The sequence below is a fragment of the Aricia agestis genome, chromosome 6 (genome assembly GCF_905147365.1).
Source record: "Aricia agestis chromosome 6, ilAriAges1.1, whole genome shotgun sequence".
NCBI lineage: Eukaryota > Metazoa > Arthropoda > Insecta > Lepidoptera > Lycaenidae > Aricia > Aricia agestis.
In genome coordinates, this window is record NC_056411.1 from 7184852 (window position 1) to 7328516 (window position 143665).

The 143665-nt window shown below is 36.4% G+C and overlaps 4 protein-coding genes and 1 pseudogene across 4 annotated transcripts in view; all 5 read left to right on the forward strand.

Moving 5' to 3' along the window:
* The first annotated feature begins 33088 nt into the window (after positions 1-33088).
* Positions 33089-78353, forward strand: LOC121728168 (O-acyltransferase like protein-like). The gene is made up of 13 exons (XM_042116291.1): positions 33089-33145; positions 46408-46556; positions 47294-47464; positions 54721-54877; positions 55294-55396; positions 61314-61401; positions 68270-68436; positions 69056-69241; positions 72736-72915; positions 74818-74968; positions 75832-76012; positions 76694-76836; positions 78111-78353. The coding sequence occupies exons 2-13, from the start codon at positions 46437-46439 to the stop codon at positions 78309-78311; spliced, it is 1848 nt and encodes a 615-aa protein (XP_041972225.1). The 5' UTR covers positions 33089-33145; positions 46408-46436; the 3' UTR covers positions 78312-78353.
* An 11543-nt stretch (positions 78354-89896) lies between these two features.
* Positions 89897-92747, forward strand: LOC121727731 (chymotrypsin-C-like). Its single transcript, XM_042115711.1, has 7 exons — positions 89897-90272; positions 90734-90910; positions 91051-91282; positions 91551-91660; positions 91751-91918; positions 92046-92202; positions 92511-92747. The coding sequence occupies exons 1-7, from the start codon at positions 90009-90011 to the stop codon at positions 92744-92746; spliced, it is 1344 nt and encodes a 447-aa protein (XP_041971645.1). The 5' UTR covers positions 89897-90008; the 3' UTR covers position 92747.
* A 1823-nt stretch (positions 92748-94570) lies between these two features.
* On the forward strand, positions 94571-98226 carry LOC121728122 (annotated as a pseudogene).
* A 19805-nt stretch (positions 98227-118031) lies between these two features.
* LOC121727961 lies at positions 118032-119570 on the forward strand. Its single transcript, XM_042116045.1, has 2 exons — positions 118032-119506; positions 119544-119570. The coding sequence occupies exon 1, from the start codon at positions 118166-118168 to the stop codon at positions 119489-119491; it is 1326 nt and encodes a 441-aa protein (XP_041971979.1). The 5' UTR covers positions 118032-118165; the 3' UTR covers positions 119492-119506; positions 119544-119570.
* A 23542-nt stretch (positions 119571-143112) lies between these two features.
* The window catches only part of LOC121728123, a 7362-nt gene continuing 6809 nt past the window's right edge, over positions 143113-143665 (forward strand). Inside the window, exon 1 of the mRNA XM_042116232.1 lies at positions 143113-143665. This exon is cut by the window's right edge and continues 242 nt beyond it. Coding sequence (XP_041972166.1) covers positions 143113-143665 — 553 coding nt within the window.

Sequence of the window (143665 nt, forward strand, 5' to 3'; positions counted from 1 at the left end):
AAAACTGGGTTTTAATTTGCGGACCCGTATTTTGGCCGGGTTATTAAGTTATTAAGGCCTATCAAGATTATCATTGACTTGACATAACACGACCAAACAACGTTGATCCACCAAATGCTTATTGCAATCAATTTTCTGCTGGTACTTTCTTTCAACGCACAATTTTTCAACACATACACGAATCTCTAATTTTGTACTAATACAGTCCAAAGTCTGAGGTTTCAAAGCCAAATGTGATTTATGCAGCAGAAACAGCAGGCTGTTCGGAATATTCTCGATAAACGCTGCGGTGTTGGTTTTGCGGTGTGCAATTTTGGTCTTCAATAAGCAGACTGCATTCACCAGTTATATTCTGTTGTCGAATTGCCGACTTTTAACCAAGAATAATGCAAGAAAGATGCAAACTGATAGTAAAAAATTTAAATGCCAACGTTTTCTTGTAAGCGATTACTTCAAGTATTACAGCGGCCATTTTGGTGCCTAGGATATTAGAGTCCAATTCTTCTATAGCGCGAGCGCTGTCAGCATATCTAGCTTCATGACATTGTTATAAAAGTGTGATTCTTGTAGGTCTGAAACTCCTAAAAATACTATATCTTGAATTCTTCAAACCTTATATAATCATTGTAATAAGCATTTGATGTTAATTGAATACAATTACTAACAGTTTATAAGAAAAAAACTTAGTAAAATATTATTAATGTTAGTTATCGTGTACTTGCACTCACGTCTTCAATTAACGTGTAAAGTACGTATTTTTTCAGTAAACATTTAAAATTGTATAAGATAGGCATAACATTTCCGTATGTAACGATTTATTTACGAATTACGAGTGGCGCGATGGCGCTGCTATTTACATACTTGTCGCTTGTGATCTTGCGGTCTAGCGGACAAATCGCTCCTTCGCGCGGATGCATAATATTATACATCGAGTCTAGAAGCATAATTGAATGTTCAGAAAATACAACCCTTGTACTATAAAATTAATATCCATACTAATATTATAAAATTTGTGAAAGTGTGTCTGTCTGTCTGTTACCTCTTCATGCCCAAACCGATTTTACTGAAATTGGCTATGGAGATAGTTTAAGTCGAGTCGCATTAAGGTTATTCAAAGATAAAAATATCGATTGTAATACTTAATAACGCGGGATTTTCCGGTAAATTTGTAGCTAATTCCGCCGGATTCCGACTTCGTCGTTTACGCATTGCGGATCAGCACTAGAAACTTAAAGCCGGATAGAAAGTATACAGGGTGTAACAAAACGTCTAGATGATATAGCGCGATGTAGTTTTGACGTATACGTTATTCACATAATATATTGTATTAAAGTGCCTTTAGTTATAATGACCACGCTATTGCAGTTTTTTTTTGTTTTACGAAGACAGACTAAAGATTCGTTACTTTAGGATCCAGTCATTATTCATCACAAAGACACGTCTTTCCATTTCATTTCTTCCATAAAATGTAAATTTTATATCCGTTCGCCAGTAATTATAACTTTGATCATAAAAGTTTCGGCAAGAGTTAATAGTAGAAACATTAAATACCTATGATAAAATCCTTTCAAATTACATACTCTACTATATACCGAGATAGAAGTAAATTGCAAAAGTTTGAATAATGAGGCAACGGAGCCTTCGGCGTTGGTTTTAACCAAATTTTCAAGCGTGTTTTAGGCCACATTCATTTTTGTCGGCACAGTGAAAAACTTGGGTTCACTCCCAATGTTTTTTATTAGAATCTAAAGTTTTTGGACAGTAATTTTGGCAAATTGTAATTGTGCGTAGACAATATCAAATAGTTGATCAGTGATCACAACTAGATTTTCTTATTGAATACTGTAAAACTCTGGAAAGAACTGTCGCCAGCGGTATGTCCGGAATCCGGATCATTACGACCTGCAAGAAGAGAGCGTATTCTTCTAGAAGAGAGCGTATTTCCTCTTAGAAGGTCGGTAACGGACTTGAAACTCTTCTGATGTTGCGAGTGTCCATGGGCAACTGTAGTTGCTTTCCATTATGATCCATTGGCTCGTTTGACCCCCTAATTTTATATTTAAAGAACTGTGGTCAGGTCTTACGATGTAAGGTCTTTAAATAAAGAGAAAAAAACTGTGGTCTGAAAATTATATCAATATCATTAAATTTAGTAGCGATATATTTACGTTAACCTCACCGAAAATGTTTACCTGACGTTTAGGATACCCGGTGGGTGGTGACGCGTTTTACAGGGATTAAAGGGTTTAGAAGTGGAGCGAAAAATTATATTTCCAACATTTCATTCAATCCCTTTAAAATTGCGCGCGATTGAGACATAATATTCTCATTTTTACATGATGGTATATATTATAATATTTTATGAATCAATACACGTATTTTAACCAGTTGGCTGCGACATAAATATTATATTTCAGAATCGTTCTTACTCCCACACACAAAAATTGAAGGATATACCACTTATTGCTGCTAGAGAACTCTTACTATTATTATAAAGCGATTTGTGAAACCAGGCATTTGGGAAACTTACGGGATTACTCACTTCAAATATCAAGTCCTTCAACATTGAAATCTCTTTGATTGCATAAATTAATTGAAGACATGAGTGGAAGAAGCAGGTAAGTACCAGTTTAAACATGTGCTGTTGTTTTCATAAATAGAGGCTTTAGGGCCGGGAAAATGATTGAAAATTAAAATATGTGGATTTTATGAATAGCCGGATGTACTGGCCACATGATGAAGTAGGTCAGTTACAAGGTTTGTTTAAATTATATGGTAAAAAAATGTGTGTAATGTTACTGAGTATAATTATTATATTTTATAGGAATTATAATTATGCACTTAAAATATTTGGCAATTTCCGGTACCTTTATAAACTATTTAACATGACTCTAAAAATTGATTAATATTGTTATTATTTATATTAAAATGTATAATATTTTATGAGATATTTGCAATATTTTAATTTATAATTTGTAATAAGTATAATGATTTTCTTGAACAGGAAACTGCTCTTCTATTGGTCAAATATTTTGACCAATCAGGAGCAACCGCCATTTTAGGTGGTCGAAGTAGAGGGGAAAATAGAGGGAGAGCAGAGTCCTTCTCAAGAGATTCATTCTGTGTTGAGTTTTGGTACAGTGAAGTGATCCTAATAAAATTAGTGTGTGTTCATCTTGTTGTTTTATTATAAAATATAACAAGGAACAATGGAAGAAGTTAACAATTTTCAGAAGCGGGACGATAACACGTAAGTAATGTTTTTATAGCTATAAGCCTGTTTTCATATTTATTTTATTATAAAAATATAAAATATATTAAAATTTAAAAATCTTATGACAATGTTTTAGAATGTTTTAGCATTATTTGGTCATCTTTAATGATGGGAAAATGTTCAAATTTAATTAAATAATTTGTGATTGCTATTATTATTATTATAATTTACAACATAATTATTATTTACAATAATGTCTTTACCCTCACGTTTAAATTTGTTATTTAAAATGTTCATATGAATTCTTTATTCGCGATTGATCAATAAACAAGGTTTAATTAGTGATAAATGTAAATTTACCAGTTAAATGAAACAATAAATATAGCAAATCATTATGTATTAATTGCTGATTTTATTTTAATTTTAATATTCTTAAATGCAGACACTTATTACATCTATTTACTTGAGCAGTTTATGTCGGCATAAATTTCCCATTTCAGGTCTCGTTACAAGGCTGCAAGGCAAAATTCAAGGCGTGCATCAAATATACGTCACGATGATAGAGGGCGAGAGCTACGCACTCCTCGTAGAGATAGTGTTGGCCGTCGAGCTGCACATTCAACTTCGAGATACAGCCGTTCTTCCAGGCGCAGTCGAAGCCCTATATTGCCGTGTGTAAGGAGCATTTCACCCGCAGAAGGATGCCGACAACGGAGCCGCAGTCGAGAATTTTCAAGACGAGATACAGCCCATCACACGTCGTCACGACCGAAGAATAGGGCATCACGTTCGAGTCATGTTCGGGACCGCAGTCAGAGCCGCAGTCCCTCTCGACAGCGACCTCGCCGGGAGGATCGACACCGGTCACGTCGAGATGATCGTGGTGCGAGCACTGATGGAGCGCGTGAGCTGTTTTCACAATTTACTGATTTTATGAGGGATATTAGCAATAGTAACTTAAGTTCCAAAGAGAACTTTACTAATATTAATGTTATTCCTGAATTCAATCCATCCATGAAGAATCAGACCGTCGATACTTGGCTGACTAAAGTTAATGAATGTTCAATACTTTACGGTTGGACTGATAGGCAAATTATACACTACGCTCTACCAAAGTTGGCAGGAGTAGCCAAGAAATGGTACGAAGGATTACAGTTGGTTTTGTTTACATGGTCTGAATGGCAAGATAAGTTGCGTTCTGCTTTTCCTGCGACAGAAAATTACGGACAAATGCTGTTTGAAATGCTTAATAGGAGAGCTAAGTTTGGGGAGTCATTAGAGGACTACTTCTATGAAAAAGTTGCTTTAATAAATCGTTGCGATATTAGTAGTAAAAGAGCGGTTGATTGTATATTACATGGCATTGATGATAGATCTGTTCGTGCTGGCGCTGAAGCAGCACAGTATAATGACCCAGATAAACTATTAGCTTACTTAAGAAATGTAAAAATGTATAGAGTTGATAGATTTTCTAATAAAAAGGTGGTAAATACAAACCATAATCAATTTGTAAACTTAAAAAAGACTATAACTAATACTAAATCTGCATTGCGTTGCTATAATTGCAAAGAGGAGGGACATCCTGTATCTAAGTGCCCTAAGCCTATTAAAAGGTGTTCCAAGTGTTCTGTTATAGGGCATGAAGATACAGAATGTTATCGTAACAAAATCCCAGAAAAAAATGTCATGACTATTAATGAGAGCAATAAAAGTTCATTTGATAAATATGTACAAACTGTTACGGTTAACGGAGTAGATCGTTTAGGACTCATTGATTTAGGTAGTGAATTAACACTTATCAAAGAGACTGACGCAAAAGAAATTTTTGAAGAATGGAATAAATTTGATAATAGATCTATGGTAGGATTTGGGGGCACTGTTGTAAATTCGTTGGGATCTTGTGTAGCAAAATTGAAAATTCAAAACGTAGAGGCTCTCGTTTCGTGTGTAATTGTGCCTGATAATCTTTTGAAATATTCATTATTGATTGGTCAATCTTTTAGCGAACAAAAACACGTTCGAATGGTAAAAACTGATAAGGAGCTTCTAGTTTTGGATATTCATGATTGCCAAAAAATTAATGTTAAACGTTTGGAATTAAAAGTAAAAGACAGTATTTCGTTATCACAAACTAATCTTTGTCGTGTCTATTGTGGATCGGATTATGATGGATCTATTTATGTACGTGGTAGTTACAGAGATCAACCTAATCGCGAGTATCTTGTTGAAGAAGGTGTTTACGCTTTACAAAAAGGGGAAGGGGCTATTCTAATTTCTCCACTTTCAAATAAACCAATACAATTCAATAAGGATGAACTAATTGCTAGAGCAGATATTGTATTAGATTCTTTCGAGTTATTCCAAATAAATAGAGTAGAACGTAGTGAATACATCCCTTTTAAATTAGAACAATTAACCATAGGAGACATACCTGATAGTGACAAATTAGCTCTTTTAAATTTGATAAATAAATATAGAGATTGTTTTGCTGTAAATTTAAATGAACTGGGGTGTACTGACATAGAACATATGACTATCAATTTAAATAATGATGAACCCGTAGTGTACAGGCCGTATAGGCTTTCTCAGAAAGAAAGACAAGAAGTACAGGAAATGGTGGATGATCTTTGTGAAAGCGGAGTAATTCGAGAATCAAATTCCCCCTATGCTAGCCCCATTATTGTTGTAAAGAAAAAGACAGGCGATAAAAGATTATGTGTTGATTATCGAATGTTAAATAAGAAAACAATAAAACAACATTATCCTTTACCGCATATGGAGGATCAAATGAATAGATTAGCCGGTAATAACTACTATACAACGTTAGATTTGGCTAGTGGGTACTACCAAATACCATTAAGTGAAGACTCTAAACCAAAGACTGCTTTTGTTACTCCCGATGGTCAGTGGGAGTTTAACAGAATGCCTTTTGGTTTGGCTAATGCGCCAGCTATATTTCAAAGGACTGTTAATAAGGCATTAGGGTCATTAAGATTTAATACAGCTGTAGCGTATATGGATGATATCTTAGTGCCTTCAGCAACAATTAATGATGGTTTAATTAAACTTGAAAAAATTTTTGAAAAATTTCGTGAGGCTAAATTAACATTAAAATTATCGAAATGTTACTTCTTTAAGACATCTGTAGATTTTTTAGGTTTAGAAGTTACATCTGATGGTATAAAGCCGGGCAAAAAGAAAATTGAGGCTGTTGAAAATTTTCCGGTACCTAAAGATGTTCACAATATTAAACAATTTATCGGTTTAGCTAGTTTTTTTAGAAAATTTATAAAGAATTTTGCTGTTATTGCTAGACCGCTAACAAAATTGACAAAAAGTAATCATCCTTGGCTTTGGGGCAGCGAACAACAGCAAGCTTTCGATGAATTAAAATCAAAATTAGTGTCCCGTCCAGTTTTGGCTTTATATGATCCAAATTTCATAACTGAATTGCATACAGATGCCAGTAAATGGGGAGTTGGTGGAATCCTATTACAAAAACAACCGAATGGTGACTTGAAACCCGTTGCTTACTACAGTAGGCAGACATCTCCAGAGGAACAACATTTTTCAGCCTATGAATTAGAAACCTTAGCATTAGTAGCTTCACTAGAAAAATTTAAATCTTATTTAAAGGGTATGCCATTTTCAATAATAACCGACTGCAATTCTCTAAGAGCAACTTTTCTAAAACGCGATATGATTCCTCGAGTTGCCCGCTGGTGGAGTATTATACAAGAATATGATTGTGACATAGTTTACAAATCTGGCAAAAGTATGAGCCATGTAGACGCTTTAAGTAGAAATCCAATTTCCACGGGTTTTGATGAAATAGAATTTCCGTCTGTACTTAATATTACTAGTGATTGGTTAAAAACAGTTCAATTAGGTGATAATGAAATAAAACGTATAAAAGAAATTTTATTACATTCAGAAGCTAGTAATGTGGTAGAAGTTAAAAAGAATTACGTTTTTAAAAATGGTAATATTTATAGAAATACTGAAAATGGACTTAAATGGCTCGTACCTAAGGGAGTACGTTGGCAAATCTTAAAATATTGTCACGACGATATTGGTCATTTCTCATTTGATAAAACTTATGAAAAAGTTTCTACAGATTACTGGTTTCCTAAAATGCGCAAATTTATTAAAAAATATGTACAATCATGCTTAGAGTGTGCTCATAGTAAAGTCCCTTCTGGAAAGAAATCTGGTTATTTACATTCCATAGAAAAAATATCTATACCTTTCCATACCCTTCATGCAGACCACTTGGGTCCTTTTAATCAAAGTAAAAGCAAAAACAAATATCTCTTGGTGATTATAGACGCTTTTAGTAAATTTATATCTCTCAAAGCTGTTAAAAGCACAAAAGCTTCAACCACAATAAAAGTTTTTAGAGAATATTTTGCGACTTTTGGTTTGCCAACTAGACTAATAACGGATAGGTATTCTACGTTTACTGGAAAAAAGATAAAAAACTTTTTTACAAATTTAGGTATTAAGCATATTATGAATGCAGTTGCCACTCCACGTGCAAACGGGCAAGTGGAAAGATACAATCGTACAATTTTAGATGCTTTAACTTCTATGAATCATGGGCGCGATGAAACTTTATGGGATGAAAAGGTTTTAGATGTACAATGGGGTTTAAATAATACGATCAATAAAGGGTTAGGACGTACCCCAACCGAGGTGTTGTTTGGAAAAAAGTTGAGTGGAATATCAGATGGGTTACTTAAATCTGTGGTTGATGATGCTAAAGAATATGATTCAAATAATTTGAAAGCAATAAGAAATGAAGTAAGTGAACATATTCAAAAGGATCAACAACGACAGAGGGCTCTATTTAATAAAAGTCGTTGTAATCCAAGAAAATTTAATGAAGGAGATCTTGTTAGGGTTGAAAGATCCGTTGTTTGTCCAGGGAAGAGTAAAAAAATTGTACAGAAATGTTTTGGTCCATATCGAATTGTAAAAGAACTAGAAAATGATCGTTTTTTAGTAGAAGATACTCCTATAACAAAAAGAAAGGGTAAAGCAAATTACAAAGGTATATATCCAGTAGAGCGTATACATCCATGGTTAAATTTTAAAAGATTTGAAGATAGTGATGATAATTTTAGTGATACAAGTTGTGATAGTATATGCGATGAACGTAATGAAAATAATGAAGTTAATAATGCTCAATGAACAAATATATTATCATCTTGACAGTTGTAGCAACTTGCAATGTAAATTTAACTTTAAATGATTTTAGTAAGTTCTTTTCTTGATGAATTAATAAAAAGGGGGTTATTATTATAATGATATTGTGATTATTGATGTAAAAGGTTTTGTTCTACTAAATTGTTTTAATGTACTTTGGGTAAGTAAATACAAAAGTTAATAATAATAAATGGTTGGAAGGATGTTTCATGATTTAGTATTGAAATGGAAGGATAAAAGGAATGTTAAAAATGTTAATTATTTAAAAAATAGGTTAGTATGGTCTAGTATTGGAATTTAAATGAATTTATATTATATTATTCTTAGCTTAGTATGGTCTAGTATTGGAATTTATACGAATTTATATTAAATAGCTTAGTATGGTCTAGTATTGGAATTTAAATGAATTTATATTAAATAGCTTAGTATAGTCTAGTATTGGAATATATAAATTAATTTATAGTATGTAGCTTAGTATGGTCTAGTATTGAAATTTGAATGAAATTTAGATAGCTTAGTATGGTCTAGTATGGGTGCTTTAAATTTATATATATGAAATGGTATTTAAATTGAAAATATTTGATAATGAAATTTAAAATAAATACATATTGTTAATATAATACATAATATAAGTTTTAGTTATTATTGGGTCATGTCAAATCGTTGATTCGAGTGTTATTTCAATTTATAATTACTTCAGTCACGAGGACGTGACTATTAGTCAGGATGGACGAATTGTAATGTTACTGAGTATAATTATTATATTTTATAGGAATTATAATTATGCACTTAAAATATTTGGCAATTTCCGGTACCTTTATAAACTATTTAACATGACTCTAAAAATTGATTAATATTGTTATTATTTATATTAAAATGTATAATATTTTATGAGATATTTGCAATATTTTAATTTATAATTTGTAATAAGTATAATGATTTTCTTGAACAGGAAACTGCTCTTCTATTGGTCAAATATTTTGACCAATCAGGAGCAACCGCCATTTTAGGTGGTCGAAGTAGAGGGGAAAATAGAGGGAGAGCAGAGTCCTTCTCAAGAGATTCATTCTGTGTTGAGTTTTGGTACAGTGAAGTGATCCTAATAAAATTAGTGTGTGTTCATCTTGTTGTTTTATTATAAAATATAACAAGGAACAATGGAAGAAGTTAACATGTGTAATTGTCTTTATGTTATAAAATGTTAGTTATCCAGTTCCTCCACTCCCGTATTTAATTATGAAATATCAATTAACAAAGAAGCGGTGTTGGGCCAAAACAAACAGCGCCTAACGAGCTAAGTCAATGGGATATTTGTTTAGGATTTGATGGTTTTATAAAATTTACCCAATAACCATTGTTTGGGTTTTCAAAATCACAATTTAAATTCCATTACGATAAAAAATACGTTATTTGCTTTTTCACCGATTTGCTGACTACGTGACATTGAGATGGGCTGTTGAATATAGCTTTGTAAAATGTGCGTGGCACACTTCTAAACTAAAGCAACTTGAAAAAAGGCGTTCCATACTGAAGCGCCTTAGCGAACCTTACAAATCAGTAGTTTCATATAAAAGTGCACTTTTGTATAAAACGACTAATTTTTAATGTTCCGTCAATTAGTCAAATAGCAATAAAGGAACCCTAATAGATTCGTCATATCTGTCTGTCTGTTTGTCCGTCCGTATGTCACAGACACGTTGCTTAGAAACTATAGGACCTATTGTATGATATTAAAACTTGGTAAGTAGGTGTTTTCTGTGATCCGCATTTAGATTTTTTACCAAAAAAGAAAAGAAACCCATACGTTTCTTACATATTTTTTTAGCTGAATAGTTTTTTAGAACTCATAGTAATTTTTACTTATTATAAATTTTAAAACGAATTCAACTGATTTTGATCTTGCACACTTGGTAACTTAGATTTAGCAGCAGTTTAGCCACTTCCAAGTTACTTAGACTACCATTGTCAAAGTCTCACATACCGGGATCATGTACAGTTCCTAAGTTAGTAAGTGATCCACTTATATGATCGTACGAGTCTCATTTCTGCAAAATCTCCCGACGCCTGGGAAGTGTAAGGGATAGTTTGCATTGAAACTAAAATGAGAAACTTCTATTCAATATGATTGCGAAGCTGCAATAGTCGGACCCACAATTAGCGCTACAATCCTGCATCGCGCTATCAAAGTTTCTGAACACGATAAAGATATCCATACTATACTAATATTAAAAATGCGAAAGTGTGTCTGTCTGTCTGTCTGTCTGTTTCCTACCTACCTCTTCACGCCCAAACCGCTGAACCGATTTAGCTGAAATTTGGCATGTAGATACTTTGAGTCCCAGAAAAGGACATAGAATACTTTTTATCCCGGAAAAATGTACGGTTCCCGCGCGATAAACGAGTTTTTTCGCAACGAAGTTGCGGGCGTCATCTATTTATGTATATGTCGCAGGCGGATTGTATAATCCACCATTTTACATTACGGCTAGCTGTTTTAAAATACAGGGACGTTTTGTAATGCGGCGGTTTAATGATTAGCCGGGTTGTCATTGCGATACGTTCTTCAATAAGGCGGCCCACGTTTAGCCGTATCGTACTTTCCTCGCTACAGCTAGCCGTAATGTAAAACGGCGGATTATGCAATATGCCTGCGACATATAATATCCAACGTCTGAAATGACGTTGGCCTTGGTCCTGACCGAGCACGCTTGGTAGGAAGATCTTCCTTTCTGCCTCTACGTATTTTCCTAAATTGGACGAATGTTCTACAGAGTTTAGTCAATATGCGTGGCGCCTACAGGCTACAAGGGAAGATATTGACGACGTCATTTCAGATTGTATGTTATAATATCTTGTCGTGTTCGGAAACTTCGATAACGTGATGCAGGATTATGGCGTTAATTTTATGGGTACCCCAGTCGCCACATCTGTATGCAATAGATATTTTTGAAATTGACGTCCATCATGGGTGCACATTCAGCATACCACAAACAATGTGAAATAAAAGTTAGTAAGTTACTTTTTTTTAGCTAGAATATGGTTGTAAGGTTTTGAACTGAAAATATTGATGTTCGGCACTACGGTGGCGTTTTGGCCACAGCCAAAATTATATGAAGTTATTCTACCTCTTTAAATAGATAAAAGTGAGTATCAAAATGGAAACATAAGAATTTATTGATAACCATACAAATGAAAAATGCCGATACACTGACGATATTGTATGACGAGAGACTCGAATGAAGGTAATATCACGTCAAAGGGATGCCTGGCAGACTTCATGTTTTGGTGCATCGCAATATAAATTAATATGAGACCTCCAGGTAGCTCACTAGTGATAGAAGCTCTTTTATACCCAATGCAAAAGGGGTTCAATTCTCATACGGCTAATTTCGGTTCGATTCTTAAGCTGTCTTGTCACTCGGCTAAGGATCAATTTATACTAGGGCAGAGTCGAAGTGCATCGAAGTGATTCGCTAGATTGCGCGCACCTTTTTAAAATCTAAGTAATGTTTGCGCTATGCAAATAAGGTTGAATTTGTTCTGTTGAATTTGTAATGTTCAGTTTTGGTATTCGCTTCCATGTGCTCGACTGCGCAAGTATAAATTGACCCTAAATCGACGCGCAAGCAGAATTGCTGAAAGGAACGAAAATTCGAACTGATATTCTAAGAATGAGCATTCTGCCCCATTCAGCTTCGTTCGGAGAACTCTGACCTAAGCTTCTTGGTAAAACCAATTATTCTATGACGACTTTGAAATTATTTCCATCTGGAGCAAAGCCTAATTCCCTGAACAAAACTTGAATGAAACGGTAACGTTAAAAGATTTATTCTATTGTAACTGACTGTTTGAGAACAAACTAAACTTGTTTCTACAAAATATATATTTTCCATGTAATTCAGCAAAAATCGTTAGCGATAATAATAACGTTACGATGATATCGTTAACGTAACATTCCAAGTGGAGTCTGTCACAGGATGTGCGCTTATCTCGCTCGTTTGCTCGCACCAAGTTAGAATAAGCGAGAATATAATTTAGGAGATCATAAATCGACCGTCTGGCGCTGTAGTTTCAGCGCTAATTTGACATTTTTGTACGATATTCTTAAAAATATGTGATAGAACATATTGTTTAAAATAAACTAGCTAACCCGATAACGTTTTTTTACCGTTTACATTATCCCTTCTACTTCCCGATCGATAAACGGATTTTGGCACAAAAGAGTTATAACGGGTGTCATCTAGTAATTAGTATCATTATTTAATTAAAAAAAAAAGTAGTGAAAAAAGCAGCCAACGGTCGCGGTCGTCAGTCGCCAATACATGCATATTGCATTGCCTTACAAAATTTAACTTCGCATTATAATAGTATTATACCCACAAAATAGCACTTCCGGAAACGAGCAACATATATTAAACAACTTTAGTGAAACATCATTATAAAGTTTGATGTAGGCTATATAACATTCGATTGGAAGTTACTGAGTATAAGAAGTTAATAATAAGTTACTAATACACCTCCCCAGAACTTAGTGTACAAACGTGGTGAGCATATTTTGTGTACAGTAGATATTTTCCATGACTAGGGTTACTATATTTTTTTCACGCTAGATGGCAGCACAGATTGTAAACAGAAAAAATTTGTTTGACGTTTGACAACGTTTCTGTCAATTTTCTGATAATTCTAAGGGCCAATTCACACCGGATCGGCAGTGGCCGGTAGCGGCGCGAAGAGGCGCGAAGAGGCGCGGCGAGGCGCGGCGAGGCGCGGCGAGGCGAGGCGAGGCGAGGCGAGGCGAGGCGAGGCGCGGCGAGCACTTTCCGCCGACGGACGCGCGGTGCACAGTGGATCGAAAATCGAGTATCATAGACATAAGAACTTGAATTTCCAGATATCATTTTTTTGGGCTGAAATATGGTCTCCTAGTTGTTATAACATAATAAAATGTAAAAAGACGCAGCTACGTGTAATAATAAGGGAGTTACAATTTTTTATGAAAGTAAAGAACACGGATCATTTAACAAAAAAAAAACAATAGAATACGTCAAGGAGTTCCAGACGCGCGCGGTCGCGGGAAGCCGCGAGCACTTTCCGCCGACGGTCGCGCGGCGCCTCGAGCCCTTTTTGAAGTTTTCAAGCGATACTAGTAGTTATAAGTATGTAAATAAAGTTTAAAATTATTTCACACTAAAAGTGCTCTTCGCGCCGCTGCCGGCCGCTGCCGATCCGGTGTGAATTGGGCCTAATACTTGGCCAGACCATTTACTGTATGTGCTAGTAGCGCCCTCTTCTTCGATATTTGTGTAATATTCCCTATAATTCGTAACACATTATTATTATCAAAGGATCAGATTAATCTAAGGGCCATCGGAATATTAGACTGATTTTGATGAAATGTATTCTATACAGATAGATAGGTAAAACCGTAATATTACGATAAAAATAATATTTCAAACAGTACAATTCCGACGAGACATGCAACATTTTTTGCGCACACACAGACATGCAATACAATATTGTAATTAAAATATGATATTGGAATATTATAATACTATTATTTTAGTTAAATTTTTATCAATTATCATAATTTTTAACCCCCGACAAAAAAGAGGAATGTTATTCAGTATGTCAATAAAATATTAGACTGGATTTGGGCGTGATAATGATAAAATTTCCAGGGAAAAGTTGATGCAGTAAAAATAGTTTTTATCCAGAGGCGAGAACAGAGGAAAATTTGCATATAAATTGTGTGAGGTCGGCTATGTAAAAACTTTTACAGAAGTTAGATAAAAAAAAGTTATCCTTTACAGCGTTTGAAAGAGGTTTGGCAGGGACGAAAATTTTCTTTTCAAATATCCACTTCCCCAGTTTAATCTAAGTTTGTTTAAACTATTTTTAAACTCATATTAAATACTTTAAATGGCTTTAAAATACATTGGATATTGAATAAAATATTATAAAAATGTACATATTTGCTTTTTTATGTTTCTAAGTTACCAATATATTATTCACTAGCTGTTACCCGCGACTTCGTCCGCGTCAACATCCCACTAACAGCGAAGTTATCCACTAACAAATATAAAAAGTAAAATTTATCCTCCTCTTTTTTTGAAGTCGGTTAAGAAAGTAGCCTAAGACACTCCTTACTACATAAGCTATCTGCCAAAAAAAGTCCCGTCAAAATCGCTCCAGCCATTTCAGAGATTAGCCGGAACAAACAGACAGACATACAGATAGACAAAAATTTAAAAAAATGTTGTTTTGGTGTATGTGTTACGCTCAAAGACCGAAATCGCACAATGAGCGAAAAAAGGGCTCACAACGCGTTGTGGTCACAGTGAAACAGCCACGACGCGAAATTCGCGTCGTGGCTCTAATGAAAACGGCCACGACGCGTTCTGGCAATCACAAAAAGACCATAACGCGAAATTCGTGTCGTGGCTGATATGCTATTCGTTTTTCTTGATTGGTTCTTGATTGATTAATCGTCCATAGGTATGGAAGATTATATTTGAATTACCACGCGTACTACAAAATATTTTTTCTTTTACTAAATCACTGCATAACGTGTTTATCATAAATAATAATTTATAAAATATCCATACTTCCATACTATACGTACTAATATTATTACCGTATGCCTGGCGCAACGTAGTTGCGGGCATCAACTAGTAGTATTATATTTAAATTATATAAATAAAAATAAAACTATTTTTTTATAATTTATTAAGATCAGATTACCTTATATTAAAAAAAAAAACAACAAACAATAACACGTTGCGCCAGACAGACAGACAGTAATGATATTAGCACGGATATTATGGAACTATGGATATTTTCAAATAATAATAATAAACACGTTATGCAGTGATTTAGTAAAAGAAAAAATGTTTTGTAGTACGCATGGTAATTTAAATATAATCTTCCATACCTATGGACGATTAATCAATCAAGAACAAATCAAGAAAAACGAATAGCATATCAGCCACGACACGAATTTCGCGTTATGGTCTTTTTGTGATTGCCAGAACGCGTCGTGGCCGTTTTCATTAGAGCCACGACGCGAATTTCGCGTCGTGGCTGTTTCACTGTGGCTACAACGCGTTGTGAGCCATTTTTTCGCTCATTGAGCGATTTCGGTCTTTGAGCGTAATATATGTACCCAATGTAGATTCATATGCATGTTGTAAAAAACGGTTCTTTTAATGTTACAAACAGACACTCCAATTTTATTTAGATGTTACCTAGATTACCTAGATGTATAGTGTATAGACTAATCATTGTTATGATCAACATAAACATTAATTCCATTCTATTAATTTTCAACTGATAATATTTTGAATCATCCATTAGAGTGATGCTAATTGATGATTCAAAATATGTCCCATAGCTAAAATCTCAGGATTTTAGCTAGGTGGGGGGGCAGCATACCTGTTTCGAGAAGATGCTCGGTCTGGTATACTGAAACGAAAAATCATGAAAATTGACTTTTATTAATCTGACTGAAAATATATTTTGTTTCCAACACTAATTAATTTTTTGCAGAGTAGATAAGGCATCCATTACACGCTCACGTAAGCGACAGTCAATTCCGTCAATCATGAATTATGTTTGACTGATGGTGACTGATGGACTGACGAATGGTATTAGACGGTCACTCAATTCTCTTCAGTTTTATGTCAGTCAAAGCCAACATTTTCAAAGGTATTCGTTTCTAATTCAAAAATCGAGATATCCAGATTTTCGTCAATCAACTTCTTGCAACCGTCTGTCACCCTGGTAGGTTATCCATCAGTTACAGCCATGACTGTGGTAAAACTGACAGCAAAACGTATCGTGTAATGGATGCCTTACACATTTTTAATTCCAACTTGCCATACATTACGTCTTTTATCTTCTAGGGGGGCAGCTGCCCCTATATAATTAAGTGACCGCACTAAGTGACAATAGTATTACTGTCATCACTCATTAGTGCACTCAGTGCCTACATTAAACTATAAGCAATCTCGCATTAAGACGTACTACTAAAATAAAGTAAAGCTGATTATCATAATAATTATTACATTTCAGCGTTATTAACGAATAATTCAATTTAGTGTTAAATTCCTGGTGAAGTTATTTATCCTTAAATTTTTACTACAACAACTAATTAACATAGCAAACGCAGTCTACCCTTAAATTTCTGACAAAATAACTACAATTCAATTATGAGAAATACAATGGTGAAATACAGCTAGAACAATAACAAAATTGTGAAAATACTAAATATAACAATAGGCTTATTTCAAGGTTAATTGTAACGTAATTTTTTTAACTCATGTGTGATAACCAACATGATACGAGTGTGATAAAATATCGCATCATAATTCATAGCACAAATGTGGTTAATTAGAATGTTTGTTACCCAGTTGACTACATTTAGCAAGTATTTCTCTTACGATGCTTTTCATATTATTTACGTAGTACACTGAGAACAACCACGACAGACAGGTACCTCAATCTATACAGGGTGTAACAAAACTAAGTGGTAATACTTTAGGTATGTAGGTATGTGTTCCAAATTTTTTTTTCACTTTTGTATGGGGAAACTCGCGACGCTGGTGCGCTTGCCCAAACAAAAGTGAAAAAAAAATGTTCTGAAAGCACTGCTACTTTACCTACTACCCTAAAGTATTATCATTTAGTTTTGTTACAACCTGTATAGGTAAACAAAAAATACGTTTGACACTCGGGGACTGCCGCGATAAATCTATTGCATAGCATATTTTTTTATCGACTTATGCAATTATAATTTGCATAAGTCTATTCGCATGCAAACAAACACCGTGCCGAAGTCTGACAACTTGTTGTGCCCACAGATTTTAGAAGTACGGTACGGTACCTGTGCCGGTCGGTGCGACGAGCTCTACGCCCCGAGCCACACCGAGCCGAAGTCTACCGAACTGAAACGACGTTAGACGAATGTTAGGTGTTTTTCGTTTCCCCGAGAGAGTCTCGTTGCGCGTTGTGTTCCTGCGCATCGCGACACAAAGAAGACGACCGGCCTATGCAAGCCCCCCATGTGGGGCCTCTGTTCGGCCTAGGGGGACAAGAAATCAAAACAGCGTGGGCCTGCTTTGGGTGAGCAGGCGAGTGGGGACGGAAGCCACGGAAGACATGTAATAGGCCCTCCCGTCTGCGTCCTGCGCGGAGTAGGAACACGGTCGGGTTTTAAGGCTGCGTTTCCACTGAAGCGGAGCGGAGCGGAGAGGAGCGGCGAAAAGTGCTCAGTGTTTCCACTGAAGCGGAGCGGAGCGGAGTCGAGCGGAGCGGAGTCGAATGGAGCGGAGTTATGTCTATTGTGACGTAACGATGTCGCGGTCGCCAGTGACCGCCTGAGCGCGAGTACGCACCGCACCGCTCCGCACCGCACCGCTCCGCACCGCCCAGCTTCGCACCGCCCCGCTCCACTGTCCTTCGCTCTGCACCCCGTTGTCTCCGCACCGCTTCGCCTTGCTCGGCTGCGTTTCTATGAATATCCGCTCAGCTCCGCTCCACCCCGCTCTTGCTGTTTCCATTGAAGCGGAGCGGAGATTTCGAGCATGTTGATTGGTCAATTCGGGCACCGCTAAGCTCCGCTCCGCTCCGCTCCGTTTCAGTGGAAACGCAGCCTTAGTGGGTACAGCTGCAGCCACTTATCCCGGTGGTCCTTCCCCAACGCTGCCGGGGATGCGTAATAGCATTTCCCGAAAAAAAAGGTGTTTTTCGTTACGGATTTTCTTGGTTAGTTCACCGCGCTCAAAGCCCGCAATAAAAGCCTTGCAATAGCTTAAAACGAATTTCATGAAATCATCTATCTACGTTTTTTATTTTATAGGTTTAAAAAAGTATTAATTTCGTTATTACATTTACAAGATTCATAAGAATAATAACCATTATTGTAACTATAAAATGAAAATAATGGCTAAACTGTTAGTTTGGTATCAGCCGTCATAACCGTCCAGTCTGTAACATTACTGATGACGTATCCCATCTTCCTTTTTAAATCACCCCAAATACACTAGAAAATCAAATTGGGATTTCCAATCTAGATGTGACCACTGAACAGTGAAAAAAGTAAATTAACGCGGTAAAGCAGAATAGATTTCCCGCGGGAACAATTAAACAAGATGCTAGTCGGTCACCTCGGGCCTCGGAGACCTCTTTGCATCAACCCTAATCGCTCTTTTAGATCGTTCTAGGCGAATTTCAAATTGTTTTAAAGTCATGCTAACTACAAGCATGACTCTGAAATATTTTTTCCGGATTCCACCCCTAAAGTGTAACGTGGGAGAGCCATGCTTCGGCACGAATGGGTCGGCTCGACCGGAGAAATACCACGGGTTCACAGAAAACCGGCGTGAAACAGCGCTTGCGCTGTGTTTCGCCGAGTGAGTGAGTTTAGCGGAGGCCCAATCCCCTACCCTTTTCCCTTCCCAACCCTCCCCTATTCCATTCCCTCCACTATTTCCTTCCCTTCCTTCCCCTATTACCCGATTCCCTCTTAAAAGGCCGGCAACGCACCTCCAGCTCTTCTGATGATGCGAGAGCCCATGGGCGACGAAAGTTGCTTTCTCTCAGGTGACCCGTTTGCTCGTTTGCCCCCTTATTTCATAAAAAAGGAGGCGGCTAATAGCCGATTTATCTTAATCCAGTCCAGTGATCCACCCAGCATTTTTCTAGCAAAATTGCTTTCAGTACATTCCAGTACCTGCTCACATTATTCCAAAAGGAAACCAGCGCTGGTTACAGTGGTGGATTTACCAATAGGCTAAGTAGGCTGGAGCCTAGGGCGGCAGATGTAGAGGGGCGGCAAATTTTGCTCCATTTTTTATCTTACAGAAATAAAAAATCCCACCAAAACATTTCTTGTAAAATATTACCGAGACGACCACTTATGGTTTAACGGTTTACCCTGTGAAAAAGATATGAGGTCTCATGTAGAGCCAAGCTTCTGAATCTACACGGCCTAACTCTAACCCTAACTTAAACAAATTCTACATACAAGGAAATATGTATGGCTTTGCCGTTTCGCTACCGCACAGGGTGAAACCTTGTGTTTGTCGTCTCAGCAAAAATTTTCAAAAAATGTTTTGGTGGGATATGCTTGTGAACTAAATTAACGTATTGAATTTCAAATGTCAGTCTAGGGGCGGCAAAAAATTGAAAAGCCTACAGGCGGCAAATTTGTAAATCCGCCACTGGCTGGTTAGATCATATGATTGTAATAACTAATAATGTAAGCCGGCCTAAGTAACAGCATTTGAATTTGATAATAAAATCGTAATTTTTTTCACTCTTACGTCCACAAAAGTATACAATACACAAAATAAATAGGAGTCATCCACCAATAAAGTATTAATAATAGATAAGCGGATTAAATTCTGTCCGCTGAAGAAATCTCATCATCTTAAGAATACAAATCCTATCCAATGATTGGCTCGGTAATCCCTTTTGCGGTCACGTATAAAATTATTTCTGTTTTGGGTCTATTCTTTCATTGGTTATATCTAAAGTTACAAAAAGATAATGGGAACGTATCCAAGTATTGAGTATTTCAGAGTGCAATTTATAACATTGTGTAGTTTTCAGTCTTACTATCAGAATATTTTTATGAATAATTACAAATTTATACGTCTAGACATTAATTAATTATATATTATTTTGCCAACATTCCATCCATATTTTGTGTAAAGCAGAGATTTTTGAGTAAACCAAAGTAACATACTGACCCAATAAACATATCAGGCGATATATCAACATAATTGACGCGTCCAAGTGATGTATCTGTTAACATCTGATCGCACACCGGAAACCGGACAGCCGGACGACCGGACGGCCGGACCACCGGACCGTCCGCCCGATTGATTGTGTCAATAAACAGCACTGCTAATTTGAGTACACCAGGAGCCAGCGGCGATTCGAGCTCAATTTTCCTGTTGTTCCTCGAGAACAACGTTGGAATACTAAAATATTATTTTTCTGCTCCTGACATTTAGAAAATAAGTAGGAAATTGACAAGCAAAAAATATAAACAACGAAGTAAATGAATGTTTAGAATTGTTTAGAATTGCACTTGCAAAATATGTAAATGGGTATGCGCATTGACCGAAACAAGATTGTTGAAAATAATTGTGAGAATTTGGTTTAATTGAAGATAAAATCTTTAGGCCTTAGGTTTTAATTGGTAGTAAATGCTAAAGCATAGACTACTTTATGCACTAAAACACTAATATACTAGCACACTTTCACACTTCATTATCACTTCATTATGATCTAGATTTTTTATTGTATAAATTAACACAACATAAATTAAATTTATATTATCTAATTCAAACAGTAAATTAATTATTTAAATACATAATATATAAGATTATATTTTTGTTCAAATAATAAAATATTGAAGAGTTAATTGTACATTGTACAAAATTATTTTTTGTTAGTTACAATGAAAATGGCCGCTGGCTTAAAGTGGCAGCTGACAGTACTTTTTAACCGACTTCCAAAAACGAGGAGGTTATAATATGTTCAGCAGTTTTTTTATCTAAACATTTACTGTTTAAAAATAATATGCTTAAAAACTGATTTTTTTAATATTTTTATACCCAAGCCCTGAGTTACTAATGGAGAAAACAAATCCTTGTTAAAAACTGTACACGTTTAATTGTTACACAATACGCCCTCCACCTCTCGAACTATATTTCGAAGTCTCTCAATTTAATATTACGTTCTGCCTATTTTTATTTGAATATACATTTTACAATGTTCATATTGTTTATAAAATATTTGAAAGTGTTTTGCAAAGCTTTTAGAAAAGAATTTAAAACACCTTAGTAACTAAAGAGTGGAATAAGTGGAACAACCAGTTAAGTAACATTTTATAACATAGGGACAGTTACTCCCTTTTCCCGATTCTAATCATCATCATCATCATCATCAGCCTATTGCCGTCCACTGCTGAACGTAGGCCTCCCCCAATGAGCGCCAACCATCCCGATCTTGGGCAGCCCTCATCCAACCGCTGCCAGCAACTTTCTTCAAATCGTCGGTCCACCGTGCTGCGCGACGTCCGTACGTAACGTAGTGTAACGTTTGCCCAAGCGTGGTCTCCACTCTAACACTAATTGTCTGCTCCATCTACCGTCTTCCCGTCTGCAGACATGACCTGCCCCCGTAGACAAGTGGCAAAACGCTTACGCTAAAGTTAACGCTATCGCTACAAAATGTATGGATTTGACATTAGTATTCGCTAGCGAAGCGATGACTTATGTCAAATCGCATACATTTTGTAGCGCTAGCGTTAGCGTTAGCGTTAGCGCTTTGCCACTTGTCTACAGGCCCAGCCCACTTCCACTTCAGCGTGCTAATTCTATGAGCGATGTAGGTGACTTTAGTTCTCTGGCGAATGACTATACTAGGAATTTTGTCTACCAGAGATACTCCCAACATAGCTCTTTCCATAGCACGCTGAGCTACCTTAAACTTGTGAATTAGACCTCCGGTGAGTGTCCACGTTTCAGCTCCGTATGTCATACCGGTAGAACGCATTGATTAAAAACCCTGGACTTAAGGGATAGTGGGATCGACGATTCAAAGATATTTCGGAGCTTCCCAAATGCAGCCCAGCCTAAGCGTATTCCGACCCTAAAGCCCCAATTTATGCAAATAATAAATTTTACCTACAATACCCTGCTACAACAAAATTATGCATTATGATTTTTGTGTGATTATAGAGAATACACGTACAAAACACATAATATTAAGTATTAACAAAAATCGGCCAAGTGCGAGTCGAACTCGCGCAGGAATGGTTCCGTACCGTTTAAAAATATAGCTGAAATAGGCCAAAAATTTTGTTTATTGTATGGGAGCCACCCTTTAATATTTATTTTATTTTGTTTTTAGTACTTATTTGTTATTATAGCGGCAACAGATAATATATATACAGTATACACAATCTATGAAAATTTCAGATGTCTAGCTAGAGCGGTTTTTGAGATACAGCCTGGAGACAGACAGACAGACAACGAAGTCTAAGTAATAGGATCCCGTTTTTACCCTTTGGGTACGGAACCCCAAAAAGTGAACTTTTAGCAGTGTCTCAGCCAAATTCAACGTTAGTGTTAAAACTAATTTGAATCCCCAAAGCTCTTGTTTATTTTAAACTTCTGCGCGGAGCCAAGATGATAATATTGTATGTTCAACTTCGCTTTAGTTTCTTTAAGCTTCCCAACTCCCTGACTTGCGCTAAATTATACTTTGTAGATAACACAATTTGTTTCACCAGTATTAAAATTTATCTTGAGGTATTTTATCAATAACAACGTTTAAAATATATACAATTATATTTTAAACGTTGTTATTATTATTGTTATTTAAAATATATGCTATTAAACCTTCCTGCCAAATTAAACAGAAAACTACGCCAAGAAATCAAACTTCAAAGGTGTAAAATGGTTTGTATTTCATACTTGAGAGAATCAGTTACGGGTTTTTGCCATCATAAAATTGCTCAACGCACCCAAAAAAGTTTTCACTGCATATTTTCATGATGCATTATTCAAATTTCAATCAGTGTGACTTAGTGAACTTTGTATCACTTCCCTCTTAATAAAAAACACATTACGAACTTTCCTTGGACCTCTACCAATATTTCAAGACTGAAATTAACCAAATTTTTCAGCCGTTCTCGAGTAGCGAGACTAACAAAATTGAAAATTGTTTTTTGTTTTAATATAATTGGCCCAAACCGACCGTGACCTTGGCATCACTTGCCATCAGGTGAATAGCTCGTGCCTTTCACACGACGTGTCGATTTCATGTAATCTAACGAAACGCGTTACGCACTAAACCAGTTGAGGCTTTCCGCTTACGCACTCCGCGTGTAATGTCGTAACTCGTTAAATATTTCAAATATACGGTTTGCCATGCTATAAATTATAAACATACTAGAAGACGCCTGCAACTCCGTTGCGCCAAAACTTACCAACTTTCAGCAAAATCGGTTCAGCGGTTTGGGCGTGAAGAGCTAATTAACAGACAGAAAGACACACATTCGCCTTTATATTATAAATTACTAATGAAAGAAAGGGCATGACCAATAAATTTATTAACCAGCGACTTACGCGTTCAGAGACATTTAATTATGATTAACCTTCAATTTAATGAAGAGTTTGACAAATAATGTATGTGGCTTATGTAAAAATTTTCATTTACATTTAAGTACCTAATTAATGTTCGTCTCTGAGTGCGCAGTATATTCCATACTTGGAATATACTGCCTATATAATACATATATTCAGACACTGATATAGACTAACATAGTAATATAATTATGTACGAGTATAAACTTTTTTGTGTCGTAAAATTCTTGAGAATAGGAACTGAAACTTTAAGCACTTCTGTTCTTTGGGGTTGATAGTAAAATGAATGTGTTTGTTTAATTATACATAACTAGCTGTCCCGGCAAACGTTGTTTTGCCATATAATTTTTTTTGTATGAAAAATAGATATTGGCCGATTCTCAGACCTACTCAACATGCTCACAAAATTTCATGAGAATCGGTCAAGCCGTTTCGGAGGAGTATGGCAACGAAAACTATGACACGAGAATTTTATATATTAGATATAAAAACACACGTGTACAGTCAAACATTGAAATAGTAAATTTTAGTCGCTATAAAAAATACACATAGGATTCGTGATCTAACTCTAGGTATATTATTTTTATCTTGTAAGAGTCACTTCAGACCGCACTCCGCAACGCGACGCGTATAGTGCGCGCGGAACTAGAAGGCCGCGCCTTAGGCCGCGTTTTCACTGACGATGACGCGGAGCGGAGCTGAGCGGTGCCGAATTGACCAATCAACATGCTCGAAATCTTCGCTCCGCTTCGCTGTCATTCCGCTAGAATAGCACGGATTGGTCAATTCGGGCACCGCTAAGCTCCGCTCCGCGACAGTGGAAACGCACCCTTAGGTATGTGAGCGGTAGGACGCAGAGGCGTGGGCGCTTGATTTTGATAGTTCTGGCTAGTTGAGACAAAACGCACAAGGAATTGCAATAGCAAGATGAGCCCGCCGATAAAAAGATAATCTAAGGAAATAATATTCAACGTTTTTTAAAAAACGGATTGCCGATGTCAATAGTTTAGAATATAAAACTGATCAATTGTCTTTAATTTATTATTTTCAATACTTGAATAATAATTATTGTTCACGATATCTCGAGATTGGTGGTCACTGTCGAGTCTAATCTCATATTGTGCGTTGCGAGCAGCAAGCAACCCGCCCCCTCACCCCTGTCCCTGCCTAAGGCGCGGCCAACTAGTTCCGCGCGCACTATAGATAGATGCATTTCTAAAATATGGATTTGACAGATTTGCAAGTCGACATCTCACGCATTCAGTACAGAAATGAATCTGCGCGTCGCGTTGCGGTCTGAATTGACCCATGTAAATAATGATTTAAAGTATACTAATTATTATATATTTTAGTAATTAATAAAAAATAATGAATCGAAAAAATAATAATATCTTAAAGTAAACTTTGATGCAATGCAATCCTAACTTTGCAAGGTCGGTGTTTGTACGTTGGCCCAAATTTTCCATAATTACAAAACACAACAAAACAATTAAATTACATACGGTACACATAATATTTCATAATTAAATTTGTTGTTCACGAGCTTTTGCCCGCGGCTTCGCTCGCGTTAAGAAGTATTATTATATACAAACTTTCATCCCCTATTTTAACACCTTGGGGTTGGAATTTATCAAAATCCTTTCTTAGCGGATGCCTTCGTCATAACATCTACCTGCTTGCAAAATTTCAGACCGATCCGTACAGTGGTTTGGGCTGTGTGTTGATAGATCACCATGTCAGTCAGTCACCTTTGAGTTTTATATATGTTATAATATAGATTATAACATTTTTTAATAAATAAATAATGAATGAAGCTGCGGAAGCTTGCGGAAATCAATCAATTAACTCGGACACATCAATATTATACAATTTTTGTTTCGACAGAAAAAAATTGCTACTCCCTTTTTTACTTTTTAGAGTTTCGTAACTAAAAGGTAAAAACGGGACCCACAGCTATAACTAAGACTTCGCTGTCTGTCCGTATGTCTGTCTCCAGGCTGTATTGTTTATTCCTGTTGCAGCTATACAAAAAATGTCATACAAAAAACACAATTTTTGGCCAATATTTGCTTCATAAATCATAATGAACCCTACATGTACGAGTTCGATACGCACTTGGCTGATTTTATTTAAGTAATGATAAACTTTTTTTCTTATTTGACTATTGACAGAAACGTTCTCAAACGTCGAACAAAACTTTTTGTTTACTGTCTGTGCTAGTACTGCCGCTAGTGCGAAAACATTGTTGTAATATTATATTTCATTAAAAGCATCTTTGACCTTATCCGTGAGTCTGAAATCGCTTATCTTCATTTCGAAGCGAACTAGAGTGGAATTGGATTATTTATTTGACTTATTTGCATAATATTTTTATTATTACTTAATAACAATTGCTTCCATAAAGACAACGAGTTACAAGGTTCTCATAAGATCTACGATTTCGACACATTTATTTTTTCCTTTAATGTAGCATATTTTGCAATTTGTAAGTAAAAAAAAATCGAGGATAATATTATAGAAAAATTAAACAATACAAAACTAATAAGTGACAGTTAATTATATAGGTGGTTCGAAAGCTGTTAGTCTTATTGACTTAGACTGTGAGGTCGTGGATAGATTAAATAAAAGAAAATTCACTTTTATATTGCGCTTTATTTAGGTTAAGCGCATTCGGTAAGGCACGTCTATACTCCAAGGAGTAAAGGAGAGAAGTGTAAAATATTTAACAGTAAAATAAACTGTGACCTGCAGGGTGAACAAAAAACGTTCCCATGCCAAATGTGAACCTGACCATTTAAACTAAAAGCAGCCCATAATAAATTATAGTTTTATGGCTTTGGTAACATTGTGTACCCTTGTTTTAAGAATTATTAGTCGTTTATTATACTTCACACAATTTCTTGACAGCAATGTTAACATGTGGCATGTGAGACTCAAATGGTACTTCACTTTCTCAGAACCTAAATCTTTCAATACGATATCAAAAGACAGGAATTTTTGTATTCGAATTTAAGTAAATTCGACACGCCCCCTCAAAAATTAATGTCTTTTGAATTAAATTCAAAAGTAATATAAACCTAAAATAAAATTGCCTAAATCTCAAAACATTAAAAATAATTTAAATTAAGTACAATTTAAAATTACACTGAGTAATACCTAATTAACGTTACCTTCCGTGCACTTTAACCTTGAAATCCGGGGAGATACAAAATGATCCAACATTCATTGCTAGGATGAGGGAAACCCCAGAAAAACCTCACCAGATCATTAAATAATTAATTACTACTAAGTATTTATTGAAACATTATAAATTATAATTATATATAATTATTTTTCCACGTTCGTGTCCCGCAGGTCGCGGAACCTGGCTGCTGGCAACGGCTCGGTCAGCATGTCCACGATCTGGTTATCTGTTGAAATATATTTCAAAGTTATTGTCTTATTCACACATTATTCTCGGGAGAAGTGATATTTAACGTCTATATGTTTGTAACTCTTGTGACTCAATGGATTATATTTTGCAATAATAATACATCCATTATTATCTCTTCGTACCTCTATATTAATAAAGGTTCTTTAATTTCAATATTAATGCTAGTAGCTGAAGTCCTTAACCACAAAGCCTCTTTCACAAACGGCTTCATACAGAACCATAATATATTCGGCTTCTGTCGACGAGGCTGCTACTGAAACTTGCCTCTTAGAGTTCACATACATACAACATACTTATTGTACATTCATACATACAACATAAATAATAAAAACTGTTGTAGTTTCTCTAAGTGAGTTATCGCTTCCTCCCTAATTTGAATTGACATAATATCCCGTAAATAAATTATCAATTAGTTTATCTGTATAATATTATTAATTTCAGATGTGATGTACTTTCTAAATATCTAAGCAAATACTCTTTTTAAACAAGTCAATTGTTATATGTTATTTCTTGTCCATGTGTCTAAGGTCCAAATATGATCAATTACATACTATGTATTAAGTACATAAGGCAACCAGCACTTCAACATGATGCATTACATATCTCATCAGATTCCAATGCTTCGAAGTTAACTTTCATTTATATAATTATAAAGGTATGTTAATATGGATTACAATCCATCACTTTAAACTTGTTTAATATTGCCTCTATATAATATTATTATGTACTTTGGTCCTACTGGTCCTAGTTATCATGATAACTCAGAAAAGTCTTATTTCTTTTAAGTCAACCATCGAAAATTTTATTAATCCAATATTGTTCAAAATTATTCATTGCACTTTTATTTGCCGTGCAAATAACTACATCGTCAACATATAAAATAAAATTAATATTGTGGGATATCTGTCCCTTATTTAATAATACAGTACACATAATTGTCGTCTTCCATACATTATTCGAATATTTTCGAAACAGCATCTAGCGGCTTGTTTTAAGCCATTTAGTGCTACATTGAGTTTACAGACTTTATTTTACATACTCAATACTCAGTCCTCCCTCGGGAACTGCCATGAACATATTTTCTAAAAAAATATTTTTATTATAATATAATTATTATCATTTTACTCTGTTTATTTAGCCACAGAATGCATATTAGTACAAACTTAGCCTCAGTGTGTTATTGTTGCTGTACTGAGGAGAAGTATTAATTTATTATCAATATGTTCACTATTTCTATTTTAGTTCGGTACCATAAAAAAAAACTAAGTGGCTACTCTGACTTGTATAGCATTGTTTACAAAATTACAATAATTGTTTCTATTGTTTTGTTTATTGTAATTTGTAAGGGGCACTTGAACTAGGGTTTGACGTTTCTTTACCTGAGTATGCCTGAGTGTACATTTATTGGATTATATTTAAATTCAACTTAAGAAAGCTTTTCTCATTTAGGGTCACATCGCTTATTACCAAGTCCTTTTAATTTTCCACATCATAAACTCTATACCCATTTGGTTCATACCCCAATAATGGCTTTAGATGATTTTTCATCGAATTTGTTTCTACCGGTTTGACATGCACATATACAGTTGAACCAAACACTTTTAGGTATTTAATTTGGGGTTTCTTATTGTGCCACATTTCATAAGGTGTTTTATTTACCTTCAATGACTTTATTGGTGTCATATTTATAAGATACGTTGCAGTTAACTCAGCATCGTCTCAAAAGACTTTTTTTTTATTAAGCACCAGATATCATTGTTCGCGCCTTTTCTGTAATAGTTCCATTACAGAAAAGTACCTTTCTTTCAGATATTATGCCATTTAACTGTGGAGTTCGTGGTATTGCGAGATAATTACTTTCATACCCTTTAACACATTTTGTTGGACCATTTGGACTATAACTATTAACGCAATAAAAATTAACTATTTTATGTTTTATCTAGCTTCACCTCTTTTTCGACAAAATCTTTAATTAAACATTGCAAGCATATCGGATTTGTGTCTTATAAGATATGTTGCGCAATAAAGAGTAAAGTCACCAATAAAATAGATCAGAATATCATTGTCATTATTTACGGAAGGTGGTATCATTAGCCCACAAACATCTGACTGAATATTAAATGTTCTTTCATTTCTGTAACGGCAGTCTGGCTTGTTAGCCGTAAATAAGCATGCTTCACACTGCATACATTTTAATTGGCCTATAATAATTATGACCTAATCGTTGATATTTATGATCAAGATTATAGACAGGCTTGCAGACCTCCGGAACGTTTAATCAAGTTTATACGTACCTTGAATTCCAGAGTAAACAGGTTGTTTACGGTCTTACCGGACATCACGGGCTTACCGTGGCAGTACACCATTACCCCATCGTCACCAATGGTCACGGAGTATCCGGCTTGTTGCATCTTGGTAACGGACAGCAAGTTGCACGGGACATCAGGACTGTACAGCACGTTTTCTATCTTTCCTTCGATGTCCAAGTTGCTCGTAACGGAGATTGATCCAATCTTCGACGCGGAGATGACTGTTTCATTTTTTCGCCACTGATATTTTGATTGGTATTGTCAGTGTGCGAAAGCAGCTTGCTATATCCTCTCGATTCGTGATATGATCAGATGCTCCAGAGTCCAATAAGAATATAATTTTATCTTGCATATATTCTGTTTGCATTATGGCTCCTGCCATAAAAACAAAACTCGGTGCAGTCGGCGATGATTGAATTGTATTAACACTTGTTGTATGAGCAGTGTTAATTGTTGTCTCGGTATTATTTGGTTTAGTCTTCATAACACGTAGGTAGTAGCGACATTCATTTTTGTAATGTTCCTTTTTCTTGCAGTAATGGCATATCACAACTTTCTTCTTATTAGATATTATCATGTTATAGTTGAATTTCGGCTTCTTATTTATTCTTCGAGAATTCTTCATAGCTGGTCTTCGTTGGAAGTCTTCGTTTTGCAGATGATTGTTTTGAATTTCAGCATGAAGCACTTTTCTGCTTGTGTCTAGTTTTTCGTCGTTTAGTTTAACTTCGTAGTCGAGAAGTCGCATCTTCACGAAGTTAAGCGTAACATCGTCTTCTGAGAGTGTTTCGATTGCGGTAACAATACCGTCATAGGCAGGCGGAAGAGTCAGCAATAGTTGAGATACCTTATCTCCCTCCATCACAGTTGCACCAGAAGTCGCTAGCTCGGATATTAAAATATCAAACTGCATAAAATGTTGATTCAAGGTGGTATCTCCTTGGAGTTTCATATTTAATAACTTCTTTCGGTTGCGAGCTGTTTAGCGGTACTTTTTCTCTCGAAAATGTTGTCTAGTGTAGACAGTATTTCCCTCGACGTTGACTCCAGTCCGACATGACTGATATAAGCATCAGACAGGTATTCAATTATAACGTTTTTAGCTGTTTGTTCGGCTTTCTTCCACTTGTTGTCAGGTGTGACCGGAACTGGCTTCTCAATAACGTGAATTACGTCTAGTTCACTTAAAAGGCTTCGGATTCAGAATTTCCAGATGTTGTAGTTTTCTCCCACGAAAATCTTCTTTTTCTCCATGTTGTTGTTTTAAAAGTTCGAATTTCACAATCACTTTTAGTTTAAAAACTATTTTAACTTTTATTTAATCACTGCGTTGACTGGGCAACCATAACCTGTTAGTCTTATTGACTTAGACTGTGAGGTCGTGGATAGATTAAATAAAAGAAAATTCACTTTTATATTGCGCTTTATTTAGGTTAAGCGCATTCGGTAAGGCACGTCTATACTCCAAGGAGTAAAGGAGAGAAGTGTAAAATATTTAACAGTAAAATAAACTGTGACCTGCAGGGTGAACAAAAAACGTTCCCATGCCAAATGTGAACCTGACCATTTAAACTAAAAGCAGCCCATAATAAATTATAGTTTTATGGCTTTGGTAACATTGTGTACCCTTGTTTTAAGAATTATTAGTCGTTTATTATACTTCACACAATTTCTTGACAGCAATGTTAACATGTGGCATGTGAGACTCAAATGGTACTTCACTTTCTCAGAACCTAAATCTTTCAATACGATATCAAAAGACAGGAATTTTTGTATTCGAATTTAAGTAAATTCGACAAAAGCTAACTTCATAATTTATTTTAACTTAAATATTATTAGTGACCAAATTAAAAAATATTTTTAACACCTCGACACCAATATTACTTCATTTATTTCTTTCAATTGAAATCAGCTGTGTGCAGTCAATGATCTTCCCAGCACCGTAAAAACATAAATGCTAGTATTGCTAGCTAAGATTTTAAACTTAGATTTTGTTTTCTTGGAAATAGACAAGAGAGAAATTCACGTTGATTCTAAAACAGCTGAGTCAGAATGATAAGTTAATAGGTTTATGTAATTGGAAATCGCAAATAAACGCAATGTGTAGGTACTACCGAAATGTCTAGATCACACTATGGGGCACTATAATATCTTTAAACGATACTGGTTCTTGCGGACAGTTAATAAAGTTTATATTTGCAAACAGTTGTGTTCAGAAACCATCAGTTACTTTTGTTCAAATTTGATCATTATTATTTGGAGTTAAGGTGGATTTTTCTTTAATACAGTTATGCTTCATTGGAGCAGCAGCACGGCAAAATTCTCGTCATCTTGTCCTTGACATAACTTTTTATGTTCTTTGACAATTTCATAACGGTAATTTACATTTAACACTTAAATCCAAAGTTTGATCGCTTAAAGATAAAGAATTTTGTAATTCGCCAAAATTTTTTATTTTATTTAATGAAATAATTAAACAGTTTGGAAATTACAGCTTTTATAGTTACCTATAACTATAAAAGCTGTAATATCTAAATTATTGTAAAATTAAGTTTTCCTTAACAGACTTTAATTAATTAATTAAGGTTTGCTCTATAAATTGTTAAATACTACTACTACTACTTATCAAAATACAAAAATATGAATAAGTATAATAAATAATAATATCTCAATAATAATAATATCAATCTCAAACGGACCAAAGATTGAGCAGATTTTGTATCAAACTTTTTTCTTGAATAAACTTACATCATATTATAAACTGTATTTTCCAATTTAATATTTGGTGTATAAAATTTTTTATTGGTGTATAAATTAAGGGGACAAAAGAGGGGGCAAGATTTTGTATAAAACTTTTTTCTTTAACACGAAAACTACTGATCCGATTTGAATACGGTTTTTGCAGATATATATGCCTTATTCAAACTTAGTATATTTTTGTGTATTTTTGTGTTTTGATAAGTACTATAAGATTAATATTATCTTGTTTCTCAAGCTTTTTGGATGTTTATTAAAGGTCCGTGCTTATTATTAAAAGGACAAAGTTTTTTTATTTTCCATCGCGGTGTACACTGTACACTGTATAACGTGAATGAAATTACATTAAAGTACGAGTATCTATATATATAAAACTCAAAGGTGACTGGCTGACATGGTGATCTATCAACGCACAGCCCAAACCACTGGACGGATCGGGCTGAAATTTTGCATGCAGGTCATCTACCTGCATGCAAAATTTCAGCCTGATACTTAGAGAAAGAAAGAAAGTAAAAAAGAAATTAAAGTATGCAAATAAATAAAAGAAAACATTGTTATCGTGAAAACTGTTTTGGGTGTAAAAAGTAAAGGAGCTTTTTAAGGATTTATATTTAAAAAGTTTGTGAAATTTACAATGATTTAGACCTTAACCATTAACTCATAGCTTAGGTTACCTATATATAGGTTACCTATTGAGCCCTTTTAATATTATTATGAATCAACACACTTAATTTATGAATGCACATTTTATGTAGAGATGGTAGTTTTTTTCACTTGTAAGTTGTAACCTTGACATAACCAAGTGCGAGCGAATTTTTTTATTGATCGAACGAGGCTTAAGAAAGCAAATTTGACGCAATTTAAAATATGCCTCCAAAGTCCTAATGTTGCTAAAGCAAATATTTATAGGCTTTAGTAATATTGCATTAAACTGGTTCCCCACCAGAATGTTGCAACCGCAGCGGCGTGCGCGCTTCCAGCCATAGTAGTGAGTACCGAAGGAAAATGTGGTGGCTAGTGTTGTGTTTTGTGACTGCTGTCACCTGTCAAAACACCACTGAAGGTAAGTTTTGGCGCCAAATTGATATAGTTTTTTTTTTCTGTAAATTCTTTAGGCAGATGAATATTGAATAGGTTAAAAAAGTTGTTTTTGTTGTTTATTTACAAAGTTTGAGTTTGTATATTATGTGACAAGTGATAAGAGCTGATAAGAAAACTGTTGAGTTGTGTTACATATATTTCGATTTGATACGATAATATTATCAAATAAATGAATTTATAATATTTAATTTACGTAATAACTATGATTTTAATCTTATAATAATTATTATAGAGTTGCATTTGTGACAATATTAATTAGTAATAGTATTACTATACTTCAAAATTTTTATTACAGAATATTTATTTTTACGCATAGTTTGTTTACATAAATCCCTAAACTTCTTACCAAGCTTAATTTTTTTTTGTCTAAGTACATGTAAACAAAGCTATTGATAAGCCGCTACAATGCTGTGTATTTCTTGTTTAATAAGTTTGTTTATTGTTTTTGTTGTATATGTTACGGCTAATAGCCGAAGTGCGGCTACACCTAGTTTTACCCGGCTACACTCCTATATATTCAAATAAAATCAACTAAGTTTTTGTTCTCTTCTCTCATATTTTTAAAACATAATCTCAAAATAAAACCAAAATCCTTAACTGAACTGAAAACCTAGTTCTAGCCGATGATAAATAGGATACACCTAAGTTTAACCACCGGTGTGTGGCTGCACCTAGTTCTAGCCCCTATAATGAAGGCTAAGCCTAGTTGTAACCGAAGATAAGTAGGATACACCTAAGTTTAACCGCATGTGGCCGGCTGCACCTAGTTGTAGCCGGGTAAAACTAGGTGTAGCCGCACTTCGGCTATTAGCCGTAACATATACATCAAAATAAATTAAAATGAAGTAGTATGGTACACCCGTTTGCTAAAAGCTAGCACCTCTAATACTGAATCATTTAAGGTATTCGCTGTCTCCGCGCACGCAACTTTTCAATATTATGTAACTGTTAATACATGACATTAAATACAATACCAGCTCTTTGTTGGCAGCCTCAATATTGGCAAAATTGCTACTTGACCAGTTTCTCAAGTTCGGTAGGGCACTGTGGCTGAAACAAGATTATTAATAAGTAAGCTTTTACAGACAAATCAATTAAACAAATAGGTCAAAACAAATTTTTACAGAAAAAATCTCTATTTTGATGAAATTTGGCATGGAGATTGGAGATACTAATTTGAATCTCGGACAAGGAATGTTTTTTGTCCCGGAAAAATGTGCGGCTCCCACACAATATACTTTTCTGATTTGCGCGTAAACGACTCAATCGATGTACGGGAACAACTATAAACTAAAGTCCACGCGGACGATATATATATATATATATATATATATATATATATATATATATATATATATATATATATATATATATATATATATATATATATATATATATATATATTTTTTTTTTTAAATAAGGGGGCAAACGAGCAAACGGGACACCTGATGGAAAGCAACTTCCGTCGCCCATGGACACTTGCAGCATCAGAAGAGCTGCAGTTGCGTTGCCGGCCTTTTAAGAGGGAATAGGGTAATAGGGGAGGGTAGGGATGGGAAGGGAATTGGGGAGGGTAGGGAAGAGAATAGGGTAGGGGATTGGGCCTCCGGTAAACTCACTCACTCGGCGAAACACAGCACTAGCGCTGTTTCACGCCGGTTTTCTGTGAGAACGTGGTATTTCTCCGGTCGAGCCGACCCATTCGTGCCGAAGCATGGCTCTCCCATGTATATTATATATTGTTGCTATTATACTTCTTTCTCTTAAGTCATACTGTCATAGAAGCTTTCCAGGGTCTTAAAGGCTCACATACAACAGAGGTTATAAAACAAGTAAATTTTACTAATATCGTTATTGGTGAAATAGGTAAAAATTAGATATTAGTAGTGTTTACTGGATGGTGCCATAGTGATTTAAGGCCATATACTAGGCCAGTTCTAGAACGTAACTATCGTTGTAACCATAAAGTTAATATACTCTCCTATTTCCTTCCCTACCCTCCCCTATTCCCTTCCCTACCCTCGCCTATTACCCTATTCCCTCTTAAAAGGCCGGCAACGCATCTGCAGCTCTTCTGATGCTGCGAGTTTCCATGGTTGACGGAAGTTGCTTTCCATCAGGTGACCCGTTTGCTCGTTTGCCCCCTCATTTCATTCAAAAATAATAATAGAGCAACAATCTCGAGCTGTCAAACGAAACCGAAATTGGTTTACGTCTGTGTGTAAAAATATGTGTACGTGTCGTATACACTTACACAAGCATGATTGAACATGATTTCTATGAGATTAATTTGTCAATGTGCCGATAAGTGCCGACTGGACGTCAAAAAAGAGTTCTGCTGTCATGTATCACACGTCTCTTTTTATCACGCAGTGTTACTGATAGTGACATTTCGCTTGCTCAATGCTCAGGCCTTTGTTTCTCTATTCAGCTAGGTATATTAACTTTATTAACTTTATGGTAGGTAGTAACCTAGTGAACTATTCCTAGGTATATCTAGGCTTTGAAATGTAGAATTGATCCGGCTTTGTAGTGGCGGGGAGAATGATATTTGCATTATATCATGGATGATCCCTTTGGCGTACACCTTGCACTGTAGGTAGCTGATTTCTATTTATTTGTTTTAGTATTAAGGGTTTGTTTCAAAACCGCCTATAGTGTTGGCAATTTAATCACTTAGTACTTATAAAAATATTAGTAGCGTATTACTTTTTTTAATAAATAAGAAATATATTCAACATTCCGATATTCAAATATTAAAAAATACTTTTGATTTCCTAAAACTCCAACTCTCGCACTTGGCCGTTTTTTACGTTAGGACTTAGGCCCCCCCCCCTATCCCCCCCCCCCCCCCCCTATCAAAGCTATTTGCACGGGCGTATATATATATATATACGCCCGTGCAAAGTATTAAATGTGAAAAGCCTACGCTGTAAAACAGAACGCATTGAAAGGATACAAAGTATCAAATTAACTTCATTTTAAAGTGCACTAAGGCGGATAACTGTGGAAAAAAGTTACAGCTAAAAGAAATCAATAAAAAATATTTTTTAGATATGAAAAAGAGCTATATTTATTACCTTGCCATTTAAAATTGCTGAAACCACGACGTAAATGCATACGCACACTGTTCCCGTTCCGTACTTACTCAGCAGCGGAGTAGCGCAGAGACCGCTCCTACCTCCTAACTCCTAAGCCCTAACCTAACCCAACTCAGATGCTGTTGGACTCTTGGCTGGACTAGACTGTTGGCTCGCATGATGCTGAGTACCGAACGTCAACAGTGCGCGTATGCATTTACACCGTGTTTTAGCAATTTTAGGAGCTGGTACCGACTTCAAAATTATAAAGATTGAGTAAAGATATAGTTAAGGCTTAGGCCAATCCTATAAAGGGCACTTAAATAGAGTAAGAATTATTATTTCATACTTTTTAGAGACAGTTTACTATGGAAGTCGGTTTAAATTTTTTGTTTAAAAATAATTATTATATATATTATGATGTGGAATAAAAAAATTTTCATTGATTTCTTTTAGCTACTTATAAGTTTTTTTCTTACAGTGATATGAGGCTGGCTCCCATAACAACAAAATAATTATGAAAACTAAAGAAAGAGTATTTCTGGCATTATCCAAAAAAAAATCTGAAATTTCGTTAAAATAGGGTATTTTAAGAATATAAATTAAATAATTTTGAAATTCATTGGCTAGTTTTTTCTCAATAAATTTTTAAAGTTTCGCTCTGACGTCATCATCGGCGGCCAATTGACCCCTGCAGTGTTTTAAATTTCCTTTCAATCTTATTTATAATGGCTGGTTCATCAAATACAAGTTCTCATTATGTGAAAGCTGATACGAGAAGCTTACCAAAAGTTCGAAACGTAATGTTGGTCGAATTTATTGCTAATTTAACGCCATTACAGGTCAAACTAAGGTTAAACATATTTGTTCAAAAATATAAGTAACTAATGGTTTTTTTTTCGTTTATATACAGAAAAACGATCACTGACCTTATTCCTCGGAATGTTTTTGTAATGAGCAAAATTAAAAAAAAATTGACAATCCCCATTCTAACCATAGAACTAGAACGTAGTATTTTGATATACCTCTGACAGTTACTGGTGGTGGGTACACTTCCAATACATTTTTGCCCATCCTCCTTTCAGCAAAATTGGTTCAGCTATTTGTGCGTGTAGACATGACAGGCAGACAATACACTTTCGCATTTATAATATTAGTTTGGATAAAAAGGCTAAAACCTAATATATTAAAGGTAACCTATGATTGTCCTAAAGAGGAAGCTTTTCCTTTTTTTTTGTAGGACGTTATTTTTACAAAACTATGCCTAAAAGAATAATTTTATGATGCTGATGTATTTCAAAACAGCTTTAGAATGTCACCTCGGTGGCGCAACTCGCAGCAAAATAAGGCGACAGCTCTTGTTTTTTATCTTATTTTACCTGAAATCCGCCTGTAGACTAATTTTAAATTTGAACCAACATTTTAATTCATAAAATAATCTTACGAAATACGGTTTATTTCAGATTTTAGACAAAAATGTAATTTGATGTTATGAAATTCTATATAAGTACTATGTGTTAGTGTACGTTTACACTAACACATAGTACTTATATTGTTCATTTTGACAGGCTCATTTGATGTTATGAAATTCTATATAAGTACTATGTGTTAGTGTATGTTTACACTAACACATAGTACTTATATTGTTCATTTTGACAGGCTCATTTGATGGTTTCAAGGATAACGGTGTTCCGTTATCCTTGAAACCATCAAATGAGCCTGTCAAAATGAACAACTTTTTCTTAAATGAGAACAATGCTGGGAACTCAAAAAAAATGCCGTCTTCATACATACCCATACCGATGCCCGGATCGGCAATTTGTATGGGTATGAAGTCTGTTTTTTTTCAGTTTGCTGGGAACTCAAAAAAATCCCAGCAAACTCATTTGATGGTTTCAAGGATAATGTGTTTACACCATAAACTTATAATATACTGTCTTACACCTACGTTTACACTAACATCTTGTATAAACCTGAAGTGTGTGCGTTTGTTTTGTTTTTATTTATTTTATGATTTAATAATTGAATTGACATTAAGTAATTATTTATATTGTTATAAGTAAAAAAAAATCAATTTCTAAGATTTATTGAGTCTAGTTATTCTTCCCTTAACTTATCTGTGCTAAATTTTTCACTACTCGGTTCGCGCTATTGCGCCTCGAGTATTAAAAATTTGAGGTCAATATTCTTGAGAAATAAGCCTACTTCTGACGAAGGCCAAGTAGCTTAGGTCGCTAACAAAAATATCAGCAAATTCCATGATCTATCTAGTAATTATTATATTGTGGGTTGTGGTTGATGATCCTTGCCGTACCAATATAAAAACGAAATCAATATTTCGTTCTTATGTAAACAACTTTCACATGTGCGCATTTTAGGGATGCCTCAAAAAATTTAAACACACATATTTTGGTTACAAAATTCGTAATGCTAAGTACTGACATACGGTTTTGCTCGATAGTTTTACTCCAAATCGAGCAATAACCACCGTGTGGACCGCAAAACTGACAGCATCGAGCCGGCTCCGATGGAATTAAATATGTCAAATATGTCATTTCCTTCGATTCGGACTAAAACTATTGAGCAAAACGTATGTGAGTACTTAGCACTGAGTCTACTGACACGGCGTAGGACAGGATGTGATATCTTTTATTATAATATTATTAATCGAGAACACAATATTGGGGATTTTTATTATTAGTTTTATTGTTCACATGTCTCCGTGAACAGAGAAATACACTTATGAAGTTTGTAAAACAGACATCTTACGCGGTAGAAATAAAATATATTTTATTTCTACCGCGTAAAGAAGAAAAAGGTGTCTTGCTTGTAATATTGTAAAAAAATATATGGTTTTTTACCGATCCAGAGTTTCGAAACTTTTAGAAGTTATCATTAACCGCGAATCCTCCCTTAAAAAGGTGTCTGTTTTACAAACTTCATAAGTGTATTTCTCTGTTCACGGAGACATGTGAACAGTAAAACTAATAATAACAATCCCCAATATCGTGTTCTCGATATTTTGGCTCACGTTCAATAACAAGTTGTGAAAGTATAACCTTTGGCATATTATATAAGGGCCATTACATATTGATAACGGTTATGTTAGGCCTTGCAAATTAAGAAATATGCGTATTTTATATTTGGTTGAAAAATTCGATTGAATTGAAAATGAAAAGTATTTGTGTTCATAATATTATTTTGTATCTACAATATTGGGATAGTGTGAACTTGAGTATTAATAAGTAAAGAGGTATTAATTAGTAGGTAGGTAGATATCAAGCTTTGCTCAGTGTTATTATTTGGAAAATATAATATTTAGTCTAAAAACATACAGATCTTAGTAATTATTTTGTTTTGTCTTCCTATAACGTATAATGATAATGATATTATGATTCCTAACGCAAAAAATCAATAACTTACTAAGTACTAACCGAGATCTGTGACAACTTTTTCAGCTCATAATAATATCTCAAAATATTAATCACTAATAACTAGCGCTTTTCACGGGATAGCTAAATCTAAAACCGCGAAATTGAAATGAAATAGAGAAAAATAAAAGAAAATAAAACGAGAGAAGTAGATGCTTGCAGCTGTTACAGAGCTGCAAGCATCTACTTCTCTCGTTTTATTCAAGAAACTAAAAATATATAGTACTTACTAGCCGACCCAGCAAACGTTGTTTTGCCATATAAATTATTTCTAGTGTCAATATAAGAAGTATATAAAACCTATTCTCAGGCCTAATAAATATGTACCATCGAGGAAGTTGATTCCTATGCATTGACAGACCAAAGATTTTGGTCGAATATGTCAATTCAATGTTAATTGTGATCTGTCAGCTGGGTTTGACGTAACGCAACCAAACTACTTAGGTCCCCGATTTGAATAGGAATCAACTTCTCTGATAGTACATACTTACAAAATTTCGTTAAAATCGGTTGAGCCGTTTTGGAGGAGTTCGCGCACAAACAGTGTAACACGAGAATTTTGTATATTAAATAAGACCATCTAGTGTAAAAACAAGAGATATTATTATAAAAGGTACCGTTTTTGCAATTAGGTCCATGGACTTACGCCATAAAACACGTAGAAGATTCCATCGCGACCTTCCTACGTATATAACGTTCATAAACTTGCAACAGAAACAAATCTAACGGGGACAATTTCGAATTATGCAAATATACACGTGGACATGAGGTTGGGCCTATTTAAATATTACCATGCCAAATAAAATCGTCATGGACGCTTTCATCATGTCAAGGTCACTCAATATTTACTATTTTGGAAGAGCTTTAGAGTTTAGAATTTGTTTTAATATAGGTATGTGCATAACCTACTATCGCAGCGGTTTGTAGTGTGGATAATGGCCAGAAAGCCTACTACGAAACTTTTTTGAGACTCAAACAACCGAACAAGAATGCCGCGTCCTGCTCTAACAACGTCGTTTCACATTTGATAGAGTGGGACGCGGCATTCTCGTTCGATCATTAGAGTCTCAAAAATGTTTCGTGCCCATTTTACATTATTCCAATCCAGTAATCCAATCCGGCTATGATTGCTACAGTCACTGGAATGCAACTTACATTCCAGTATTTGTAAACCGGATTGGAATAATATGAACCCGCTATAAAATAATATGAGGATGACCTGGTTAAAATATTCAGTCCTTAATAATATGTATTAATGAATAGTTTGTGTTTAAAAGCCACCGAACTACAAGAACTTAATTTACAAACTATAGAATTGATCACGGAAAAGGACTATATTATTATACTTTTTTTACAACAAGAAAGAGTCCCTGCAAGATTTTATTTGCAATTTTATTTGCGCCTTACAAAATTAATGCAATTTATTGAACAAAGTAAATTATTAAATTAAAATCATAATATTATAGGCCTATAAACATAAAAATAACAAATAAGAAGTTAGAACGGCCATAATGAATTATGAACCTTCTAGTCTAAAAACCTTGACTATCACTTCGTCATAATGATGATGGTCCATTGACAGCACTACTGCACTAGCTTATTACTTATTAGTATTATGTAATAATGCAAGACTATTTTGGCGTAAGTCCCAAGTTACAACAACGTCACCATATTATTTTAAGGTGTCGATTGAAAAACATCTACTTACTTACGCTTTTTTTTATGAAATAAGGGGGCAAACGAGCAAACGGGTCACCTGATAGAAAGCAACTTCCGTTGCCCATGGACACTCGCAGCATCAGAAGAGGTGCAGGTGCGGCCTTTTAAGGGGGCATAGAGGAGGGTAGGGATGGGAAGTGAAGGGAATAGGGAAGGGTAGGGAAGCGAATAGGGTAGGGGATTGGGCGTCCGGTAAACACACTCACTCGGCGAAACACAGCGCAAGCGCTGTTTCACGCCGGTTTTCTGTGAGAACGTGGTATTTCTCCGGTCGAGCCGGCCCATTCGTGCCGAAGTAAGCTTCGGCACGAATGGGCCGGCTCGACCGGAGAAAAATTACTCTTACGCCACGCCTTCTATATTATGATCAATGTCAGCCAAGTATAATTTCGAATGTGGTCAAATTATGAATAACTATTATAGATGATAAACGGAACTCCGTTGGGCAGAAATTTCTTTATCGCGTGGAAACCGTACATTCTCGTACAATCGTACATCTTTTATATTATATAAAACTCAAAGGTGACTGACTGACATGGTGATCTATCAACGCACAGCCCAAACCACTGGACCGATCGGGCTGAAATTTGGCATGCAGGTAAATATTATGACGTAGGCATCCGCTAAGAAAGGATTTTGACAAATTTTAACCCCAAGGGGTTTAAATGGGGGATGAAAGTTTGTTTATAACATTATTTCTTAACGTGAGCGAAGCAGCGGTAAAAAGCTCGTATTACATAAAATGTATCCTATATCCTTTCTCGGGAATCTAACTATCTCCATACCAAATTTCATCAAAGTAGATTCAACGGCTTTCGCATTTATTACATTATATAATTTCGAGTGACATCTCTCTTGTCAAATACCAAACCATCCTTGTAGGTCTGTAAAATTTATTATTTTTTATAATTTCTATGAAACTCATTATAAAAGCATTAAGGCATTACGTAAGTAAAAGGTCGCGTGATCTATAGATCAGTAACTGATTAAAATATATTGATGTTTACATATCAGGCTCCTGTTTTCCTGTTTTTTGTCGTTACTGGAGACAAATGAGGTTTTTTAGTGACGTTATTTATGTTAATTTGCTGTCTAAATAAATATCTTCTGAGTAAAACGACACTTTTTATTGAACAACATTATGTTAGTCACGTTTGCTTCTCTTACTATGCAGGTTCTTTCGTCAAATATATTTTATGTGTTATCCAAAATTGATAACGTGCAACTTTTTTTGACTCTATTAAGTATATTATTTATGTTTTTTAATAATTCTATCTTATTTCCTTCATCTTTCCCTATTTAATTTCAAATTACCACTTTTCGTAACAACGTCAACTTGTCAAATGTGTGTTTTGTATACAAAAAACGCATTTGACAACTTGACGCAACTTGACGCTCCGTCACTGACGCGTAGGTTTGTTCGAAGCTTTAACTGTATTTTAAAGTTAAAAGTATCAGAATGAGTTTAAAATTCCTTTTGAAATATATGAAATGAGACCACATGTATGTGTCTCGTTCAAATATTCTCAGAGTATCCGGGAGTTTCGTCACGTAAACGAGACAACTTACGTCTCGTCTGTATAAGGCGTCCTGGATTTACCACTTTTATATTTGAAGATACCTACGCTATTCTGAGCAAACTCGGCAAGCGATATGAAAACTCGAACTCGATCTCTAAATACTAATAAGAAGTTTTTAAACAATTTACTCAAAAACTCCATAAAAGCTTACAATGGATTTTTTTTTGAGTTAAGACTACGTACCTACATGATGTATTTTACATTGGTTTAGAAAATAATTCTGAATCGGCTTAAAATCGCACAGGACTATCGAGTTAGTATAGTTTTCACATCTTTCTCGATTGTAGTTTTTATGAAAATCATATCGTGTTCAGGATACACCCCTAAACCAGAGACTTGTAACGTAATTTATCTCAGAATGTTTAATGTAAATGTAAAATATTTAAAAACTCACTAAGGTGTTTTATGAATTGAGGCAATAATTGTTTGCCTCAATACATAAAACACCTTCTAACCGAAAAAGAGAGACAGAGGCACTCAATTAATTTGACAGGTGAGAAAGAGAGGGATAGAGAAAATTATAATTAATCCTCCATTAACCCAAGCGCAAGTGGGCCTTAGCAAGCAATTTTCTTGAATCATCAGTGGTTATACTGATATCCGATTTTGTAAGTAGTACGTTGCGAACGCATGGCCGGCCACGCGTGACGGTTCGCACGCGAAGACAAATTAAATTGCCCTGTCGTTGCACACCTTACACAATTTCATTCACAACCAATATTTGGTACAATCAATTAAGGACCTTATAAATGGGAAATTGCTTTGTATTCGAAGTGAAAGTGCTTTGGGCGCATTGAGAGTGAAATTTCAAGGTCGCATCATGAAAAAGATGGTCGAAATAAGAATAATGTTTCGTCACGATGCCATCACGATTTTGGACAGAAGTTTCACTTTTGACTTCAGACCATAAAGTTAATATACCTAGCGGAATAGAGAAACAAAGGCCTGAGCAAGAGAGATGTCACTATCAGTAACACTGCGTGGTAAAAAGAGACGTGTGATACATGACAGCAGCACTCTATTTTTGACGTCCAGTCGGCACGTGCCGCACGTTGACAATTTAATCTCATAGAATTCATGTTCAATCATATGTAAGTGTATACGTACACAAAATTTTCACACAGATGAAAACTAATTTTGGTTTCGTTTGACAGCTCGAGATTGTTGCTCTATTCCGCTAGGTATATTAACTTTACGGTTCCAACACGTGCACTGCGTACACACTATCTTTTTTGTCTAAAAGCTTTGTGCTATCAGAGAAATATTCTCAGATGCTGAGACATAGATTCATAGGCAGCATGATTACACTTGAACTTTGTTCTTATAAATCAGTAACTTAGCGCAGAGCGCTATCCGCATCATCTAATCCAAAAATTACTGATTTTACCAAAATTCTCAAAAGTGTACCTGCACTTGAAAAAAGGCTAGCAACTTAGTATTGATATAATAATTATTAATATAATTATGTAAGTAGTTTTACTTTTTTTATTACGGATTATAAATATGCATTATAATAATTGTAATTGCTGTTTTAATGTAAAATATAGTAATAAATATTTTCATAATTATACTATCAATATTTTTAGCAGCTAAGTTTTTGACGAAAATAATATCAAACTTCATAATGTAGGTGTTTAATTTTTAAGTTTAACTTTGAAAATTTTAACCGGTTTATACCAATATTAGATGCACTTGGGTATTTTTAGAAGAAATCCCGAAAATAATGATTATTATTCGTCGAAGCACCCATAATCCTTATAAAGCATTTCGCTTGACAAATAGAAGGAGATAAACTGAATCGATGGCCAGTGCTTATATGAATTAATGTTAGAGGCATTCATTAGGTGAGAGGTCAAATTATTTCCCTATCTTTACCACTTTGTCAATGAAAAAAGTTAGTTAAAATACTTCATTATATTGGGTCGATAAAAAAACACTTGTGAGACAGCTATTTCACCCCCTGTGCAACTTCAAATCAATGCAAAGGTAGCTGCAGAGGGAGCTACTAGCACGTACCTACAGTAGGTAAATAACACTGACCTCTATTTTATGTCGGCACTACATATTATGGCGAACGCGTTGGCCGATATTTCGCCCGTTCTACACATTGGGCCAGCGCGCCGGCCAACGCGTCGGCCAACGCGTTCGCCTTTATGTAGTGCCGACAATACAAGTACGCTGGACTTATTAATAGACAGCTATTTTTTTGCCTATTTGAAGAGGAATCAGCGCATGGGGGGCGCTGAATCCGCTTCAAATAGGCACAAAGAGCAGGCGGGTATCATAAGTCCAGCGTACTTGTATAATGGAGGTCAGTGAAGAAAGTCAGAAATATATTTAATACTTTTATACTATACATATTTTTATGATTTTTATTACATCATACACATATTTTATACACATCCAGACCCGGGAACACTGAAAACTTTTTGTTCCGTCGGCGGGATTCGTACCCGCGACCCCCGGCTTGAGCTGCCACACACTCAACCAATTGAGCCACAGAGGTCGTCAAACCATAGAACCAGAAACAGTTGTCATTAATATTATAGAGCTAATTAATGTTGTAGTAGTTCAAGCTTGGATGGTAGACCTAGCGATTGGTAAACACAGGAATCACACACAAATTATTACCGGATATTTACTGAAAGGAAACCAATAAACATGAAATATTACCAACACTGATTTATAACTTTATTACTTTTGTTTGTTTAAAACTAATAATTATTAATGTGATGTTTATACGTGGGAGAGCCATGCTTCGGTACGAATGGGCCGGCTCGACCGGAGAAATACTACGTTCTCAGAGAAAACCGGCGTGAAACAGCGCTTGCGCTGCGTTTAGAGTGCCGAGTTAGTGAGTAAACCGGAGGCCCAATCCCCTACCCTATTCCCTTCCCTTCCCATCCCTACCCTCCCCTATTACCCTATTCCCTCTTAAAAGGCCGGCAACGCATCTGCAGCTCTTCTGATGCTGCGAGTGTCCATGGGGCGACGGAAGTTGCTTTCCATCAGGTGACACGTTTGCTCGTTTGCTCCCTTATTTCATTTAAAAAATGCGAAAGATTGTCATCTGCTGTTCTATAAATGTATTACATCATAAAACTACCAAACTGATTTTAATGTTCGGCATGGTCCATGGAGTAAGAAAAGATATACTTTGAGTCTCAGAAAAGGATATTCTGTGAAAAAATTAAACATGTTACAACTAAAAAGTCAGTCCTGCCGCCTGCGCCCAAATTCTTGCCACTCATGTCGGTTTTATCCGCCCCACGACCTGACCTCAATGATTAGGTAATGAGAAGCGAGTCTCTTGCGTAGTTCTAGAACAGAGTTCTTATACTCCAAAGTAGCAGTTTCAATATGTTTTGAGATTATGGTATACCTATATTTTTATGGTATATTTCTTTGTTCCAGATGCATCCACAACACTGGACTACTACTCCATGCCGGCTCTGTCCGAGCTGGATGACTTCGACCTCTGCCTCAGAAGACCAGATGCCGTCTACTGCATTGTTGACATGAACCTGCGAGAAGATGACACGCCGCTCTACCGGTTTATAAAGGTTATCTAGTACATAGATTTATAATTCTGGTATTGACTATTGATGTCATAATTCAAGGACACTAAGAAAATTACCATCGCTTTTTCCGTTTTTTTTTTAATTAAAATAAGGGGGCAAACGAGCAAACGAGTCTCCTAATGGAAAGCAATACTAGAATACACTAGAAGAGCTACAGATGCGTTGCCGGCCTTTTAGGAGAGAATACGCTCTCTTCTTGAAGGTTTGCAGTTCGTATTGGTTCGGAAATACTGCCGGTGACAGTTCGTTTTAGAGTTTTACCGTGCGCGGCAGAAAGTTACTCGAAAAACGCACGGTAGAAAACTGCCACTCATGTTACTGAATGATGAACTGCCACTGATGATATATTGCGATGTATTTTCGTTTATTATAAGTTGATATGAAGTCAATTGAAAATATAGCATACATATATTTTAAGCTGGGAATTTGATACATGATAATTATTAATACCCGCCATAACTATTTGCATACAGTTTTACAAGGCTCTACGGGACGCCATCTTGAAATGTCACTGAGGCATAATTTTTCATGTTGCCGAAATGATTATGGAGTTGATTATCCTTTCTCTTTTCAGTTTCTTCTAGCTGGTCCTTTCAGCTTTCTTCGCCTGGTGCCATTTTGAGTATTTATTCGTATCCACACCATCCAATGACAAATGTCATCCAAGAACTAAGAAATCCTTGTAAGTCTGTGTGTACTAAACTTTTAAATATTTCTAGGACTATTCACAAAAGACGTACAAAAACTACAACCACTCGAAGCTACATCGAGGAATATGCGGCTCCCAGCACTGCGGCTTGAACCTGACTCACGCAGTGGAACTGGACGCCACGGCAGAGGTCCTGAAAGACTGCTTCAACACCTCTATACATCAAGGGTTCGGCTTGCAGGTACCTAATTTTTCTTTGTGTTAAAATCAGAGCTGTATTGTAACTTGCGATTGGGCCACAACAATGAATTGTCATCCTGACTTCTATCTTGATCCACTTAAAAGGCCTTTTTGACGGTCGGGAAAAACTTGGTTTTTTGACATTAATATCTGTCGGATGAATCTACTTCTACGCGGTCTATTTTTCACCCGACCGAACCAAGGTAACCTTGTTGTTTCTTCCCCACCGTCTAGAAGGTCTTTTATAAAAAAGATATCCAGTGGCGATAGCCCATAATATCATTTTTGTCAACATCTTGTTACAAACCTATAATAATAATTAAAATATATTCCTTACAGTTAATTTACTGAACATAATTCTTATGCCCCAGAGTGAGTAGTTTAAAACAATTAACATAAAATGGAATTTTTACTAGTTACAAACTTTACAAGTTGAGCTTGAGTCACGATCAAAGGAAAGTTGGGAACTGTGACGCTTAGTACAGTCAGTACTATTATATATTCTGTGGTACTGTTTTATTTAAGATAGTGGCAATTAGTGTCAATTAACTAATGAACAAACAACAGTATAAAGTTACAAAAGTTTCAGTCGGAACCTTCTATACGTGTTTATTTCGTTGTATTTTAGAGACCTCTCTACTTGTTAGCTATTGTAATCTTGTTTCTATACTTACTCTGTATTTGGACGCTGATAAGCATTTCTGTATCATCCCACAATCAATCAAATCAATCAATTACGTATTGAGTTATGAATGCAGACATGTTCTTTTCATTTAGAACAAGACTGCATTCACAACTCAAGAAAAAAAAAATTGTGGGTTAATACACAAATGCCCAACAGCGACCATTTATGTCATGTTATTACTTACTAGACTTTAACCCAGAGGTTCCCAAACTTATTTTGTCTACTGCCCACTTTGAGAACAAATTATATTTTAGCGCCCCCATTGTTTCAATTTAAATTTCATTGCTTCCACATGAAATAAATCACCCCCCCCCCCCAAGCCTCTACTCAACGCCCCATTTTTTCTGGGTCCCACCCCTTTATAGACCTTCAGCGCCCACAAGGGGGCGCGTTATCGCCCTACTATGGGAAAGGCTGCTTTAACCCAATGGTCGAAATTCGACCCTAAAAAAATTAATTATGTTCTTCTTTTAGCTCCCCGTTTAAAGTATTGACTATTTTTGATTTAATAAAAAAACAACAATCCATTTTTAATACAACAGACTTCAACCATAAAGAAAGGAGTAGGTATAGTTCGCGTGTATAGGCTTTTCAAAACATGGTAGTGTGCGCGTTGTAGTGTGTGTAATGTTTTATTTATTAAAATAATATAATATGATAAAAACAAAATTTTAAAACAATATTAGCTCGATGCACTCCTTCTCCATAAAAAACAATAACAACTGTGCGAAATTTCATGCTCCTACGTTTCCGCATTTTTTGTAAAAAGGGTTCCAAAGATTTTCGCTCGCATATTAATATATAGATTACATTTCCCAGATGTGTAGGTCTTTATGTAAGGAATATAAGTATATTATTTGCATTTTATCCATACTTAAATTAGGGTGTGTATAATTCTCCTGTATAGAGATCACGCTCAAAGGAGCGGCACTGAAAAAGTTACTTTTTAACTTTTGTATATCATGACGCTGGGGCACAAAAAACGCATAATCTAATAATATAATTATTGAGTGTTATCATTGTTTTAGGTAATTATAAACCAAACCAAACCCCTCCACCCTCGTGGAAGTGTTATCGCGTTGTTATTGTTGAGTTTTGATTCTCCTTTTTTAGGAACAAAGTTATAAATTATTAAAAGTAAAATTATTGTACCCTTAAACTAAACATACACTTTTTGACTATCACTTAATTACCTATATGGAGGGCTTGGCTGGAACTTGGGGGGGCCCCCAAACCCCCGCTCCCTCGTGGAAGTGTTATCGCGTTGTTATTGTTGAGTTTTGATTCTCCTTTTTTAGAAGCAAGGTTATAAATTAAAAGTGAATTAATTGTACCCTAAACTAAACATAAGTACACTTTTTTTTGGAAAAAAATTAGCCATCTCCTTTAAAATTATTATACTATGCTAACGCGGACTAAGTCGCGGGCAACGGGTAGTGAAACAGAACCAAATAAATTGTTAAACATCCTCATGATCCTCGATCATTTGAGGAGTTGGATAGAGTGGGATGGAGTTTAAGATCGAGTGAATCTTAGCCCCAAAATAATTGAAATAAAAATAAAGTTTAAAAAACTAAAACCCGACTACTAAAACACGCTCTAAAAAGTACGAAACAAGAAAACAGTTTATAGGGATATGGAAATGTTTAAAGGATAGCCGTGGTCGTATGCCACCTACTAGAGCAAAACAGATTCATTATATTATATTATATTATATTATATTATATTATATTATATTATATTATATTATATTATATTATATTATATTATATTATATTATATTATATTATATTATATTATATTATATTATATTATATTATATTATATTATATTATATTATATTATATTATTAGGAGTGAAGTTTGGCTTCTCACAGCTCTCGCTGGCATTCATCTCAGTCCCGCCCCGAAGCCTTCAGGGAGAGGGTACTGCGGATTCGCCTTCGTCTGTTAGTATGTTACTTCCCAAAACTTTTGAAACAATTGTACTTGTGTAAATAGCTGTTTGTTTTTGCATTATTGTTAGATCCAATTTAGCATCCAGTGTGTCACAGTATCTACGGATGCTCTTGGCGACCATTCCTGTTGCTCCTATTACAATTGGTACGATGATGGCTTTGGTTTTCCAGAGTCTAGTTATTTCTTTTTTCAGCAGATGGTACTTGGTTAATTTTTCCATTTCTTTAGCGCCAATATTGTAGTCGGTGGGTATTGTGACATCTATCAGGTAAGTGATGTTTTGTTGCTTGTCTATGTATATTATATCCGGTCTATTGTGGATAACTTGTACGTCTGTCTGTACTGGCATCTCCCACATGAGTTTGGCTGTATCGTTCTCTTTAACTTGGGGTTGCGTGAGCTTATCTCTCCACCATAACTGCTCTGTATTGAAATTGTGTTTTTTGCTTAGGGCCCAGTAAATATATTGAACGATATTATATTATATTATATTATATTATATTATTCGGCGTGAAGTTTGGCTTCTCACAGCTCTCGCTGGCATTCATCTCAGTCCCGCCCCGAAACCTTCAGGGAGAGGGTACTGCGGATTCGCCTTCGACTGTTAGTATGTTACTTCCCAAAACTTTTGAAACAATTGTACTTGTGTAAATAGCTGTTTGTTTTTGCATTATGGTTAGATCCAATTTAGCATCCAGTGTGTCACAGTATCTACGGATGCAGGATAGCCGTGGTCGTATGCCACCTACTAGAGCAAAACAGATTCATTATATTATATTATATTATATTATATTATATTATATTATATTATATTATATTATATTATATTATATTATATTATATTATATTATATTATATTATATTATATTATATTATATTATATTATATTAATAAAGGGTATACATACGACCACGGCTATCCTTTAAACATTTCCATATCCCTATAAACTGTTTTCTTGTTTCGTACTTTTTAGAGCGTGTTTTAGTAGTCGGGTTTTAGTTCAGACTATCGAGGTGCTAATTATAATTATTAATAGTCTCTAATTTTATTGACATTGAAGATGTGAATTTGCGTTTGAGACAAAATTTCATTCATCTGAAATTACAGACGCGAATATGAACACGCTAATTTATTTGATGGATTAATCAAATATGCCGATTAATTAATCATTGAGTTTTATCAATCTCGCTGAATTATTTGTGTTAGCGAGTAGCTTAATTATACAAGGTGTAACAAATCTAAGTAAAAATAGTCTTAACCTTCCCAGTATCGCTATCATGACAAAGAAATGATACATCTCAGGTTCAGGCGTATTTTCGACCAGCCTTTTGCGTCCAAGAGCTAGCCAAAAAATATACATTACTAGTTTACACAATAAAATCCCCCTTTTTGTGTATCCTGGTAAAGAGGTCACTCGTATTTTAAAACTGAAACATCTTCACTAATGAAAGTTGAAGTTGTGAGCTTAATATCGCAGTCCGCACAAACTCCCAACAAACTTAAATGAAAAATTACCCACTTCTGATAGCTGCTAATGACTACCGGTGTACGCTAGTTGGACTAATATTTGTTTTTAATAAAACAAGAACTTCCAACTATTAAATAGTGTAACTTTTAGTTACTAGTTTTAACATAGTTACGAGTAGTGAAACATTTTATGAATCGTAGTATATTATGGTATGTTTCAGTGGTTATAATAGTTTTTAGACGACCTCTGTGGCTCAGATGGTGGGCTGTTGGTAGCTCAAGCCGGCTTAAATATATTAAATATATTTCCGTTTTCTGGTACCAGTAACACAAGTCCTTCAGGTACTTAGCACGGGGCCAGACTGACGTGGTATAAAGCGTCCATAGATGTTATTATTATTAATAATTGGCTATTGCAGCTGTCCAAATTGCTTCGTTTGAAAAGCTAGTATAGTCTCGCAGAAAACCGACGTGTTAATGTTCTCTATTTACTATACAGGGTGTAACAAAAATAAGTGATAAATCTTTAGGGTGTGTACGTGTTCCTTGTAGAGAGTTCACTGTGAAAGTAGCAGCGCTGAAAGACGAAAAATTTTTTTCACTTTTGTATGGGCAAGGGCCCGAGCGTCACGAGTTTCCCCATACAAAAGTAAAAAAAAAATTTGGTCTTTCAGCGCTGCTACTTTCACAGTGAACTCTATACAAGGAACACGTACACACCCTAAAGTATTATCACTTATTTTTGTTACACCCTGTATTATTAAGGCGTCATAAACTACTTACCGCTTTAATTCTTTATTAAAAAAATGCGTATTAAATCTTAATCTTAGAAAATTGCCACTGCAATTCTAAATCGGATGCAAAACATATTTTACATTATTTTTGAATCTCAACATATTCTCTTGTCTTGTAATTTAAAGTATCTACGCCAATTTAGACGATCAATGAATGAAAATGTTAAATCATTGAAGTAGTCGTTAGTCGGTAATTCAAAACATATTTCGTAACATACAAAGTCATATTCCACATAATTTACACTTGGGCGTCTAGGAAAAGTCAATTCATCATCCCGTGAACTTCGTATACGATTTTACACCTAACTTCACCGGAACATAATTAATCTTCGTGTAAAAAATGTAAGACGATGACTCGGTGATTATTTTTATGAAAGTATTCGATTTTTCAAGATTTCCTCTCCCGTTGCTACGTTTTTATTGGGGTACATTAAAATTAGATTAGGAAGTTGTAGTTGCGTTATTAATGATTTTTGTTATGAATTTTGGGATTAGTTTGGTTGCTTAATTACCCAACTGTACCGAAAGGGTGGCTAGGTTTTTTAAGTGCATATTAGTTGCGAGTTATGTCGGCACTACATACATATAGGCGAACGTGTTGGCCGACGCGTTGGCCGGCGCTTGCCCAATGTGTAGAACGGGCGTTCGCGCGTTGGCGGTAGGTATTTCGCCTGTTCTACACATTGGGCCAGCGCGCCGGCTAACGCGTCGGCCAACGCGTTCGCCTATATGTAGTGTCGACTTTAAAGAAAAGGAGACATCCTATCAGGCCCCAGCGTAAAAGATTGTCGCGGAGGTCTTGATGTTCCCGTGGCTTTGTAATGGTCGATGCTGTTATGCTGCGGCCGCACATGCGTAGTGCTTCGTGCTTGAGACGATACCATTGGACGATCTGCGTGTATCGTCCAATGGCATCAAGCTTCGTGACGATAGACGCATGTGCGGCCGCGGCATTAGAGTAGCTGCCGTCGAGTTTTAGAGGTTCTGCGTTAACTTACCATCTTTTTGGGTGTAGTCATATACGCGGTAGGATAGTCCTCTATCTCTCGCGGAATGCTGAATAGGATTTTTCGATGTAGGCCTGAAAAGATTGTAAAGATTGTCTCATCTCACCTTGGATTGTTGCATAATTGCAGTACTCTAAAGCCTTGAGGCTTATAGGCTACTGCAATTATCTCATGTCTCTGTCAATCTAAAGTTTATCCCCGTAAGAGTAATAACTTTTGCAACTATTTTTGGAAAATATATAGGGTGCAATTAAACCTTCCGGCCAAATTTTGATATATTGATCCGTGTTAAAAATAAATATCACGTATTATTTTTTTTATAAGTACTCGATACAAAAATGTTGAGAAATAGCTTCTGAAAGTTTTCCTAAGGAACACCACAATTAATGGACACTACGCGTCGCCGGCGCGGCGCGTGCGGGAGGCGCCACCCCCCGCGTCACCACCGCTCTACCCACCGCCGCGAAGTGATCGTTCTTGAACGATTTTAAGTGAGATAAAATATTATGTTACTGTAAAAAAAATCGAGAGGAAAAAAAACGTCGCTACACCACACTGTTCAATGCGAGAGAGAGAGAAACACGGCTTATAACTATAGCAAAATTTACACCCTACCCCTGGTTAAATGGACTCTCCTAAGATACCTAAGCTCTAAAAAATTTGGCCGGTAGGTTTAATTGCACCCTGTATAGAACCGAAAAAAAAAGATTGACAGAGACAGGAAATAATAAGTTTTTAGGGTTCCGTACCTCAAAAGGAAAAAACGGAACCCTTATAGGATCACTTTGTTGTCCGTCTGTCCGTCCGTCCGTCTGTCAAGACCCTTTTTCTCAGGAACGCGTGGAGGTATGAAGCTGAAATTTATATCAATTACTCAGGTCTACTGTCCCTTGAAGCTGTGAAAAAATCAAACTTCTAAGCCAACGCAATCAAAAGATACAGCCGTTTATGCCGCAAATTTTCGACACTTGCAAGGGAATCAAAACCTACAGGGTGCTTCCCGTGAACTCAGAATCTTGAAATTTGGTACGAAGCAACGTCTTATAGCATAGATAAAGGAAAAATTACGAAAACCATAAATTTTTAGTTACATCACATAATATATTTTTTTTTAATAATTTTAAACTTACTACCCATTTCCTCATAAACGCGTAGAGGTATTAAATTGAAATTCATACCAAATACTCAGGTCTATAATACCTATAAGCTGTCGGAACCCTCGGTGCGCGAGTCCGACTCGCACTTGGCCGGTTTTTATTTATTTAGTTAAGTTTCAACCTCGATAATTATAATTGCAATAGCCTATAAGCCTTGAATCATTAATTCATCTCTTCTTCTTCAACCAGGTGGATACCTTATCGGTAAGGTACTGCAAGACACAAGACGACTACGTGCCACCAGACACCCTGGACTACGTCATCGGAGTGATATTCCTGGTGATCCTACTGGCGAACCTGGGCTGCACCGCCGTATACTTCTTCTGGCCACCAGAAGATGGCGAAGGTATATTTACAGTGTAATGACTTGATTATGGCAATGATGAATAATGAATATACCTAAATGAACTAGGAGCCAAGAGTATACAGAGCATTTTAATATGCTTTGACTCATGATGATTGGGTATACCATAATATTATGAACTTGGCTACCTAAGCCTAGCGGAGAAGGAAGCGCCTTGGGATTTAACTAGTACGGACGTATCTGCAAGTGCGTTCCTCAGTTCGCACTTGGGGGATCCCTTTTATGTCGGCTGCCATTACCAGTGCCAAAAAAATCTAGAATGACTATAATATTCGTACCTATTTAACTTAACTGAACTATTAACGTATTTCTTTACAGCCTATATTTTACCTCTCCCTTCAAGTCAAATCATTTTTCGGGTACTTTTTACATTCTATGAACATTATTGGTTTTTCCAGGAAACAAATTCATGTTGGCTTTCTGCGTTCAAAAGAATTGGAAGGCCCTGAAGTACGGAGGCAGCGCAGACGGCGGCATCTTCAAATGCTTTCAAGCTTTGAGGTGACTATCACTTTTAACTATTCACTTGTAATTTTTAAGTTAAGCAAATTCAACTTAAGACAAGATCCAACATAATATACATTCTAGTTTCTTTGACTATTCATTTAGGCATCAAAATCCTTTAAAATCAGTTCTGGCAAAAAATATCACATATTTATAATTTGATTCAGGTGAATTGTGATTCCGATAAACAAAAGATTTTAATAATACACAAAAACTTTGCAAAGGGCTTGAGTAAAATATAAAGAGTATATTCCATGAATATCTCAGCCATATTTATTTTTATGTTAAAAGTTTTTAATTAAAATTCCTCACCATTTTGTTAATTTTAAACTTTCAAAGTGAAAAGGTAATGCAACTTTTATTAAATGTTTAATTAAATTTCATTAAGATTCTAGCTTTGGCTTGAAAGGCACATTGCCAAAAGCATGATAAATAATTTTAATCTTCCGTCTGAGTTATTTTGCGAAAGCTGAAACCTAAACAATTCAGATTTGCGAAAGATATTGCGAACACGATGTTGAAGTAAAAGATTCACTTAACTTATACTTACTAACTTTACCATGCTATAAAGTTTTTTTTGACTGAGGAATTACTTCGGGGTTCACTTGGTTCGCTTCCTACACTTAGGTGTTATTTTTATCGATAAACCTCATACGTATAATTGTTGCAGCATTTTTATCAATGAAAAGTTTAATTTTATTATTAGCAACTATGAAATACGCTCAATTTGGGTAACTTTGAATTGCAGTTTAACTTTGAACAGTACATTATTATATTGTTCAAAATTAAACCGCAATTCAAAGTTACCCAAAATAACTGTAACAATTTTGAATTATTATTTATTTATTTAATTTTCTGATTTATTCAGAAATTGTAAATAGTTTGCCTTTGGCACTGTTTGTACGTTTCGAACATGTGTGTGTTTAATATTTATGTCAAATATTTAATTATTAATTATTTATCAGTGACATCGTTGTGGTTAAAATTAATCACTTTTCACGCATCATCTCCCTAGTCGCCTCCACTCCATACAAATGGTGATTTTCTTTAAAGTTAAATATTGTACAGCCTAATTTCCTCAATTTTAACACCCTTTGTAGAGTTCGATGCGTTGACTTATGTTCTTAATACCACTCTCTGACCATCGGCGTTATGAAATGTAATCGCTGATCGCAAATAGCTAAGAGTTATCTGTATCCTATAATATCTCGCATCCCGGGCTATTAGCGCCCACAGTGCGCGTGTGGTCGGCGTAAACTTACAGTCGGGGACATGTGAAAAATAATAAACATCAAAATCTTGCCAAATAATAAAAGGAAATTTTTAGTTATCCTATAACAACGATACATTTTTAGTGTAGTGTCTAGTGAGTGAGTTACCCCCTCCAAAACTTCAGGCTGCGACCGCACCTGCGTAAAGGTGCGCAGAGGGCGCTACAAGCAGATACAGCAAATAATTCGACCAAAATCTGATGCAGTAATTTCAGAATATCGAAGGAAACGTCGTCAAACGTAGAACCAAACTTTTTGTTTACTCTCTATGCTGGTGCTGGTGTCTAGCGCGAAAACATTTCAGTAATTTATAATATCTACGAATAATAAAAACTAAAGGAGAGTAACTGTGTCAAAAATTTTGTCCGTGAGTATACAAAATGTCACCCGAATACATGCATACTTTATGCATGTATTCGGTACACAATTTTGTGTTTTTATTCAAGTAACAAGGACTTTATTTCCTATATTTGAATGTTACAGTTGCGTAGCTATTGTGATATTTTAGTGTGCGAAAAAGAACCAAATTCAAGTATGGGAGTCACGTTTCCTTAGTTCTTATTATTCGTAGTATAATATCCTTTATACTATTATAGACAGTTCCAGTCGCCTTTATGTACTATTATCTCCATTAACATTATGTCAAATATACATCACTTAACACTATCAAGTTAAATTCCGAATTCCGAATACGGTACGACAGATTTGCGTAATGAAATTAACGTGAAATAGAATTAACCATTATCACCAGGTTAGAACCGAATTGAATTTATGGGATTCCATGTAAATTAGAGATATGTCCATTTACATGATTAATAATATCAGTAACTTGATCCTACTATGTTAATGAAACGTTAAGGGCCTGTTTCACCACTTAAGTGCCGGATAGGCTATCCATCACTTAACTTGACAGATAGAGTATGGAGAATCTGTCAAAAAAGTTGTGGAAAGCCTATCCAGCTTTTTTAATGAAGGGGGCAAACGAGCAAACGGGTCACCTGATGGAAAGAAACTTCCGTTGTCCATGGACACTCGCCGCATCAGAAGAGCAGCAGGTGCGTTGCCGGCCTTTTAAGAGGGAATAGGGTAATAGGGGAGGGTAGGGAAGGGAAGGGAATAGGGGAGGGTAGGAAAGAGAATAGGGTAGGGGATTGGGCCTCCGGTAAACTCACTCACTCGGCGAAACACAGCGCAAGCGCTGTTTCACGCCGGTTTTCTGTGAGAACGTGGTATTTATCCGGTCGAGCCGGCCCATTCGTGCCGAAGCATGGCTCTCCCACGTATAATCTTGGAAATGGACATGTCACATGGGCTCTATTTTATGTCAAAATTATATTATTTACAAATAAATATGTAGATTGTAGATATTATCTATTGAATAATATATCTATGGTCACGAGTATAATAATATCATATCAGTAATCGTATCGAAGGCAAACAAACAAAATTGAAGCTGCGATATGAAAAATCAAATTAAGTTAAATTTTGCCCCTCTTGAAATTTGAATACACTAGCCAATATTATTGTGAATTTGTATTGTTTGCTACGTTCTGGTTCGAGTAATTGGAAATGACGTTGTATTGTTCTTTGTATTTTAGGCTAGATATCTTAAAAAGTGAATACATTCTAAGTGACTTGACGCAAAATTAAAATGTATAATATTGTTAAACCTTATACAGGCTGCAATTAAACTGTGTGTCTGGTCTCTGATTAAATATTTATCCCATTTAAAATAGTTGCAGAACGGTCACTTCGCGGCGGTGGATATGAGCGGGGGTGACGCGGGGGGAGGCGCGCGCGCGGGGGCACGTCACGCGCGGGCGACACGTAGTGTCCATTATTGTGGTGTCTTTAGGATAACTTTCGGAAGCTATTTCTTAACATTTTAGTACTAAGTGATTTTAAAAGAAAAAATACGTGTATTTTTATTTTAAACAATTTATTTGCCTAGCATAACATGGAAAGCAGAATCGAACAGTAATTACCTTTCTCCGGAATGCACTAACTCCGCAGTCAAGAGTGTCTTTACGGATGCTCTTTGGTTTAATAACCTTCAGCAAGTTAATTCTTTAGCCAACGTACACGGTCGAATTCTTGATTTTGACAAATAATGCTGACTTCTTCACTGTTGAAGCTTGCGTCAATCCTTTAGTTAACACAGCTTTAACAATCAATGTCCATGTACAGTCTTCCAATAAAATAAAAACCAAAAGGGTAACTTTTCTTAACTTTTCTAAAGCCAATTACGTCGCCATATCTGAAGAGCTAGATAAAATTGACTGGAAGGACAATCTCAAGCCGCACTTTTCGGTAGACACGACTGTAGATATTTTCTACAATATTTTAACTCCCATTATTGCAAAGTTCACACCGCTCACTTCGAGAGGAGGAAACAGCTACCCCTGCTGGTTCAGTCGACCGCTTATTCATTGTTTGAAGGAGAAAGCTAAATTTCACAAACGATTTAAAAAATATAATAACAAAAGAGACCTTATCACTTACCAACTAATGCGTAGCCGATGCGACAAACTATTGGCGGATTGTCTTTCTACATTCAAATCGAATGCCAAACTGCTTATTAAAGAGGACCCGAAGTACTTCTGGACGTTTGTTAAATCTTTCAGATCCAACAGTCACGAAATTCCCGACGATATGTTTTTAGACAACGTTAAGGCACATGGCGGACAGCAAATTAGTGAGGCTTTTTCCAACTACTTTTATTCCATATACAACAATAGGACGAGTGCAATCTCTACTACGTGCGCATCTAGTATAACAAGCTCAAACAATGCGCAAACATCATTAAGTAGCTGTTATTTATCCAAAGACGAGATATTAAAATCTCTAAAACAAATCAACACAAATAAAGGGCCAGGTCCCGATGCCATCCCGCCTATCTTCCTCCGGACCTGTGCTTCACAGCTGGCTACACCGTTACACATAATTTTTAACAAATCTCTCGAGAATGGCATTTTTCCTACAAAATGGAGGACTGCCCACATTATTCCCATCTTCAAAAAAGGGGATCTGAGCAATGTTACCAACTACAGACCTATATCTATTTTGTCCGCAATGGGAAAACTGTTCGAGTCTATGATCCAAAAGACACTACTTCATCACCTTAAACCACACATCAATTCACAGCAGCACGGCTTCTTGCCAGGAAGATCAACTGTGTCAAACCTTCTTGGCTATGTTAACGACATTGTAGAAGCAGTCGAAAATAGTAACGAAGTTCACGCTGTATACACTGACTTCTCCAAGGCATTCGACACGGTGGATCACGATCTCCTCATACTAAAACTGGGTCTCGCAGGAATTTGCGGCTCACTGTTGAGATGGTGCGAATAGTACTTAAAAAACCGCACACGCTAGTTATTGTTCGTGGCTTCAAGTCTCCGATCAAAAAGGTACCGTCATGTGTCCCGCAAGGTTCACACCTCGGGCCTCTGTTTTTCCTCGTTTTTATTAACGACCTTTGTTCTGTATTAACTTCCACATTCAAAATGTTTGCAGATGATTTAAAAATCTATAGAATAATACGGTCCACGAATGATATCGCACACTTACAGGAAGATCTTAACTCACTAAGCGTCTGGTGTGTTGCTAATAAAATGATACTCAATCCTTCAAAATGTTTTTACATGAAATTTACTCGGAAAAGAAACAACGACAACTGTCATGTTGTTTATGCAATCAACAGCACACCGATTAGTGAGGTAACGATCGTTCGCGATCTTGGTGTTATCTTGGATTTAGACTTCCGTCATCACATTGACCATATTATTAAGAAAGGGGGAAGGCTGGCTGGTTTTGTCACCAGACAAACTAAGACTTTTAGAGACCCTGAAATCCCCTTGTTGGAATACTGTAGCCCAGTCTGGAACCCTATCTATGCTGTTCACATGAATAGAATTGAAAGACTCCAAAAAACATTTATTTACCACCTCACCTACGCGAACAACCGTTGCAATAATCTCATCACATACGACTCTAGACTTCATTATTACAAAGTAATTTCACTCGCAGATAGACGTAAGATAGCCGATATTGTTAGTCTACAGAAAATTTTTACTGGAAAGATGGAAAGCACTGAGCTACTCGAAAAAATGCTAATCCGCGTACCGCGCCCCGGAAGTCGACTATGCAACATAAAAACCTTCAACTTACCTGTGCACCAAACTAATTACGGTCAACACTCGCCACTCTATCGTCTTTGCTATGCATATAACAATGTCTGCCATGAACTTGATATATTCAATGCATCGATCAAATCGATTAAACACCATTTCATGTCTCCTAAATTATTGTGACCACTTTATTTGTATTATTATTGTCAATTGTAACTTGTAACCGTTTTCGTGTTTCTTTTTATGTTACTGTTAAATTCCATAATATTGTGTTTACCTACCAAAAACTTCTTAAAATATTTTTTGTAAGAGCGTAATTTATATTGCATGCTGTGTTCACTGTAGAAGGTTGTACACTCAGTTCTACTAACATACTATATTATTTTATAAAATTGTTCTAGTGATACAGCCAGTTTGTGAACCTTTCAATAAAAAAAAATAAAAAAAAAAACAAGGATCAATATAATCTAGGATCTATATTGTAACCTTGCTAAATTTGGTATTGTTACGCAGGTTCTACACGATGGTGATGATCCTTGGACTACACTCGATGATTTTCATCGGCTACGGCTACACTGCGAATCCAGAATTCATTGAGCACGTAAGTTGAACGTTCTATTCACCATGAAACCTCACTCTCGCTAGAGTCTAGGCCAGCGGTAGGCAACAGGCGGACCGCGGTCCGTCTGCGGACCGCGAAAGGTCGAATCTCGGACCGCGAAATATTGTAATGTATTTTAAACCAAGTATCAATTAATGCATAGATAAGGTATACGTATACCTTTATTAATTAAAATAATATTTTTAAGCTACGTAGGACAAAAGCGTTTTTTCATGGACCTCGTTAAAATTTTCCCACAGTATCCGGACCCCACCCTAAAATTACTTGCCGACCCCTGGTCTAGGTTTTACTCTAACAGCAGCGCATACAAACATATTTTCGTGACTTAATTTTAATATACTAAAGAGTGGGACTGAATTTTATGAGATTAAAATATCCATACCATATCCATTATCCATCCCTATCTACTAATGTTATAAATTATAAATGCAAAAGTGTATAATATCTATCTGTCTGTCTGTCTGTTACCTCTTCACGCCCAAACCGCTGAACCCATTTTACTGAAATTTGGTTTAAAATGTATGTTGGAAAAATGAAATGTTGCCGCGCGTTAAACGAATTTTGGCGCAACAGATTTGCGGGCGTCGACATTTAGTTCATAATGAATTAACAATTAAATCTCAGTGAGTCGTGAGTCACGACTCGTGACTCACAGTCTGCTGTAAGTATCCCTTTATGGTTATGAAGAATATTTACTTATCTCTTAAAATTTCAACACCATTAATTTACTAGACGACCTTTGTGGCTCAGTTTCGAATCGAAATCGGGTTCGAATCCCGCCGACGCAACAAAAAGTTTTCAAAGTTCCTGGGTCATGGATGTGTATTAAATATGTGTATCATCTAATAAAAATCTTAAATATATGTATAGTATTTAAAAGTATTAAATATATTTCCGTTGTCTGGTACCCGTAACACAAGTCCTCAGGTAGGTACCTACTTACCACGGGGCCAGACTGACGTGGTGTGAAGCGTCTATAGATATTATTATTATTAATTTAGAAACCCAACTTCTTATTAAGTCTTATGGAATAGTAACTATTGTCAGCGCTTTCACAAAACTTAAAGTATACTCATAACTCATCAAAATGTAAGGTAACAGACAGACAGCTATAACAATATTAGTATGGATATAATCTAAACAAGAAACTGACAGTGAATGCACGGAATATTGGATTTAAAGTCAGTACAATTTCCTCTGATAATCTTTTGTGTAGACAGCGGATCCACATTGAGAAATAAGGCTTTAAATGCTATTAAGTTCCTGAATTTTGCCGTAAAATCTCAATGGACGCCATTAATTATTCTTAATTAATATCGGAAACAAATTAAGTAGAAACGTAACGATTCAATGAAATATCTTCGTTCAATTTGCTTGTTCTGATAATTCTCTCTCCCCTATAATAGGTATCGGTGAATTTGTTAATTTGTAAACAAAACAATTTTCTTTGTTTATGTTAAGACTTGAGATAGAGTTGATTTTGGTTTGGAGGCTTGAATAAATAGAGAGGTTTTGATATTATTTTAATGGAAAAAGTGTTTGCAGGTATTTGCTGTCTTTAAAATTTTAAAGTAAAGCCTTTCTCATGTATATCCTGAGTATTTTTGAAATAGAACATTTTGAAATTATGATCAGCACTTTAATATTATTATGCTTTATTATATTTAATATTTAAATATGTATGAAAGTATATAAATGTAAACATTACTGTAGTCGCTAATGACCTTAGCTGTTAAAAAGCGACTTAAAAAAAAGAAAAAAAAAAGAAGATAATATCGTGTAACGTGAAGGAATTAAGAGTTTTCTCGTAGTTAAAATTAAAAACAATACAAAAGGGGTATGAAGATTTTGGCCGACCTACTCGTACTGTCCGCAATTGTATTTTTTCGCGTTCATGAACATTTTTTTCAAAAATGGATAGCTTGTGTGACACTTTACGCGGTTTTGTCCAAAATTTTTGTTTGTATTGATGTTAGCTAAGCATTTTTGAAAAAAATATTCGCGGACGCGGAAAAACACAATGGCGGACAGTAGGTCGGCCAGGCTCCATAGAAAAATCTTCATACCCCTTTAATTCAATTCAATTTTAAAAAGTCGAATTCAGTTTGACGATGAAAGTCTCGTTTCGCGGTGTTTGTAGCTAATTATCTCTATGTAGGTGAAGATAAAAAAACCGCATATTAGAACAACGTTTACCAGATGTTATTATAATATTTTGATAAACGCTTGTAATATCCACAATTCGCTTCGCAGCAACTTGGCGCACCTGCTAACGAGCCCTTCACATTTTGCAATAATGGTGGGGCTACACCAACACGATTAAAGGTCTACTGTCACTGAGTTACGAAGTTACTCAAACCAAGATATTATGCTGACTTTTGTTTCATTTACGTATTTGTAAAATTAATCATATTATTTTGTAAATAGCAACATGATGACTGTTTAATACTACGAAGCAATAGCATACAACATGCTACACAGTATAACTGTGTAGTATGCTTGTTATTTCTTTAAATGAGCAATTCTTGTATATTATATATAATGTGAATCTCGGAATCGGCTCCAACGATTTTCATGAAATTTTGTGGTTTCGGGGGCGATAAATTGATCTAGCTAGGAATCATTTTTATAAAATATCATTTTATTCGTGTTTTGACCGAGCTAAGCTAGGTCAAATAGCTAGTGATATTATAAGAAGCTTAGATATTATTTTAAACCACGTTTGAATGGAGTTTCATGATTTTATTATAAAGAGTGTTTTAAGAGCAACGTTAATTACAATATAAATTGGGGCAAAATAAGATTTGCTGGGGAAGCGTGTTAATGTTGTCCATAATGGAGAGCCCACTAAAAGACTTATAAAGGCCTTTCCACGTTTTGCTATAATGGATTAGACTATTATTACCTTCTGCATGATTTAGTTGTTGTCTATACTTAGTAACTATGCACATTTCACAATCGACGCTAATTAATATTATTATTATTTTGACACTAGTAAGCTTCCGTTTTATTATGTTTATGATCGTAATTACTATTTTAGATTCAAACTCGTGTTAATAGCTGCTACTTAACACTGCAGCACACGCGCCCCTTTTTTTACTCGAGTACTCGCGTGGCCTAGCATGGTAGGCCATCTAAAAATCTTAATTGTTTTCATAATTTTTTTTTTATTAAAATGACATATAAAATCCAAAATGTAATTAATTAACTTACTTTTATAACTAAAAACTATTTTAGTAATTATTGAATTACTAAAAAATCAACAAATTTATGAATTTCTATGAAAATGTGACAAAAATCGTACCGATGAAATCAAACATGTAATACACATGTTTGATTTCATCACCTTTCGTGAACCTAAAATAAGTTAGATTTTTGTTTGTTTTATGTTATTCAAGATTCAATCCTACTTACAAGTCAAAATAAGGCCAGAAATGACAAATCTAGCACAATTTTTTTGGCGATCAAATCTGGGCTAATATGCAGCGTTGACCAACCCCATACGTCTTATTGGAGGGGCTAAATCGTGTTGGATTCTTAAAAATCCTGAACTGTTCTACATAAAACACTCATGAGTTATCTCTTCTATTTATATACTCAATTATTTTTATATGTTGATTATTTTTTTCTAAGAATAAACGACCCTAAACTTCAGAAGTCACCGGACTAGCACATTTTCATACAAGTGTGACTCCTAGACTAGGGTTTACAAAACTGGTCAATATTTGTCACATGTATGACTTTTGATCGGTTATTTAGTTACATCAGCCAACATAGATAACAATTTTCCAACTCAAAATTTACATAAAAAGCCTGACGAGGAAATTAGAAATTTGGCACTGATGGCGCTAAGTTTACATTGTAAAAACTACAAAATAGTACTCGTATATGATTAAATACTGAACACAAGTTAAATATCTAATTTTTATCAATTTTTAAATTATTTTTTTGCAATTAGGTGAGATTTCCTATGTGTGTGGTGAGTCATAATAGTATGGTTAGGACGTCAATCTATATAGGTCATTATATTATATTCTTATTAAAAAATCAAATTTTAGTATTTGTAATCGATTTATCATAAGTGTATTTAGTATTAATGCATAAAATATTTAATCAAAAACAATGGCTGAATTTAGTACACCAATACTCGCGCGGACTACTTTGGTAGTCCAGCGTTTTTGATGCTAAATAACTTTTATTTCGATCAACTGTGCGGTCACAGGAGTTACTGAGGTTTTGTCTAACCTCAGTACTCCTAAACTAGGATAAGTTTCTAGAACGCTTGACTCAAAAAATATTGCTGAAAAAGTGACCCTGGTCTACCATGGTCCATGGTAGTCCACGCGTGTACTGTAGTGTTAATTAAATATATTTTGACACGTGTAAAATGTTATGTCTACGTTATCTACATAATTAAGTAGCCATTCATACTACGTACTACATTACGAAGATTTGTGTTGTATCACTTTATTATATTCTCACATAATAATTGGTTTATTACTAATTAGTGCCATTATATCGATAGCTCCAATTTATAATAAAACTAATTACTGGTTCGGATACAGCATAATCATTTGGAGACTAAAAAGTGATTGAAAGCAATAATGCGGTTTCATTGACAATATTGTGGCCGGGGACCGGGGTAGGTAATTGTTACGAAATTCCAAACTCAAAACCTTAGGCATCCAAGTCTTCTCACATACAATACACAATAAACTTGTGGTTGTTTGTGGAAACTAGGGTTACCGCTCAAGGATGTAATAAAATATATTTTACTAGCTTTTGCCCGCGGCTTCGCTCTCGTTAAAGTATTGTTATATACAATCTTTCATCCTCTATTTTTTCTCCTTTGGGGTGGAATTTATCAAAATGCTTTCTCAGGGGATGCCTACGTCATAGTAGCTTTATGCATGCAAAGTCTGAGCCCGATCGGTTTAAAATTGACAAAGTTTCATACAAACTTTCATCCCCTATTTTAACCCCTTGGGGGAATTCATCAACATCCTTTCTTAGCGGATGCTTACGAGTTACGTCATAACATCTACATGCATGCCAAAATTTCAGTCCGATTCATCCAGTGATTGGGGCTGTGTGTTGATAGATCACTGTCAGTCAGTCACCTTTGAGTTATATATACATAACGAGCTTTTGCCCGCGGCTTCGCTCGCATTAAGCAGTATTATTAGTTATTACATACAAACTTTCATCCCCTATTATAACCCCTTGGAGGTAGAATTGATTATATATGATATTATTTCTTTGCGGATGCCTACGTCATATCATCTACCTGCATGCCAAATTTCAGCCCGATCGGTCCAGTGGTTTGGGCTGGGCGTTGATAGATCACCATGTCAGTCAGTCACCTTTGAGTTTTATAGATATTTAGATTAGATACAAATGGCCCTATTGCCAGCCCTATTAGAATAGTCCATGCAATGCGCTGCATTTGCAACATTTTCCGGTCCTAAACGCAATAAGGTTGATTCCGCAATAACGTATGTCTAGACACTATTACCCTGTCGATCCCAGATATTTAGCATCCACATGAATAATTTAGTATTCTGACAGTAAAACAATATTCTGGTTGGAAATAAAATGAACACAAAACATCGAAATAACAATACACAGTTTAACGGTAACTACTCGTAACATACAATGAGAGTTGTTAAAATTCTATTTGCCACCCTGGTGCCGCCACGATGCCGCGATGTAGCCGTCAGATATATCGTGTCAAACTGCTGTCATATGTCACGATATAGTTGTCATGTGTCACGATAATATGTCTATTTGAAATAGACACGTGGCTTATGTCACAATAGACATAACGACCAGTAGTTCGACTGCAAAGAGACGGACAGGTTTCAATATCTGTCAAATTCGTCGGGTTTCACTAGGATTATGAACGGAATGTGCCTCGCGCTGGCTGATATAATTTATTTTTAAATATTTAAAATAAAGATTTCAAAATTAGATTCTGTCAATTTTAATCGCATGTGCCAAAACATAAACAACAATACGACCAAAGAGGAACACGTCCAGCGAATGTGTCATAGTTTTGAATTCGTAGGTGACAAGTTAACAACCCTAGCGACGATTTTCGTCATAATACGTCAAATTTAAAAATTTCAACATCAGTTCTAAGTCGGCATACTCTATCATTCTGTCTACTCTGCTTATGTAATGAAAATCATTGTCTGACTGACCCGAATTTGACAACCAACTAAAAGTACGAAAGTTCCACGAATTAATGTACACCTAGGTGTTCATATTCTGATTTGTGGAACCATTCCTTGACTCCGTTACTCTTCTCTAGTATTTATTATTCGCAGATACAATACATTATTCTAAAAGCTTTTGCAGAGAGTTCTTTAAATCTATTTATGGAAGAACAGCATAATTTACAATTGTTTACAACTCCTTCTATCAATATTGGTTTGATCTAAGGAATTTACAGAATGGAAAGACAGAGCGCTTTTAGTTCGAGATATTAAATGTTTATTTCATGTCGTAATGAATTATATTTCGCTCGTTATTTTATTTATTGGGACCTCGACGTAAAACAACCTGGTTTAACTTTAAGTAAGAAAATTGGCGTATTGATATCATTTTTGTCATGGTGTGGTTTAAGGGGTTAGCGTTGTTGTTCTGTTCTTCTTTCTCAATTCTATGAAAGAATAGTTAGGAAAAAGAGAATAATTATAAAATCTATGGATGCTTCACACCACGTCAGTCTTGGCTTGTGCTATTATGTACCTGCACCTGAAAAAAAACTAAAGGAAGAAAATATTTTAAGTATTGAAATATATCCGCTAGTGTTCCGTTGCTTATTGGTTTTCTTTACTTTCAGTCATACGATGATTTTTTCAAGTCATTGCTTTTCAATGCGAGGATCATCGTGCAAATCTTCTTCGTGATGGGTGGGTTCTTGATGGCCTACAAGATGATTGTATACGCTGAGACCCATCAGTTCTCCTTGAAGACAGTCCCTATGGCCATTGTCAATAGATGGTTAAGGTAAATCATATATAAGACGGCGGTTGTTTCGACAAAGGGTTCGAAAAGTCGTCTGACCGCTGCCATCTCCTGGACGTCTCCACCAAAAAATGTAATGCCACTTTATGACCTAGGCTATAGGTTTCATTTTGGTCTACGCCGTTTCAAAGCAGCGGCGGCATGGGTCGCTAGACCAATGACGGTAGAAAATGAAAGGTCATAAAGTGGCATTTTATTAATTTTTTTGTTGGAGACGTCCCGGAGATGACGGCGGTGGACAAACGACCAGTGTGTAAATCAAAAATTCAACAATTTTTATGGCGTGTTAAAATCAATTTCCTCATGTTTATTCAAAAATCCACTGCATGTTTTATTTCAATCGTTTATCCATTCAAATTCGTGTAAACAAGTGGAAAAAATGTTCGCACCAAAAAGCCAGTTCTAAAAACACAGTAATAAAACTCAGTGAAAAACGCGTATAATAAAAATTGTGGAAACAATGGAAGAATCATTCTTATAATACTGTAAAACATGAATTTCTACATTCTTCAAGAAATTATAGTGCAACTAATGTCATACATCGAAAGACCAAATATATAATAACATTTTATACAGTGAAATGATTTAACACATTTTTCAGGCTGATTCCACCAGTGCTGGTAGTGATGGGTCTGGCTATGACCTGGGTTCCCCATATGGGATCTGGGCCCATGTGGGACGCCGTGGTGAAGAGGGAGAAGGATATGTGCAGGAGCAACTGGTGGCAACTGGTTATACTGATGCCCAACTTGTTCCCCTTCGAGCACCTCTGCTTGCCACAGGCTTGGTAAGTATTTTTATGTATTCAGAGAAGAGTAGATTGTTAGGTTGATTAGAAGCGCCGCCCGGCTCATTTGGTAGGTATTTCATATGAGTTGATGAATGACTGCAGTATATTATTTAACCTCTTCGAACCAGCTTATATCTAAAAAAGTTCGTTAAGAAGATCAAAGTATTAAAATCCCTGTATTTTTTATTATTTGTTAAACTCCATCTTTTTTTATTAAACCCGATTAAGAATAGCAAGCTCTGATCACATTATTTACACTGTTAAAGCATTTCTAGTTTATTCTTCCTTATTCAAGTCGAATGAAATAAATAATTCACAAACTGGAAGCAAAGATGTTGCATTTCTAAGAGCATCCGGACTGAATGTACTGTGTAATCTCATTAAGGTTTTTGTTCGCAAAAACGAGGCTTGTTCAAGTCACTAATGAATAGGCTGAGATACTTCTGACCTCGACCTTCAAATTATAATAATATGAAAAATGGGAACCCGAAAATGATTTATTTCTTCCTATGTTACGTTTGGAGACATTATTCTTAGTTGGAACATTTATAAACGATTGCTATAGTAAATGGTTTCTTATGATGTTTGGATTGATTGATTTAAAATTATAATAAACTAGCTTTCTGAGCCAGTTGTGATAATCCGAGCTTTATGTATCACAAAAATCTGTAGCTTTTTGTGATAACTACTACGAACATAATATTTACCCAGGGTTAACTTTGAACTAGTACAGTGGGACTGAGCAATAAAAGTATTTACAAAGTAGGTAAAAGGTGGACTATCTTGTATTTTAGTTACATTTACCATGTATCAAACTTACACAACAGACCGTCTATTGGCCGAGTAAATACGTTTGTCAATATTGAGGTCAAAGTAAAAACAAGTAGATTTTTTTTATGAAATAAGGGGGCAAACGAGCAAACGGGTCACCTGATGGAAAGCAACTTCCGTCGCCCATGGACACTCGCAGCATCAGAAGAGCTGCAGATGCGTTGCCGGCCTTTTAAGAGGGAATAGGGTAATACGGAAGGGAAGGGAAGGGAAGGGAATAGGGGAGGGTAGGGAAGGGAATAGGGTAGGGGATTGGGCCTCCGGTAAACTTACTCACTCGGCGAAACACAGCGCAAGCGCTGTTTCACGCCGGTTTTCTGTGAGAACGTGGTATTTCTCCGGTCGAGCCGGCCCATTCGTGCCGAAGCATGGCTCTTCCACGTAAAATTGCGTAGATTGAGAGATAAATTAAAAGGTAGAGTTAATTAGAAGTTATTTGGCTTTGCAACACCCTGCCCTTGTAGAGTTCATCATTAAACACCACCGCGAAATAAAACTTATGGTGTCTCTCGCAATTCATTACAACACTTTCATCAAGGTCGTGTTTTCCACGTTCCATGTTTCCACAGCCTAGTGGCGTTATAATTACATCTGACGTAAAGTCGATAAATTTTCGAAGTAATTCTGTGGTGGTGCTTTATGTTCACGGAGCGATCTTTCAATCCATACTTCCATACTAATATTATAAATGTGAAAGTATGTCTGTCTGTCTGTCTGTCCGTCTGTCTGTCTGTCTGTCTGTTACCTGTTCACGCCCAAACCGCTGAACCGATTTTGCTGAAATTTGGTATGGAGATACTTTGAGTCCCGGGAAAGGACATAGGATACTTTTATCCCGGAAAAATGTACGGTTCCATCGCGATAAACGAGTTTTGGTGCAACAGAGTTGCGGGTGTCTAGTTATTAATATGGCACAATATTTCTTAGGAAATTAGGCCTCGAAAGTGTTGTTTTTTCGAAGCGTGATTTGTGGATAGGTAACTCCCAAATTACTTATAATAAGGTCTACCTGTTTTGTTAAATAAAGTAAAATAAATTAAATATATTTTTTATCCAAATAGGTTCTTATGATAAATACACTTTATGAACGTATCGTCGTGAGACAGACCTTCAGATTGTTAATGGGTTATATCCACACTAATATTATAAATGCGATAGTGTGTCTGTCTGTCACCTCTTCAAGCTTAAACATTTTTATTTGTGAACCGTGAGCAAAAATTAAGTACCGTGAATTATAAAATATGAAAGAATTATACTGACTCGAAATTATCGATATATGAAAAACTGGACACGGGACGTTTCATAATATGCTTCCAGTCTTCTGAAAACTGTGTGTACTTCATGCGTCGTTAAGTACATATTGAGTAGACTACACATCTCTTATTTATTTAATTGAACCTCTTGCAAGGTTGAAGACGGTTCTAATAATATGACATTACTGTGCATTTACTTGTGTAACCACATTTGAACTACCGATATTACATTAAGGCACTTCGGTGATGAATTTCGACCATAAAGATACCTAGCGGAATAGAGCATCAATCTCGAGCTGTCAAACGAAACTGAAATTGGTTGGAAACATACACAAGCATGATTGAACTTGATTTCTATGAGATTAAATTGTCAACGTGCGGCACGTGCCGACTGAACGTCAAAAAAAGAGTGCTGCTGTCATGTATCACACGTCTCTTTTTACCACCCAGTGTTACTGATAGCAACATCTCTCTTGCTCAGGCCTTTGTTTCTCTATTCCGCTAGGTATATTAACTTTATGATTTCGACAGAGTAACTTAACAATCGAAGGTTCTAACCAATTATGACATAAAGGATGATGGCTTTGTCAGAGCAATAATAACGAAATTAATGTTCCATAAAAGCCTAATATTATGGCATAATGACGACGTTTTTGGTTCAATATTCAAATTCATGCGAACGTTTTTATTAATATTACAAATGCGAAAGTGTGTATCACATATTTAGGTTCGCATGAATTTGACCCTCTTCTTTTTCCTTATGTAATTTTAATACATGCTAATATGATGCTAATATGAAAAGTGTTTGTCCGTCTGTAACCTATTCACGTTAAAACTATTAAGTTGAATTAGATGGGTATGTACTTATGTGGGTACCTTGATAGGAGATTCTAAAGAAACGACATGAAAATTAGAAGTTACGTGCAGACTAGTGACTTAGATCTTACGAAACGTCATTGAAAATATTTATCTGCCTTTTACTTTACAGGCATGATATATTAGATTCGTACTAATGTCTTCGTTTAAATAATAATAATACACTACTCTAATTTGACAGTCTTAAAACTCTACAAATCTATATTCCCCTACAGAGCACTGTAGTTTTTTTTCATTTATTTATTTATTATCTTGTTTGACAGATATAAAACTCTACAAATCTATATGCTCCTATTATATTATAGAGCACTGTAGATTATATTTCATTTATTTATTTATTATGTTGTTTGACTGTTATAAAACTCTACAAATCTATATGCTCCTATTATATTATAGAGCACCGTAGATTATATTTCATTTATTTATTTATTATGTTGTTTGACTGTTATAAAACTCTACAAATCTATAATATAGGAGCATAGAGAACTTTAGATTTTTTTTTCATTTATTTATTATCTTGTTCGATTGCAGGTACTTGGGAACTGACACGCAGCTTTTCTTCGTGACTCTCATCATTATGCTGGTCATCTGGAAGTGGCCAAGATCAGGTGTCCCTGTCCTGTCCGTCGTCATGGTGGTCAGTCTGATTATTCCGTTCCTGCAGAGCTACCTCATGAACCTGCTGCCCATTAGAGTGAGCATATTCCCGGAGTGAGTAAATTCTTCTATTTTTATGAAATACAGTGATGGGAATTTGTTTATTTTTGACTGAATTGTTGCGTAAATTAAACATTTTTATGAAATTGTTACATACAATGGAGTGTTACTATATTTCATTGTAATTTACACCATTATTTCTATGTCATAGTCAGGTCACATAGGGTAACCTTTATTAATATACAATTTATAACCACTAGAAATATACTTAATTGTATGTTTTTTTTTTAAATAAAACTAACAATTTACGACGACTAAACATATTTTTTTGTGTCGCATTATTTGAGCAAAATTTATTGTATTGCTATTAAAGTCGTTGGGTTAATTCTATGACATAGTTTCGTCATATTGTTAATTGAATTACCATACCCTTTGCCAAATTTACATATTAAACGGGGGACTGATTGGAAGCTCTAGTACACGCCTCGGTGGCTATCTATATATATATATATATAAATTATATATACTTATAAAATTACATGTCCTGACTGACTGACTGACTGATTCATCATCGCTGAGCAAAAACTGTTAAAGTTACAGTCACGAAATTTGGTAGGTAGGGTTGTTTTATTAAGTAGACACCCACTAAGGAAGGAATTTTGAAAATTTTACCCCGAAGGGGGTGAAATACGGGTTGAAAGTCTGAATGAAAGTCCGTCATTGCTTAAGTTAGGAACATGAAACTTTCTTTTTGAACTACGGATTAAAAATGAATGAATACGTATTTGAGCGTTTTTGGAAATTCTACCTCCAAGGGGGTGAAATTGGGGTTGAAAGTGAGAATGAAAGTGAGAATGAAAGTCAGTTATTTCTTGAGTTAGAAACATGAAACTTTATTTTTAGGCTAATGATTAAATATTAATGGATACGTGTTTAAGCGTTTCTGGAAATTCTACCCCCAAGTGGGTGAAATAGGGGTTGAAAGTGTGAATGAAAGTCCGTTATTTCTTGAGTTAGAAACATGAAACTTTATTTTTAGGCTAATGATTAAATATTAATGGATACGTGTTTAAGCGTTTCTGGAAATTCTACCCCAAGGGGCTGAAATAGGGGTTGAAAGTGTGAATGAAAGTCCGTTATTTCTTGAGTTAGAAACATGAAGCTTTATTATTGGGCTTTTCTATGAGAGGCCGGCCCGGCCTCTCATAGAACAAGCAATCTAAAACATATCCAACACGGTTCTTTAGTTGAACGCGGCGCGCGGCGTCACCTTAATCTCTCAATATAATATTTTCTCCAATCACAAGTTTTCGTATGATTCCTTCTATAAATATAAACTAATCATGTGCCAACAAAAGGTCACGAAAATATTATAATAGTATAATAAAATTATTCCTAATATGAGAGGAATCAGTACTTCCCAAATCCAACTTTCATAACAAGTTTAATTATTCTAACTAGCTTAATCCGTTTGAAACCACACGGATGCTAAGTAGTAAAGTTGAAGCTATCAGATCACAGGTTTTAAGGGAAATCCTTTGAACATTCTACACCTACGATTTACTGTAAATAATTTTAAACGACTTCAAAAAAGAAGGTTCTAAGCTCGGCTCGTTGGCTATATAATATTTTTATTTTCAAATTATAAAATAGCTTTCGTGCTTTATATAAAAAATATTTAAGTATTTTTTTTTAAAACGCTTGTTTCAATATCCTCTATAAAGTTATTTCTTTTTTTTCTTCCTCTTTCATAATGAAGGATTTTTTTGGTGTTAGATGAACCATTACACTTTTTTTGTTGTTTTACACACTATTAAATAAGCCGGAAGTTCTTAAGACCACTTTTGAAAAATAACTAATAATATTTCCCATATTTTTCAATAATTTTTAAAATAAGAGTTTTAGACTGAAAAGTCACAGGAATCGTTAAAATTACGAAATGACGTCTATTTTTAGGTCCATAAGAGACATTTTCGGATACAACGACACGTTTTATCACGCGTACGTGTCAGCGCAAGGCAACTGGGCCGGCTACCACCTGGGAGTTCTGACAGCCTGGTTCTACCACAGAGCCCAAACTAAGAAGTGGGATTTAGCTGATTCATGGGTAAGTTGACTGATTCTTTGGTACAAGACAAATTGATCCCACACCGGTTACGGTGACGCTGACCCGTTTCATTGAAACCAAGCCAGTTACCCAGGAGTGATGTTATAGTGCTCAAGTGTGTGCGCAGTACACAAGTACACTCTCTATTCTTTTACTCCCATAACCCAGTGGGACAGACGACCGACACGACTGGCGAGAGATAAGGCACAAGGCCGACTTTTTACATGCCCCTTTGACGCCTGCGTCAAAGGGCTGCTTGACAAGCAACATGATCCCTGGATCATGTTGCTTGTCAACCAGTCCGTTTCCACCGCGGGAATCGAACCCACGACTTCCGAGCCAAGAGTCACGCTCCAAACCACTGGAACAATAAAAAATAATAATATCATTATGCCTATTTATCAACAAATCGATAAATAGATGGCGGACCTAAAAACGTAGATACGCCAGCTGCCTATAAATTTTCTTCGATGGTACATGTTTATTTGGCTCTACAAAGTTTTGAAAGCTTTGGTTATACAAAACAAAATATTTCATGATATCAGAGTTTATACCTATAATATTAAGTATTTGTAGAAATGAAATTATATAAGTACAAAATATCATATTTTTATAATAACAGTAGCATTTTCACAACTGTTAAAATTATTATTATAATCTCTCAAATCTAAAAGTTATGCCATATTTACTTGTTTTCTCGCTTTGGTGTTCAAATTCGAGATATTTTATGATAGGTAGATAACCTAAAATTATAATAAACAAGAATTCTTTTTTTTCTGAAAGGGAGGCGGGTATTGAAGTTCGTATGAAATTTCCCGTGTGTTTAAAGTAAGAGTAAAAAAATTCAACATTTTTTGTTACAGCTCTTCAAAATCGTTTATCTGGTGTCCATTCCGATCGCATTTGGTACCGTCTTCATGGGTACTGACCTGCATCACAGAGAAGCCTCAGTCTTGGAATCCGCCGTTTTTAACGCATTGAATCAGAATTTCTTTGCGCTATGCATATGCATCTTCATCATTGGATGCTTCTATAAATGCAACAGTAAGTATTTTTTTTACATACAGTGTTTGATACATAATATTAGTATATAATAACTAAAGCAGTTAAAGGTTCTATGCTTATTAAATAAAGCTTATTTTCATACAATTCCGCAGAAACCTGGTACGCGCAGAAAACGTGCACGTCTGAATGTAAAACTAAACCCTTTAAAAGTTTTATTGAAATTATGAGGCACAGATTTTATTACTATCTGTTTAAATGGAAAACACAAAAACTACATTTTATTTAAATGTAAAGATGCGCTTACACGAGCAATAATTGCGGCAATAATTGCTCGGCGACACGAATGGACCGATCTGGAGCAATTTTTTGTGGAGCAATATGGAGCAACTTCAACAAATAATTGCGGCAATTATTTCGGCGATATATGCTTCTAGTTGCTCCAGATATTTCATATCGCTCAATGTCAGCGTTACGAATTGACGTATATCCGATGGGCTTGGAAATTCCAGGCAATTGTATTGCGCAATATTACTGCTTGTTGCCGCAAATTGCTTGATGTAGTCGTGACGTCATAGTAGATAATGGTCTGAAATTGAGCAATTTTAGTTGCCCGTATAAGCGTACCTATAGGTTCCTTCATTACTGTTAAAAAAACTGACTGTTATCCTTTTGTATTGAAAATTTAAGATAAGACATGAATCTAGAACATGATTTATTCAGGGATATACGTCGGCTCCGTGGAATGGGGTCCCCTACAGCCGCTGGGCAGGCTGTCGTACTGCGCCATGTTGCTGCACGCGACCATCCTCAGAACTTACGGCGGACAGATGAGACGTTCGTTCTATGCAACGGACTATACTGCTGTAAGTTTTTTATTTCTTTTAGGGCCTGTTCCACTAGTTCCTGATAAGTGCCGAATAGCTATGTCCACACTATACACTATGTCTTCAATTTTCGTCATCTTCTTTCATTCAACTTTCGTTTTGGCACATTCAATCATCGTCATTTTTGTTTTTTGGATACGCATGCGTCGCGGGCATGCCTCACGTTCGCTGTTGACTGCGCTATAAGTTATAACGCATGCCCTTGACGAACAGAAAAGGCACAGTGTGGACAAAGCTAATAGACTATCTACCACTTAACTTGACAGATGAAGTATGGAGAATCTGTCAAAAAAGTTGTGAAATTGTTAAATTGGCGACTTACTGTTATTAATTTTGCGTAGGAATTCACGCGTATGTTTGCCGTTGAGCTATTGTTTTCACTCCGACGACTCGAGACTGACTATTTTTTACGTTTTATAGGTTTGTTCTATGTTTGTTTGTGGTAATATAAGCACTGTATTTGTGTTTTATATGTATGAAATAATAAAGTTGCTATCAAAACATTTTACTACGTCTTGAATCTTGATGTAAACTGAATCTTAAACGCAATATAACACATCTAACCTATTAAATTCTTTATTTCGTAACTGCCTATTGAAGTCTTCATTTCGTAACAATCTTCTCACTCCATAAACGCTGATAAAATACATAAATTCCACCCAAATTCCTGTACATCCGTTGATAAAATTACTCGTGATATAACCATTACGTCCAAATCTCATGGTTATTTGAAATCGAATGTAAATCGAGTTCCTCCCGCGAGGTTGTTTTTAATCCAAGATTCGATTCCGAACTCGATTTGAGAACATTTGAATACATTCGTTTTTGTATTTCCTTTTGGATCGAGGAATTTAATGAAAAAGATTTCCGGAGGAAAAGAATAAGGCTTTTTTTCATAAATTGGAACTTGATCGGAACAGAGTGTGAAAATCCTATTTTTAGTTTTAGAAAGTTTCGGACTTTATTTTAGCGAAGACACTTTTTCATTTCAACTTCTTGTAATCAGAATTACAATATTCCAAAGAATTTATGAATACGAATAATATTGTTACTGTCGATGGAGCAGACAAGTGTTGGAGTGAAGACAACGATTAAGAAAACGTAGCGTAGGATTTGAAGAAGATGATAGGCAGCGGTTAGGTGTGGGCTGCCCTAGATCGAGATGATTGGTACTCATTGGGAGGCTTACGTTTATTAGTGGACGGGGATAGGCGGATGATGATGACTTTTACTAAGCCGTTCTCTCTTTTCAGATAATGTTGTTCGCTGGTATAGTGTGTACCACTTACTTGTGGTCACTCCCTCTCCACCTGTTCGTCGAAGCGCCAGCTTGCCAGATACAGAAGATCTTCTTCGGCGCTAAAGTCCAGAAGAGGGACAGAGAAGAGAAGAGTACGAAAGTAAAACCAGGGATCTCCAGCGTTTCAGTATCAACCGTATCTACCCATATCTAGGCTATATTGTAATCCTAAACTTGTATTATAAATATGTTATCTTAGGCTATCCACTAATTGCGTTTCATTTACCCAGTTAAAGAATTTGCTCATTTTCGTCTTCCAACAAAATATTATGAAGAAATAATATAGCAAGTTGCTTGATGTAATCTTCGCGGCGCTAGCAATATTAAATCAGGCGTTATAATCGTGATTTCTATTAGGTTAGGGTAGAACGTTTAAATATTACTAGCTATTTGACCAAGTTTAGCTCGGTATTCGATAAAACACGAATAAAATGACATTTTCTATAAATGATTCCTAGCTAGATCAATTTATCGCCCCCGAAACCCCCTATATACTAAATTTTCATGAAAATCGTTGGAGCCGATTCCGAGATTCAAATTATATATATTATACATATATACAAGAATTGCTCGTTTAAAGATATAAGATATCGCCCATGACTATTAACAATGTCGGATGTGAAAAACGACAACTTTACAGGAGAGCGATTCAAAGTCTAAAAACTTTTTACTTATTTCAAGTAGGATCATGAAAGTTCAGGGTTATACTATAAAAGTTATTTACGTTTGATATGTTATTATGAGTATCTCGTATTTTATGCCTAAATATGAGAAAAGTCACTTCTGACCTTTTTAACGGGGTACGAGTAATGCTGATTTGTCGGAAGTGCCAGAACCGACATTGTTGCTTGTAGAAAATCGATGATTGCTTGTCGGAAGTGGCATTTACGTCATTGTTAAGTAATAACTGTTAATTTAAAAATATGTCGCATGTAGAAATAACCAACAAAAACGACAACAGTTTAAAGAAAAAAAATGTTTTTATGGACTTCTGTCAAATAAAACGTAAAATCAATGTACGTATGAAAATACAAAACATTTCTTATGATTTAAATAATTCGGAAAATCAAATTTTCATCCGAAATGAAACTTACTTAAAACATTGAAATTAAAAATTATTACCAACACTATTTTGTTGACTTTTTGATAGCATAACTTAAATTAACTAAACAAAATAAAAAAAGAAAAAATATATATTAATTATAAAGAGAAAAAGTTTGTTTTATTCGTATGTTTGTTTGTATTAAATGGGCTCAATAACTACTGAACTAATTTTAAAAATTCTTTTACTTTTGGAAAGGTACATCATTTGCAAAGAACACAGGCTATGTATTATTCTGAAAAATATTAGGGATCCTACCGAAAATAGCAAAAATATAACCCAAAGTGGTAAAAAATTGCCCAAAATTTTATTTTTTCGCTTCCGCTACGAAAAATACTGATGATACATCAAAATAATGTTGTACATGTTTATAGTACTCATCATTATCTACAAAAAAGCCCAGGTCAGCTTATGTCTATCTTTTATGGTTAACGAATAATAACCATTAATTTCATTAAAAAATTTACTTCAAATCATCTCCTTCTAGCGTGACTTTTTTACATATTCGTTATTAATCCTTACCTACATAAATATCAAAATATTAATTGGAATAATGTGAAAAATAGAATTGTCCTTTAAATTATTACCATGGGCCAAATATTTTAGAAGTAAGGACAGTTTGATTAAAGCTCAAAAAAAGGCGCCCGCGCCGACGCGGCAACGGCGCGCGGCGGCGGCTACCACGAATGTATAATGGAAAATATTATATTTGCAAGTCGAACGACCGGCTATCGATCTCATCTAGATCTTCCAAATATGCTGGAGAGATGATAGTGCCTAAATGTGTGGGGAATACAGAAAGTACTTACGAAGGACTGACTGTTTTGCAGGCCCATGAAACGAAGTTCGCGGAGTCAAGTAGTTCTTAATAATTTCTACATTTTAGGACACTTACGTACCACCACAGCCTTTGTTTACATGAAAAATTTAGATTAGTATTTATAAGATTAATTATTCAAAAGCAGTCTCCTTCATCCGAGATTTTCTCTGATCCATTGTGGTATTTTAAATAGCATTTTAGATATTATTTTTGGGAATTATGTCACTTTTACATAATTTGAGTAAATCTTTATGTTTGTTGCCTACCTGCTTAATAGCAAAATGCCAAGAAAATCTGGCTTACTTAGTAGCCGCAAGGCTACTAGTCACCAAATCGCAAAACCATGAAAAATACGATTCATAAATAAAAAATTATATTAATTCATTATGTATGACATGTGCCAACAAAAACCTAATTTTCGCACAAAAATTACCCATTTTAAAGCCTTCTGAAATTTCTTAAAAGTCGGTAAGCAACGACAGATATGGTACAAACTACAAGCCCCATTTAATCAATAAGAAAAGTAAATGAAATGATTATGATTTAGTACTACCGACATTTTATCAATTTATAAATCCACATAACAATGTCGGAAGTGGCACTACCGACAATTTAACCATTTATTAAACCGATTAAAAATGTCGTATGTGGTACTACCGACATTTTACACATTGCAAAAACCGGTTAAGAACGTTGGATGTGGTACACCTTACAATTTTAAGTTACCTACGATAAATTAATGTTGATGAAGTTAAGAATTCATCTCATAAGCAAAACTAAAGCAATAAAACATAAGCTATACTGTTAAAAATATTTAAAAATATTATAAAGAATAGTAAATACCATTTTCCGCACTAGCGTTAGCTTTGGACATAATATTACCATCAGCATTTTTTGCCTTTTACTATATTTTTCTTCATTTCGTTGAGCACCAAGTTTTAATTGGCCGTGCTGATCTTTTAGACATTGAAAATGGCGTCGAAAAGTAAAAAAATATAACTACGGTAGCAAAAAAACAAGTGACAGAGCGACATCCATTCCCTCCGTTAACATAGTCGGATGTGGCACATCGTGCGCTTAACATAACGTAGGTAGTGACTATCCGACATTATTAGCGGGCTATCTTAGTAATATACGACATTTTTAATGTGGCTATTTCAGAAACTACGCATAATATAGATTTTTTCTTTTCAGCTCATGATAGCCTTGGTTATAAGGACATATTTTATGAAATAAAACGAAAATGACGATTTCGCACATCCGACATTGTTAATAGTCATGGGCGATATGTACACTACACACGTTTCGTAGTAAAATTAAATTTGTCAATATTAGGAGCCAGTACGCTTTATAGGGTCGATACATTTTACAAGTATACTCTATAACGTAAACCTAATAACACTCAATCCGGGACTAATGAAGTTATTGCTGTATCAAAGGGTTAGATTCTAAATGTGAAAAGCATTTCATTTTAGCAAATCTTTCGATAAATATTGCCCATGTATATGAGGTTTGTAAACGACGTGGAAATTGCACAGGAAATGGGTTCTGGTATCTGAGGCAAACGACAAACTCTTCCCATCCAATCACAACACTCGTTCAAGTGAAAATATCTAATTAGCGAGATCAACCGATCTAGATCTTGCTAGATAAGAGTATGTTTGAGCATGTATAAGTTTTTAGGCTGCCTCCAACATAATATTTTTTAAATATTATTGTCTAGATACACCGGTTGCTTATCTAGGGCTGCCCTACTAGACAAGTAGCGAGTGATTATCATAAACGCCAACAAAATGTATGCGATTTGACAAAAGTCATCGCTTCGCTAGCGAATATAAATGTCAAATCCCATACATTTTGTTGGTGTTTACGATAATCGCTTGCCACTTGTCTAGGCCCTAGCCGTCCGTCCGTCGCCGGTCGTCATATTAGATTTCATTTGGCAGACTTCAGCCTTCAGGACCCATTTAGGCTGGATATTATATATGGGGCTAAACCGCGCGTTCGGGCGGATGCAAATAAATCCAGTGTTACTGGCGTAAAACAGCGCTTGCTTGTTTTACGCCGGTAACACTGGATTTATTATTTTCTGTGAGAACGTGGTATTTCTCCGGTCGAGCCGGCCCATTCGTGCCGAAGCATGGCTCTCCCACGTTGTTAAAAGATGATCACCTTTTAAGTATAGCTTAAGCTAGTTGTCCCAAAAATACATCACCAAGTCTATATAGAGTAACTTCACCTATTCCCGCGAAAATAATCTTTATGTCTTTGACACTAAGTTTCCATACCCCACGCTATGGTGCATGGAGGTTATTAGGATCATGTCTAGCTAGTTTCTAGATTACTAAATAAAAATACCTTTTAAAACTTTAGCAAGAACTACTCTTTCTACGTCAGCTCATAGATGCAGATAAGATAGTCCACAATATATTCAACTTTGTATTTCTAAAACTGGAGCTCGAGCTAAAGTTTTAGAAATTCCTGGATTAGATTACTTCTTATACTTACTCTCTAAAATACGTGAAGATATGAAACGGGGAAACGTGGATATAATATATTTTTAAACTGCAAAAGCGGTTGTTATTTTCGGTTAGAGTAAGACATCGCAACGGAACTTTGTGATTAAATAAACAATAGAATAAATTTACATAAAATAATTGAACAGCGAACTAAACCCACTCGTGTATAAAACACGGTCATTTAACGCAGAGGACTTCATAAGTCCCAGTATTATACTTGGCAAAAGTATATACAATGCTTGCTGAGCTAGACTATAGTCTACGAAAACCTTAAAGATTTATTGCAAGTACTAAACGCTGTGGTAAAGTGAGCTCTGTGAGGTACGTGTTAAAGATGAAGATAGATTGGCTTAGGCCTAGAGTTTATCGATTATCGACGGTTCGATTAAGGATGTCACTTACATGGGATTTGCTTAATTCATAGTGCAAGTGTTGCGTCACTCGCACTCGGATGTGTATGGAGATTGGAGGGCGACTATGACACCGTTACAAACAAGGAAAACCTGTAGGGTATCTTAGGTATTAGGGCCGGGACACATAAACACGATACGACGTCGTGTCGTACCACGATGCGGCGTCGTTTCACGATGCGACTTCGCGTCGTGGGAATCTACGACGAGCATCGTAAAAAACTACGTCGCGACATCGTAACGGGCCACGGGCACGACGCCGTCGATACAATGCAGGGTGAATTGTCGCAGTTATTTCTTTGAATTTTGAATAACGCATCGTGAATTTCTACGACGCGACGTCGTGCCGTGTATCGTGGCACGTTACGATGTCGCAACGAAGTTATTTACAATACTCGTCGTAGATTGCCACGACACGACGTGGTAGTAAAGAATAATTGTGAATCGTAGGCGACACTAAGTTTTATTAGTAGTTTAAAGACAGAAGATCAAATTTAGTATATTAGGGGTATAGTAATAATAATAATAATAATAATAATACTCCCCACACCGGTTTCGGTGACGGTGGCCGGTTTCATTGAAACCAGACCAGGTACGCAGGAGTAATTTTATAGTGCCCAAGTGTGTGCGCAGTACACAAGAGCACTCTCTATTCCTTTACTCTCATAACCCAGTGGGACGGAAGACCGACACGACTGGCGAGAGATCAGGCGCAGGACCGACTTTTTACATGCCCATCCGACGCATGGATCATCTTACTTGTCAGACAATCAGGTGATCAGCCTGCATTGTCCTAACCAAACTTGGAAATAACATGTTTCCAACGCGGGATTCGAACCCACGACCTCCGGAGTCGAGAGCGACGCTCTAACCACTAGACCACGGAGGCCACGTTAGGGGTATAGTAGGAACTTAGTGTACTACATATTGTAAGGGATGTAAAATATAAGACAATGACAAACATTAAAAAACATTAAATCATGAAATCATCATAAAAGTCAAATCGTTCTATTAATTGCAACAATTACTTTTATTGTTTATACATAGTATATTATACGTGCTAAAAACTAAATTATATAAATAAATTTATATGAATATACATTACAAAATATTATAACTATGCAAGTAAGTTCAAAAGCTATGGCCTCCTTAGGGTCTACAATCTATATTATATCAAACCATAATAAAAACATGAATACAAAACATATAGCCAAATAAAAGTTTGAGTGAATTCACAGCTGTGTCATAGACGGAACCAAAGGCTTAATATTCTAGAGATTCGTCTCTACATTGTGCATACCAATTGTATATCATGCTACCGTTTTCATCGACATGAGAGAGATCACAACGATCTATAGCGTTACACTAAATCAAGAGTTAGACTTGGTTTCGATTCATTTTGATCTATATATAATTTTAAACAAAAACTCGATGAACTCCTCGTGACCATGATTTCTTACGTTTTCTGAATATTACGAGATAGTGACGATATATTTAAACTGATAGTATCTTAAAATAATATGTCTAATTTAAACTTTTTAAACCGGCGTAAAACAGCGCTTGCGCTGTGTTTCGCCGAGTGAGTCAGTTTACCGGAGGCCCAGTCCCCTACCCTATTCCCTTCCCTACCCTCCCCTATTCCCTTCCCTTCCCTTCCCTTCCCTTCCCTGCCCTCCCCTATTATACTATTCCCTCCTACAAGGCCGGCAACGCACCTGCAGCTCTTCTGATGCTGCGAGTGTCCATGGGCGACGGAAGTTGCTTTCCATCAGGTGACCCGTTTGCTCGTTTGCCCCCTTATTTCATAAAAAAAAAACTTTGTTTTCATTTACCTAATCTACTTTTCCTTGTTTATAAAGTGTTATAATATATTTCTGATCCTAGTATATGCTGTCATAGATTCAATCGCTTTTAACAAAATGATTCAAAAATAAATCCAACCTATTTACAAACGCACTTCATTTTATGAAGCGCTATTCAGAATAAAAGTTATTGAAAATTATTTCGCCAACATTTTGTGTAAGTCTTTTACTGATTGGGCTCTATAACTGATTTAATGATGCTGATATTACCGTTCAAAAATGTAAACATCATTTCATTATAAATTTTATTTATATTTTTTTCACCAATCATTTCTATAATGGATGACGTGTAATAAGTATACCAATTAGTATATTTTATTAAATCGCTCTCATACTAGTCACTACTCAAAACCAATCTTAGGTTAACCCTCACTGTCTTTAAATTATAGATTGATACTAGATTGATATAAAAAACGTGAAGCACTTAAGTCAAGGTCACACTCAAGAAACAGCCTCTCAAGTCTCAAGTTGGCGTTTGATAGCAGAGTTGAGTGACGAGTTTTTAATGTTCGCAATCGGTTGATACGCTTCACAGTACGATACAGTTCAACCTGATGATAACTTACCAAGAATAATCTGAAGCACAATCTTCTAAGATCTTCTCACCTCTAGGTGAGAGCGTATTATACTACGAGCCCGCATATTATCCAAAATTCACCATCGTTTCACGCGAAAAACATACCTTGCTCTGACATTGATAAAACTTAAATCTCTGGAACGAACTGTTGCCAGCAGTATTTTTTGACCAATACGACCTGCAAACCTTCAGGAACAGAGCGTAATAACTCGTAAAAGGCTGGCAACACACCTGAAACTCGTCTGATGTTGAGAATGTTTATACGACGGTAGTTGCATTTAATGGGTAATTGTTGTATGGCATTGGCAGTTTCTATCAATCTTGCTCTAAAACATTATAAAATAATTAGCAACAGCACCAGCAAGAACTGACTAGGCTCCAACACAAATCATTATACAAATCACGATAAATTATACTTATTTTTTAAATCTTCCTCGGTACGGATAAATTGCGTACTTGGTCTTGACAGAAGAGTCATTACGGGGGAGTTTTATGTCCCCCACTTTATCAATGGGACGGTGCTAGTGCTGTGTTTAATTTAAACTCATTTCCATGGTACATTTTATATACTTTATTCAAATTATGAATCTCAAGAAACTGGTTAAAAAATGGAAGAACCATACGTCATGTGGCAATATATTTCTTGAGATAATAATGCTGTTACTGCACCTCCGTGGTCTACTCTTAGTGGTTGCGAACTAATTGATTCGGAAAACATGGGCTTGTTAACTGAGCAAGACAATACAGGCTGACCTAATTGTGTCACATCTATAAGTCATTTATATATTTATACCTTGCACCTGATATCTGGCAGGGTTGAATAATAATTAATTATCATCCTCTAAAATAATATAAGAGTACAGGAACAAATAATGTGAACTTGGTGTATTGCGAACACACTTGGGCACTGTAAGTGACTTTTGCGTTGTGGATAACAATGAAACAAGTTACCCACACCGAAATTTGTCTATATTGTTGTTAGCACAGTTCATAGCCAAGTCATGATACAGATTTTATAAAATAACTAGCTGTTGCCCGCAACTTCGTCCGCGTTAGCATTTAGTTTAGGTTAGAATATCAACACTAACGACACGACACTATTTTGTTTAGCAACATTTCCAGGAGGGTTTATTTTAAAATCTCTTCTATCATTTTATAGCAATTTGAAATATTATCTCTATGTACATTATTATAACTAGCTATTTGACCGAGCTTTGCTCGGTAAAAACACGAATAAAATGACATTTTCTAAAAATGATTCCTAGCTAGATCGATTTATCGCCCCCGAAACCCCCTATATACTAAATTTCATGAAAATCGTTGGAGCCGATTCCGAGATTCCAATTATATATATTTATACAAGAATTGCTCGTTATAAGATTATATTGCTAGCCGTTGTATCTTGGTCGTAATCCAGGAATATGAAACCAAGTTTGGACGGCAGTGTCTTGTTTCTAAATCTCACAAGTTCTGTGGAAGTTTAGAACTCAAATGCGGGACGAAGCATGAATTGAATCAACACAAGTTTCTGCGAGCTATTCCCACGTTGGACATATTGTTTGTGGGTATCGCTTATAATATACCTCCCATTGATATACGAGTATTTAAACAAAACATAAGCTATAGTATTATATTACGTGACAGCGGCGTCAAAGGCTTAGCTGAGCTAAATAATTTTTATAGCTGTTCTTGTTCGGAACCCACAAATTAAATTAATTTAATTAGTCTTGAAACTTTTTTTGACACGTATTATGATTTATTGTGTCATAGTATCAGTATCACAACTCTCCGTAGCCCGTGGTCCAATGGTTAAGAGCGTGGCTCTTGACTCGGAGCTCGTGGGTTCGATTCCCGCGTTATTTCCAAAACATGTTATTTCCAAGTTTGGTTAGGACAATGCAGGCTGATCACCTGATTGTCTGACAAGTAAGATGATCCATGCGTCGGATGGGCATGTAAAAAGTCGGTCCTGCGCTTGATCTCTCGCCAGTCGTGTCGGTCTTCCGTTCCACTGGATTATGAGAGTAAAGGAATAGAGAGTGCTCTTGTGTACTGCGTATATACTTGGGCACTATAAAATTACTCCTGCGTATCTGGCCTGGTTTCAGTGAAACCGACCACCGTCACCGAAACTGGTGTGAGAGCTATTATTATTAACTGGCTATTGCTGCGGCCCAAATTGCTTCGATTGATAAGCTAGTATAGTCTCGCAGAAAACCGAGACCGAAACCGGTAAAGGGAGGGGGGGGGGTATCACAACTCTGAAACGCGACTCGTTTCAGTCTGGTTTTTATTACTCTTCTAAAAATCTGACTAAACAATTTTCTCCAACGTGAATAAAACAAAGCTGAAACAGAACAAAATAGTGCGATTCTTATCACAATCTTATGGTGCGAGGGGAACAAAGTATATGGAACAGTTGACGGGGCGCAAACGTTTTATCGGAGCTGTTATGAGGATGATATATAGCTGGCAGGCAAGGGCCTGACGTAGAAAAATTTTGGAGACTGGTACTCAGTCAACATTTATGAGATTAACGTTATTGAAATAGCTGAGGGTGGATAGTGTTTGTTTAGTTCTATTTGGAAATCTTCGTAGAAATATCTTCTCATGGTTCTATAGTAAAAATCTACGTAACAATATCTATGGACGCTTCACACAATTGGCCCCGTGCTAAGTACTTAAAGGACTTGTGTTACAGGTACCAGACAACGGAAATATATTTAATACTTATATATTATACATATATTTAAGATTTTTATTATATCATACACGTATTTTATACACATCCAGACCCGGGAACATTGAAAACTTTTTGTTCCGTCGGCGGGATTCGAACCCAATAACAATATCGGAAGGGTTCCTTTAATTTCGTAAGATTCATTTTGATAATTTTGTTATGTCCATACTTTACTATAAATGCGAAAGTGTGTCTGTCTGTTTGTCTAGTGTCTATATAATATGTAAATTTGGTGTGTAGATATAATATCAAGTTCGGGGAAAGGGGATAAAATATTTTTTATCCCGGAAAAGTATGCGGTTCAAACGCGATACACGAATTTTGGCGCAACGGAGTTGCAGGCTTCATCTAGTAATTGATAATTTTGGTAAATCCATACTTTAGAGGAGAGTAACCAAATATGGAATACCATTTTGTTTTTGTGTTATAAAAAAAAAAGATATTATAAATTAAAAACTTTTATTCTTATTTATTATCAGTCATACAGTTGCGCTTAACTTATTGACAGTTTTGTTTTACATATATTAATTTAAAATATAAAATTTTCTCAAAAACAAAATCAACATAAAGGCACCTAATTATGGAATAGGTACCCAAATATGGACTACTATAAAACTATGAATAATAAACCTTTATTTTTATGAGATCTACAAGAACTTTGGTCAATTTTAAGAAGATACTTATTAAGTTACTTGCAGAAATCACATATCCATGTATCGAACTTTGCACCTGCGCAATCACCATGTGCCCAGAGCCTGCACATGAGGCATTTGATCCATGTCTCTCCTTGAGTATCTTGAGAAAACAGGCTGTTACAGAACATACACTCTGCATCTTCTGAGTCAGGAACTTCCAGTCCTATAACGGCATCAGGCCGAGTCCATAGTCCATATTTAGATCCCACGGACTGTCCATATTCGGAAATTTCAAACTAATCAAAACATATATCAGATTGTTTACTAAACACAATCAGACAAGAAAAAACCTCTAAAACAATCAAATAAACATGTAATCAATGCATAGTCATAATAAACAATATTATTTTCAATCACGTTTTGAAAGAAATACTTAGTTTTTACGTACCTTAAAAACTTTTCTCATAGCACCAAAACAAAACACTCTCACCGCAGCCACAACGTTCGCCCGACTGACAAGTCAAAACCTGTACGCGAGTATAATGATGGAAAGAGACAGAAGATCACTGTCTTTTGCAACTAGGAGTATTCGTTTCCGAGAGATGGCGGTATTCCATTTTAGGGATACTATTCCATATTTGGTTACTCTCCTCTACTAATATTACAAATGCGATAGTGTATCTATATGTATGTCTGTCTGTCTAAGTATTTAAATTTGGCATGAAGATAATTTGAGTTCCGGGAAAGGGGACAGGATATTTTTTTATCCCGGAAAAATATTATGCATTTCCCGCGTGATAAACCAATTTTGGCGCAACGGAGTTGCGGGCGTCATCTAGTTGACTATAAGAAGAGTTGTAGTTACATACTTCTAAGAGGTCACCTTGCTCCTGTTGGCAAATCAATGAAAACCGGTAAGCGAAATTAAATTGAAAACTAGTTCTTTATAAGCAACTTGATAAAATTAAAATAAATCTAAGAAATCTAAAAGTATAAAATATACGAGAATACCAGTCATGCATATATCTTGCACTTGATTGAACAAAGGAGACAAAAAATAAAGACAAGCGCGATATCTCAGTATTTGACCTCAGCATGACGTATTCGTAAACACTTCGATTTGATCTGAGTGAAGTTGAGCACGGTATTGATTATATTTTTTATGTAAAAAATACTCGTACTTAAGATGTGTTCAAAAATTGTGGTGTTCTTTATATTTTTTAATGTTTTGAGCGTATTTGGAGCAAATCGTAAGCAAGTGTCATGGGGAGTTGTTGGTAATCCACTACTTAACGCTCATCCTTGTAATGGTTCTGATGAAATTACACTGTCATTTGAACCCAATCTACCGCCTGAAGAGGAAAATCAATACAGTCTGGGTATAAACATAGATTTTCCAGTGTCTACCAAAATAGAGATTCAGTTTGATGCAGAAGCTACAGTTACACTAGTAAGTAAAATAGAAGATGGTATAACTTAAGATGATGTTGATGATATTAACCTTAATTTATTTTAAGATAATATTATTCTTTTCAATCACTTAGGTTGATAATGATACTGAGGTATTGTAAGCTTCTGATTCAATATAACAGGTGTTAGCTTTTTTAATTTGCTTTGACCGAAACCTATATTTTATAAATTTGTAAACCCCATAATTAATCTTTTTGGGTGGTAATACAAATAATTAGTTTTGGGGTAGAGAAACAGTACAGAAATAAAGTAGGACATAACAGATATATAATTTTATTGTGATTAAGTAAGATAAATTGAAATTTTCATGAATAGTTCTCTACTTACAGACTACTTTACTAACAATATTCGGATTATGCTTGAGAAAACTAAATTTTTGGACTCTTTTTAGCTACCATAATAATATTATACATTTTAACATAATATTTTATATATTTTTAGTTCGACAAAACGTATGCAAGAATCAGGTCTAATGGCGATGACAACCAATTCCTAATTCATTTTTATAAGCCCCACCAAGGAGTATCCTTTAAAGTTCAAGGTGTTTCACAAGGCGTAATACCGTACATTAAAAGTTTAATTATAAATAAATATGAATATTGCGACCATCCACTTATTGTAAGTATCATACGATTTGAGGTTGACTTAATCAAGATTAATAAGATAAAAATATATATTACATATATACAAAAAAAAAAAAAAACAATATTGAGTATTTTTGTAATACATAAAATCAGTGGTAACGTCAATGTTTATAGGGTTTCCTTGATAGTCAAATACAAGGGTATGAAGACCAAGCCGTGAGCCATAAAAGCAAAATAGATTCCTCTTGTGGAAGACGCAAGGTAACTCATACAGAATTGATAGTTAATGGTGAATCAACGAAACCGGGAGACTGGCCGTGGCACGTTGCACTATATAAATTAAACCGGGACACTCTTAGATACATTTGTGGTGGAACCTTGCTGTCCAAAAGCTTTGTATTAACCGGTAGGTATATATTTTGTCTTATAATAATAAATACAAAGAAGCTAATTTATAACGAAGTTCCTTATCGCGCGTTGCGAATGGGAGCTAGACAGAAAAAGTTGTAAAAAAATTTACCGACACTTTTTATAAGTACCGGCATAGTAGGTCAGAGGGCGTTGATAGTATTCTTGGACGTCAACTAGATGGCGTTTTTTTATGTAACTTCATTCCATCCGGGTGTCCCTTGATACCTCTCAAGTTTTTTCCATTAATTAATATTTCATTGTAGCCGCTCATTGCACCACCGTACGTGGAGTCCCGATATTACCAGAAGTTCTAAACGTGGTTCTAGGCAAACACAACCTAATAGGAGGTGATGTGGCTGCTCAGGAAAGGAGTGTAAGTCTGTATTTTGCTCAGCATAAATTAAATATGAAAGATACATTTTTGCCTAAAATAATAAATTACAATACAAAATTTTATTTTCAGGTACACGAAATTATAGTACATGAAGAATTTGATGTTAAAAACTTAGAGCACGATATATCATTATTAAAACTGAGCACTATCGCTGTGTTTGATGACTATATACAACCAGCCTGCTTATGGGAAAGCAGCGTTGTAGAAAGACTTCCAACTGGTAAAATTCTTGGAACGGTAAGTCAGGAGTCACATTATATTATTATGATCTTAAGTAATTATTATTTCATATTAAGTAATAAGACTAAAAAGATTATAGAGATGATTGAATATTCATCAAATGTTGTTTGCTTGTTTGCTATAGGTCGTCGGGTGGGGTTTTGACCAAACGGACTCACTTGCATCTCAACTTCAACAAGCGATATTGCCAATTTTACCAGACGCTACGTGCATTCGAAAAAATCCATTGTTTTATGGAAAAATTTTAACGGAGACAAAATTTTGCGCTGGCGTATCCAACGGTTGGTAAAAAATATCAAACTGTATTCACATCCACCGCAATGTTTGCTTCGTTCAGAATAAAATGTAAAACACGAAAGAAACAATTTTTGAAATATTCGATACTAATAATAAGCATACAATATGATAGTATATTATGTTTGTCTGATTGTCGTAACTTCTTGAAGCTTAAACCACTGAACTAAACTAAATTTTATTTTAATAGAGATATTTTGAGTCTCGAGAAAATACATCTTATCTAAGGATAATTTTAACAAGAAAAATTTACAGCTAATAAATAAAAATAACTGCAGTTTTCCGTTATTTTAAGGCACATCACCTTGCAATGGTGACAGCGGCGGGGGTTTCGTAGTTTTCGTACCAGACACCCCAAGGGACGAGTCGCAGAGTGCAGGAGCGTGGTACGTGCGAGGAATAGTCTCAACGACAGTTGCAAGAACTGACGCGCCCATATGTGATCCTACCCAAAATGTGGTATTCACTGATATTGCGAAACATAAATCATGGATCAAGAATTATATCAAGAATGATCTTAAAAGTGATTAAAATATAGAAAGTTGATAAAAAGTTTTTAATTATATACTTAGTTAAGAATTTTAACAATGTAAAGAGCTTAGACAGGATGCAACTGACAAAGACAAAGTTAAGGAACATTATATTTAAATAACTATAATATAATTATAATATATTCAATAAATAATAATTAAAGACGTAAGTGGATGAAGTGACGCTAACATTTTATTACATTAAGGACTATTACTCATTTCTTCCCTTATAATTTGAACGAATCTTTTAACCAACTCTATCATCTGGCCAACTTTGCAAGTGTACATAAAATCCATTTTTTTATTGAAAACCATTAAAAAAATGAACCGTTTCAAAAATGTTAATAAGCCACTTCATCCAACTTCATTATGCTGCTATAGTAACAAAGCACGCGACACTTCAATAAAAGCTGATTCGGATGCAATTAAGTCTATCACCGTCACTAAAATCGGGATAATGCTTAAGTAATTTATCTCAATAAAAATATTATATTTAAAAGTTACTTAGATTTTAGATAAGGTGCAATTTAAAAGTGAGTTAAATTACAATTGAGTATTAATTCTATCTTCTATCAATTTTGCGTTTTGCTGACGACGTTGTCCTGTTCGCTTCTATAGCATCCGAGTTACAAACAATGCTCCAAGACCTCAGCACTGCAAGCCTCAAGGTGTCAAGGTGGGACTGACAATGAATAGGTAAACTAAAATAATGACCAATAGCACGAAACGTAGCGTCGAGGTAGACGAGCAAGAAATGCAATTTCAATATATTATGTCGACGAGTACATATACTTGGGCCAGTTAGTTTCTTTTAAAAATAGACAAGGGAAGAAACTCAATAGCTGAATCAAAAACGCCTGGAAGAGCTACGGGTCCATGAAGACGCTGATGTAGTGAAATTTACCGATCTCCCTGAAACGCAGACTCGTCGACATGTGCATTCTGCCTGTCCTAACCTACGGTGCACAAACTTGGTCATTGACCGATTCACAAAAGACGCAACTTGCGGTTTACCAAAGAGCAATGGAGCGCAGTATGTTAGGAGTAAAATTTCTGGACAAAATTAGGAACTCCATACTGCGCTAGGCTGTAAAACAGGTATCAAGGATGTAGGTGTCAAGGCTGCCAAGCTAAAGTTGGCGCCGTCCCCAACACCAATAACCTAAAACAAAAGCATAATGAAAAATTACAAAAATACATTCCCCTCGCAGATGAGATTAAGCAAATGTGGCGTCAGAATACTGTTAAAATAGTACCTGCTTTAAAACTCTACATTCTGCCTTGAAAACAATAAATCTACATAAAAATACATACATACAAATGCAAAAATCAATCGTCATTGACACCTGTTCTATAGTCCGTCGTTTCCTTAACCCATCCTCATCTTTCACCACACATCAATCATAATTCTTAACGTGAATCAGATTACTTGGCATTAGCCCGTACCTGGATCATTTATCCGGCAAACAGCCGAGCCTCAAATTCGTTTTAACATAATAATAATAATAATAAAGAGTATTAATTCAAAATTAGGTTTGTTTTATTAAGTTTGGTTAGAGCCAACCAGTTGAAAAAAGATATAAGCTGATTTTTTAGTTTATTGAGCAGACTATGAATCTTATTTATCCTTTACTCCCATCCTCAAAACCAGTTATTATTGTATTTATCGTATCCAAAGACGTTATTCGCGTTTTCCTTATTCAGTGTGTTTGTTATTAGATGTTTAATTTTACATCTTCAATATATCCTTGGTGTATATTGGAAAAACGGTTAAATGGGAGCTGTGAAGAAAAATATGTTGTTATTTTTAAAAATTACGTTATTGATGGTTCCTGTGTGTATCTCGGAAAACAAAGGCACGGGGTCGCTCGTCAGACGGAGCCCCTGCGAGACAGGAAATGAGGAAATAACAGAAGCGTTTGAAGAAAAAGACTTCCACTGGTACACGTTCACTCAACAATTTACAGCTCTGTCGAAACTGTAATTGGAGTTCAATTCTGATGCTAATGTCACTTTAGTATGTTAACAAAATATTATTAAAATTGACGGTGGTGTCTTGCCATCAAATGACTTATTTTGTGTCGAATGGCTAGTTTTATTCTTCACTATTTTTTTATTCAATCACGACAAAATGATAATTATATTTAAAATAACAGCTCCTCATTTTTTGAATTTATTATTATTTTTTGCAAAATTTACAGTTTGATAAACGCACTGCAACTATTTCAGTATCAAGAGATAACGTTTTTAGTGTTTTGTTTTTGAAACCAACAAATGAAATCATCGTCTTGGCAAAATCATTGAATCCCAATGAAGAGCCAACAGTGAAAAGTATAAAAATTGACGGATTGGAAGTCTGCAAAAATCTAACTGACGTAAGTGCCTACTTTAAAAAATATTAATGAAGATAGTTAAAATTGTAAGTAGTCATCACTTAATATTTAAAAATGGTAGCAATTTATATTTTTATCATTGTTCATCAATCAACACTAGGTTAATGAACTCTTCTTTGTATCACATCTGAGATCTCTGTATGTCTTTGCAGGCAGATTTCCAATATACGGCTATAAGCTGCAGAACAAGGAAAGGTTGCGGCAAACGTCAAATATTTTACACCGAACTGATAAACAATGGGGTGTCCACAAAACCCGGGGACTGGCCTTGGCATGTCGCTTTATATAGACAGGACTCTGCAATCATAAAATATATTTGCGGGGGCACACTGGTGTCCAAATATTTTATGTTAACAGGTGAATAAAGCAATTATTTGACCATCAACACGCTTAAACAGAGTAAAATTAAATTCAAGTAGGTAATAAAAATAAAATAAAATTCGTCGTCGAAAACCTTAGATTTAAATAGAGTAAAAAATATTATTAAAGTGTAAAACTAAAAATTACTCATATAAATGTACTTTCCCGATCTCCTTATAGTAATTACTTCTTGAAGTAGTTTTGAAACAATAACAAATATTATATTATATTCATTCAGTCATCGTCGCAAATTTTCAAATAACAGTAGTAGCAAATTCTAAAGAACCTAATATAACAGTCACAATTTTTAATGCCATAATTTTTTTCAATATTTCAGCCGCGCATTGTGTCACATTCAAAGGCAAGGTCATTGTTCCCGAAATACTAAGTGTGGTATTGGGTAAATACAACTTAAAAGGAGGTGACTTCTCATCTGAGGAGAGAGAGGTATTTCCCAAATACAGATTCAAAGTTAAACTCACTTAAACATTCAGATAATATCAAATGGTGACTTTAGTCCAGGTTGCCTAGAACATTTTTTTCATTTGATTACTATAAAGCTAATTTTTTGTGAGTAGCTTTATCTTTATTCTCTAGCTTGATAGTAATCAAATGAAAAAAAAATATTCTAAGGAACCTTGACTACTTTTTACCTTATTCTCTTAAATTATTTATAGGTTCACAATATAACGGTGCATAAAGAATTTCAACAGAAATATCTGGAAAATGACATAGCAATGATAAAACTAAGAACAGAAGTAATATTTAATGATTACATTCAGCCAGCGTGCTTGTGGCAAAAGCAAGTAGTTGACAAATTGCCTTCAGAAATGTATGGAACGGTAAGTAATGGAAACAATTATAAAGAAAAGAAAGCATAGTTTTTTTTTAACAATAAGAGAAGTTGATAAAATGAGAAGCTCATAATAATTATAAAAGCAAACAATATGTAAAAAAAAGGAGACAACAAAAGATGTTGGAAAAAAACTTTTGGAAGTTCGCACAGTGAAACTAAAAGAAACTTGTCATTTTTATTGATGTTTTGACTAATAATCATTATTAATTTATCTAACAGGTAGTTGGACGGGGATTCGACCATACAAATAACCTTTCAGCTCAACTACAAAAGCAGTTTTACCCATCTTGGCTGACCATCAGTGTTTTAAAAGCAACTGGCTCCATTACTCAATGATTTTAAATGGTAAAAAATTTTGCGCCGGCCTAAATAATGGTATACTGCAATCAGCAGTCTTACATCACCACTTTTAATATTAATAAGTAAAAATGTATCACAAAAAATATACATAGAATTATGATTTTCCTTAGGTTAGAAAATACAAATTGTAGTAATTAGCCTAGGTACAAAATGATTTTTTTTTATGAAATAAGGGAGCAAATGGGCAAACGGGTCACCTGATGGAAAGCAACTTCCGTCACCCATGGACACTCGCAGCATCAGAAGAGCTGCAGGTGCGTTGCCGGCCTTTTAAGAGGGAATAGGGTCATAGCCAATAGGGGAGGGTAGGGAAGGGAATAGGGGAGAGTAGGAAAGGGAATAGGGTAGGGGATTGGGCCTCCGGTAAACTCACTTACTCGGCGAAACACAGCGCAAGCGCTGTTTCACGCCGGTTTTCTGTGAGAACGTGGTATTTCTCCGGTCGAGCCGGCCCATTCATGCCGAAGCATGGCTCTACCACGTTATTTGCCTAATATTGTATTAGTTGAAGTTTTACTAGATCTTTTTATTTTAAAATAACACATACTGATATTGATGAAAAATAATAGGGTCCCGTTTTTACCCTTTGGGTACGGAACCCTAAAAACACGGAACAAAGTAACTTAAGTGAGTACAAATTTGATTTAATTTTCAGGCACATCACCTTGCAATGGAGACAGTGGGGGTGCTCTGACGGTGTTTGTTCCAGATAAAGTTGGCAATGAAGCAATAAATGCCCCTGGATCCTGGTACATTCGGGGCATAATATCCACCACTGTGTCTAAACCGAACACAGCACTATGTGATCCTAATCAGAACACAGTGGTCACAGCGGGGCTAAAATGTTCACTTTGAAGAATCATGAGATGAATCATAATATGATTCATTTTTCTAAAATCGCAAAATACAACTCTGCTTGCAATTCATTTCTGTATTTTTGTACTGATTTGACATTTATCAGTTTGACAGTTTTGACAATTCATTTGCTGAATTGATTGAGAGGAATTGCTATATGTGACCATTTTAGCCCCGCTGATGTCGCTAAGAACCAAGACGAAACTTGTGCACACGCTCATATTCTCCATCTTTCTTTATGGATCTGAGACATGGACTCTGAAGTCTGCAGACCGCAGACGTATCGACGCCTTCGAGATGTGGTGCTGGAGAAAAATGCTCCGAATTCCATGGACTGCATTCAGAACCAACGCATCCATTCTGGCTCAACTAAATATAAAAACAAGGCTCTCTACCATCTGCCTCAAACGCATTTTAGAATATTTCGGACACATAGCCAGAAAAAAAGGAGACAATCTTGAAAAACTGATGGTAACTGGCAAGATTGAGGGAAAAAGACCACGAGGTCGCAGTCCCATGCGTTGGTCCGATCAAATCCGCACCACACTTGAGTCCACCGTCTACGACGCTCTTCGAGTGGCCGAGGATAGGAACAGCTGGCGTAAGACCATTAGAAGGAAGGTCATGGAAGGGGGAGGTCACGACCCTCAGACATGAGGAACACGACTGGAGGAGGATGTCGCTAAGTATGTTGATTGGATAGAAGAAATCATTGAAAACAGTTAAGCTGGAAATGTGAGAAATAAATAAAAAAAGATGATGTTGATAATAATTTTTTTTTTATTACAATAATCAGGGCCAGTCGCCCATATCCTTTGTTTGTCTCATTTATATAATTTTGTCGCATACCAAGATTACATTTTCTCTTAATCTACTGTAAGTCCATCACGCCTTGGACTTTTTAAATTATATATTATTATACTATTACTATTATTGTATAATACTATTATTATACATGTATAATATAATAACTATCTAACTTAATAAAAATAATATATTTATCACTATTTTATAATGTTTGATGCCCTGAATGGAGCGTGTTTGGTCCCAGTATAGCCAGCAGATCCGACATTTTCGGATTTCTTTACATATGATGCTGCACCCTTTGCCTTTAGATGTTGTGGCATTGGCTTGGTGGAGAACGGTCACTCAAGCTGGGTGGTGGGAAAATACGAGTAAAGGTTAAATCAACTAAAATAATGAGTAGGTTATTACAATATCAAATCCCCTCCCCGCAGAAGCTCTTGCGACTCCACTCTGAAGTCTAAAGCAAGGCAAAGGTACGTTTGCCTACATCAGTGCTGAGGTGAAGTAAGCTGGAGATGCAGGGCTTTCCTAAGTACCAGATTCTTAGTGACGCTACTTCCCAATAGCTTTTCACAAGTTGCCTATGATCAATAAATATAAATCCACCTCTGGGTTTTATTTCCATTATTTTTGTTCTCTCCTAATATCTAACACGTCACAGTGCTCCCAAACTGATAATGCGCATAGAAATTTTCGTAATTTTTCGGCAATTATCGTATTTCCCGAGCGTCGGAAGACAGCGCTTTGCAGCGACGTAGAGGCGCCTGACGTTGCTTGGACGTTATCATGGTAACGCCGCGATGGCTTCCCGGTGAGTTAGCGACAGCGGACAACTACCATATGATATTTACTTCTATTTCCTTTGAACAAGGTGCAAAATGTAAGTTTCATAGATTCGGGTGTTTTCGTGATTACAACAATTAGCGAAGATTTCCATGCGCATTATTAATTTGGAAGTACTGTACACGATTTAATCACAAAGAACTAGCCAGTTATAGCCATCATTAATTTCCAATGCTGAAATTAATTGGCATGTAGTTAATTACACTGGATCTCTGCATATTTTTACTCATATTTACTATGGTACCAATTAAGGAAAAATAATAATATTTTGCTCCTAAATTCACGGAAAATGACCAAATATTATTTGTTTTCATTAAAATATTTTATCGTTTCACCTGTTTCGAATTTTGTTTGTAAATGAAACTGGCAAGTGAAATTTGAACCAGTTTGTAGTGTCTATAGAGCTAGAATAAAACGAATGAGAAATAAAACAATGGATGTGTTATGAAGTGAAATGAGTGCAGAGTGAATGAAGTGGGTAACTCATTTTTCCCTTATAATATTTGAACAAACCCTATAACTTATCTACTTCATTAATGAGCTAATATATCTAGCTATACAAGAAATATACTTTTTTATTTCAAATCATTTTCCCAGTCCTAGCATCCTGCATCCTAGCATTAAGTCCTGCAGAAATGAAGCCTCAAATTGTTAGTTACCCAATTCATCCACTCATGCCTTAAAATCCAATAAAATAATACAGGAGGTGATTTGTTTATGCCAAGGACATCATTTTTTTCTGATCAACACGAATATTTTCAATTTTACTACTGTTTTCAGACTTCACGTTATTGGTTAAGGGGGCGACTAACCCTAAAGTGTCGATTTTATAATTCATAATTATACTTGAAAATAAGCCCCGAATTATTTCATTTTCTAAAATTAGATACTACATTATATTTCCGAGAATTCGATCTGAGCAAAAACACGATATCTTAAAATTTTCTCGATAGAAAAAAATCACAAAGATGCATCTAATTTTCACGAATTTTTCATTTATTGCCATAACCGTGCATTGAACTAAGTTAATATTTTAACACATTGTATAAAATTCTATCATTGAGAGATCGACCTAGCGGATTTTTAAAATGTTGGATGTTTATCGAGTTATTGAGAAAAAACCAATTTGGCGATGAATCCGCGTCGTTCTTTTTCACCTATCATTTGAAAGATGGGCGTGAGTGTGAAGAGAGAAGGACGATGTTTGATTTTTGGGATTAGTCGCCCTCTTAAGTTATATTAAGATTTGTGTCTTTAGGTCATCCAAAAACACTTCACACTAGCATTATATCGATAGACAGTAGGTATGTACTATCAGGAAATATAATCATAAGAAGATGTCAGACGTAAGTAATTTGGTCGAGTCGAGTCAAGCCTAGCCAAAAGGTTAAGACTAACATTAGCTTGATATAATCCAACCAAATAACGTAGATCCGTCACTTGCGTTTGAATCAGTTTCTCACATAGTACATAATATAAAGCGTGTGTATACCAAATAAATACCTTTGCTTCTCTCCGAAACGATCAAAGAGCAAAGCAATCAAATTTTATCGATAATAATATAATTAATTACTGAAAACCAGCGTTGCTAACTGTGTTTGCAACATTATATTATGCTGAGTGGGCTCCACTTTGGTAAGTCTTGATTTTGAAATGTTTTTGATTATTTTTGTAATACACATATTTAATTGTTTTACCCTAGTTTTACCTAATAGAATTTCTTTCTTACTTTCTAGTTAGTTTTTCTTCTTAATTTCAAATCAATTGCACTTTCAGAGATCACGGAATAGTTAAAGACTCGTATTACCGTGTCGTGTCTCGTTAAGTCTCGCTATAATTATACTCGTGTTTCGTCCTCAAGATTAGTATCTAAATATTATTTTCTAAAACACAATGTAGTATCGCGTTAAGTGATACCACCTCGCACTATAGTTGAAAGCTGCTGTCAACACCACAGGAAAAAAAAAAAAAAAAAAAAACTTTATCCCCCACTCCAAACTCAACTTTCCCCAGATTGGAGGCCCGGCTTCATTCGCATTTTAGTGCTCAACCACTTCGCATCTCATTTGGTTTCACGTTTAAATTAAATTAAAATTTAATATAAAATAATAAAAAATGTCTAAAAGGCAAAGTGATGATAAGTCTCGATTATATAGTTAAAAAGTTGAGAAAATTAGAAAAAGAAATAAAACGTGATCGCTATTACAATAGAAGATCAATATCCAGCTCCAGTTCGTCAAGTAGTTCTTCAAATTCATCGATAGCTTCAATTGGAATCGCACCGGAAAATCTTAACGGTAAGTCATTTAAAAATAAAAATTTAAAAATCATTGCTATAACCAATTCCTTGCATCAGAATAGTCATCAGGACTATATAGATGTAGTGGGTTAACGGTTATTAATATTTTGCATCAGAATAGTCGCATGGGCTATATAGATGTAGAATTATACAAGAGATTTTTATTCCTTGTATTCCAGAAACGGAAGGCAATATACCAGCGGAAATAAATAACTCTTTTCCGATCGAAAACGCTGTTCCGGATGTACCGGAACAGCCCTGTCCGGGAACTTCAATGGATGTTGTTCCCGTGACCGAAAACGTTGCTTCAAATGATGAAAGGCCACAAAACGAGTTAATCGAGATTTTAGGTGAAGACCCGTCAACGGCCGTCACCTACGGGCCTGAAATACATAAAGAAATTGCATCCAGATTTACACACATTTGTACTTCCGGTTTGGACAAAAATAACCGAAAACTTCTAATTGAGAAACATAAGGTCCCAGGCAATTGCACTAACATTGCAGCGCCACGTCTTAATGCTGAAATTAAAGCAGCCCTATCGGATTCAGTGGTCAAACGCGACAAAGCCATCGAATACAGACAAAACCAGATGGCGGCAGCTATTTCGTCGTTAGGATCTATAATGTCCAATATCTTAATTAATAAGTGCGATAACAACGCTTTAATGCAGGATTTAATGGACCTGGGTCGCTTATTATGCGACATACAGCATTCTCAATCGACTGCTAGGCGAAATCTAGCCTTAAACTTCGTTAAAAAGAATTTAAAAGACCACCTAGATTTGACAAAGATTGACAGTTATCTATTTGGCGAAAATTTAGCCGAAACGTTAAAAACTGCTAAAGCAGTTTCGAAGTCTAGTTCGGACCTGAAGGCAGAACAACAAAAACAGATAAAACCTGCACCGACAAGGCATAATTTAAACTGGAAGACGGGGACCTCGGCTCGCAGACAGCCGACGGGCCAAGCACCGCGGCATCAACAGTCTGCCGCTCCGAGGGCTCCACCTCCGAGGCAAGCTGCTCAAACATTCTCGCGGCACTCCAAACAGAGCCGCCGCCAATAGACGAGGTACGTTACGCGGGCAGACTTGCTCGATTTTATAAGCAATGGACGCTCATTACATCTGATCGGTCCGTATTGTCCTACATTAAAGGATATCAAATCAAATTTAACGAACCAGTTTATCAAAATAGTGTACAAGTTTTTAATTCGCCTTCAATAGAATTACGAGAAGCCGTTGATAGTTTACTGTTAATAGGTGCTATTTCTCGTTGTGAACCTTGTCAAGAACAATTTGTATCCCGTGTCTTTTTAATACCTAAGCCTAATGGAAAAATGAGATTCATTTTAAATTTAAAGAATTTGAACACTTTTATAAATACCCGTCATTTTAAGTTGGAGGATATCCGCACAGTTTTAAAATTAATCTCAAGAAATTGTTATTTAACTACCCTCGATTTAAAAGATGCCTATTTTTTAATTAATATTCATCCCGATTCACGAAAATATCTTAGATTTTCTGTTGGTCATGAATTATATGAATTCAATGTTTTACCGTTTGGCTTATGTACAGCTCCATATATTTTTACCAAAATTATGAAACCAGTTGTTAAATTCTTACGATCGTGCGGTTTGCTATCTTCTATGTACTTGGATGATTTAATTTTAATTGGGGGTACTTATGAAGAATGTATCAAAAATGTAGATATTACTCAAAAATTATTAAGACACTTAGGATTTATCATAAATAACGAAAAAAGTGTGATACAGCCATCAACATCTGTAAAGTACTTAGGTTATATTATTGATACCAGTAAATGGTCCTTAAGTCTACCACTAGAGAAAAGAATACGAATTAAATCTGAACTTATTAAAATAAAAAAATTAAGCCGTTTTAAAATAAGGACGTTAGCTAAACTTATAGGTTTGTTAGTTTCTGCATGTCCGGCAATAGAATATGGCTGGTTATATACCAAAGAACTCGAAAGATGTAAGTACCTTAATCTAAAAAATAACGAAGATTACGACAAAGTTATGTACCTGCCCAATTCATTATTGCCGGACATAAATTGGTGGATTAATAATATCGATCATTCTTCTCATAAAATCAAAGATGATCAATATCGTCTGGAAATATTCTCTGACGCCTCAACAACGGGGTGGGGCGGGTGTTGTGAGGGCCAAACGGCTAACGGTCGGTGGTCTACTACAGAGCTAAACCTACATATTAATCATCTTGAACTTTTGGCTGCACTTTATTCCCTTAAAATTTTTGCTAAAGAGTACAGGAACTGTCAGGTATTAATGCGTATCGATAATATTACAGCAGTCAGTTATATAAACCGTATGGGCGGTATACAATACCCTCACCTTTCTAGAGTCGCCAAGGACATATGGCAGTGGTGTGAAAACCGTAAAATATTTGTGTTCGCTTCTTATATCAAATCGAGTGAAAATACTATAGCCGATAAAGAATCTAGACGAATTCATCCAGATGTAGAATGGGAACTATCGGTGGATAGTTATACAACGTTGGTGAACACACTTTCATTTTTTCCCCAAATTGATTTATTTGCTACTCGAATTAACAAAAAGTGTAGTAAGTTCGTCTCTTGGCATAGAGATCCAGACGCCTTTGCTATTGATGCCCTTACCTTGGATTGGTCTAAACTAAATTTTTACGCCTTTCCCCCTGTAGCAATGGTTCTTAAAGTATTGAGAAAAATTGTTACAGATAGGGCAAAAGGGATCATAGTTGTACCGGATTGGCCTACACAGCCCTGGTACCCCATGTTTACACAATTGTTGACATCAAAATTAGTGAGAATAGATTCTAATAATTTTATTATACCTAATTCCAGAAACATACACAGCCACCTTACCCTGGTTGCAGGAATTTTATCGGGAAGGCGATGCTGCAAAGAGGTATCCCACAATCCGCAATAGAGATAATGATAGCTTCCCTGTCGGAAAATACACTCAAACAATATGACGTTTGTTTTAAAAAGTGGTATGCATTTTGTCATATTAACTCTGTTGATGTTTACCAACCGTCTATCCCGGTGATATTAAAATTCCTCACGGAAGTTTATAATGATGGGGGGCAGTATGGAACTATTAATAGTTATCGGTCCGCTTTGTCATTAGTTATCCAAAATTTATCAGCTGACGATAGGGTCTCTAGATTTTGTAAAGGTGTTTATAAATTAAAACCACCATTGCCTCGTTACAATTATACATGGGACGTTAGTGTGGTGATTAATTATTTAGCTTCATGGTTTCCTAATCAAAATTTATCCTTAGACCAATTATCTAGAAAATGTGTCACATTGCTTGCTCTAGTAACCGCCCACAGAGTACAAACTATCTCTAAAATAAAAGTAGATGAAATTGTGATTTCTAATAATCAAGTAATTATAAAAATATGTGATTTTATAAAGTCTTCTAAAATAGGTACAAAGCAACCGATTTTGTATTTACCGTTTTTTGATGAACACCCCGAAATTTGTCCAGCTGACACTCTTAAAGTCTATATAGAGAAAACAAAAGATCTGAGAAAGTCAAAAGAACTGTTTATTAGTATTCGCAAACCTCACAAAACGGTTTCCAGCCAAACTATTAGCCGCTGGATAAAATCAACTTTGAAAGATAGTGGAATTGACGTATCTATCTTCTCATCACATAGCACTCGCCATGCTTCTACCTCGATGGCAAAAAAGCTAGGTGTTAATCTCGATGCCATCAGGCAAACTGCAGGATGGAGCGACAATTCCACTACTACTTCGCTAAATTCTATGACAGACCAATAGTAGAGAACCATAATATTGCTCTAGCTAAGTCTTTGTGTTCACTGATTAAATAAAATTTATAATATCTAACTTTAATTTGAACTTAAAGTATAAGAAGTTGTTATAATTAGCTCTTAGAATTTTCTGATTGTAATATTTTAATTAAGTTGTGTACTCATATTAAAGGTTTTTTATAAATACCTGTGTGTGATATTTCTTACTCTAAACATCTACATTGTGTTTTAGAAAATAATATTTAGATACTAATCTTGAGGACGAAACACGAGTATAATTAATGATTAAACGAACTTACTTGTACGTGAAGTTCTATCATAATTATACGAAGTGTTTCGTCCGAAGAGATTAGTGATACCCACCCACCCAATACAGCCCTTACATGAGTATAAGAAATATCACAATAATCGTTTATCTCAACTAAATGAAGCCGGGCCTCCAATCTGGGGAAAGTTGAGTTTGGAGTGGGGGATAAAGTTTTTTTTTTTTTTTTTTTTCCTGTGGTGTTGACAGCAGCTTTCAACTATAGTGCGAGGTGGTATCACTTAACGCGATACTACATTGTGTTTTAGAAAATAATATTTAGATACTAATCTCTTCGGACGAAACACTTCGTATAATTATGATAGAACTTCACGTACAAGTAAGTTCGTTTAATCATTAATTAATCTGCTTTTTAACGTAACTATCCTATTTATTACCTCGGGGTAAACTGAAGCCTCACCTCGCATACTAACACCGTCATGTAATTTTAACAAAGGCTTAGTACTTAAACATCTTAGTACAACGAGATTTAATAATTTTAAATGAAGGAATATTCATGTCGTTGACAGTTTAGATTTAAAAAGAGCTAAACAGCCAATATTAGGGTGAATTCCTATACCCATCAATACTTCCATATCCATGTTTATAAATGCGAAAGTGTGTCTGTCTGTCTGTAACCTCTTCACGCCCAAACGAGCTGAACCGATTTTGCTGAAATTTGGTATGGAGATACTTTGATTCCCAGGACAGGACAAAAAATACTCTTTATCTCGAAAACATGTACGGCTCCCGCGTGATAAACTAATTTTGGCACAACGGAGTTGCGGGCGTCATCTAGGCTCTAGCAGACTATAAAATAAATAATTTTTAGAGATATCAGTAGAACGTATATAACAGTTTATGAGTTTAGCATTTGGATACAGTTACAGTATTATACTGAAACAATGTCGATTATCACATTATTTAGCTGGATTAATTCGGAACGGTCCGCTCATTCACCAACTGATATGGGAATCAAAGAATATTCAGTTGATTTGCAGTGTTCCCCAGTTAGTTATCGTGGTGTGAAATTTCTAAGAATTCAAATCATTGATCCGGAAAAATAGTCCACTTTAAGATAAGGAAGGAAATTGTTCAGTGGTCAGGGTAATCAATGGGGGCTGCCACGGATTTTTCTTTTTGTCGGTTTCCCCTTTCTTTGACAGATACGTTGCTTTAATTATATTTGAATCGAAAAAAAGGTTGTCTAAATCTTAAATTTCAATTTTCTAATAGCAGTAAATCTAAAATGTTTGAAAACCACAAAATTTCATTCCACAAAATCAGTAGAAAGTCAATATTTTTTTTACTTATTATATAAAATGTTACTTATATTATTTATATTATTTTCTTCTTAACTTGAATCTCTAGAAGCGCCCAAGACTCGACTTCCGGGAACCTAAGAGACTTCTAAGAGACTTTATGGATCTAAGCTAGATTTATCTATCTAATATGGGGAAGATACTGCGGATCAATTCTCGTACCTCGATTGTCAACCTGCTTAATAATATCTCTAGTATGGTAGGTACGCTGACGCCGTCAAAGTAACATCTATACTAATTATCAATGATATTCTATGTTACTAACTCATATTATTATATTAAGGCTAATAGGGGCAAAAAACAGAGGAAAATGTAGAAAACAACGGGGAAATTATTTGAAAGGGCTTATCTCACGAACTACTGGAGCAATTTTTAAGTTATTTGGCACAGATAAAAAATAGACCACGTGAAGGATCATAGACTATTTTTTGGGTAATTCGTCTGTGAAATTCCTAATTTACGCAGGCGAAGCCGCGTGGAACGTCTAGTTTGAGATATGGAAATCGGGCCTTTATCCCCAGCAGTAACAATCCATGATGATAGTGAACATTTAAAAAACAAAAACATGAAAATTGCAGTTATGTAGATATGTATAGTTTACAGGATCACGGGATGAAGCAATTAATTTATTTACATAATCCCAACATTTATCGTTCGTTATTTCACAGAAGCACGATGAAAACTAATGAACGAATAAATTCAATTAAAGAAAACAGTTTATTCATTTGTAGAGGTCGTCCTAGGGCAATAACAGTTGAAATAAAATGAGTTGTCTCTTTAAAAACTTTTTGTCTTTGATTTGTATTTATTACATTTTGGTCCTTAGACATTCGTACTAATATTGTGAATGCGAAAGTATTTCTGTATCTCTGTCTTTTACTTTTTGACTTTAAGGCCTAGCGCGCACCACGATTTTAATTTTTGCGACACGATTTCAAAATCGCGCTGTAAAAAATCGCAGAGAGTACGGTGCGCGCACTGCGATAAATAAATAGTGATCTTTGCTCACTTTCACCATTGATTTCGTACAAGTTGCTTGTCTTTATTTATTACTTCGGAGGATCAGAAGAAAAAAAAAGAAAATTCGTCAATACTGGACTCATCCGTTTACAGCGGATAGAATTATCAAAGGTTTCTTTTATGAGAAATACATGAACTTCGGATGTATCCCAAAAAATTCTTTGGCTATAATTATATAATGAAAATTCTATTATAGAATGAAACATAATGCTGGTCTTTCTTGTACTGCGATTATCAAATGTTCCACGTCTATCTTCGTATCGTTTGAAGACGGACACTCCAATGGAGATACAGGCGCCGACATGTTTAAAAAAGAGTATAATATAAACCACTACGATGTTTATTGTTGGACAGATGATAATATGTATTAATCTGTAGACAGATGAAACACAAATGAAGTGCCGGCCGGCCCGAGTGTGCGATTTTAGTATCGTAGTGCGCGCGGTACCACACAATTTCATATTCTGCATTTTATTTTCGCGACAATCGCGTCGCGAGTAGTCGCAGCAAAATGTGACAAATCACAATTTTTTTTTAATGAAATAAGGGGCAAACGAGCAAATGCGTCACCTGATGGAAAGCAACTTCCGTCGCCCATGGACACTCGCAGCATCAGAAGAGCTGCAGGTGCGTTGCCGGTCTTTTAGGAGGGAATAGGGTAATAGGGGAGGGTAGGGATGGGTAGGGATGAGAAGGAAAGGGAATAGGGGAGGGTAGGGAAGGGAATAGGGTATTGGGCCTCCGTTAAACTCACTCACTCGGCGAAACACATCGTAAGCGCTGTTTCACGCCGGTTTTCTGTGAGAACGTGATATTTCTCCGGTCGAGCCGACCCATTCGTGCCGAAGCATGGCTCTCCCACGCATGAATTATTTCAAAATCACTGCAATTATTTAGTCGCATGTGCGCGCACTGTCATACTAACTCATACGTTGTATTTCTGCGATAAAATAATCGCGCTGCATAAAGTCGTGGTGCGCGCTAGGCCTTATACCACTGAACTGATTATGATTGTTTTCTTATTTGATTGATGAAAGTTATGGATATATTTTGAGTCCCGTGAAAGGACCGTAAAAACAGTATATTTATTCCGAGAACAGTAGTTACTGCAAGATTAACTAATTTCTGCGCAATGGCTTCTATTTGCCTCTTTCTTACAGGTAGGCATTCGTAGCAAGCGTCTATAGCGCCGTATCGAGCGTGTATAACGTCATAGCGAGCGTCTATAGCGTCGTAGCGAGCGTCTATAGCGTCGTAGCGAGTGTCTATAGCGTCGTTACGAGCTTCTATAGCGTCGTAGCGAGCATCTATAGCGTCGTAGCGGGGGTCTATAGCGTCGTAGCGGGCGTCTATAGCGTCATAGCGAGCTTCTATAGCGTCGTAGCGAGCATCTATAGCGTCGTTCCGAGCGTCTATAGCGTCGTTCCGAGCGTCTATATCGTCGTAACGAGCGTCTATAGCGTCGTAGTGAGCTTCTATAGCGTCGTAGCGAGCGTCTATACCGTCGTTACGAGCGTCTATAGTGTCGTAGCGAGCGTCTATAGCGTCGTTACGAGCGTCTATAGCGTCGTAGTGAGCGTCTATAGCGTGATAGCGAGCGTCTATAGCATCGTTACGAGCGTCTATAGCGTCGTAGCGAGCGTCTATAGCGTCGTAGCGAGTATCTATAGCGTCGTTCCGAGTGTCTATAGCGTCGTAGCGAGCGTCTATAGCGTCGTTACGAGCGTCTATAGCGTCGTAGCAAGTGTCTATAGCTTCGTTACGAGCGTCTATAGCGTCGTAGCGAGCGTGTATAGCGTCGTAGCGTTCAGGGGTTCCCAAACTTATTTTTTCTATAACTGCCCACTTCGAGAAAAAAATATGCTTAAGCGCCCGAATTGTTTCAATTCAAAACGCATCCAGATGAAATAAATCACCCCCCAAGCCTTTACACAATGCCCCCATGTTTTCTGACTGCCACACCACCCCCTTTAGACCTTCACCGACCACAAGTGGGTGTTATCGTCCACATAATGAAAGGCTGGTCTATAGACTATACTCTATACTCAATAGCGTTAGTGACGCCGCATCTGTGCTGCTGTGACAGAGCAATCTGAAGCATGACATATTAAGGAACGACTTTCGAGCACAGCGACTAGGCTTCTTACAGACGAACGACAATGTTGCCCTGCTAAGAGCAAAAGCGGTATCTCATTGAAATTGAGTTTTGAGAAAATATGAGCTTTTGTAACTATACTTAGATTTCTGATAAAACTAAGATACAGAAAATTTTCATAAGGGTTTTTTATTTTTATATGTTTAAATACTTAAAAAGGTACAGCCATTTGACTTAGTTCATTGAAAACGTATTTTTTTAAGTTTACCGATGCCATAAAAATCAAATTTTCGATTATTTTGAGATACCGCTTTTTGCGCTTAACAAGGTAGAATGTTAGAGCGCTTACAGACGAACGGCACGCGTCGACGGTGGCGCCGGCGGTCGACGCATGCCGTCCACAAGTGGCGTTCGTCTGTAAGCGCTCTTATAAGGGCCATGATGGACAATCTAGAATGTGCCATGAATTATCACCATGATCGGGGATCTGTCTACACGATCGCTGCACCATTAATTGTTATTTGCCATCGTTAACAATGGACGTCGAAACATTAGCAGCTGCTACTATTTCCATCCAAATTACAGGCTCTTTTTGATACAATTCTATACTTTTTATCCTTTCTGATGCAATTCTATACTTTTTATTTGACCACGTCTCCGACATCGTTGAAAACAAAATAGCGCGCGTCTGCACCGTGCCGTAAACAAATATGAACTGAGTGATCGGCGATCCTGTGGACACGCTACAATCTTCCTTTGATGATTGTGCGAAAAACCGACACAACGGCGATTACGCTCAATCGACACCCATCATGGCCAATCGCAAACGATTACGCCCTCTACGCGATCGTGATCGCCTGTGAATGTCCATCATGGCACATCGTGTAGAGGCCCCATAACATTAGTGACGTCACGGTGTGTACTACCTCGGCTTCCTAGTCATACCGTAAATCTGACAATAGTGCTCACGGTAATGACGTCACGTATAGAGGACAAGGGCTGGAAGTTATGAACAGTAATCCCCCTATTTTGGCGTCCCGGGGAAAATTTACTGGCGAATTTATTTGAAAAATTTACCCCGGTGCCGACGTGACTGGCTTACCGAGTGACTTACAAAAGTTTAGACTCGTTTAATTGTCAACGGATGTCGCATCTGACTTGGGAGTTTTGATCGGCGAAAACTTGAAGTGAAATAAAGTGACATTTTGAGATAGGTAATATAAATCTGGCCAAGATGAAAGTATATTTCAAGAAAGTCAGCTTAGCTGCTACTACAATTAAATAAAAACAAACGACACTCCTTGAGAATTGAGATCTCCCAATCGTTTGTACAACAATGGGTTACGTATGTATAATATTAGGAAGTCGACCGTAGTCCGTAACAACTGCAAACAAGCTGAACTGTTTACTCAAAGCATACGGTGTGCATTCACGCTAGTCAATGGTGCCTTTGTCAATAAGACAAACTGCTATCAGCCCTACTTTTAACATACACACACACGTTATATTATATTATATACTCCACCCACCAGTGACGAGATTGCAATTTTGTAAACAGACCTGTAATTAGTACCTAATTATTAGTAACACTTGTTTTATTCTCCCTTTTTTTGCACCAATAAAGTTATTATTATTTAAATATTATTATAATATATTCAGTATTCATGACAATATTATAATATCACTAATTATGATTTAAAAATAATTATTACGTTTGTTTTTAGTAACTAAACAAACAACTGCACATTAAATTTATAGCTGTCACGTTTTCTAAAATCGGAAACATCTGTGCTTAGATTAATATTCTAAGTTAGATGACAAAGTTTGGCCTGAACCTAAATTAGTCGAAATTCTGTATTTTGCTACGTAAATATTAGTACCTGGATGACCGAGCTTTGCTCGGTATAGCAAACACTCATTGACTTGGTGTTACTTAACAACGCCATCTGCTGGAATAGTTTTAGCTGCTGTTGTGTAAAAATGATTCCTAGCTAGATCGATTTATCGCCCCCGAAACCCCCTATATACTAAATTTCATGAAAATCGTTGGAGCCGATTCCGAGATTCCGAGATTTATATATATATATATATATATATATATATATATATACAAGAATTGCTCGTGTAAAGATATAAGATTATGACACAAAATAATATGTCAGTCTGAATAAGTAACTGCTGCACTCGGAGACGATTTATTTAACTGTAATTAAAGTATGATTTTGACATAAGCCCCATATTAGACCGACAAGGCTTTAAATGAACGTGGTGACAAAAGGAACTAACGCCGCACTCTTACAAAAGCCCCATTTTTGACATGTTTTGACATTTCTCCTTTACCGGCAGCCCATGTTCATTTAAAGCCTTATCGGAGTTGTCGGTCTATACATTATATTGTGTCAAACTCTGCATTACATTGAAGTTATGATCATTAAAATGTGGCAGCAGTTCGGCAGCAAGCATCACTTTGCATAGATAACAAGTCTCAAGTACCAGTAAAAATACAGTGAAAAACACACAAAAAAATCTGAAATAAGCAGCGCATACTAACAAATATGAATATGTGATATGTTGAAAGTTCCCAACTGTGTAATAAAGTTATTATGAATAGCCCCAATCTAGAGTATAGCCAAATCCGCTTTAAACGTTTAACTTGTGGCTTATCGTTTATTGTTCTGTTCAGGTCGGGTACAAATATTGTATGTTCAGATCTAGTTTGTTACCAGTGTTGCCAGTATTCTGTAGTTCCCTGAGGTTTTGCAAAGTTGTGTTTCGAATAGGATTTATTTATTGTTGCATTACCACTAAGTGCATAAAATATAATGGTAATTTATTATGTACCATCGAGGAAATTGATTCCTAGACAGTTGGCAGACAAATTTGGTCGGGTAATGTCAATTCAATGTTAATTGTGATCTGTCGGCTGGGTTTGTCGTAACGCGACCTACGTAGGTTTCCTATCAGCCTAGAATTCAACTTCTATGACAGTACTAGGTCTTGCCCGCAGGCCGCAACAGTTGCATAGAAATTAGTTTGGTGGGAACAGTATTTTCCGGGATAAAAAGCATCCTATGTCCTTTGCTGGAACTTAAAGTATCTCTATACCAAATTTCATCAAAATCGGTTAAGTGGTTTGGGCACAGTCAGACAGTTAGACCCCATCTGTGAGATTTCTACTTGTATGTTCATTAACTTTCCTATTATAATTGTAATCTAATATATAAAAATAAGTCGGGTTTTCCTTCCTGACGCTATAACTCCAAAACGCACGAACCGATTTCAACGGTTTTGCATTCGTTAAAACGGTCTCGGGCTCCGTGAGGTCTATAGAAAAAAAATTAGAAAAAACTTCAAGAGAAAAGCGGGAAAACAGGGAGAATCATTTTATGGCAAAACAACGTTTACCGGGACAGGTAGTTGCCATAAAAGTTTTCTTTATTATTTATGAGTAACATATGTTGCTCATAAATAATAAAGAAAACTTTTATCTATGGAAATAGACTGAAGCAGGGCAAGTTTGTTAGTTCGCGATTTTAGAACAAATAGCGCAATCCTGTACTAATTTTGGAAATCAGCTCAAAAATTATGTAACCGCAGGCTTTACTTTTCAATTATCGGACCATAGTTTCGTTCCACAATACACGAATTAGGCTAACCTTTATGCAGTGTGCGTGAAATGAGAGGGTGAATCTAAAAAACCGGCCAAGTGCGAGTCGCACTCTCGCACAAAGGGTTCCGTACCGTTATAGAGCCCCCCTCTCTTTTATTTTATTTTAATATTATTATTAAAGTAGACATAATATAATAAAGGATTTTATAAAAATTTCAAGTGTCGAATTGTTACCATTATTTAAATCGAGCAAAAAAGGCCTAAAAAATCACGTTTCTTGTATGGAAGCCCCCTTTCATTATTAATTTTTTTTCTGTATTTGTTGTTATAGCGACAACAGAAATACATAATCTGTGAAAACTTCAGAAGTCTAGCTATAGTGGTTTTTGAGATACATCCTGCTGACAGACAGACAACGAAGTCTTAGCAATAGGGTCCCGTTTTCACCCTTTGGGTACGGAACCCTAAAAAGCTCTAAACGTAGCCTAGTACCTACTGATAGTAATCGTAGTACCTTCAGACTCGGACGCAGTATTAGTACGTGTCCGACAGGTTATTTAGGCCTGTGATCAGTCCTAACTGATGGATCAGCCTCCCCGTATACAAGGTGTAACAAAGTGATGATACTTTAGGGTGTGTACGTGCCCTTGTATAGAGTTCACTGTATGTATGTGTTGCGGTACCCGAAATTCGCCTAACATTACAGCATCGCGCTATAAAGTGACCACAGAACTTAAGAAAGAAAGAAAGACACTTTGCAATAAGACGCAGACGAAGCAGCGCATCGTATAAAAATACGTGTGGCACTCGGGGAATGCCGCGGTAAAGCTATTGCATAGCATTGTTCATCAACTTATGCAATTAAATACACACACACCGTGCCGAAGTAAGCCTGGAAACGCCGCACCGCTGTGCCGGTCGGAGTAGGGTGTGTTAGATTTTTTCGTTACGGAATTTCTGGATAAGCTACGCAATAGCTTGAAAGGCACTGGAAATGCATTTCAAAATTTGAAATGCATTTCCATCTTCTGTTTGTTAACATGTTACATTTAATGTAACATGTTAACAAACAGAAGATTTTAATGATCCATGAATGATAAAGCACACGAAGTTTAAATTAACTTCGGAACTTGTTAACCATTCGTAATGTCCAACAATCTTGCAGATTACAGATAAGAAAGTTATTTCGGTGATGGAACTTTCTGTTTGCCAGGGACTTTGTTTAGTCTAGCCTCTAATTTTCTCTTTATCTTTGTTGGAATTGAAATAAGGCTTTTTAATATAATGTAATTATAGTAAGTTAAGTCTCATTATTAAATATTTAAGCAATTTATATTATTTTTGGTATTATAATAATAATATAACGTATTAGCTGATAGCACCTGACATTAAAATTAAATTTCGCTGTACATACTCCTAGTTTTAATCTTCCTAACTAATCACTTTAACAGCTAGTACAAAATCATAAAATTATGTTTATAAAAAATATAATACCATCAGTGTCCCACTACTGGGCATAGGCGGTAAGGTTACCTTGGACAGACAGTCTTTCGCAAAAAAATATTTTGAAAGTATAATGTCGGTAATTTTGCCACATTCATAAAATACGTTTAGTGCCTTATCACACTGGCGATTAGCGAGCGATTTGAAAGTGACGCGACTGCGCAGCGCACACGCCGCGATTACGCGGCGTGGTGTGGACGCCATTTTGTACACTCGTCTACACAGATTATTATTATATATAGTAGACTCGTCTAGGGGGTGACGTCAGAATCTATTTTGCTGCTGAGTGTCCAAAACGCCGAAGGCAAGCTGCGTGCACGCCGCACGCCGCACGCGCAGTCGCGGCGTCATCGCGGCGTGTACGCTGCGCAGTCGCGTCGCTTTCAAATCGCTCGCTAATCGCCAGTGTGATAAGGCCCTTAGCAAAGCAAATGTTTTGAAATGAACATAAATGTTTTTAGTTCATAAAACACTTGAAACTTAATGCTACGTAATTAACCAGCACGTAAAGTTTGTTGAAGCTACATCTAAATGTTTAGCAAAACGCTTGAAAAATTTTTCAACTCCAATTGAAAAGTTAATGTTCGTTATAAGCCTGCATTCAGGAGTATTATTATGCATGTTTTTATAATTAAACTGACGCCTGCAACTCCGTTGCGCATGAACTCCTTCATCGCGCAGGAACCGTAAATTTTTCCAGGATAAAAAATATCCTATATCCTTTCCCGGGACTCCAAAGTATCTTCGTACTTAAATTTAGCCAAATCGATTCAGCGGTTTGGGCGTGAAGAGATAACATACATGTGGGATAATTATTAATTTAGTATTAACTTTTTAATTTGTATTCTGTTGTCTATGTATAGCAACCGGATAAGTGATGACTTGGCAGAGGTGACACTTGTCAGATGTGAGTAGAGTTGTCAATGGTAAAAGCAAGATGAATGAGATGTTTTGTTCGGTTGTTATAGAAAAATAAAGTTAGTGAGAATTTAAAACGTTTTTGCATTAGATTTAGCCTCATCCCACATACATACAGACAGAGAGACAGACAGTAGCAACTATATAGCTTTATTTTCCTAATATTTTGTAATATCTAATTAAACAATTTTAATTAAAAAATTATTATTATCTTTCAAATTAAGTAATTTTATAATATTAGGTGTTCTAATATGCTTCTTCCTAAATCAATTATTGTTCTAACTTTGGTTCTAACGCGCTACACGAAATAGTTTGGAAGTAAATTATGTTTAATCAAAATTACTTGGAAATTACAATTTGACATAAACTGATACATAAAATAATAATTACAGCTCTCTTCAGCTAAATTATTAGCCTGATACAAAATGGATTTGACAGTGTTTTGGTTATTACACTGTCAAATCCATTTTGTACTTACACATAATAAATAATAATATAAAGAACCCAATAGGTCAGGGAACATTGCAATTAAATATCTCGCTGAGATGTGAAACATATTTTTAAAACGGGCCATTCAAAATAAAGGTTCTTTTACAACAGATATTATTATTTACTAGCTGACCCGGCAAATGTTGTTTTACCATATAAATTATTAAGGTTGATTTATTATTTAGGGGTATGAAAAATAGATGTTGGCCGATTCTCAGACCTACTCAATATGCTCACAAAATTTCATGAGAATCGGTCAAGCCGTTTCGGAGGAGTAAGGGAACGAACATTGTGACACGAGAATTTTATATATAAGATTTACTATTATAATTGTCAAAGTCATAATTCTTGCCGTCCGCGGTTTTGGGCTGCAAATTCCAATTTTAAACGGCTCATAAAAAATGCGTCGACATCGCTTCGTCACGTGGCCGCGCTGCATTTAATAATCTTTACTAGAATATGTATTTAAATCTTATTACAAACCTGAAAAAACCAGGACAAACGTCTTTATTATACATGTATTTGGAATATTTGAAATAAATAAGTAATACTGGTACTTATTCTGAAATACAATTTTGCTATAACGTTATTACTAAGAATAATTTTACGTTCCAAGACTGGAACGTACTAAACTAGCCCCGAATTTTTATGTAAAATGTTTCAAAATTCCAAAATTCAAGAAATAAATATTTCAAGGCTGACGGTGTACATCCTGTTAGGTGTTTTGTCTACTTTTTTCAAAACGGGCTTAATGATAGTACCATTGAAACCAGGTCCGACTTTTTATATGGCCATCGAATGCGCGGACTACTTCTTGGCAGACAATCAGGTGACCAGCCTATATTGTCCTAACAAAACTAGGAAACAACATTTTTTTCAACGCGGGAATCGAGCCTACGACCTTCTATTCAGTAGCCATGTTCTATGTGGAGACTTATAGATACAGACGAATCAAAGAGGCGTTAGCGCTGTTACATGATATTTATTATCATCCAAAAGCCTTAATTAAGTACCTACTTTGCATGCGAGTTTTGGAACTAACTTTTCTCAGTTTATTCCGTGGATTCCGAAAAATGGTTCCGAAATGCATTTGGGTCCACCGCATTTCTATTCAGGCGTACTCGTATGGGATAACTTTTGCAGGCAACTTTTTGCCTGAACGAGCAAAAAGGCGACGTCTCACCAGTCAGACTTGTATGCCTCCGACTATACTCATATTAACTATATTAACATCCTCCCTCCGCGAACTCGGTACGGTTAACATCGTCTGACGTGCGCTCCGGGAATTAAAATCGTTTTCGGTGGTTAAAATCGTTAACTGCGTGCTGAGTGTGTGTAAAAAGCTAGGTAACGGTGTAATCTACGTTTACTGTAAGTTTTTGAACACATTTGCCCGTATTTTATTGGATTTAAACTCGGTAAGTAATTTTCCTTTGTTCATTTTTAACAGTAAGGAATTGTAGGTAGGTAAAAATATTGTATCGTCGGTACCGCGCGCGCTGCGCCGGGCGCCCGGCCTTGCGATCAGCTGGTCATAAATAGTGTTATTGTTGTTGTTAACTTTGAAAACAAGACATAATGTCTAGCCATAATAACATGCCGCCAGATAAAAATACCAACCCATTTGAAAGAAGGGACGGCATACCTCGTTCCCCGCCAACTTCAACCGGCAAACGTTTGCTGTCCCAACTATCGCCTTCATCCGTGTCACCAGTCGAAAAACGTCACCAACCCATAAGGGACGAACCGCAGTCCCCGGTAATTTCATTATTAGACACTAGCAGCGCAGTCGATGATTCGTTTAATTACTGCGAGTTAGTCCGTGAAGCGTCCTCCTACTTGGGAAAAATTAACGAATTCGCTAACGACACTGTCTCGAGGCGCAATAACTTTGCCAATAAATCCGATATAATGAACTTAACACAAAAACTGACAACCATAGTTTCTCTTCTTGCCATTAAAAACTCGTCACTTGAAACCAAAGTCGCGAATTTGGAGCGAGATTTACTATCCGTTAAACTTAATCAGGTCGTGAAACCGGCCCCCGCGGCGACTCCGGTCTCTTATTCCGAGGCCCTCAAACTGAAACTCGCGAAATCGGTTCCCCCCGTCGAGACACGTAAACCACTCCCATGTGTTATAGCCTACCCCACGCAAGAAAAATCGGCGGAATTAAAATCGGCAACTGAGACCAAGCAGGCTTTGATGAAGGTCATAAACCCGGCCGACGGTTTTCAATTTCACGGCGTTAAGAAAACAGCTAATTCGGGCGTGCTTCTGCGCCTCACGAGCGAGTCGCAAGTTAAAAAATTAAAGTCAGTCGAAGCGCTAAAATCTGCCGGCCTCCGTCTCGAGACACCCAAGGGGCGTAGCCCGCGCATCCTCATCAAAGATGTTCCACAACACATTACAGACGATAATTTTCTATTATCCCTGTACAACCAAAACGTAAACGGCGAAATTAATGTGACACAAGATCAATTCATGAGTTCGACAAAAATAGTAAGACGTCGTATTTTAAACAAAGAATACAATAACCGTAAATGGATAGGTATCGAACTAGACCCTAAAGTGCGTCAACACCTCATCGAAACAAAAGAAAAACTTTTTATCGACTGGGCGATGTGTCGCTTTGTAGATGACGTCGAACTCGTGCGCTGCGCTAACTGTCAACAGTATGGGCACACCGCTAAATTCTGTCGTGACACAAAGCCATGCTGTAAACATTGCGCTGAAGGTCATAGCTCGGATAGCTGCCCAAAAAAAGATAAAGACGACTTTAAGCCGGTTTGCGGTAGTTGTTTGCGATATAAAAAACCGACCGACCACCCCACAGGCTCCCCAGATTGTCCTACGTATAAGTCTAAAATGGAGCAACTTATTTTAACGACTCGGTATGGATAGTTTAAATATAGGACAGTTAAACCTCCACAATAATAAGCACGCAACGATAGAATTAGAAAAGTTGGTTTCCGATTACAATTTAGACTTGGTGCTCGTACAGGAGCAATATCAACTCGCGTCGCTACGGTCGAAGATAGTACAAATTAATAACCTAGCTCGCGCGGGTATTTACACACCTCAGTCTAGATTTTCAGTCACGGCCTTAACTAACCTTTCGACGTCGCACTGTGCGGTAGCCGAGGTCTCGTCTTCTCAGTTTAGATTTTACGTTGTAAGCTGCTATTTTCAGTACTCGGACTCCGTAAGGCCACATTTACATCAACTTCGCCGCGTATTACAATCTCTCGCGGGTAATAAAATTATTATTGGCGCCGACGTCAATGCATCCTCGCCCTTATGGCACGGCCAGCTTAGGTACACTGACCGCGACCGACGTACCGCTGTAGAAGACTTTATTGCGGAGTTTAACCTCCATATTCACAACACCCCCGATGCACCACCTACCTATAGTAGCCCAACGGGCGAATCGTCGATTGACGTCACGCTATCTAGCGCGTACGTCCAGATTAGGAATTGGCGTGTCCTTCCCGATGCGTCATGTAGTGATCACCGCTTACTGGTGTACGAGTTTTCTCGTGCGGTCCCGAGTGATACCGTAGTCAATTCTAATGACTATAAATACAATGTTAAGAACGGCGATTGGAAATTATTCCGCTCCCTCATTACCGCTCATGCCGGAGACTTCACTCGGCCGGATTTAAACGTCAATGAGTGCGCGGAAATTATGTCAAACACATTTGTTTACTGTGCCGATGTAGCCTTGGGTCGTAGACCTCTTAAAAAAGTTCACAACTGTAAATGGTGGAACAGTAATCTTCTTAATCTTCGTCGGGAATTTAGAAGGGCCAGGCGCAAAATTAATAATCTTCGTAAATCTGGCCACGACCGTTCGGATGATAATTACATAATTAGTTTAAATAACCTACGCATTTCAAGGTCACGTTATCGCGCTGCCGTTACATTAGCGAAAAATAATATGCTGAAGAATGCCGCGAATAGACTGGATAAAGAGGGTCCCTGGTCCTCTTTATATCACGAGCTTAAACCCAGTAGTAGTAATGAGCCAAACTTTTTCTCAAATATTAAAATTAACAACTCTTACACTTGTAGTTTAGAGGAAACGGCGAAGGCATATCTAAACGTTCTCATCCCAGACGACGAGCCCTCCTTGGATGATGAACACCATCGCGACATTAGGAGTAGAATGTTAGACCCCATTCATACACCGGTCTCAGATGTACCAACCCCGGAGGAGTTTATTAAAATAGTAAACCTTTTGCCTATAAAAAAATCTGCGGGCGAGGATAAAATATCGAATATTATGATAAAGCAAGCGTGTTTAGCGGCCAATTCATCGATTCTATATGTTTACAACAGATGTATCGCAGAAGGTATATTTCCAAAAATTTGGCGTTCCGGTTGCATAAAATTAATACCTAAAGCGGGAAACAAACCTCCTGACGACCCAAAATCTTACCGTCCGATAACGTTACTGCCTTGCTTAGGTAAATTACTAGAACGTCTCATCGTACCTCGCCTGCTACCCGGTGGCCCTAAATTCCATAGCCACCAGTTCGGTTTCACCGCCGGGAAATCGACTGTGGACGCGGCGTTAGAAGTAAGAAAAATAGTTAATTTGTCGGAAACTAAATACGTGGTCGCTATTTCATTAGATATTTCCGGGGCCTTCGACCATGCCTGGTGGCCGATGGTGCTATTAAAACTAAAAAATCGAGGGTGTTACTGCAATATTTATTCTATAATACATTCTTACTTTTCTAACGGTCAAACTAAGCTTCGTCTAGGACATTGTACACATGTCAAAGATTTAACGTGCGGCTGCCCTCAAGGATCGGTAATTTCGCCTAAATTATGGAACATCGGATTCGACGATTTGTTAAGTCTTCCACTTCCACCGCTTTGTATACTAGTTGGTTACGCCGATGACGGGTTTCTTATCGTTCAAGCAAACTCGCGTTCCGAAATTGAGTCTAAAGCCAACAGTAGTCTTAATTTAATATCTGACTGGGGTAAGCGTAATCGTCTGAAATTCGCCGCGCAAAAAACTTACCAAATTCTTTTAAAAGGTTCCCTTATATCTTCCCCTAGCATTAAACTTGACAATATTAACGTTAAACGCAAACAGTCGCTCTGTTATCTTGGTTTTTACTTAGAAAATAAATTTACATTTTTAGAACATATAATTCAAACCGGTGAGAAAGCGAAACGCAACTTTTACTCCTTTACCAAAATATCTACTTCGACATGGGGCCTTTCATTCAAAACCCTAAAATTAATTTACACTGCTACTTACCTTGGTAGCATTTGCTACGGGGCCCCCGTGTGGGCCGACAGAGCAACTATCGGCGCGGCTCGTCGCAAGTTGCTACAAAGCCAACGTCTTGCTCTTATATTCTTGTGCAAAGCTTACAGAACCACAAGCACCGAAGCCTTGCCCGTGTTAGCCGGAGTTTTACCCGTTGACCTTGAGATTCAGCGTCGTGCGACAATGTACTATCATAACAAAAACATTGACAACCCGTTCTTTTTAAGCGCTCGCGATAAAAATAAAATAGCAAGATTGTTTGAACCTCTAGAAAACTCTTTGCAAAGCCTAATCTCCGAATGGCAGACGCGTTGGGACTGTTCCACCAAAGGGCGACATCTTTATAATTTTTTCCCTAATATTCGTGAACGACTATCCAAACATTGGATGGATATTGATCACTGCGTTTCTCAATTCCTGAGCGGTCATGGAAATTTTAAGGCCAAACTCTACGGATTTAATCTGGTAGCATCACCCATGTGCGAGTGCTCGACCGAAGGCAACATGTTTGAACAAACAGCTCATCATGTTCTCTGGGAGTGCAGTCTCTGGCAGGACGAAAGAACTACAATGCTAAACAACCTACTCTGCACATCTGGTGTCGCATACTACGGTGATCTCGTGGACAGCGCTAGGAACTTCCGTGCCTTCAAGCGTTTTTGTCACAATTACTATTGGCAACAGTCTAACACAATAAATTAATTTAGCTGTAGCATAGTAGTCACTATTATTATTAACGTTAAATTCCCGTGGTGCTTCTCCCCTTCAGTTCTTTGACTTTCGGTCACTGCAACTTTGTGCTGTCTCCCGCTTTATATTGGGGAGGGAATCTGGAATTCTTCCTACTCCTCCTATTTTCTTCTGATTAATTTCGTTGCGGGTCCCAAGACAGCTTTAGCATGTCCCTCGGGCTCCCTGAGATCATATCAAAGGGTTTTCGTGGTTGGATGCCGCTGTCGATCCTGGCGACACAGGAGATACAGTGGTGGGAATGTGTGGTGGGCCAAAGCCCGTTAAAAAAAAAAATATTAACTATTGGAAAACAGAATTTACTTTGCACAGTGCACGACGAGAGTTTCTTTTTAGGGTTCCGTACCCAAAGGGTAAAAACGGGACCCTATTGCTAGGTCTTCGATGTTTGTTCGTCCGTCTGTCTGTCTGTCTGTCTGTATGTCTCCAGGCTGTAACTTAAGAACGGTAATAGCTAGAGAGTTGAAATTTTCACAGATTATGTATTTCTGTTGCCGCTATAACAACAAATACTAATAAAAACAAGATAAATAAAATATTTAAGGGGGGTTCCCCTATAACAAAAATAATTTTTTCAAACATTTTTTGCTCGTTATGAATAATGACAACAGATTGGCACCTGAAATGTTCACAAAATACTCAGCTGTATTTATACTTTAATAATTAATTATAAAATTTAAATAAAATTAATAATTAAGGGGGGCTCCCATACAGAAATCACATTTTTTACCATTTTGCTCTATAATGGACTAATGGTATGGAACCCTTCGTGCGCGAGTCCAACTCGAACTTGGCCGACTTTTTTGTTTTTCATTTATGAAAGAAATAAGGAACTGGACAAGATTTTTCAAAATAATAATCATCTAGATTATAAATTTTAAGGGCCTGTTTCACCGCTTCGTGATAAAGTGCCGGATAGGCTATCCACAACTTTTTTGACGAATAGAATATGGAGAATCTGTCAAAAATTTTGTGGATAGCCTATCCGACACTTTATCAGGAAGTGGTGAAACAGGCCCTAAGTGAAGTAAAACGTAAAGTAGTAATTCCGGAATGGAATCTAAGATTTGAATATTTAGCTTCGGATTCAAAGGTGACAAACAGACAACCGATTGATCTTCAGCTTGGTTTTCAGCCAGAGGTGATAGATCAGATAATAATAATAATAAGATCGGGAATCGGGGAAGAATCGGGGGTAAGATGGACACACATTACACAATACGTTGTTAGCAGAAGCTATAACAGAATTTCCGAATATAAGCGCATTACATCGAGTGATGGCAATAATCCTTTGGAACGGCATCTGACAGCTCGAAATTGTGCCAATTAGACCAACAACAACATGAGGAACTATTATTATCGGTATTATTAGCATAGCATCACGCAACAGCTCAACTGTTTGAGAACAAGCGGGTACACCACAAGCCACAGCACAGAAAATCGGTTTTAACGATGACAGCTGCCTCGTGTATTGACTAATTAACATTGATGTGATATATACAGGGTATAACAAAACTAATGGCCAGGCTACAGCACTGCGTTTCGGCGTCGTATCGCAAAAACAACATCGCACATAAATGAGATATTATGCGATGTCGCAACGCAAACGTTTCCTATAGCATAGTACTCTTTACATCGGAAATTTTCACGATGCGTTCTGCGGCGTCGTAGATTTATACGATGCGACGCCGCAAGTGGCCCGCAACACAGTGTTGTGGCCTGGTCCTAAGTAATAGTAATTTAGGGTGTGTGTTAACCCTAATAGAGTTCGCTATGAAAGTAGCAGCGCTGAAACTTGAAAGAGTAACTTTTTTTACTTTTGTATAGAAAAATTCATGAGTGCTTGCTCATACAAATAAAAAAAATCGATGCTACTTTCACAGTGAACTCTGTACACACCCTAAAGTATTATCACTTAGTTTTGATACACCTTGTATATGCATGATAATTATAATGGGTCTCATATTGAATGAAAAGCGTATTGTTGGCTAGTTTCACGTTCGAGGTATAATATTTGAAGTATAATTCTATAAGACTTGCCTATATCCTAAGTATTACTAAAAGAATTAAAAAAAAATTACGAAGCTGCTGAGCCAAATCTTAAGGGGGCGACTAACCCTAAAGTGTCAATTTTATAATTCATTTTTATACTTGAAAATAAGCCCCGAATTGTTTCATTTTCTAAAATTAGATACTACATTATATTTTGGAGAATTCGATCTGAGCAAAAACACGATATCTTAAAAATTTCTCGATAGAACAAAATCACAAAGATGCATCTAATTTTCATGAATTTTTCATTTATTGCCATAACCGTGCATTGAACTAAGTTAATATTTTAACACATTGTATAAAATTCTATAATTGATCGACCTAGCGGATTTTTAAAATGTTGTATATTTATCGAGTTATTGAGAAAAAACTAATTTGGCGATGAATCCGCGTCGTTCTTTTTCACCTGGCATATGAAAGACAGGCGTGAGTGTGAAGAGAGAAGGACGATATTTGATTTTTGGGGTTAGTCGCCCTCTCAAAATATATTTTTTAATACCCTGCTATTAAAAACGTTTAATTTTAAAAAAAAGTTAAACGTTTAAGTTGACATTGTGCGTAAAGAGTATTTGGAAAAATGAGTCAACAAATATATCCCACTCGGAGAAATAGTTAAAGAATGGTATCTATTTAAATCAAAGCGATATAAATTCTCAGAATAAGGTTCCCGAAACACCTTTTCCTACAAACGTGTTAATATTTCAAATACTTAACCCCAGGTTAAAACGTGCGTTGTGTTCCAAAGAAATTGTATCATTTATTATTTACTTGTGGGGTGTGCTAACCTTGATTTATAGATTCGAAAATTACATACGAAGAAATACAAAAGATTTACCGCCTGAACATCATTTTGGGTGGATATGAACGTATTTTAGCTACATAAATCCATAATAATTATTATATCGAAAGTGTGTCCATTTATTGTATTTATACCTATTTATACCTATTTTAATTGATTGATTGACATAGGTAAATCTAAACTTGGAAGATCGAAGTTATATCTGTCAGCCTGCCGTATTAAATTAGATAATAATAATTATGGTCACACTTAATGCCCAGGCCAGGAAGAGACGTGAAGCAGCTTTAGGCATAAGTGCAGTTTTGTTGGAGTTCCTACATAAATATACTTCGTTGAGATGGCATAACTAAAGTAGATATTCAGATAATTAATATTACGTCTTTCAGTTAATATACCTACTATGCGGATTCTCCAATGTGTGGCCATGATGGACATACAGTAGCCCTAGCACGGCCGCCAGTAGAAATGCGAAAGTATAGACAAACTGTGGACATAAACTAAAGGTGCCGTTCCGATCTTTACCGCGGCCAATCGCGACCGACAAAAATTCAATTAAAATGCCACTTTATGACAGACTATAGTCACATTATGTTAGAGTAGGATATTATTTAAATTTTTAGGACTATAGTCTGTCGTAAAGTGGCATTTTAATTGAATTTTTGGGAACGAAAAAAGATCGGAACGCTACCTTAAGTTTATCTCCACAGTTTGTCCATACTTTCGCATTTCTACTGGTGGCCGTGCTAGGGCTACAGGAGATCTCACAATTTTTTTTTTTTATTTTTTTTTTTTATTTTTTTTTTTTATGAAATAAGGGGGCAAACGAGCAAACGGGTCACCTGATGGAAAGCAACTTCCGTCGCCCATGGACACTCGCAGCATCAGAAGAGCTGCAGGTGCGTTGCCGGCCTTTGAAGAGGGAATAGGGTAATAGGGGAGGGTAGGGATGGGAAGGGAAGGAATAGAGGAGGGTAGGAAAGGGAATAGGGTAGGGGATTGGGCCTCCGGTAAACTCACTCACTCGGCGAAACACAGCGCAAGCGCTGTTTCACCTGTTAATCGCCCATATTCGACATGTATGACGACTGTGCAATGCTGGTTGTCTAATAAGGGCAATCGTGATAATAATACGGGGCATAGGCATAAACGAGAACGGATCGAACCTCATAGTCAGATGTGAGTTATCGTCAGCACGCGTTGGAAGGGTGAAGAAGGGGTGAAGGGGTGGGGGGATGATTGACGATAGTTCCTGTTCCCTACAAACATATATTATGCAGATAGCGTTTGATATTACTATTACGATCTGTCGGCACTACGGAATGCTCGAACTCACTTCGAGTATGAAATGGAACAGTTTCAATAGCTTGGATCTTGGTTCTCGGGATTTCTCTACACAGCTTGAATATAATAGAGTTTTAAGAACCAAGACTTAAGGGCTTCAACCCTTTTTAGTCGTAGAATTAATTGGTACTTAATTTAAGTATTAAAATTATCAAATCCTTCTGTCTTACAAATTTACGATCAGGTTACGTGCCAATGTACATTTTCATCCAGCTCAAAGAGAGTGTAAAGCGCTGCCAAAGATTTTCATTTCATTTTTATTATTGGATGAGGGCTCATTCGAGGAGGCCTACGTTCAGTAGACGGCGATAAGCTGATGATGATGATGATGATGGAAATTATTATAACAGTCCAGATGTAAATATGCTAAGATTATTTAACCCTTCCATATCATTTTTATGTTTTATCGCCGTCGCGTCGTTGAGGAAATATTTAGGCCAAGCGGTTGACCCTTTGTTTTTATACGTAATGGAAAAGAATTTTTACAACTGACAAAATACACTCACGATGATAATCTTATTCGGAAGACGGAACAAAAACAAAATTACATATTTATTTTATTTGCGATTCCATGAATATCATGATGAATCAATGAATGAAGTAACGAAGCACATTTCACACGGTGTATTAGTAATTTCCAAGAATTTGAAAGATTTTAGTAGCGTATGATTTATAAACCATACAATGTTCTTATAAAGTTTTGCTACACATTTTGTCGGAATATGCTTAAGAGCCTAAAAGAAAGATCATCTTACCGAGTGAGGAGTATTTTAAAACGCCTCGTGGTCCAGTGGTCTAGATCGTCGCTCTTGACTCGGAGGTCGTGGGTTCAATTCTCGCGTTGGAAACATGGTTTTTCCAAGTTTGGTTAGGATCACCTAATTGTCTGACAAATAAGATGATCCATGCGTCGGATGAGCATGTAAAAAGACGGTCCTGCGCCTGATCTCTCCCCGGTCGTGTCGGTCTTCCGACCCACTGGGTTATGAGAGTAAAGGAATAGTACTCTTGTGTACTGCACACACACCTGGGCACTATAAAATTACTCCTGCGTACCTGGCCTGGTTTCAATGAAACCGGCCACCGTCACCGAAACCGGTGTAGGAGTATTAATATTTTAAAACCTCCAACTTTCAATTCAGGGGCCGTACCATGAAACATTTTTGAGACTCAAACAATCGTAGGAGAATGCCGTGCCCTACTCTAACGATCGAGAAATGACGTTGTTAGAGCAGGACGCGGCATTCTCATCCGATTGTTTGAGTCTCAAAATGGTTTCGTAGTAGGCCTACAGGATTGTGCGATATTGGTTTGCTATTTCAGTATTTCAGTTATGTTCAGACATGTTTTCTGCACGCGCGGATCAGCTGATGCGTTTTCCCAAACCCTACGGCAAAAAATACGCACTACTGAACTCGCTGTTAGACTTACCCTCAAATCATACACTCATTAAAACATTGGTTTTGGAGGAGTAGAACAACAAATAGCGTGACACTAGAATTTTATATATAAATACTAGCTGTCCCGGCAAACGTTTTTTGCCATATAAAGTATTTCGCTCATATTATTTTATTGAAGTGACTAAATACGTATGTCACCATGGCAACGTCCATCGCTATCCGTTGCACAAACAATAGTCGCCGTCAGTCTTGAGTTGTAATAATTTACTATTATTTATTCAACAAATGCACTTATCAATATAAAAAGTACCCAGTAGCCGATTCTCAGACCCACTGAACATGCATATAAAATTTGCTTAAAATAAAGCCGTTTCGGAGGAGTAACATTGTGATACGAGAATTTTATATATAAGATTAGTATAAGTAATTGTAACGAAGTGTCTAAACACACTAGGCTGCGAAAACGCGGCCGAAGATCGGCATGATTACGCCTGCAATGTATTTTAAATTGCTGATGACACACCATGCCGAAATTACGTCGCGTTATATTGTATGCCTAGCGCATGACTGACGTAATCATACCGAACTTCGGCCGCGTGACTTCGGTATGGTGTGTTTAGACACTAATAGTAACTGAGACGTAAATCTCCGTTTCCTCGATACCAAGTTTGTTGAAGATTACCCAAATGTTACTATCTGATGAAAAAAAATCCGAGGGATATGAAAGTTCCCAACGATTCTTGGATTTAGAAAGGGTTAATTAATAATTAAGAGTTGTTGCCGTTTTGTATTTCTAACTTTTCTTTTACTTCCCAACTTCGAATGTCGCTCATTAAAATTGTATCGAAGCAAGAGGAAATGTCAATATTCATCAGACTAGATGTTTCAGGTAAGTTTGAAAGTGATAGCAGCTATTTTCAGAGGCACGCTTCGTAATTACTTTTGAGCTATGCGCAAAATAAGACCACGGCAACCGTATATACTTACATGTCCTTCTCCCATAGTGTCCTTTACCGAATTACCGCGGCGGAATTTCGGCTTGATTCCGCCTGCAATGTATTTTAACCCATCAAGCCCCATAAGCTCACCGGTGAGTGAGACACAATAGATAACAATAGATTTCCAAGAATCCACGATCGAAGGATTAACTTGCCGATGACACACCATGCCGAAATTCCGTCGCGTTATATTGTATGCGTTTGACATTGCTGACGTAATCATGCGGAATTTATAACATTTTTAACATAGTGTGTTTAGACACTATGTGAGGAGAACAGGTGAAGATATTGTGTGTGTTCCCACGGTCCTATTTAGTGTATCAAATTAAATAGATCCTGTCAGATAAGGCATAATATTGACTTAAGAATTAAGGTACTAAGAAACTACCTTTACAATTGCAACTGCATAAAAAACTATCAAGGATAATATCGAAACTGGGACTGATCATGCCATCGAGGTAGCAACTGTTTCCACATAGAAACAGATGCAAAAATAAGAAAAGAAGTAAAAGAGTTACTCATAAATAAGTTTCGTACACATATTTGGAGGAACACAAGTGGTTCACAGGTTCCAAGATAAAGGATGATTGTTTTATTGCTATCGACGAAACTTTGCGGTATCAGCGCCGACCCATTCACATTTCCATGCAAAAATGTAGTAAGCCACAGTAATATCGCTGTATTTGTATCCTTTTGACTTTTCTGAATCTTTTATTACGTTCTTTTAGGATTTTAGATTTGACAAAGTTGGTAGTATTTTGTGTAAGTATAATAGCTCTTTTGCTTTTTAACAAAACATAACACATTGTAGTCATTTAGCGGTACTACAATGACTACAATGTGATATGACGTTTTGTTGAAAAGCAAGAGAGTTATTTCATAATTCAGAAGGGAATATTACGAAAAGGTGGGAAGCGGAGAGCGCTACTAGCGCATGGAATACATAATAATACAACTACGAATAATAAAATACGACCAAAATCGGTTTTTTTTTATGAAATAAGGGGACAAACGAGCAAACGGGTCACCTGATGGAAAGCAACTTCCGTCGCCCATGGACACTCGCAGCATCAGAAGAGCTGCAGGTGCGTTGCCGGCCTTTTAAGAGAGAATAGGGTTATAGGGGAGGGTAGGGAAGGGGAGGGAAAGGAATAGGGGGGGGTTAGGGAAGGGAATAGGGTAGGGGATTGGGCCTCCGGTAAACTCACTCACTCGGCGAAACACAGCGCAAGCGCTGTTTCACGCCGGTTTTCTGTGAGAACGTGGTATTTCTCCAGTCGAGCCGGACCATTCGTGCCGAAGCATGGCTCTCCCACGTATACATGTCGCACACGTGATATCAGTGTATTGACAGAACGTTGTCAAACGTCAAACAAAACTTTTTGTTTACTGTCTGTGCTGATGCTGCCGTCTAGCATGAAAACATTGCAATAATATATCCCATTCTCAAAAATTGTGAAATTTTAGACTAAGGTAACAAAATTTAGATCTAAACATGTAAATCTCTGCACGTAACAAAAAGATAACGCCGAGTTTGCAACCGTGCACGTTCCTCTAATGCCGGGTGTGGTCACACATGTAGCGATTTTTGTACAAAACTCAATAATTCATATCAGCTGTCTGTCTGTTATCTCTTCACATGGAAACATTAAGTTAAGGGCCTTGTTACATCTACCGAGTGGAGTGGCGAGACCTTGGTGAGAGAGCGCACTCGCCTATCAAAATTTCTGTTTCCACCATAAAGTTAATATACCTAGCGGAATAGAGAAACAAAGGCCTGAGCAAGAGAGATGTCACTATCAGTAACACTGCGTGGTAAGCCCGGCCGCACATTGTCCGAAATTTCTGATCGGAAACAGTTGAACGTCCGCGCTGTCTCTTACATCTTGTACTGAGCCGAGTGAGCTCGAACTCGCCGGAAGGATATTTCGGATAGTGTGCGGGGTGGCGGTCCGGCGAAATTCAACTGTTTCTGATCAGAATTCGGACAATGTGCGGCTGAGCTAAAAAGGACGTGTGAAATATGTGAGCAGCACTCTTTTTTTGACTCATAGAAATCATGTTTAATCATGGTTGTCTAAGTACACATATTTTTCACACAGATGAAACAAATTTCGGTTTCGTTTGACAGCTCGAGATTGTTGCTTTATTCCGCTAGGTATATTAACTTTATGATTTGCACTGTCTCGCCACTTTATTCGCTAAGTGGATGACAAATGGATAGACGATTTTTTTTATCTATGGACGCTTCACACCACGTCAGTCTGGCCCCGTGCTAAGTACCTGAAGGACTTGTATTACGGGTACCAGACAACGGAAATATATTGAATACTTTAATACTATACATATATTTAAGATTTTTATTATATAATGATACACAATTTAATACACATCCATGACCCAGGAACTTTGAAAACTTTTTGTTCCCTCGGCGGGATTCGAACCCGCGACCCCCAGCTTGAGCTACCAACAGCCCACCAACTGAGCCACAGAGGTCGTCATTCAAAAATAACTTTTGCGTAAATTAATTTAATTGTGATCCAAACAATTCTTATTTCTTGTGAGTTCTGCTATTAAAATACCGATTAAGTTTATAGTAATCACGTAAATTGTTTAAAGGTATTTAAGGCTATTCGCAAGCCTTTTACATAGACAATTTTGTTTCCCTATTGTATCTGGTAATAATTGAGAGAGTCTGCGACAGCCAGACTTTCATCATTTTATAATAGCTCAAAGTTTACGTCTTGTTTGTGAATCCCCTTAAGAGGTGACAACGAACGACGTAAATCTTGGAACGAAGTTCCTTTCGCGCTTTTGGCGTAAAAGAGGCTAGACAGAACGATATAATATTTTGACCTCGACATTTTTTTATTAGTATCTGCATGGTAGGGGCAGAGGGCGTTGATAGTATTCCTGTGCATAAACTAGATGGTGTTTTTTGAGAATAAACAGCGACGCGTTGTTATTATTCCTAGGCGTCAATAGATGGCGCTTTGTAATATTTTATTTGAGTGTATAATATTATGTATACAGGTTTTTTGAACATAAGAAATAACTTCGTTCCACTCGGGTGTCCCTTGACACCTTTCAAGTTTTTATCTTATTTTCTTCGGGTTATCCCGACAGTAGAAATCTCGTCTTCTACTGCCGGACATTTTTGACAGCTGCTCCCCACGGCCAGACCATCCCAAAGTCTAACACTTTAAGGCAGTTTTAGCGTTCAAATCCATCAAATAAACAATCGTTCCTTGTTGTAGAAAACACGTCGTGCACTCCGCTTACACTGTGGCCCCACCTTTCTAATACTGGCCGATAGTGTCACGTAGCTTGCTTAAACGCAAGATTTTACTTACACAATCGCATCTTATCAGAGCTCTCTTAGCACCTGAGCTCGCTCACAAAATTACTACACGTGTTATCCCTTGAGATTGTCTGCTCAGATAAACGTCGGGGTATATCCTGAAATTATAAATGCGAAAGTTTGGATGTAGATTTTCTTGAACATGTCGTGTTAAAAACGTGGTGATTTGTCAAAAAGTAATGGACGTATATTCGATTGGGAAAAATTGATATCTGTAATCTATATCTATCTATAATGTATAATAATATATATAAAACTCAAAGGTGACTGACTAACATGGTGATCTATCAACGCACAGCCCAAATCACTGGACCGATCAGGCTGAAATTTGGCATGCAGGTAGATATTGTTACGGACACATAGAGCCATCTAGTGTCAAACCAGCGCAACTTATTGAAGAAACGCAGACAGCGTATATCCGCTATTGGATACTAGATGGCGTTAGGCTCGAAGTATACCATACTTGTTTACGCATATGGGGTTTATTCTGGGATATTCCGGAGAATTCTGATATTCGATCCGGCCCGTATAAATAGTCGCAGACAGTCGGGCCGATAATTCAGTTCGGTCCGAGCGATCATCAAGGCGACTTCGGAGTGACACCAAGTGATCAATGGTGAGTAAAACCTGCGACTTGGCTACGACCTAGGACAGTGATAGTGCTTAGTGATTGGACCTAGTGATTAGTGTTTGGACTTAGTGCTAAGTGTTGTAACCTAGTGTGTGTTTGTGTGACCTAGTGTTTGTGAATAAAGTCTTCAAGAGGGTCACCAGGTCTTTCTCTCCAAATCCTCGAACCCTAGTAAGTAACAATATTATGACGCAGGCATCCGCTAAGAAAGGATTTTGATCAATTCCACCTCCAAGGGGTTAAAATAGGAGATGAAAATCTGTATATATTAATACTTCTTAACGCGAGCGAAGCCGCGGACAAAAGCTCGTACTAAATATAATTATGCTATAACTATTAGTACTAGGCTCGTTTTTTAGGCTTTTGTCTAAACTTTTATGGTCGTGGTCGTAGACTCATCCAACGCCAAGCATTTAAGCTACGTATGAAATATAGCTTCTTTTTTTCGAAGCTCGCGTGCAAAGTAAAAGCAATGATTGCTTCTAAGTTCACTTAAAAGCATAAATCTCTAATGTAACTTCGAATCGAAGCCTTTTACCAATCTCTATATATATAAAGCTCTAGATTCTAGCTTAAAATTGCCGTTTGTTTCAATATAAACAGCTTAAGACGAGCAACCTTATGAAAAATAAATCGGAGCTTTGAGTTCGCTCGAGCTTTACTGATGTGCTTTGAGCTTTAGGTCAATTGCTATTTGCTGCTGATTTTAAATGCAAGAATTAATCTTGAAGCTTCTGGTTACTGGATTTAAGTGATTGAAATTAAACTTAAGTCGTTCCAAGTTATGTTTGAAATTAGTCATCGGCAAAAATGACAGTAATAATAATAATAATAATAATAGCTCCCACACCGGTTTCGGTGACGGTGGCCGGTTTCATTGAAACCGGGCCAGCTACGCAGGAGTAATTTATAGTGTCCAAGTGTGTGCGCAGTACACAAGAGCACTCTCTATTCCTTTACTCTCATAACCCAGTGGGACGGACGACCGACACGACTGGCGAGAGATCAGGCGCAGGACCGACTTTTTACATGCCCATCCGACGCATGGATCATCTTACTTGTCAGACAATCAGGTGATCAGCCTGCATTGTCCTAACCAAACTTGGAAATAACATGTTTCCAACGCGGGAATCGAACCCACGACCTCCGAGTCAAGAGCCGCGCTCTATACCACTAAACCACGGAGGCGTTTGAAAAATGACAGTATATAGTGAATAAATCAGACATAATATGGAGGTTACAATATATTATCTTACCTTATAATAATTAGTAATCGATAATATTATGTAATAGGGAAGAACAGCTTTTGATTGAGTTCCACTCATGTATTTGAATTAAAAACTGTATTGATCCCATGAAGGACTATATTAAAATAGAAAAATAGTTTGGTAATTTTATTTATTTCAGAACCCTTCCATTCCATGAACTTTCGGACCTCCCCTCGTATGTCATGAAGTCATACTTTTCTACATTGGTCTAACAAAAAAAAATAGTAGGACGGCAGAAAAGGTTCTCATACTTAAGATTTATTAGGTACAGATTTTATTAATAGGCTTAATTTTAAACGAAAGAATATTATTAACGTTAAGAAGTTGCTTTACCCTCTTCTCAAGTCCCAAAGTTTTAAAAGTTTACGTCGACGCGTCGCCGGAATGTTTGATATAATTTTAGGAACTTCCTAATTTTAGTACGATATCATTTTTTTTATGAAATAAGGGGGCAAACGAGCTAACGGGTCACCTGACGGAAAGCAACTTCCGTCGCCCATGGACGCTCGCAGCATCAGGGGAGCTGCAGGTGCGTTGCCGGCCTTTTAAGAGGGAATATGGTAATAGGGGAGGGTAGGAATGTGAAGGGAAGGGAATAGGGGAGGGTAGGGAAGGGAATAGGGTAGTGGATCCTGGCCTCCGGTAAACTCACTCACTCGACGAAACACAGCGCAAGCGCTGTTTCACGCCGGTTCTCTGTGAGAACGTGGTATTTCTCCGGTCGATCCGGCCCAATCGTGTCGAAGCATGGCACGATTGGGCCGGCTCCCACGTATCATATTTGAGATTTAACCCATATAGACCCGCCGTGCCCAAACGAGGTCACTTTTAAAATTACTAAATTTTTTTTTCTTTCAAGTTTATACTTATTTTTATTGTAAGTGTCAATTTGCTAAAAGTGTATTTTTTTATTCCTAGAAGGAACAAATAATATTAAAGTAGTTCACACTGTTTTATAACGATTTTTCTGAAGCTGTTTCTAACATCCGAAATGACGCCAAGTTAGTATTTTTTATTTTTAAGTTTTTCTTTTAGGCATTTATATTTTTTTACTTGTAAGAGCTCATTACACTATAGCCTATAAAAAATATACATATTAGTGTGAAAAGCTTTAGTCTTTATAAGATTAGGAGTAGTTTTATACAAGTGTCCCTATTTGAGGCCAATGGGCACATTGGATGTAAATTATTCCAATTTTTGTCCACCGATCAATGTCGTGTAATCAATGAACTGAAGGGTATTCAATAGCTATGATAAATACTATGGACTTCAGGAAGTTGCTATGATAGAAAATGACAGTGGAAAGATATATTTATTCGTATTTCCTTCGCAACCATGTGTCTCTTTACCAGTTTTTCACTATTCCAAGGGGTAGCTGGCTATTGTGCAACTGATACTGTTAGCCAAGGCAGTACGTAAAAGTGTCCTCTCGTATCCGTCAAGGATATGAAAAAAAAGAAAACGACGAGTTTGACTACCGTTTCGACCAACTAAACTCAACTTAGAATTTGTTTTACATCGGCTGGATTATAATGTCTATGCAATCGGGGGAAGCCTTTACAGCGTTTTTCTTCTAGGAAAAGTAAACAGATGTATTATTGCTGAAAGAATGTGGACGTTAGCTTCCTACATTTTTATCAAAGCTATAATAAGGATATGCGTGGGGTCAAGTCAACTGGCCAATCGATTTTCTCGCACTGTTATACGAAACAAAAGTTGGTGGTAGCTGGTAGGTACTGTTTACGCACATGCTGGATGTAGCAGTGGCAAACGCATGGCGGCTGCATCATCAAAGTAATAAAAACAAGAATTGAATCCGCCAATTTCGGCGGCATTTGGTCGTCATTACTTGAGTCATTACAAGCGGTAGAATCCTGCAACCAGCAATACATATCTGTACTGCCAAACCTGCAGCATGAAGGGTCAATTTCCCGAAAAACTGTCGCAACAATCGCGTTGTTCTGATGGGCTAGCATTACGTCATGAAAAAGGTCAAAGGCAATTTGAGAAATGTGTGAAAACACGGTACATTCATAAAATATGTATCGAAAATCTTCACACCGTATGATCCCATTGGCCCCATTTGAGGACGGCAATTTTTTAAATAAGTATAAGAATTTTAAAAAAATAAGTTTTTTTTTGCGTTTTCCTAATAATTTTATTGGTTTCTATAAATTAATAAAGAAAATTCATATTTTCCATCGCTCAGTTTCATTTGGGTCTAAATGGGTTAAGATACTGATCTGAAATCATAGATAAAACTAAGACTTACAGTAAATAATCCTACTGAAAACATCTTTAGTGCCGTTAGGCACTTAAAATAGTAAGCGAAAAAATATTAAGCTCGCGCTCTAATCATGTAAGTTACTCTCATAAGAAATTCATAAGATGAAGTGAGAGTAGATCTCTATCGCGGTGTAGTAGAGGTATTAGTACAATTATATTAATATACGTTTGTTTCTAACGCACGACGAAAATGTATGCCTCCCGCTGCTGTTCCGTTTTAACATCTGCCAGAAATTGCATAGTGCAACCCGTAGATATTTAGTTTTCCATAATAATTATTTTTAACTCATTCAAAGAGGTAATTGTAACTAATTTTCATCCAAAAATATTTGTAAAACACTATCTCCAGATTTATATACACTTCGTGCATAAAATGGAGAGCTTATTTACGTCAAGGCTTTAAAATACTAGAACAGAAATTGGAAATTTTATTCGGTAATGAAAACTTGAACATTAGAAGGAGAGGAGACTTCTTTCGTCTTAACCAATTTGCGATCAGGATCATGTGTCGTACAGTTTTGGAGTTACTCAGGTAACTTTCCTCTCTTTGCTTCAAGCAACCGCGATTGACAACAATTTTAATAAAATGCCCAAGGATATAGGTTTCTTTTTTTAATGAAATAAGGGGGCCAACGAGCAAACGAGTCACCTGATGGAAAGCAACTTCCGTCGCCCATGGACACTCGCAGCATCAGAAGAGCTGCAAGTGCGTTGCCGGCCTTTTAAGAGGGAATAAGGTAATAGGGGAGGGTAGGGAAGGGAAGGGGAGGGAATAGGGGAGGGAAGGGAAGGGGAGGGAATAAGGGAGGGTAGGGAAGGGAATAGGGTAGGGGATTGGGCCTCCGGTAAACTCACTCACTCGGCGAAACACAGTGCAAGCGCTGTTTCACGCCGGTTTTCTGTGAGAACGTGGTATTTCTCCGTTCGAGCCGGCCCATTCGTACCGAAGCATGGCTCTCCCACGTATGATTTGCTCTACGCCATTACAAAGTAGCGGCGGTATGGGCGCTATACCAATGTTGGTAGAAAACGAAACCTTTAGAATTGAATCTCTATAGCAGTAAACCTAGGTTTCTCTAGCTATAACTCAGAATCGAATAAAAACCGATCGAGTCTAAAAAATTTCATTTCCAGCAACAAATTCACATTCTCAATATCAGCCTCTCGTATGCAAAACATGTGTGCGAATGCAGTGGCAGTGGGGAACATGCATTCCTCGGATTTATACTTGGGGCAGAACGGACGGCATTAGCTACGTGATCAGAAGCCAGATTCTTGTTATTTATGTAACTATAATATGGATTTTAGGGCACGTAGCCTCAGATGGGGGGATATAAGCTTGAAATAGTATTTTTAACGTAAAAGTGTTTTATTTTAAAAATATTGTGGGTACCATGTTATATCTTAATTTGAAGCTATCACATTGAAAAGTTATTTCCTATAGCTCTCCCCTTGCAACTGTTATATGGTTTGTAAGTTTTATGTAACTGTAAAAAAGTAAAACAACTGTGAAATTATGGTTGTCTGTCTGTTATCTCTTCACGCTCAAACCACTGAACCGATTTTGATAATTTTGGTATGGAGATACCTTGAGTCTCGGGAAAGGACGTAGGACACTTTTTATCCCAGGATAATGTACGGTCCCCCGCGATAAACGAATTTTGGCGTAACGTAGTTGCGGGTATTACCTAGTTAAACAGATAAGTTGAGCAGTATCTGCCAGTATAAATTGTACTAGAGGTCGCCCAATGGTCGAAATTATGTAATAGGGAAGAACAGCTTTTGATTGAGTTCCACTCATGTATTTGAATTAAAAACTGTATTGATCCCATGAAGGACTATATTAAAATAGAAAAATAGTTTGGTAATTTTATTTATTTCAGAACCCTTCCATTCCATGAACTTTCGGACCTCCCCTCGTATGTCATGAAGTCATACTTTTCTACATTGGTCTAACAAAAAAAAAATAGTAGGACGGCAGAAAAGGTTCTCATACTTAAGATTTATTAGGTACAGATTTTATTAATAGGCTTAATTTTAAACGAAAGAATATTATTAACGTTAAGAAGTTGCTTTACCCTCTTCTCAAGTCCCAAAGTTTTAAAAGTTTACGTCGACGCGTCGCCGGAATGTTTGATATAATTTTAGGAACTTCCTAATTTTAGTACGATATCATTTTTTTTATGAAATAAGGGGGCAAACGAGCTAACGGGTCACCTGACGGAAAGCAACTTCCGTCGCCCATGGACGCTCGCAGCATCAGGGGAGCTGCAGGTGCGTTGCCGGCCTTTTAAGAGGGAATATGGTAATAGGGGAGGGTAGGAATGTGAAGGGAAGGGAATAGGGGAGGGTAGGGAAGGGAATAGGGTAGTGGATCCTGGCCTCCGGTAAACTCACTCACTCGACGAAACACAGCGCAAGCGCTGTTTCACGCCGGTTCTCTGTGAGAACGTGGTATTTCTCCGGTCGATCCGGCCCAATCGTGTCGAAGCATGGCACGATTGGGCCGGCTCCCACGTATCATATTTGAGATTTAACCCATATAGACCCGCCGTGCCCAAACGAGGTCACTTTTAAAATTACTAAATTTTTTTTTCTTTCAAGTTTATACTTATTTTTATTGTAAGTGTAAACTTGAAAGAAAAAAAAATATTGTGGGTACCATGTTATATCTTAATTTGAAGCTATCACATTGAAAAGTTATTTCCTATAGCTCTCCCCTTGCAACTGTTATATGGTTTGTAAGTTTTATGTAACTGTAAAAAAGTAAAACAACTGTGAAATTATGGTTGTCTGTCTGTTATCTCTTCACGCTCAAACCACTGAACCGATTTTGATAATTTTGGTATGGAGATACCTTGAGTCTCGGGAAAGGACGTAGGACACTTTTTATCCCAGGATAATGTACGGTCCCCCGCGATAAACGAATTTTGGCGTAACGTAGTTGCGGGTATTACCTAGTTAAACAGATAAGTTGAGCAGTATCTGCCAGTATAAATTGTACTAGAGGTCGCCCAATGGTCGAAATTCGACCTTAGTTTCAACGACATTAGGAATATTACGTTTAATTAATAAAAAAAATATTGACTATCATATATTTTTTCAACTCTCCTCTCTGGGACTCAGCTGATCTCAGACTGGCCGTGTAAGCATTGTCTAATAGTATCTAAGATTCAATAAAAAAAACTATAATCCATTTTCAATTTGTCAACTTAATATTGTCAACAGACTTCAACCACAAATAAAAGAGTATTCGTATGTATAGGCTTGTCACTCAAAAATCTGTTATCTTCTTGAGTGTGCATATCGTAATTCGTAGTGTATGTAATGTTTTATTTGTTAAAAAATGTGTGATAAAAGCATGATTTCAAAATAATATTAGCTCGATGCACTCCTTCACCATATAAACTATAACTGTGCAAAATTTCATTCACCTACGTTTCCGCATTTTTCGTCAAAAGGGATACAAAGTTTTTCGCTTGCGTATTAATATATAGATAGTGAAAAACACAAGGAAAATGCAAAATACAAAACGTCAAATGTGTTTGGATTACAAAATACTTTAAAAACAACTCAAGATTGCACTGGTATAATTTGGTATAAATGATCAGATAATGTCTGTAGAAACTTGGTCTAGTAAGTCTACCTTATTGCTGGATATAATTGTAATCCAGGAGTTCGCTCGGCTGGAGTTTAAACGTAGATACTTTCTTAACCGTCGTTAAAGAGATTATGCATAAGTTAACTGAGTCTTAACCTTATTTTCCTGTTCTTGGATAGATAATAATTTAAATTCATTTTTATCGTTACCTCAATTAAAAAAAAACCTTCATTTTGAAAAACATTTTGAGTCTTATAGGAGGAAAAAATAATATTGACAGTTCGTAACATAGAATATCATTGTCGATTACTATTAAAATTTAACAGGATATTCATTGGATAAATGTTTAGTTATAGTATTTTTCGATTTCATATCAACGAGAAGTACGGCTTGTATTGTCCAAACCAAACTTGGAAATAACATGTTTCCAAGCGGGATTCGAATCCACGACCTCCGGAGTCGAGAGCCGCGCTTTAACCACTAGACCACGGAGGCGTCCAGGCTGCTTAATAACGCTGTGGTGACGCAGCGCCCGTGTTATCGGCTATGCGTCAAACGGCAGCGCTGCGTCGACGCAACGCGCCATGTGGACACGCTCTTAAACACTTGCGCGGCGGGATAACATGCCCTTAAGTATTATTACTTTGTTTTGTTACACCCTCTATATAGTTTATTATTTATTCAAAACACGTTCAACAATACTACACAAGCTGTTGGTTCTAGTTAAATGCAATTACTAATTAGTATTTAAACGTTGCAATTAGTAGTTACATCCACAGTACTTAACATAAACGCTTAGGTGCCTATGTAATTGTAGTGATGTGCTTGTAGATACAAGCACATCACTACCCTTTTATTTAACCTACTGAAACACACTGACTCATTCACTCATGTGGTCCGAAATAAAGATTTATCTTGTTCGGACACAGATGACTTACATAAAGGGCATAATATGTTTCACCACTTTCTGATAAAGTGCCGGATAGGCTATCTACAACTTTTTTTACATATTCTCGATACTCTATCTGTCAAGTTAAGTGGCGGATAGCCTATCTATCACTTATCAGGAAGTAGTGAAACAGCCCCTTATCTTCTGGAACACACTGCCTTATTCACTTATATGGTCCGAAATACAGATTTATCCAGTTCGGACACAGATGACTTACATTAAGTGTACATTATTAGGAGACTGTTTCACCACTTATAGAGTATACTCTGTCTGTCAGATAAGTTGTGGATAGCATATCCGTCACTTATCAGTATGTGGTGAAACAGGCCCATAATATCAAAATTATATTATCAAACTTAAATCTGCAAGATAAATTCATGTACAATCTGTAACTGATTTCGATAATGAATTTAAATATTTTTATAAATTTTTGTATGTAATGTAAAATTTAGGATTTATTTTATGTGATTTTCGAATTTAGACACGCGGTAGCGTGTCAAGCCAAGTTCCAGCATAACAGAACTGGCGAGCAGCACCGTGTGTAATATTACACGAACCATTTGCAGCCACTTTTGACCCCCTCATAATTCAGAAACTATTTCACAGTAAACGTTTAAAATTTAGCTCATATAATGAGACTTGCGAGATAAATATGGGTATGATCTAAATTTCATAAACACAGCTCATTAAGATAATAACGTCCGAAAATTTACATTTTTGTCACTAACTGACCTATAGATCAAAATTCTAACCCAATTCCAGATGACCTAGAAGGCTGAAATTTAGAATCCAGCACGTTAATTGTGTGCGAGTCGGACAGAGTGAAACTAGGCAAAAACTACCAAATAACATTATGAACAAAATATAATAGAGTCTATTTGTTTGCTTTATTGAATATCTATAACAATGGATGTTATTTAAATAATGTGAGATCTTAAGCTAGATTCGATTTGACTTGGCTAGTTTTCATCAGAATTAAAATGTTCAATAACTTTATGAAATGACTGATGTAATGAAAACTGGCCAGTTTAGATCTGATCTAGTTTAAGATCTCATATTATTTAAATAACATCAATTGTTATAGAAAGAAATAGACTCTATTATTTGTTCATAATGTTATTTGGTTCGTCCGTGGCCTAATAGATGCGGCCTTCGGTTCGCACTCCTAGAGGGTGCAGGTTCGAACCCGTTTGGAGGCGTGTACCTATTAGACATTTTCTGATCTCAAGTACATAATACGGACGCTCGTACGGTGAAGGAAAATATCGTGAGGAAACCCGCACATAGTTGGTCCCAGACGTATTGACTAGTTCTTTCCTCTGGACTAGGCCGACTATGATGCGAGAATGCCGTATGCGCTTGGGCAACGGACATTTAAAAATCTTGTCCCAGGCACTACAGTATTTGAAGAGTGGTTACTTCGCTCTGAAAAATACTGTATAAATCATCCACAACGGATGTAAAGGCCTAGTTTTTTTTTATTTGGTTCATAAACATACATTTTTCAATTTTCCTTAGAACTTGGCACTCATTTAGATCTCCATCCTTTTAACGGCGAAAATTCTAATCTATAGTATTGGGCCTATACTAGCTGAAACCTAAAATGATAAATATTGTGAGTATCATTACTCCAGAGTCCAGTACATAAAAATATTTTAAGTGCTGTTTATAATATTCATATTATCGTCAAAAAAAGAAATCGATATTGTTTATTATATTTTCCCAACTCTAGACATTATAGTATTCATATAAATACCACTTATGGAATTCTCTTTAACATTAAGGGATTCGTAGCAAAAATGCTTAGACGATTCCGAAATCATTTCGAGGACCCCAAAAGACCTTATCTTGGTCCAAACGTCAAACTATTAAAATATGGTGGTCTCCTATTCTCAAGAAACAATCTTGTTAAATATTCATACATGTTGATGCACTACACCGTATTCGCCGTGTTCGGGACAGAACTGCTGAATATATATCTGGAGAGATCAGACACGAAAGTGGTCTTACAGAACATACAGTATTCTATGGCCAGCGTAGTGGTTTGCTTGAAGGTGTTCACGTACTTCAAATATCAGAACGATTGGGTTACGATAATCGAGTATATAAACAAAAGAGATAAAGAAAGACGTAATACGCGGAATGATGAGATGGATGTTATTATACAGGAGTATACGAAATACAGCAGATGGGTTACTTTCTCGTATATTTACTTGCTTGTTGTAATGACAATTTCAGTGTGCTTGCAGCCGATGCTACTTTTTACGTCGTCAACGTTCCGATACAATCTCCGAAATGGCACCGCGACTCTACCAGAGATAGCTAGCATTTGGATGCCGGTCGATAAGACAA

What these genes read in the sequence shown, in the direction of transcription:
- LOC121728168 (XM_042116291.1), top strand. Translation starts at nt 46,437, where the DNA reads ATGCCGGCTCTGTCCGAGCTGGATGACTTCGACCTCTGCCTCAGAAGA. An exon ending in ATCCAGAATTCATTGAGCAC is followed by an intron (nt 61,402 to 68,269) that starts GTAAGTTGAACG and finishes CTTTACTTTCAG; the next exon opens with TCATACGATGATTTTTTCAA. An exon ending in ATTGTCAATAGATGGTTAAG is followed by an intron (nt 68,437 to 69,055) that starts GTAAATCATATA and finishes CACATTTTTCAG; the next exon opens with GCTGATTCCACCAGTGCTGG.
- LOC121727731 (XM_042115711.1), top strand. Translation starts at nt 90,009, where the DNA reads ATGTGTTCAAAAATTGTGGTGTTCTTTATATTTTTTAATGTTTTGAGC. An exon ending in CAGAAGCTACAGTTACACTA is followed by an intron (nt 90,273 to 90,733) that starts GTAAGTAAAATA and finishes ATATATTTTTAG; the next exon opens with TTCGACAAAACGTATGCAAG. An exon ending in CAAAAGCTTTGTATTAACCG is followed by an intron (nt 91,283 to 91,550) that starts GTAGGTATATAT and finishes ATTTCATTGTAG; the next exon opens with CCGCTCATTGCACCACCGTA.
- LOC121727961 (XM_042116045.1), top strand. Translation starts at nt 118,166, where the DNA reads ATGTCTAGCCATAATAACATGCCGCCAGATAAAAATACCAACCCATTT.